The sequence below is a fragment of the Molothrus aeneus genome, chromosome 7, assembly GCF_037042795.1.
Source record: "Molothrus aeneus isolate 106 chromosome 7, BPBGC_Maene_1.0, whole genome shotgun sequence".
NCBI classification, from domain to species: Eukaryota; Metazoa; Chordata; class Aves; order Passeriformes; family Icteridae; genus Molothrus; species Molothrus aeneus.
The window spans coordinates 12,823,123-12,966,108 of record NC_089652.1 but is presented as its reverse complement, the minus strand read 5'-3'; the positions used below and the strand labels follow the sequence as shown (position 1 = coordinate 12,966,108).

Below are 142,986 nucleotides of genomic sequence, written 5' to 3'. Positions count from 1 at the left end.
TTGCTCTTGCACCAGTCCACAAAGACAGCGCAGGCATGAGGAGCGTGGCGGCGCGGACAGCATCCCTCACACCATTACTGGGAAAACAGAGCTTGTGCCCAAAACAACGGGAGGAAAACACCCTCTGGAATGGCACCTCCTGCACAACTCACACCACCCTGGGTTGCTATAATTTGTCAGAGGTCAGGAGGACCTGGAGTAGCCCAGGCTGTCCCTCTGCACGGGGACTTGCAGCTCATGTCCCTGCTGCCTGCCCAGAGCATGGCATGGAGGCTTCCAGGGCATAAATAATTCAAGAGCAGTGAAGAGGATTTCTTCCCCCCTTCCTCCCTTCTCTGGCTTATAACAAATGTTAATTTAATCAATTGGCAGTAAATCTGGCTGGTTGCTGACTCACGACAGATGGTGCCCCTGCGGGCTGTAGCAGCAGCTTCCCTCCCTCCTTTGGAGATGAACAATGCGGGAGCCGTTTCCTTGCTTTTCACCTTTTCCCTCTTTGCCTTCAGTCGGTAATGAACGGACACGACTGCAGAATGTGTCAGAGGCTGCAGGCAGAGGTGCTGAGATGGCAACAGGAAGCCCTGGCTGCTGGAGATTGGCTTGTTCACGTCCCTGGCTGGACATAATTTGGGGCTGATGAGGCCACAAGGTGCACAGGGCTCAAAGGTGCAGCACTGGCACCGCTGCTGGCATTTGCCAGCACCAAGGGGCTGCTGCAATATTCAGAAGCCCAGCAGAAGATGTTATCCAGGTTCACCATGCTCATGACCTCGTGCTTCTGAGACAGTGGGGGCAGGACCCTGACAGGGATCTACCCCGAAGCCCCCCACCCCACCCTTCATCCCCCACAACCCCAGATGGGAAGTGCGAGCAGGGCAAGGCTTCCAAGGGCACCAAGGCTTTGGGGAGTGTGGGACAGGCAGTGTTTCAGCAAGGGCATTGATTTTAACAGAGAAATTAATAACATTCTGGCCATCACATTTGCTGGTGTGCTGGTGTCTGCTCACCTGAATACAGGTCATACTCCATTGTCTGGTTGAGGAGGTTGTTTAGAAATGGGAGAGAAACAAATCTCCCCACCATGGGCCTGGCATCAACACACAGCTACCTGAGGGTGTTATTCTCTTGGGCTGACAGAAAAAGAGGAAAGCAGCTAGACAAAACTGTCTGGAAACAAGTATAAAAGTACCAATTACTGCTAAAACAAGCTCACATTTTTGCACTTTTATCAATCTCTGGTAATGTTTTGACCTGTGTAACAGCAGGACAAGGAGGATGTGATGAGACCAAAGTGGAAATTGTATGTTGAAATGTTCCTCTAAATGAAAATTGGCTTACAATGGAATGGATTTTTTTTCTGCTTCAACATGTCCATTTTTGCTTACAAAAAATCAATGACAGCTTAAAAAAAATAAAACATTTCTTCGAAAGTTTAATGGGGAAGAAAAAAAAGCAAAGCCTTTCCATGATGAATGTACCGTTTTCATCAGATAAAACCTATTAAGATGAGCTAGAAAGCTTTTACTTAGTGGGTTAAAGAAAAAATTACTCCAGTGGCCTTTTTTTGCTGAGATCAAGAGCAGTATGTTTAATATCTGTTACAGCCTCTGTCAGGAGACTACCTGCTGCCTTGGCAGGGGATGCAGTCAATTATCTAATAGGTCCTTCCCGCAGCGGAGCGTCAGGTTGCCTCCGTGCTGCCAGGGCCGGGGGGGATGAAAACAGGGTTCTGCTGTAGCCTCCCCAGGTGTGATGAAAAGGGGGGCTGTGTCAGGGGTCCTGCAGGGTGCTGCTCCCCCCAGCACAGTTGTTTCCCTCAGGGAGGACCGAGATCAAGTTTTGAAGCGAGCACTGGGAACCAGCTGCAGGCAGGAGCACCTGACACTGGGGTTTCCTGAAAAACAAGCGGCGAATGCCCAGCTCCCAGCAAGGAGTTTGGCTTTGACTGGTTTTAGAGTCCTCGTACAGCTTTTGGTTAGAGAAAAGACCTTTATTCTTCATCTGTTGTTCTGTGTTTCCTCTCCTCATTGTGCCAGACACCTGCTCACCACTTTTTGCAGACTTGTTCCTAACACACATTTGCTGCTTCAGCCTAGGTCGGGTGTCTCAGACAGATGCGCAGCAGAAACCTCCACTCCTGGCCTCAATTTTCCCTCTGCATTGGTTCTCATCTCCCTGGGAAAGGGATGGTGTCTTTCACGTCTCAACAGATCAGGACCAGCATATAATTAATAATGGAAAACAACACCATGACCATTCCTTGGATGTCACCTACCCTGACATGGGAAGCACACGAGGGCCGTGAATCAGCAGCACTTGCTGTGGAGAGTGCTCCTTCAATACATTGATTTTGTGTTGCACAGCTCCCTAAAGAGTGTGTGGGGTTTGCTCACAAAGCTTTGATTTGGCTAATCAGCAGGATTATCTGCTGTGGCATGTCTCGGGGCTCTTGGAAATGAAAGGAATTATAAAAGTATATTAATATATATTACAACCTCTACTTGCCAGCGGCTCCTGCCCAGCACGGGCCCTGGCACCCGCCACAGGGGAAGCTGGCAGAGCTCCCAGCACTTCCAGCATCTCCCTCCTTCCCTGAAGAGTCCCTGTCCACACTCTGCCCTGGGGTGAGACTGCTGCTGCAATCCCATTTATTATCATTCTAAGTGCTACCTGGAGTGTTTCTCTTCCCAGCTATAGGAGGAATGAATGTCCCTTCCTTGAAGGGCCTGGTGCCAATGCCAGCAAACAATAGGATAATCCAGGTAATGAGAAGGAATATCCAGAATTCTGGTTCTCTTGTTTTGGTTTTGGTTTTTTTTATGTGACTTGAACTTCTGCAGCACCCCCATAGGGCACATCAGAATACCACCATCCCAGTTTGCATGACACTGACACCAATGAGTTTTCCCTGTCCAGCTGATAATCACTATCAGCCAGTGTTCTTTTTAAAGGAAGCTCCAGTCTGGGCTCCAGCGCATGGTTTAATGCATTTTAAATTGTCTAGTACTTGCAGCTGGTGTCTGTGTCCTCCAGCAAGAAGGTTTCCAGAGCACATGTCACCCACTGAAGCAACGTGTCTTTTCTACCCCAATGTGTGGTGTTGTGGAGTAACTAATCCCTTCCTCAAGGAGTCAAATGGCTCTTGAGGCAAAGCACACATGACATGGTTTCCATATGATTTTTAAAACCTGCTTTTAAACCTGCTTGTGGAAACCTTGAATTTCTACTAGACCAAGATGCTCTGGAGGGGAGCTGCATGGCAATTAAAATGCTACCGTTGTTCTGTTTCAATTAGAGGTCCTATTAATTGCCAAGTCTTCAAGGTTTTTAAAGTAGCCTCTGGTGAAAGGCTGCAGCAGCGTGTGGAGATAGATTGTGTTCACATGTCATCTCACGCCAGCAGCCATCGCAACAGCTACTCCACTGCAACCACACTGGGCTATCACGGCTTGCTTCTTTATTTCTTTTGTCACTGCTGTTCATTACCAAAGAGCTCGGCTGCTGTTCAACAAAGCACTTAAGGCCTTGCTTCATTTGCAGTGAAGTCAATTCCCTTTTGCGGTGCTGCAGCATGTCCACATTAAGGGTTAGTGTGGAAAGAACACCGGATTGCTGCTCTGTCACTGCTCCCAGTCTGGGAGTGATGCCTCACCTCACAGAGAGTGGGACTGCCTGAGAAAAAGCGTGCATATTCCACACATATTCTCCAAAATACACCTGTTTATTTGAATTTGTTCCTATTCAGAATTAAGATGAAGGTTTCCATACAGATTCTCCTGTTAAATTGACTGGGTAAGGAACAGTATTGTAGTCTCTTCCCAAAACTGTCGTCCTTCCCTTTTGGGCCATTCCCACTGCCCTCAGCACACCATTTCTAAAGGAACATGCATCTTCAAGGGATGCACTGTGGGATGAAAAGGAGCTGGACTGCCATGTCTGATTAGAGGAAAATTATTTCCATGTGCACAGAGGTTACTGCTTGCCTGGGAAGGGGATATGGAAAGGAATCAGAGATCCTTAAAGCTTACAGCACACAGAGAGAAACAGCGTGGGAGGAAGAGGAAGGAAGTTTGCAGAGATGAATTTGGGGAGGCTGATTTAAATAAATCCCACAGAAGGGTTTTCTCACAGGAAATATATTTATTGGATCAAGAAGGCAATAAACCAAGCAGATGATCCTTATTGAGGCTTCTGTGCTGGTGGGGAGCGGGGCCAAAGGCAGCCATGATGATAACAGGGATGACCTCAGTGACGATTTGCTGTGAGTGACATGCTGAAGTTTTACACGCTTCTCAGAAGCCCTGTCATTCAGCCACTCTCCTTACTATAAAAAAGGTTAATTGATGCAAACCACATTTTTTCCACCAGCATGTGCCAAAGCAGCCAGTGTATTGTACACACACAAAACAACAACCAGGCTTTCACATGGCTTGAATTAGATGGATGACAAGAGCTACCAGGGGGAGTCAATTAAGCTGCAACCTTGGAGTCAAACTTGCAGATTTTATAACAGTGCCTAGTAAATAATGGGTACTTGCACATCTCCTTTCACTAAGAGGCACTAGCATATGTCTTTGAATATGTTCTCCTGGTAATTGCACAGGGAGCATACACATTTGGTCCTGTTGTCTACCATGAATAATGCATAGCAAAGAGGGGGGAGCTGAAAGTGCCGAGCTGCTCGGTTTTAGATGGACTTTTTTATCATTGTTATTTATATGTCACAGCCGTTCTCCTAAAAAATTGCTTGCCTCCTTTGTCACTGCAAAAGTGGGCTTATTTAGGGGAGAAACAAAAAAATGAACCATGGACTAAAGCTAATCTGAGATTATCCATGCAAATTGGCAGCTGAGATTCAGATGTGAAAATCTACCCCTGATAAAAATGACTAAGAGGATTTCTGCTGAATTTCGTTTTTCTCCTGACTCACTAATCCATGCTGGGGGAAAATCCTCCTGTCCAGTCTTGTTTAGGTTAAATCACATTAATAATGTTGAGCTGAGGACAGCAGGTATCAGGATCCATTTTAAGTGTGTGCTGCACTGCTGTTGTGCTGCTCACAAAGCACAGGCTTTGCTTCTCCCCTCAGTTTTCCCCTTATTTGCCTTAAATCAAAAAGGTTAGTCAGCACAGCCAGCTCCTTTGCTTTCAACCTGCTGTTTGTTTTTTTTCTTAAAACTCCCACTCCCACACTCAAAAGGCAGAGTCAATTCAAAACCCAGGAAGCCTAAGGGCTAAGCAAGCTGCCCGGGGAAAATAGAAAGACTATGTGTTTGCAGGCTGAGGTTTGAATATCTTGTAGGAGCCAGAGCTCCAGCTGTGTCTGGATTGTACCTTCGCAGTGTTAGCACGCAACGGGAGCATCTTTTGGAGACGTCGCCATGCTGGCTCTGCCTGGCGCCAGCAGCCACGGCAGCGAGGAAGCAGCAATGCTCCCAGCCATGCAGGCAGTTCAGGATGCCATTTCCGAGGAAAATTTGTTTAAAATCCAGCTTGCCAGTGAGGTATTTACTGTACAGCAGTTTTCATCGTTCACAAGGCAGTACAAGAGCTGCCTCCTGCAGCGGTGGCCAAACCTGTGCGAACGCATTTCCAGCAGCCGGGGTGGAGGCTGCACGTGCTGACACTGCTGCCTGCAGCCTGGGATTGCTCGTCCCTTGTAACCACCTTTAACTGCTTTGTTACAGCACATGCCATACAAATTGCTTGCTCCACTTCAGTTAAGCTAGACTGTTACTTATTAATATCAAGAGCTGTGTTTTTTTCCTGTGACAAACATGCTTGAAGCTCTCTGGGGATCCAGAGCAGCGTGCGCTGAGGTGCAGCTCCCGGTGGGGTTTCACTCAGGGCTTAGGATAAGTACACACCAGCAGCTGTAACTCCTGAAACATTGCTTAAGCCAGCTCAGCACACAGGGGTGCTGGACCTTCCCTTGGAACACGATTGAGGATGTTGTGCAGTTCTTGATGTGGGCAGGACTGTCACATAAAGATAGTACAGTCCTTAACACAGGACCTGGTGGCAGAGCATGGAGGGAGGGGAAGATGCTCTCACCAAAGACCACAAGATCACCCAAGTAGGGTGGCCATGCAGTGCCATGGCTCCAGGACAGCTTGGAGCTGGGAGCAAGGGCCAGGGCAGCCTCCCTAGATCACCACCAAACCTCCCTGGATATCCATCCCAGCCTTATGGTATGGGGGCTGGAGAGGAAGGAAACAGAAATTTGTGTACGGTTTGTTGCATTTTTCAAGGGATTTTGGGTCCACTTGCTTTTAATTTCATTAAAATCCCAGATATTTGGACGCGTTCCATGGCTGACTGAAAAATGAGGGGGCTGGAAAGGATTATGTGAAAAAGTTGTCAACATATTCCTCTTCCCACACTCTACGCTTCCCCAAAGTGCCCCAAAAACTCCAGAAATGTCAATCAATAATAATTAGCCCATCAGACACAAGTGAGAAATGCAGGCCCGTGAGCCGGCACGTCCCCTCCCCGTGAGCGAGCGAGCGCGCCGGGTACCGTGCCAGCCTCGCAGCCTCGCCGGGGGCGTGGGAGGATTTGGACGCGGCAGCAGCCTCCGTGCCAGCTCTGGGCACCAGCAGCTCTGGCAGTCACAGCCATTTCTTCAGATTCCCGTGGCCCCAGGGATGCGGAGCCTGCAGGGCACGCAGACCCGGCCTCAGGGACCCTCTCCGGGGGACCCGCAGGAGTGGCCTTGGGGCTGGAGGGGGGCGACAAGTCCCCAGCCCGCAGCTCCTTCCCCTGCGTGCCTGCGGGAGCCAGGGATGCAGCCGGGCAGGCAGCGTTAGCATCCCGGCAAAGCTCCGGTCAGGAACTGTCCTGCCTGGATAACCTCGAAATGCCAGTGCTGTGTCTCACCTGCTCCCGTGAGCAGAGCTAGTCATGCAGCAGCATTTTTTAATCCCACAAGTGGGCTACATTTCAGGAAAAGCTTAGAAAGAGCTGCTGAGGCTTGTGCCAAAGACATTTGGGAAGAGATTTCTATCCCCCCATGCTCGCCTGCTCGGCTGACGAGCACAGACCCCACCACTTGCTATTAATCACACGTTGGTAGCACCTGGCTCCAGTACAGGGTTTTTTAGTCTAAAGAAATTCCTCTGAACTAATGAATGCCATTTAGCAGAGTGTGTCAGAGGCCTGAATTCGCCCAGGAAAGCTCCCTGGGCAGAGGGGCTTTCTTTCAGGGTTCAAAGTGTGCTTGATGTGTTTTAACCCTTAGATGCCTGGAAAAGGTCTGTGTCTTCTGTAGGAAAACTACCATCACTAGCTTTATGAACACATAAAAAAAAAGACCCATGTTACAAGTTCAGCTCTTCGACTGGTCACCTTTTAACCTGGCAGTAAAATGCCTTTAGTCTTCCTCTGTCCTGGGGGGATTTCACTTTGTGCTCCCACAGTGACTCTGTTCAGGTCTGGTGGGGGCTTTACTTGGCTGCAAGGGGACCCAGAGCTTGCGGTTTCTGGTAGATGTTAGCAGCTAAAACCGCCCTGTTTGCCATACAAAAGCTGGCATGCCACACACATGAGCACATCCCCACACTGCACGCTGCAAATGATGCAACCACTGCTGGAAATGCATCAGGGCCCAGGAGGGAGCCACTGGTGCTCCTGGAGGCTGTCAGCTCCTGCTCTCCACAGCAGCGAGAAACTCTGGTCAGATCACCATGTGTGGGGGATGTCACAAAATCAGGACAAGCAGCGTAGCTAGTGGAAAACCGATATATTTCACTTTGAAGACTCAGAGAAGGTTTTTATGAGATTTTAATTACCCCGTGTTTTAATTATTGATTGATTGGTCCCCCAGTGAAGTGAGATTGCCAAAAAGGAGGCTTCAGGACAGAGCAAAGCCCATCTGTGTCTCTCTGGGTGTTAGTTGCTCGAGGCACATTTAGTAGGGCTGTTCTCTGTGCACTAAAATACAGGCAGTATGGAAGGAGCCTGGTTCTTTACTGAATACACTGCAGGCATCAGTCCCTCAGGAGTGGTGCCTTTAGCCTTCAGCTGGTTTTCCATCACGACAGAGGCTGCTGCCACTGACCCACGGCTGGCAGTGCCCTCCCCTTGGAGAGCTCACACTGAGCCCCAGCGCACATGGACGCACAGGAACAGCATCCCAAAATCTGTGTCCTGCAGCGGGAGGGCTTGTGCTCTGGCAAGGGAAAGAGTGTCCTATAACAGCCCTTTTTGGCCATCTTGTGGAAAGGTGGGAGGTGCTGGTTAATTTATTCCCAATGCCCTCCCACAGCCCCAGCCTTCCCTGCCCTGGGGGCAGCAGTGCCCAGCAGAGTCTGCACGGCCAGGCTGTGCCCGTGCCCTGAGGGTGCTGGGCCACCCCCTGCCCTGCAGCTCTCCCCTGCAAACAGGGAGGCATGTGCTTCATTTTAGTGGCATGAGGAGTCCCACAGGGGCTAATTATAACTCCTAGGATTTTATCAACAATTAGCTCAGCACGGATGGTCACATATCTGCACAGTGCCAGCTGTTATTATCGGCTGGGCTGGTAGTAATGCTGGCTCCTCATTTTCCCAAGTATTCCCCATCTTGAAGCCTTGCTTTTGGTTACTCACAAGGCTGCTGAACTTTTAACCATTTAGACAGACATTCTCCATCCCAAGAATCTGCCTCCAAGGAGGTTTTATTTATGTCTAAAAAGATTCAGTCTAAGACAAAGAAATGGTTTTGCTCATGGAAAGCACTCTCTCATTTTAGGTAGCTCTGGGCTTCCCCTACTTTGCCAACTGGATACTTTGCAAATGTGATTTTTGGAGCCCATGTAACTCACTGCTGAGCAATCTCAGGAGTCAGAGGAACTTTGTGACAGGGCAGGAGGTAGTCACAGCATCGTGGCTTGCTGCTTCTCTGTGAAGCCACCAGCACTGGAGGTTTGCTGCTATTAATCTCTGATGTCTGGCTGCTTTTTTACCCAGCCCAGTCTATACTGAGAGAAACCCAGCCTGGCAGTCAGAGCTCATCTCTGGGGGGTCTAATGCAGGAGGAAATGCTGGCAAGGAAGCAGTGGCATGGACACCACAGGAGATATGCTGCAAAGCCCAGCGCTGCTGGGTCAGAGTGGCTCCAACTGAGGGGTCTGCAGTGATCCCTGGGTGATGGGACTGGACAGACTGTGATGATGAGGGGAGCTTGAGCAGGGATGGCAGATTGAGTATCCCTAGGGAAACTGCCTCCCCTGAAAGGTGTCAGGAATATTTGGACTGAGCAGAGACGAAGGGCAGCACATTTCTTGGCACTACATCACTGCAAGCACCTCCAGGGAGCAAAGGGGTGAAGATGCAGAGAAAATTGGGAAAGAAAGGGGAAGAACTGGTGGGGAGGGCTAGCAAGGAATGAAAGGACAGGGTGGAGACATAGGGCTGGCACGATGATTAGCTCCAGATGGCAGGTATCAATTATTTACCATTTATGTACAATAAAAAAAAATACAATTTGACGATGGGAAGAGCATGAAACAAGCTCAATAGCAATTCAAAAGCATATGGAAATAAAATGCAGCAAATTAAGGGGTTGTAATAAATGTGCATCGCTGTTTGTAATGCCCCTGAAAGAATTATAAATGTGAAGCCTTTGTGAATAACACTTAAAAATAAATGTAACATAAAAAAGAAATTAGGTACACAAATAACTTTACATTCAGGCATTTATAAAATAAAATCTGTTTGCAGCAGCTAATTAAGAAAAGGGCTCTAATGAGCCTCACTCTTCTTTACCTTAGAGACAAGGCTGAAATGTTAAAAGTGGATATAGGTATGGTGGGTGCCATTAAAAACTCAACTTCCCTAACTTTCCAGCCATTTCAGAGATGAGATATCTCTTTTCCAAAGATGGGAGCTGGAATTGCAGTGCCGTTAAGGCTTCACCGTGCCGGGAGATGCCATCTGCACCTCCCTGCGGATGCCCTGATGCTGGCACCGCCTCCTTCCCTATTGCCACTAGTACTCAATTGCTGGATCAATAAATTAACATTGACTAGTGGGAAAAGACATGGCTACACTGAGCTTGAAATGTGCAACTCCCAGAGAAGATCCTGTGTTGCTGTCATTGGTATTTTTTGGTTCAGCACAGGATGGTGCTGCTGGAGCTGGCAGAATAATCTCAGCACAGTGAGCAGGGCCAGTGCCACCTGAGCCAAGCACTTTGTGGAAAACAAAAAAAACAAGGTCAAAGCAGATTACTTCTTTCTAGTAGATTAGAAATCTTCCATCAAAATATCATTAAGCTGATCACTTCCCACAGAGCATTTGCTTTTTACCAGCAAGTGCTTTCCAACAGCTGTACAATGAAGGCAAATCAGCAGTGTTCTTTGCTTCTCTCCCCTCCCACCCCAAATTATTGGCAACCACTTTGAAGTTCTCCACAAATAATGTTTCACTGGGCAGAAGCTTGGGGAAGGTCTGTTCAGCACTTAAATTGCATTTTTCATCTTTCTTTTCTAAAGAGCTCTGGTAGCAAAGGAAGCGGCTGCCAAAAGGGGCCGGCTTCGTGTCCTGAAGTTTTTGGTGTGGAAAATAATTTGGAGAGAGGGGTTGTCCCACAGAGGCTGTGGGCAGCGATGCTGATGGGCAGGATGATGGGCAGAGTGGCTGCTCCCAGCCTGGAGAAGCCTTGCCAGGTGAGATGGCAGCAGCTGGGCTGCAGGACAATGGCGTGGGCCACAACCCATCCACGTGGATGGAACAGAGAGATACCACTTGCCCTGAAGTTCTTGCATTCGCCTCACACACTTCCATATTTTTAAATATTTAATCTATGCAGCCTGGTTGCTATGGGAACCCTCATGTAGAAATCTGGACTTTGGGTTAATCAGAAGGATCCTTCCCATGGCTGGGCAGGAGCTGGGCTTCCCCGCCATGCAGAGCCAACACCGTTCCCTTCAAAGGGGTTTGCTCTGCCCTGCCAGAGGGTATTTTAGTATCTGCCTCTAATACACTGCCACCTAAGCTTTGAGAAATCCTCTCCCTAGCACTCAGGTAATTCCTACTGGAAGTTCTGGACTGCCCCAGAGTACTCATTGTGGAGAAAGCTCTTTTCCACAAGCAGTCTAGGAAATGTCTGTGCCACCTGGTCAGACACCACAGGACGCCTCTGGTTCCCACTGCACACGGTGCCAAGCAAGAGAACAGAGACCATGAGCAGCCTGCTGGGAGAAAAGGGCTCTGAATTCTCATGATGGACTGAAGACAATCATTCCCTTGCTCATTTCATCACCTCTCTAAGAAGCAGGGGCTTGGTCTGAGGACACAGGTTATCAGCAGAGCTCAGCCTCTCCAATTTGGCCAATATGCACCAGTGTGTGAAAGGACAAGCCCACTTAGGAATTTAATAATCCTTTCACAGATCACCTTTTTGTCTTTATGTTCTGGTTTGTGGTGTGAGGTGCTCAGCGTGCTGCACAGCACAAGCAGCACAATGGCAATGAGATGCTTCCCTCAGCTTCGGCCCCTTCGAGCAGACTCCTGCTCCCACATGACTCCCACAATTCATCCTCCAGCCGAGCTCCTGGGAACCACAGTCTGACCAAAGTACAGGCTTCTCATCCCATACAGTTGTCCCAGTTACCCCCTGAAAGGTCCATCAGCCACAGGAGGTGTCCAAGAGTGGGAGATGCTGGTGGAAGCCCAGAACTGACCATGGCCACAGTGCCTGGGCACAGGGTTTCACAGAACAGAAACCAGTGGTACACAGTGCTTTACTGCTCGTACTGCTCGTCAGGTCATCCTTATGGCCTCATCCAAAGCTTTTCATCTGCCATGGAGGACTTTACATTACTAACCTCTACGTGGGAGCAAACTGGTGGCTCTTGGTCTGCTTTCCTGGCCACTTTTCCCTTGTGTCACCAAGGGAAGACCAGGTGTGACTGGTCATCCCTATGCCCAACCCCTGACAGTGGTGAGGAGGAGAGGGGCGCCTCTGCACAACTAGCACTTCTTTTTCTTCCTTTTCATTTTTAGATGTCTCCTCCCACTCTTGTTTAAATATATCACCTAGATCCCAAATATTTGCCAGCTGGGGGTAGTAACACTGGCTCCCAAGGTGCCTGCGGCATTTACATGAAATTAGGCAATGGAAGAAAACCATCTCAGCAATTACATGAGAGATGATGGTGAGCCAAAAAGAAAAATGTATGCAAAAGGTGTGTTCTCCTGCCAACAAATTAGGGTTAAATTACAGAGCTCAAGAGCCTTCAAATAACTTAAACATTGTATTACAAATTTAGTTTCAATTAACGAATTAAATAGGAAAACGAGATTATTGCCTAGCAGCTACCATAGGAGGTAAACAGCAATGACCTTCTCTGCTGTCACCAAATGACTCAGTTAATAAAAAACCCAAATTAGACAATTTCCTTAGTGCTTGCCCTCTGCAGCCCTCCTCTGCTCCGAATCCGCCCAGGTGCTGGGGCCGGCCCGGTGGGTGGGTGCCCACAAGCCTCTCCCAGCTCCTCTGCAGCCCTGCCTGAGCTTGGCACAAGCTGTGGTTATTCTGTAACCTCAGTGCCTCCTGAGCAGGGCCCAGACCCGGGTGCTCAGCTCTGCTATGGCCTCTTTCCAGCCCCATGGGTGCAGGGACCGGGGCCAGGGCCCCGAGCATCCCCCAGCATGGGTGCTGTGAGCAGTGGGAGCAGGTCTGCCCTGCCACATCCCCTACGACAGTGTCTCAGCAAACAACTCGCTGCTGACTGCCCTTTTTTATTACTTTACAGCACAGTTTTTCCTCAAATTTTATGGCATTTCATTAGAGCCGCCAGAAGGTGATACTGCCCCCTTTCCAGAAGTGAAATAAATTCAAGTTTTATCGCTTCTGGAAATGCTGGAACAGCTGTCAGGACATTTGATGGATTTTCTCAATTACAGGACTTGTGGAGCATTTTATACTTACATCCGCACCCAAGTCTAATATACTGTACTAGATGTTTGTTCCCCCCATTATCTCTTTTGCATCTCCCTCCCTAATAATGGTCAACTTGTTACTTTTCCCTTAATTCCTTTTTTACTGTAACCTTTTTTTCTCCACAGTAATAACTGAGGTTTTCCTTCTTTACTTCCCATAACATGTAACTGCTCCATGCAAGCAGGCAGTGACCCCGCAGCTGGCGAGAGCCCCTGTGGCAGCTGAATCCAAGAGCACTTCCCCCCAGTCCCGGCAGCTTTCGGGCTGGATGTCATGGGGACAGACTGAGCAAGGAGGACTGACTCCTCTGTGCTGCCCTGTGCCTTCTGGGCACAATTCCCTTGGTAATAAAGCCCCTCTGTCTCCTCACTGATTTTGGAGCTTCCCAGTGCAGGCAACACTCCACACGCAGGGACCCATCACCATTCCCATGTCTGGGCCAGGGAGCACAGGAGGAGGCCCAGAGCCATCTCCACCTCCTAAAGACATCCCTGACAGATGAATACTCATTTCCCAGCGCTCCCAAGGGAGTCCTTCTCATCTGGGCTGCTCCAGGGACTGTTTTCCAAGTGATCTATAAGAAATAATTTCTCAGGCTCTTCTCCACCCTGTCATGTACCTGACAGGCTGTATCAGCTCACATGCCACCGTGATCAGATCCCATACTGATGGAGACATTATCTCCTTGTTGCATCTTTCAGTGAGGATACCTCACCTAGGTCTAGGGATTGATGGAGATATGTTTTTTTGTCAGGGTAAAATTATCTCAGCTCACCAATGAAATGCACAAGGATGCCAGGTTACACCTTTCCCTTCTTTCTGTCTGCGATCCAAAGTGGAGCAACAGCTCAAGGTCTGCAGGTTCCTGAGGCAGTGAGCAGCACAGGAAAGTCCCCTAGGAGCATCCTCACTCCAAAATGAGGAGAGTGTTGGAGGCAACAGAGCTAAACACTGTTGAAAAAGGCCGCTACTGCTTTGTGTCACTTAAAATAAGCACTTTAAATCCATGCCTTCCTCCAAGGCACAGGGAGAGGAAATCTTGCAGAAACGAGGGCCCCAGCACTGCGTATACTCTGGAAGAAGTTGCAACAGTAAAAAAGCCCATGTGTTTTGGGGTTTGCTTAATTTAACCCAAAACTTCATCTCTTTGAGAAGATGGGGGCAGACAGGGAGCAGGATGAGGTCTCCACTCGCTGTAGGAGCAGGAGTGAAACAGGGTTGAGATGAAGATGTAGCCCAGCCCAGAGGAGCACTTGTACCCTGTCATTGCCAAGATCAGGCATCACCTGAGTTCTCTACCTCCCCCCATCCCCTGCCATCCCACCCAAGAGAACTGACAGAGAAATATGAAAGAGTGGCTTCATGCAGAACACTGTAGATCTGCAGGAAATTTCCATAAGCCGAGGTGTGATCCCAGATTTATTCAAATTAGAACAATTAAGGCAATTAAAGGCAAAGAAGTGCTTGGGGAAGGGGGGAATCTACTACCAAACAGACTTGCTATTACAGTCTATCAAATTGACACAAAAAGATTAAAAAGCTGATTTACATTTAAAAAAAAAAAGGAATAACAAAAAGACTAACATTCCCTAAAATGGATAATGCATCCTGCTGAGAAAATCACTCCACACATAAAAGAGAAGCAAAGGTGATTACATATAACAAAACTAATCTTCTCTATTGCTTTAATCACCTCAGACCATTTCACCTGCTTATTTGGAAACTGTTAACCCAAGGAAAAAATTATTGTGAGGACGTCCTCATTTCCAGAGCTATGCTCGAATGGGCTTGTTTTCCTAGACATCCATCCCCAGTGTCTTTAACAACAGCCATTGCTCCGCAAGATAAATGTTTGCCTAAGACTATTCTGTAGTTAATACATATATTCATGACTCAAGCATAATGCAGCAAGGAGAGAGGGTACCAGGAAGCCGTGAATGACCCACCAGGGTCATGGCAGGAGTCTGTCTGTCCTACTACTGCACAGCCAGCAGTAAATTTTGCCCAGATTTTACAGGTGTGTAGTGTGGGGGCCTGGAGGATGGCCTGGGCACAGGGTGCACAACAGCAGCTTTGCGTGTTTTCTTCCTAAAATCCTAACTGGCAAGGTCAGGACGGAGCTTACCTGGGGCTGTTCACAGAGCTAGTGACATGAGTGTCTGTGGGATGAGCAAGGTGAGGCATAATCACCTCTCCTTTCATGGGGTGCCTTCCACCCCAGCAGCTCCAGGACCTCCTTGCGTGCCAAAATCATCATTGCTGGGACCTGCAGCTGTCAGCAGCTCATCCTCACACCTGTCACAGCACAAGAGAGGGAGAGCCCTGCATGCATGAGCAGGAAGAGAGGTTTTATATTGGCAGTGTGGATTTACCGTGCCAGTGCTGTCAGCTGGGGTCAGTTTGGAGCAGCAGTGCTTGTGTGCCCCCGTGGGCACACGTGTAGGGGTGTGGGGCACACAGCAGTGCCCAGGTGAGTGCAGAGCCCATGGTTGGCCCCTGCCCTGCACACCACACCGACACACAGCCTGCAAGCAGCTGTGGCACAGCTGGTGCTGACCTGGTAGCTGGGAGCCAGGGGCTCACTGCTGCTCTCCAGAGGGCAGGAAATTGCAGTGGCCAGCAGGGGCACAGGGGAAGAGGTGATGTTAAAGCAAATGGATTTCATACATTGGTGCTTTAGCCTCCAGTCGGGGTGAGCTGCAAAGAGCCCCAGCTTTCAGATGCATGTGGTGTATCAAAGGTGTTGCCTCTGCACTGGCAGCAAGAACAGGAGTGCCTCAGCTGGCTGCAGGGACCTTAACACACTGTGTCTGTCCACAAAGGTGAATGTGTTGGCCCTCTGCTATATGTGCATGATTATCTTGAATTTAATTGTGTTTGATACTGGGATGCAACACCTCTTGCTAAATCAGCGATGGTTCTTTCTTTGACCAAGCAGCATCTTGTGAGATTTTACAGAGGGTTTATTGTTATATGTCACAGCTTTGATCCCACTGAAGCCCATGGAAACTCCCCAACGTGGCAGGTTTTGTGTCAGAGCTCAGTGAGTAAATAAATACACAGAGGAGGCTCCCAGCAGCAGTGGCCTGGTGTGGCTCCGGGTGCCACTGCTGTCACTGGCAGCTCCATGCTGTGGCAGTAAATTCTTGCAGGTCTCCATAACTCACCCCAAACGCCTCATTCATTTTTCTTACAAATGCAGTTTCGCCATAATCTCCAAATTCAGGGCTGGCATGAGTGATACGTGTTATCCTGGGATGTCAGCGAGGACAGGTAAAAAAATTCTCTCTCCCAGTTTCTGCTTTAAAAATCAGTTCAGTCCAGACACACATGCACTGCCCTTTCAGGCACTCATTACCTCCAAAAGCCAGGATATTCAGAAGAGGAGAAGGCATCAAGCCTGGGTGCATGGAGGGAATGGGGGAACAGCAAACATCCTCCTCCCAGCCATAAATCACAGAAATTGAATTAAATCATGTCAAATTGAGGGACAAAAAGCCAGTTATAGATCCATTTTGCTATGCCAGCCGACATGGCTTCCATTTGTGACTCGTTGAGTGACATTACTTATCCTGAGTGCTCCTCTGACAATATAAGCTCTTAATGTGAAGACATCTGTAAAATTACAGTAAAATGAATGAAACCCAGAAAATTATGTAAAGTTTACAGGGTTGCTATTTTTTTTTCTTTTTTTCTTTTCTTTTTTTCCCCTTCCTTTTTTGAGGCCTCCTCTCAATTTCTGCCTTCTAAATGAGGATTTGGGCAATGCATCAGCTGACAGTGCCTGCCTGGAGCAATGGGCTCTTCTGCTTTTGATGCATCTGAGCAACTTGAAACTAATACCAGCATGCACTGTACAGTGAATAGACCTTCATGTTGATGAGGCAAATCCTGCAGCACTTAAAAGCAATCTGTGCTGAAGTGTCCCATGTATCTTCATCTTCAAAGTGCAACACACTTATGAAAATTGCAGATGCTGCGGTGCTATTTGTCTGGAAGGAGACATTACAGGTGACATATGAACCTGATTTCTCAAACAGATGAGGTCTGTGAGAGGATTAAGGAAACATCAATAAATTAAGATGTAGAATAAAGTTCCTGCTGTTTTCCTTGGCCTCTCTCTTGTTGGCTTGACAGTCAAGTGCTCGCGACTGCAAACTTGGCAGAGCACCAGGCATCCCTCCTTTGCCTAGTGCTAGAATATAAGCAGATCTTACACTGTGATTGCCCCTTGGCAGAGAAGGCAAAGCCCCAATCCCCAGGACCCTTGGCAGTGCCCCCTCCCCAGCCACCTGCCCCCAGCCCCTCGGCCAGCAGCCCTGTGGGTATGCAAGGCATCCAGCACGCACATGCAGATTTGTCTTGAATTTTTTTTCTTCTTTTTCTAGCTGTGCACTGCAAACCCACGTGCTGCTCTGCAGTGACCCCAGGAACAATGTCATTAAACCCATATCACAGCCCCATTTGCAGCAGCTCTGCGCCGTGCTTCCCAAGGAGACAAAATACAGGAAGAGAAACCAAATTCCTGCTGCCATCTTCAGCTCTGCCCTGATAATGCATTGCAGCAGGGCTGTGCAGGGGCAGCACACTGGGTAACCCCACAGCCCCCCAGACTCCCACAGGCAGACAGACCCCTGTCCTGGCTGCTCATGGGAAGAGCACTTGGTGCTGTCAGGAGTGGGTGCTGGCTGCACTGGATGGACACCACCCCAAAATCAACACTCCATAGGTAAATCACCTGAAATCCCCAGAAGTGTGTCTTTCATAAAGCATTCACAGTGACAGAGCAAGGCATCAAAATATTTTGCTTTTTCTTCAAAACAGAATTTTTTGCTGTTGCATTGGATAGAAATGGAATTTTTTAGAAAGGGTGAAATAACTCCATGAGAGTCTGTACCAGCTAAACAATCTAGAGTGATCTGAACTACATCTTTCTCCTGACTTGGTTAGAAATTGTGTGACTCCCCAGACTGCATGGAAAAAAAACACCCAGTGAGAAATTACTGTTTTCTTTATGAGCACAAATCCAGGTGGAGAAGGTCAAAGATAGGAAGGCAGATAAAGGGAACAGATATGACCTGGTCTGACCAAGGTTACAGCAGATGCCTTCACCAGCACCCATGTTCAGTTGAAGCAGCTGGCCAGTGTTATCCCCTTGGACAGGACTGTCCACACAAGGAATTAGGAAGGACCAAGGGGTGAAGGAGCTTGGCTCTGTCTTTCCCAACTGCAATGGGAGCAGGGCAGCAGAATGCAGGCCCCGGAGAGCAGTCTGGGAACATGCAGGCTGCACTAGCAGCATGACTCCCACACTGAAGACGGCTGCCAGCCATTCTCCTTTTTGTCAGCACAGTCTGCTTCATGGGAATAAGGGAAATCTCCAAACCTGGGACATAAAAAAGGCATCAAGCAAAGACACAGAAGTCTTTCCATTTGTTTCATTGCAGATAAGGGGTGGCAGCTACCACTCTGAGATCAAGTCTTCCACTGCTGAAGACCTCCAGCTGAAACATCACCAGTCATTTACAACCTGCCATTAAACATATATGGTCATTATAGCTCCTTTCTCTGCTATTTGCAGCCTCAGGACTTTTTGCTCAGGCTGCACATAAGTTCTTGCTCAGAAAGATTTAAAAGGAGAAAAAAAAATAACAATCTTGATCTCCCAGAAGCTGTCTCAGGCTGGGTAGAGAAATCATGCTGTTGTCCCAGCAGGGTGGCACACTCAAAGAGAATTATCAGAGTAACTCAAGATACACATATAGCTTCTCATGGTGGTGTTCCAAACCCCAGATACTTATGTCATCCTACATACTTCTGGGCATGGCACTCCAATATTTCTTGCATTAAGGCCATCTTAAACAGGACTCCAAGAGTTTGATTTTACTTGCAGGTAGTCACAGGAAAATCTAATGATTAACCAAATCTTTTTCCACAGCAGTTTTTCTTCCCTGTAGCAGTAACACCTGTGTCTCTGTAGCTATTAAATGTGTAATCCCAGAGGCACTACCAGACTTTGCTGATGGGCTCAGCTTTGGCCAGAGACACGTCCATCATGGAACCAACTGGTATTGTCTCCATCAGACACAAGGGAACCTTCTGGCAGCTTCTCAGAGAAGCCACCCTTATAGCTCCCCACTACCAAGACTTTGCCACACAAACCCAGTCAGGGAAAGGTGATATCCTCTGTTAGACCCTCTGCTGTGGCAAAAGCTGATGGAGGAGTTTTGGAACCACTGGAATCCCACAGACCACTCAGCAGCCACCCCTGCACAGCAGCTTCACCAAAGCCTTCACAGGAGGAAGATTTCACCAAAATATGCCCAGATATTCAGATCAGAAAAACCACCTCTTCCTACAAACCTTCCATCACCTGAGATACCTCCCCACAGGGATGACATGAGAGAAATGATGGGAAAAGGAATGATCAAAGAATGGTGTTATCAGGATTTTTGGCAGCTTGCTATCATTCCAAATGTAGGCATGGCAGGTACTGCTCTGGAGCACTGATGGGCCCATGGCTGCACAGCAGTCCATGCTAAGGGAGATGTCCTTAACAAGCAGGAGTCCTGCACAAAGAAATCAGTGCTGGGGAAAACCAGACTTCCTCCCCAGAGGTGTCTGACCTGGGGTAGTTCATGTGAGCATGCCTAACAGAGCAGATACCATCACCCAAATTTTAACTTGTTTAAGTAACTGGCACCCAGCCCACTGCTCTCTGCAATAAAGCCAGCCCCAGGTTATCTGGCCTGTGCAGCTGTTCAACCTGAGGGTATTCCTCATGGACTGTGGTTGGCACTCTCTGATGGAGCTTTGGCATTGTGCTTACAGAAACAGCTTGTTTCTGTTCACTAGGAGTCAGTGCTCTAGTTTGATGCTTTCTCTTGCATTTTCAGGTTCCCATGGCTCCCACATTCTGCCTTGCTGAGATGTTTGTGTCAGCCAACTCATGGAAATTTGGCACTGAAATGGTGCAGAGTTGCACTGTTTTCTCACTCTACAGTTCATGATCCCTCCCGTTCCTCTCAAATTAGTTACAATGAGGGTGGCCAAGCCTCAAAGACAAAAGCATCTCTGGGATGTTTATCCCATCTTCTTCTTGGACATGTAGTTGATGTAGCCATGACCAAAGTGACAGTGACAGCAAGCCCAGAGAATGAGAGGAGGGTGAAATTCAGAGCTTAGAAAGAGAAAAACTGCTGTAACTCAGGGCAGGCCTCATGTCCACCATGGGAATCAGTGGTGGGAGACATCAGGAGTAATATCAGACCTGACTACAGCTTTGCAAACTACAAAGCTCTTACTGCATTTCCCTTTTGCAGAAATCAAGACTCATCCAGATGAGGTCCAGCAGAAACTCCAAATTGAGGCAAGAAACCTGGATAGGTAGTGTCCAATTTGTTCCTCCTCTGCTAAAAGCATCCATGAATTAAAACAAACTAGATCTTTAAATTGGTTTTACTTGTGTACTTATGTTCCCAAAAGAGCTAAATGTATTTGGCAGATTTGGACAGGTATGATGGGCACAGGGCTAGAGATCACCCATGCCCCAGAGCTAAATAAAAGTGAGGAAATATTCTCTGCTAAGGAACATCAGCTCTCCTTGTGCTGCATCCAGATACAGCAGCATCCTTCCCACTGTTCTTCTTACTCTCTTCTTACTGATAGAAATGGGCAGGAAAGTTCCTCTCCCAGAATGACTTACTCTCCATTCAGAGCAGAATCTTTCCAAGGTGAAGCTATTCAAATTAAACCACAAATCTTCTCATCTAGAGATAACACTGCTGCCTTCCCAAACCCGTTCTCATTTTCTTTTGCCATTTTGACACCATTAGCCTTCCACAAGCACTAGCACACACAGAGATAATTCTGTTAATTTTATCGTGCTTGGAAAGGCACAGAACAGCCTAAACTCAGCCAAATGCTTGGCTCTGCCTTTTCCCCACCGTATAATATCCTTTTGTATATAGCTCTGCATGGCAACTCATTTATATCAAACCTTACCAGTTAAGGGAGGAGGAAAGGGGGGCAATCAATAGTTATCTTGCCAAGGGGATCTGCAGTCAGTAGCCTCCACTTTTCCTGCAGGCAGAGCCAGCTCCCACTCGCTGCTCCCCAGCCAGGCTGGTGCTGTGAATCCCATGGCTCCACACCCACAGCTGGGCAGCAGCTACAGCCCATGGCTGGACACCCATGGAGCACCTCACAGCCAACCATTGGTTGTGGCTGAGGGCTTGGAAACACAAAACCTTTGTACCCTTGGGGTTTGGGGGAACTGCAGAATGGGAAGGAAACAAGCATTTCTACAGCTGTATGATATGAGCAGGGCTGTCAAAAAAAAAAAAAAAAAAAGGATGCTTTGCATATAAATTGAGGCAAGGAGCTGCTTTTCAGGTGCTGGTTTCTGGTGCAGATTTTCACAAAGACATCCCAGGGCTGTTTCCCCAGCTCTCTCTGGGGCTGCTGGGGGCAGCAGACAAGGCAGGTGCAGCACCAGGAGCCCCGGGCAGAGCTGGAAATGCTGCTGAGTGTGCTCCCAGCGGTGGCATGTGAGGGTCACACAGTGGGACTGAGGGTCATCATCTCAAAGAGGGGACACCAGGGCAGACAGGGTCCTTGGGGGGGGCTAGAGGCCACTTCCCAGCACAGCCCTCACCTATGGCCCAGGGAGATCACCCCCAGAGGGACAGGCAGAGGGAGAAAGCAAACATTTGTACCCCAATTAACTGACTTAGATTTTCTAAATTAGTATATTCCTCTCTACACAGTTTTTGCTTCAAGCACAGAGTAGAAAAAAATCGATTTGCTTCTCTCAGCCCAATTCCCTTTTGTCTAATAGGGCTGTTGTAAATGCCAATTTTACTGTCATTTACACTGTGCCCATCTGAGCTATTTTATCAATAGTTAAATAAGAATACTTTAAAGTAATGTGATTTTTTATTTGAATTCCAATTTATGTTCAGATGCTTTGACACAAATCTAGTAAGAAAGGCTCACTATTTTCATAGAACAAATTAAATTGTATGTTATATAGCCACACAAGTAAATATGTTATATCATTGGATAAATAAATACTTGTGATTAGATACAGTATCTCATTCTTACCTACACATAATAGCGAGGCTAATGGAAGTATTGTACAAATCACTGTGCTTTAATACTTAGCAGTCCATAAAAATCAACTTGAAAGACAATAGGCTAGAATAAGCACACACACACAAAAAGGCTAAACCCAGTTATCTGGACCAAGACTTCCTGCTTGCCTGTTTCTGATTCAAAGCAGCTTAGACTCATTTTCACTTAAGCCAGTGCCTCTGGGCAGAGAGGTCGAAGGGAAGCGTAATTAGTTCTGCAGAAGATGTGGGAGGTGGATGAAAGGTGATGATGGACCCTGCTGGTGGGATGGATGATGGGGATGGACAATGGTGATGGGCTGCCAGAAATAGGGCAGAGTTAAAGCTGCAGAGCCAGAATCAGTATCTGGACAATCCAATAGCCCAAACTGCCCATTTGCAGGGAGTTTGGGGAGAGCATTGATCTTGGTCCATGTTGTCAGACAATGCTTTCCTTCTGACTGTGGAAGAGAAAATCAGTTCTTTTTAAGCTGATAAACACACCCCAGCTGGGACCCAATTTGTTGTTTGGATATTACAGGCTGAGAGACAGACTGGAGTCCTGGCATGTTTTAAAGAAATTGTGGCTCTCTCGTCAGCTAAATTAGTAATAGATAGCACACGCCTGTTATGGAAACCAAAGAGGGCTAATGGTAATCATTTTCTTCCATCACCCTCTTTTTTGCCTGCATTTTGTTTCAGATCAACCTGCACTATTTTTAAATGTTTCCACTATATTTTTCCTTTTTAAACAACCTCTCCCTCCTTTCCCTAAATCCTGCAACCTGAGTTTATACTAATTGGCCATGCTAAGAAATGGAAGTGCTGAATGTACATGGAATTTTGTTTAACAAAGACTGTGAGATAGTGATACTGAAACCAAACACTACACACCAGCTCTTTTCTTTCTTCCAGAACCACAATTATTCACCAAATTAGTGTTTGCTAGCTTCTTGAGGGGTAAGAATTAGTTTTTTCAAATTGTGCAGTCTAAGTAATATTTTCTATATGGTAGGAACAGGCTCAAAACCAGCAGGCTGTGCAGATAGAAATGGGGTATTTAACATCAGAATGATATAGAATATACCAGTCTCAACATCCATCTCTGATTTAAAATGTAGGCACTTAGGGCCAAAGCTGAGGGCATTTCCAGGAATTATTCCCTAATTTCCCCTTCTCTTCCCTTTTCACCCTGACAGAATTTACTGTGTTTGGTTTGGTTTCTCATTTTGGCTTTCATTTCCACTGTGTCTCATCCAGCAGCTTTTTCCTCTATGTGCAGCAGATGAAATCTCATTCTTCTTTGAAAGAAAAAGCTCCCCATCTCCAACTGGTGTGTTACTGAGAAGTCTCAACTCCTTCTCCCTCGTGTGTAGGGCCAATGTGGCCTCATGACAGCAATTGCTTCATGGCATGCAGGGTCCCAGGTACACTGCAGTGCCAAGTCAGTAACCCATTCATATTATATTTGCCATGCCTGGTACTTTATTGAATGCTAATTATACCAACCATAGCTTTTTCTAGCTCTTGAAGCATCAGAAAGTTTTTGAGCATACCCAAGCCCACAAGCCATGAAGTATATGATAAAAGGGCTAAATAGACAAGAAAACAGTCACTATTGTTTGGAGAGGTACCAGGTATTTACAGCATGTCTAAGCCCCTCTCTGGTCACCAATTCATTGCAGTTCTCCCTTCTGTGTGACAATCTGTCACAGGAAAACACAAGATGCTCTTTAAAGCTTATGTGACCTTTAGAGGTTCAGCCCAAAGCAGTTTTGCTGACATCTGGCGCACGAGGGACTTGCCATAAGATGGGATAACAACAACAACAACAACAACCGTGGTTCTGCAGGGCCAGCATCTGTCGATCCTAAGGCAGGGAAAGCAGCACAGAAGAGGGAGGCCAACAGGCTGTATCTGAGCTGGCCCTGCAGTGCTGAGCCTAAGTCACACCTTTGCTAAGTCAGAGGGGCCAGAGATACAGGCAAAGGAGGCAGCCTGGTGACAAGGGGGTTTAATAAGAACACACATCATCATTTATCTTTGGATAAGGAGAGGGGGTCCTCAGAAGCCTGGGTTACGTAAGCTAGCATGTCTCTGCAATGAGAAGACATTGTGTGAAGAATCTGGTCTAAATTCTCAGAACAAAGTAACCAAAATGAGAAATCGTTAAACAGGCCTCAAGCAAAGTGAGAGGAAATTCAGCTTAATGAGGAAGACAGAGAAAAGTAAGCTTAATGGGAAGAAAATATTCAGGTGGCATTTTTCATGGACTGAAGGGAGAGCCTAGACTTTTTCCTAGTCTGCATGGAGTTCAGACAGTGGGTTGGGCTGGGCTTTCTGCAGTGGGCTCAAAAAGCCAGATTTATTTTTCTGGCTACCCTTACAAAACACAGCACACTGTCAAAGTGTCAAAAAGCTGCTTGTGCTTATCTGTTCCCACACTCCTGCCCTTGAAACATCGCCTCTGCTTCTGGGAGGGGTGATATTTGATAATTCAGAAATGGGCTGTTATTTAGCACAGAATGTAACCAAAGCACTCAGAGCTCCCTAAGTAATGGCTGTGCTGGCCAGAGCAGGCAAACCCTGCTGCAGCAGCCTGAGAGCTGGGCAGGTCCTCTGCTCCACACAAGGAGACGTGGTGGGGAACAGCTGAATCCCCCACTCAGGGCAGAGGATTTCCCCTCCCCGGCTGCTCCATCAGTGGAAGAGACGTGATGCTGCTCCAGCAGGATGGTGAAGCAGTGGGACTCCATATTTCAAACAGCAGAGGTTAAGCAAAGTGACCAATTTCCTTTGGCTAATTGAGCATGCAATCTGCCTGCTTGTAAAGCCTGTATTTGGCTAGGAAGATTTATTACTATTAGTAATGATGAATGTCCGAGAGCAGTAAGGGCAGGCCTGAGCTGCAGATCGTTAACTTTAAGTGGTATGATGTTGAAAAACCATTTCTATTATCAGTTACTTTGTTCTGAGTTAACTGTGAATTTAGACCTAGTTCTGTAATAAAGTGCTCAGGGAGTCCAGTGAATCTTGTTCTCTGTGGCAGATACTAAACCTGTAGGGTTTTGTCCATATCCTGATGAGTAAGCAGTTCTAGCTCATCCTGAGAGGCTGTGAAATGATAGAAGACTGCTCTGTATGAGAGTTTGGAGTTAAGCCTCCATCTATCTCAGAAGCAGAGGCCAAAATGGAGGACTGGCATGCCTTTGTCATTGGATTTCAGAATAACACCTCTTTATTATCTTCATCGTCCTCAAAAAGTCAGCACCAGTTCAGAGCTTTGTCTGTGCTTCTGAATGGCCATGTCCATCACAGGGGTGTCTTACATCTGCTTTAAAATTAGTTGGTCAGTTTGTATAGGCTGGAAATTGCAATGCAATACTCTGTACAGTGAAACGTGCTGGATGCTTTACTGTCTAATGTAATATCTGTCACCCTCCATATTTCATTTTTTGCAAATACTGTCCATTTCCTTGGGTGAATATCCATTAGTGTATGCAGCTGCAAAGCCCCAGAGCACACTTTGCCTTCTCTGCCTTCTTTCCTCCCCAGCACTACTTGTGCTTAATGTCATATTTGTACAAAACACTCTCTGTTTCTGCACTGGCAGAGCACAGTGGTCCTCTAGAAATTGTCAGTGAGTGCTTGATACCAAAAGATTATTTTGTTATAAATCACTCTCAAAGATCCCTGTGGCCTGCAAAAAATACTTTTGTGTTGCTGTCTTTACAGCTGTATGTAGACTAAAACCAGATGTGCTTCTGTGTTTCCACAGTAATTATTGTCTTTCATGCTGCCAGTGCAGCAGCACTGACTGCTCCAGACGACATCATGTGCATTGTGACTCTGGCACACCAGAGAGCCAAGCACAAGCCTTTCTTGAGCTCCGTGTCATTCCTTAGCCTCTGTGGACCCTGGGCCATGGGCCATCAATTGTAATGCTGCGTGCAAGGAGTCTGCTGCCCAGGGTAACCAACCTGGAAGCTGAAAACTAATGAATTTGCCTCTGAGGCTTAATTGTAAGAAAAGTAATTAATCTTGCTGGGTTTCACTCATCGTCGAGCAAACTTTTGCTGATGAAGAAGAAAACTGCTGAGCATTCCAATTCACTCTCCAAGTCAGCCTCTCCCTGCTGGACTCCGTAGGTAATTGGCACATCGTTCCTATCCTATTTTCTACACATTCCCCAAGAGGCGTCCGTGAAAGGAAGGTGTCAATGTCAGTGAGAGAGGGGGTTTTGCAACTCAGACTTTTGTTCCCTCTCCCAAAGAAGTTCCAAGTTTGCTTAGTGCCCCGATTTTGCTCAGAAGAGAATGAGGAATGTGCAAAACAGCTGTGAGAAGGTTCCACAGCAGCTGTGTGTGAGATCACATAGCCCTGCCACTGAGCCAGTATGAAGTAAGCATGAATCCAGCTCACATCCATCCATGGTTTAAGCCTCTGTGACGGTGCAAGAGATGGAGATACACAACACTGGGTGTAATCTTAACACCCTTCAGGCATCTGGCCTATCGGAGGCATTTGTTTTAGTTTGACATCAATTGCTCTCTCGAGCTGTTATATGGGGAGCCTACACTGTCTGGCAGAGACGTAGCCACTGCTCAAGATGCCCTGTGCAAACTCATCAGTGGGCTGGCAGACTCTCAGAAAAGTGCTGAGGAGCTGCCAGGGGGGCTGTGAGAGCAGGACTGGCAGAGTCAGCAGGGTGCCATCGGCCCCGAAGGGGCAGCAGGATCAGGGGCACGCATGGAGCTGTGCAGCTGCATAAAGGCAGCCCTGCCTGGTCTGGAGAAACACCAGTGGCACTCCCATCACTCAGGCTGGGAGTGTTGCCCAGGTTTCTGATGGGAGCCTTATGCTGAGATCTGGTTATTACACTTTATTTGCCTTCCAAGGACCAGAATTTATTCACTTAAATTCTGATTGCTGTGATTCTTTGGGCTTGCTGCACAGGGGCAAGAAATTCAGTTTCTGGGAAACATGTATGGGTGGTAAATGCGTGATTTTTGTCACTCGTGTGAGCAAAGAAAGCTGATAAAATACAAACATTAACATAAAGGGCAAAGAGAAGGATGAGAAAAAAGCTAAAGAAATCCATGAGTCAAACAAGAGACACTCAGATGGCTATATTTGTTCTGCTCATAATAAATATTTTCTCACACAAAGTACTTTATTAATAAAAGGAGCACAAAGGCTGAATCCTTTACTTTGATCTTGGAATCAATTCTGGAAATGCAGAAGTTCTAGCAAAATGTAAAAATGTTCATGTTTGAGACTAATTAAAACATATTTTTAATTATCTAGTTTAATTTACATCTGGATATGATAACAAAATGCAGAGAGGATACTTTATTAAAAACACACATTAAAATATTAAACTGAGCAATGGGGCTAGAGTTCAAATGTCAAAACATTCAAAAAGAGCCCTCTACCTCAGTATCCTGTGAAATGAGAAGGATGTGATGGTAAGACAAGCCTTTTTCACCTCTAATGGTGATTCGGAGGGAGAAGCATTTCCATTCACCACCAATGAATGGACCAAATCAAGAACATTGAGTTTAGATTTCTTGCTTGTCTCAAAAGCTTTAAGTGGAAGAAACATTCTGCTCCCAAAAGGAGTTGTAAAAGACCTATTTAGTGCATGGAGATTTTCACATCCTAGCAGACTCTAAAAAGGAAAAATAATTTCCAAAAGTTATGTCAGCCATACACTGCAGACAGGAATGGTTATGAGCCAAAGGCACAGCAGAGGTCTACAACAGCTGGAGCAAAAACTGATGGCAGCCAGGGCAACACTGTCTGAAACCTTGGAGCTCCTGTCTGCAGGCAGGGCAGAGGGAAAAAGTGCAGCAGAAACAGAAAATGACCTGTGGCCCAAGCCATAGCACGCGTTGGCAATGAAACAATGTTTTAGCTGTTTAACCTGAGATGCCATTTTTGTTTTTAAATATCAATGGTTTGTTTTAGAATAACTGTAATCAACAAAATCTAAGGCAAAGTACAGCTGTTATTGCTCCTTGCACCATCTCTTGTAATTTTGGGGGGAATTAGACAAAACTCAGCAAAGTAAAATCAGTTCAACCTTTTAGAGAAAATGAGACTGGAGATGAGCTGAACTACATGGCACAGCAATGCCATGTCATACAGTGCACCTGGCAGCAGTGTCGTGCTGGGCCAGCTGCAAAAATGAACCGGCTTTGGAGCTTCAAATCTTGTTATGTAGTGCCATCTTGAGGCCTTGGGAAATGAAAAGCAGCTTTTCTGAGTACAGACAGTTTTTTTCGTTGGTTGTAGTTGGAGCAGTCCATTCTTCAGGGTGTATGATTGAGTGCATTCAGCTGGATTTGTGAACAGAAGAGGGGAACTCACCTGGCTGGAGCACCACTGGGTCTTTCCCTGCTCCCTGGTGGCAGCAGCTCTTTGAAACCTTTCCCAGAAACATTTCACCTATCCAGCATTTAAAACCCCCAGTGACAGACATCACACTGGGGCTGAAGATGAGATTGAGGACCACAGCACATGGCTGCTCCTCTTTGGCAAGGCACAAACACATATCTGGTGCTCTGCCCTGTGCTGCCAACTTCTGTCCCTCCTGAGGGAGAGCTGGCAATGCAGGGAGCTGGTGCCATGTGTGCAAACCCCACCTTGCCCCCAGTTACTCTGAACTGGGTAGTGGTTTGATAGCTTAGATGCCTGGTGGCCACACCTCTGCCACCTCCAGCACTGGTGGGGGCAGTGGATCAGGGCTGGGGTTTTCCATGGGGATATTGTGTCATGGTGGAGCAGCAGTCACCCTGTGCCTGGTTTTGGGCTACAAGGACTGGCCACAGGGCCAGAGAGGGCAGGCAGCAGGATGGGAGTCATAGGCTGGAGTAAAAACAAGGCAGCAGAGGAAAGTTTAGGGAGGGCACAGTAGGGACACCAGGAAGCCGAGGTGCATTGAGGGGCACCATGGCTTGGCTATGGCACCTCACCTGCCATATGGTGCCTGCACAGGGAGGGGGTAGTTGGGTCTTGGGGTGGCACTGGGGGCTGAGGAAGGGGGTCTGGGCAGCGGCCCCAGCAGTGGGGCGCACAGGGAGGGGATGCCCATGGAGGGATACAGCCCTGCGGAGCTGGGGGTAGCAGGTCCCCCATAGCATCAGCCTGGTCCTTTGATACCATCTCCCATGGCATACTCCTGGAAGAGCTGGCAGCCCATGATGGGGACAGGTGCACTCCTCACTGGGCTAACAGCTGGCTGGATGGGTGGGCCCAGAGAGTGGTGGTGAACAGTGCTGCATCCCGCTGGGATCCAGTCACCAGTGGTGTCCCCAAGGATAGCATAGGGCCAGTTCAATTCAATATCCCTACTGATGATCTGGGTGAGGGCTTGAGTCTACCATTAGCAAATTAGCAGACAACACCAGCTGGGTGAGAGTGCTGATCTGCTGAAGTGCTGGAAGGCTTTGCAGAGTAATCTGGGCAGGGTGGAACAGTGGTGACAAGTGGCATGAGGTTCAACAAGACTAAGTGCCAGGTCCTGCACTTGGGTCACAACAAACCCGTGCAGCTCTATGTGCTGGGGCAGAGTGGCTGGGAAGCAGCTCAGCAGAAAAGTTGGTTGACAGCTGCTGAGTATGAGCCAGAGTGTCCCCAGGTGGCCATGGAGGCCAGTGGCATCCTGACCTGTACCTGGAATTGTGTGGCCAGCAGGACCAGGACAGTGATTGTCCCCCTGTACTTGGCACGGATAAGGCCACTCCTTGAAAGCTGTGTCCAGTTCTGGGCCCTTCTGTTTGGGAAAGGCTTTGATGTGCTGGAGCGTGTCCAGAGAAGGGCAATGGAGCTGGTGAAGAGGCTGGAGCACAATTCCTGTGAGGAGGGGCCGAGGGAGGGGGGTCTAGCCTGGAGAAAAGGCAGCTCGGGGGGACCTTCTCGCTCTCAGCACAGCCTGAACAGAGGGTGTAGCCACATGAGGGTCGGTTCCTTTCTCAGGAAAACAACCCACAACAGGACAAGGGGACACATTCTTAAGCTGAGCCTGGGGAGGTTTGGGCTGGACATCAGGGAGTAGTTTTCACACAGAGTGATTAGATATTGGAATGGGCTGCCCAGGGAGGTGGTGGAGCCACCGTTCCGGGAGGTGTTTAAGAACTTAAACATTCAGTGCCATGATCTAGTTGGCATGATGGTGTTCAGTCACAGGCGAGACTCGACGATCTCACAGGTCTGTTCCAACCTGATGGATTCGGTGACTCCGCTCTGAGGCTGAGGCCTTCGCCGCCCCTCGGCCGCTTCCGTGAGCGCTCGCGAGTTTCCGGCCGCCTCGGCCGCGCGCACGGCGGGGCGGGGGGAGCGGGGGGGTGAGCGCGCGCTCCCCCTCCCCCCCCGCAGCCCCGCTCGGTGCTTCCCGCGCGGGCCGCCCCGGGGCGGAAGCGCCGCTCGCGCCTTCCCGCCGCCCGCTCGGCTCTTTCCGCCTCCCCCTCCGGGGCGCTTCGTTCGTTTCCGCGGCCGCTCGGCTCTTTCCGCGGGGGCCGGCGGCGCGCTCGGCCGTTCCCGCCGCCTGGCGGGCGCTCGGCGCTTTCCGTGAGCGCTCGGCGGTTTCCGTGCGGGGCCGGGCGCGCTCGGCGCTTGCTCCCTGGCTGGCGCTCCTCAGTCGGCCGCTGCCTGCCTGTCGCCGGGCTGGGAGCGCCTGTGTGTGTGAGTGACGCGGCGGAGGTGTAGTTTGACGCGGTGTGTTACGTGGGGGAGAGAATAAAACTGCGGCGAGATCCCAGGCGCGAACGAAAGCAGTGACGGAGCAGCCTGGTAACCGGTAAGAGGAGGACGGCGCCCAGCAAACAGGGGCGGGGGGGAGGGAAGGAAATGGAGCTCGGCGGGGACCAGGGGAGCCGCCGGGCGGCAGGACGCGGGGGCCCGGCCGCGCACCGCCCGCGGGAGGGGCGCCCGCCTTAAAGATGGAGCCGAGCCCTGCAACATCCCCGCCGCCGCCGCGCCGCGAACAAAGGATAATGGCGGATGGGAGCCGGCCCGGCGGCGGCCGCCACGGCCGGGCGGCGGCGGCTCTGTCGGCAGCCAGCGGCGGCGCTCAGCGCGGCGGGGAAGGGGCGCCGCGCCCCCCGGCCCCCGGAGGAGGCGGCGGAGGACGACGACGAGGGGGAGCGGCGGCGGCGGCGGGGGGCGGCCGCGGTCCCGCCCGCGCCCCCTCCCCGCCGTGTGCGCTCCGGCTCTCGCTCCCCCGCTGCCGCCCCCGGCCCCGCCGGGCTCCGGGGTCCCTCCCGCGGGGCCGCCGCGGCCCCCGCGCCCGCCGGAGTTCCGCTTCCCCGGCGCCCCGAGCGCGCCGCACGGATAAACAAACAGACTCCCGCCGTGATGGACACGAGTGCGTGGGGCGCTCCCCGGCTCTGTAACGAGAAGCTTTTAATAAAATCTGTGCTCGGAAGCCGGGGCAGCGCTCGGTCCGGTGGCTCGCTGTTACTCCGTCTCCGGGAGGCCGCGCCGGGCAGAGGTGCCGGTCACCCAACACCGCGCTCCGGGCGGCACCGCGGGCGCAGCCCGAGCCGGCGCGCAGGTCACGTAACAGGGATACGGTTCCCTCCTGCCGCGCTGCTGCTCCCCGGTAGTATTTTTAACCCAAAGTGAACTTGAGTCGGGCTGCGGCTGGTAAATCTCGGTTTGGGATTTGCTTTTGCCAGTTTTCCACAGACTTGGGTGCTGCACAGCGAACAGGATTTGATCTCTATCCCAGCTTTAGTAGCAAATGTCAGTTCAAATGCCTTTTTCCACCTTACACCAGCCTGGCCTCGCTGCAGCTGGGGGGCTTTTTCTCTCTTTTTTTGCCTAGAATGGAAGACTGTGTTTTGACTTTGTTCTACTTTCAAATTCTGGATATCTGCAGTTTTTTGTGTTACAGTATTAAGCAAAAACAACCTTGCAGACTTTTTAAGCAAAGGTTGTTACACCTCTTAAATGTATACAGGGATAAAAAGTTTTACATGGTCATATGATTTTTTTTTTCATGAAACATTTTTAAAATTTTTGTTTCTTTCTCTTAAATATTGGAATGCCAGCTCACAATCTGCTTCTGGAATAACACCTGTCTTTTTTTTTTTCCCTCCCTGGGGTTAGAAACATGTTTCCTATTTCTTAAATAAAAGACCAGAGACTTCTTAGAAATATCATGTATCCCTGTTTAGTCCCATGCTGACCACCACTAAACACGATTTTAGAATACAGGAATTTTGAGACTCTGCTTGCCTCCTTTCTTCCTTGTATCAACAAATGTGGATTTATACAGTAAAATATGAAGTCACTGAAATAGGTTTTGTTCGAAATGGATATTTGTACTTCACATGTATACTTCCTTGTATGTGAATTTCTGTTTTCTCTCACTTCCACCACTTCTTTTGAAATGAAGGCCAAAGATGCTCTACATCACTTCACTGTGTAATACCAACATGAGAAGAGGGTTTCTAAACTTTAAAGTGATTAATAGACATCTGAGGACTTCAGTAAGCAATGTAGCTGTTGATAGTGATTAAAGAGAGTGTAATTGTTGGTGTATTTCATTCATTCTTGGTTTGATGGAATACGCACTACATTGTAAATACAGAAATGGGACAGAAAATCCTTGCTTGTTGTTTTTTGTAGTTTTAGAAAAAAATCTCATTCCGTTTCGTAATAGAGTGGAAGACTCTCAGATCCATGTTTTGAAACACAGATCTCTGCATTTCCTCATCAGCTTTGTCCCCTCACAGGTCAGGAAGAAAAGGGAACGGAGAAGTGGTTGTGCGTTTGCTAAGCATCACTTACATGTAACCCAAAATGAAATTGTTGCATGTAGCAAAGAAGAGTGTAATCATTTTTAATGCTTTAATTGAGAGAACAACAGTATTCAGATTGGTGCTCTCAATATGGTGTTTGGATCTGCACTGAACAGTCTGCATCTATTTTGTTTTCTCATAGGTTTGGTGATATGTGTGTCTACTACTCTGGGTAAAAAAGGTAAAGAACCAGTCAAACAAACAAAAAATCCAACACGAAAAACTCCCCAAAGGCCTAAAAAGGGTAGAGGGGTTTGCTGATACAGAGCATTTAGAAACATCTCATTTAGACTGTCAAATCATTTATCTGGCTGTTTCTTGGAAACCTGCACCAGCACAGCTCTTGCTATACAAAATCTCCTGTAGATGTTACTCTGCAGAGTAGCTGTTCTGCTGCAGTGAGAAGCAGCCTCTTCTTGCCTAAGTGCAGCTACAGCTCTGTAGGTGCATAGTTTGATAGGAGACAAGGCCCCAACTGGGAATTTCTCTTGGCACCGTTTTGAAACAAATGGGATATTCACACTTCACCTCTATTTTTGGATCTCTGGAAGCAAGTGGAGATCAGTTACTCATGCCACACCTCTCAAGGCTTTTGTGCAGTGAGAAGGCCGTGTTAGCTTTCTGCCATTAATCTGACGAAAGTTAGTTTTATGGGATGTGGCAGCAATCCTCATCTACAGAAACAGCCCTACCCAATTTCCTTTGAGCTCTCTCTGCTACCTACCTGCATACAGCTGAAGTTCATGATAAGGCAGTGATTTATTTTTTTTTACTGAACCAAAAATTGTGTTGCCTCATCTGCAGTCTGAGGTCATATTTCATAGTGATTGTGAAAACCTGAGCAGCCTGCCATTAATCATCTATGTACATCTCCCAGAATGGAGGCATTAATACCTATTTTGTTCTTCAAAGCTTTTAGATCACTGCAATTAAAAAAGGTGAGTGAGAACAAATACAACACCTTCCAGCTTTCCATATTTTTGAAACAGCCTTGTCAGCTGCACAGGAGGTGAAAATGTGCCAGGCTCAAGTTGGCCTTTCAGGTAAAAACAGCACTCAAAAACAGCCAAGAATTCTCTGCTGCTGTTTTTGTCTGGCAGTGCTGGATTTATAGTATTATGTGTCAAGTGGAAAGAATAGAAAACACAGTTTTGAAAAAGCCACTTTAGGGTGAGAGGATAAAGAATTTAGAGGATGCATCCAAACATTCTCTTCCTGTTTGGATGCATGTATATGTTTACCTAACATGTACATACACACAAGTTTAAAGCAGCACTGATACTTGTTAGTTACTTGCAGTGATTGTTCAGTAGAGTGCTGAGAGGTACAGGATATTATCCTAAGATAATAAGCATTCCTGGTTTTGTCCTAAGAATATTATGAGAGTTGATATTTTGTTAAAAAAAAGACTATTAGGTGAAAGATGGAAAAATAGTTCTGAAGATAGGAGTGTCCTGCCAATTGCTTTTCTGGATTTTGTTACATTTCAGTTGTTCTCTGACAGACTACACTAGCTACTTGAGACACAGTTGCAGGAAGCCTTACAGTGAACTATTTTGAACCTACGTTGGTTCAGGAAACTGAAGTAAAAATCTCTGTTCTTGATGCTTTCACACTTTTTGGAGGGGAGAGTTAAAGTGATTTGTAAAACTCTCTAATCTTCTAAGTGTTCAGTGATAGCCTGTTTAGTCAGTGAGGTTATCATGAAAACTCCTTTTCCCTGCACATGGCAGAACTAAAGCTGGGTTGTATTTTCCTCTTTAGGCAGAAACTTTTTCAGATAGATTTCTAAACTTACAAAAGAACAGATAGCCTAAGAAATGTGGGAATTCTTGAAGCTTATCTCCTGGCTGATGAACTGAAAGCATAGTTCCTCACAGCATTTTTTGGTAATAATACTAGCCAAAGCATCTTCCATGTCTTTTCCATTGCACTCTCACAAATCCTTGGGCTACTGCCTGGGGAAATGGTTCAGCTGTTTGAGAGGTGTGGAGCCTGCTTCATTTTCACCTGGATCATCCCCCCTCCTGATTGCTGCATGGCTGCACAGGAGCTGTACCAGCATAATCAGGGGAAGGGATGGGGCTGGAATGAGCAGGGAGATAAGGGCAGCTCAATCAGCTCTGCTGCTAAATGAGAAAATGCAGCCTTTGTAACAATTTTTAAATTATCGCTGTGTTTATAACTAAGCTGGATGACACAGATCCTGCTGGGGTTCTTCTTGCCACAGAGCTGGATCATTCAGCTAAGATACTACATGTGCTAACCATGAGCAAATGAACATGAGCAACAGCTGTTCCCAAACTTCAATGTCATGTACTAAGCTGATTTGTTCTGCTGCTTATTTACTTGTCTGAAACACCTTTTGTGTGTGCGTGTGTTTAGCAAGTTCTCTGTGCACTTCCTCTACTTCCTTTTTTTTTATTCTTCACATTTTAAGTTCACCTGTTGCTGTTCACTGCAGCTTTTTGCTGCAATATTTTAATCATTTCTGCAGAAACTCCACCATCTCCTGTGACATTTTGGGCCCAGTATTACATGCACTTTTCTTATAGGTGCTACCCTAAATCTTTCATTCTCTATGCTGTTCCAGTATCAATTGGATTTTACTTCCCCTTGCACCTTTCCTTGGGCTTGAATGTTAAAATCTCTTCTCATCTGTAAAATCTCTCTCATCATCTTTTACACCCCATTAAATAATGGATGGGAAGCATTATTTTCTTGCCTTTTTTTTCCTGATGACACAGCATCTGGCTGTGTGTAGCTGGCCTGGTCTCAAAATCCACTGGTGCCTATCCATTTCTCCAAGCAGCATACAGTATGAGCAGGCTTTGTAAATTTACACCTTTCTGGACTGTAGAAAGCTTTCCTTTTCTTAAAGAAAAAGCCCAGGGCATTACTGTAGGTGTAGGACCCCTGCCCTCTTTGTGAAACTCATCCCATTTTTCCCTTTGTACTGATAGGAAAATTCTGGGAGATAAAAGACAGGGAAGGTGTGAGAAAGGGTACTGTGTACTAATGCCACAGTATAACCAACAAAAGTAATCTGTTGCTGTGGTTTTGTCTGAGCTGATACAACTTTATGTGGCTCTCAGGAGACAGAGTCTTGCTCTCTCCCTCCTGCTTCTGGCTGTGTGGTGTTGGACCATCCCTTTACATTGTCTGTAGTGTTAATTGTATACAAAACCTAATAACCCGGTTCAAATCACTAACCCAGGAGAGAACTGTGCTTTTTTAGTAGATAATTTTCTCCTGCATGAGTGAACCGAATTGTTTGGTGATTGAGATTTGGTTGTGCTGGTAGCACAAACGCCAGTGCTTTGCAGTGACGGTAGGGGAAGAAAGGAAGGGTACACAGTTTCTCCCTTCAGCAGCAGAGAGCTGTGCCAGCAGACCCATCTTGGGGAATGGCAGCATATCCATGACTTGGAGAAAAGAAGGAAGAGTTGGACTCTGTCCATAGTGATCAGAGCCACATGAGTTTGTCTTTGCAGCTAGGAAAGCTAAGAACACAGTAAGCCGAAAAATAAACAGCAACAACAAAAAGAACCAAAGGAGGAAAGTTTCCTTGTTTTAAAAGCTTGGTGATACCTGTGTGATTGAATTAACTGCTCCTTATCAGAGGCAGATTTCAGTCTTCTCAAGAGGTTAGATCAGTGTACCTCTTAGGTACTTTTCATTATGAGAAGCCCATTCAGCAGGGGAGAATTATGTATAACATCTCTTTCATGAAGCCTGAGTTGAGACGCAAAGCTCCAGAAGGGTCCAGGTCCAGCCCTTGGGTGCACATCCTGTCAGTGGGCCCAAGGCACTTGGCAGAGAGCTCACTGTAGTGCCACTGCTGCTACAAACTGATAACTGCCTTGGCCTGTTTTCCAGATTGTAAAACAATTCATGGTGGCTGAAACTACTGGCCTGGAAGTTGTAGTGTAAAGTTAATGTGGATGTGTAACCAGTGCACATTACCCTGGACTGGGGAGAGGAAGAAGTATGTTACCTGCTGCAAATACCTGCTTTGTCAGCAGCATGGCTGTTTGAAAAATGCATCTCTGCCCAATCCTCAGAAGCTAATGTTGATTATATAAAAAATACTCATCCTGTTTCCAGCCTCCCACTCCTAACAAGAGTCATCACAACAATAATCAAGTTACAGAATCAAGGTGGTTTTTTCAGCATCTTTGTTGGCTTCCCACAATCTTGTGACACTTATACCCATGACTTAATTTACTTTGCTTTCACTGACAGGCCTTGCTGCAGCAGGGTAGAGTTGGCTCCACCTTCCCTGTTCCTGCTTCTGTTCACAGTATGACTGCCTGTGAACTGGATCAGAGAACTGGTCCAGGCTAGGAATTAGTTGTGTTTCCTTGTCTGTAGTGCACATTGGTTGCCTGGTCCCATTTACTAGACAGCTTCACAGACAAGTGTAAAGGTGTAAATAAGAAAGAATTTAGAGGAAACCAGAGCCTGAGCTGGCAGTGCTGCCAGCAGAAGTGCTTGCAAAACTGTAGTTGCAGAAAGCAAAATGGAGATTTTCTTTTGTGTGCAGCACATTGGTGTGAAACATGTCCTTTCTCTTGTCCTTTCTGGTTCATCAGTGGCTCCCATTGCTTACTCTGGATCATTGCAAACCTTCAGCATTACCAGCAAAATCACACCCCTGTTCTATGGGGACAGTCATGTTGCTCACAGGTAATAGAAGTCTTTAACTCCAGTAAAGTATTTGAAAAACATTATGCTTTCTTTGGAGAGGATGCTTTTGCAGAGTAGATCTGCTTGGGAGACATGTGAGTGATCTTTCTCCTTTAAAAGGCTCTTCTGCACTGCCCAAGCAAATTTTAAAGATACATGAAAAATAAACTAGAATCCACTTGCTTGATAACGTTAGGCAGAATTATTTTACTACAGAGTTTGATCACTGTTGCATTTCAGTTGGTTTTTAGGGAGAGGCTGGGTCATAGATTTAATTTTGGTGCATTAAGCAACATAGTCTGATGATCCTTCAAGCAACAATGTTTTCAATAAAACTAGTAAAGCCAGAGCAATTTTAGGATTTAAAAGTATTTCCAAGTCTAAGCTGTTGTTTAAGACGTAAATCTTTTGGGTTTAATGTTGCAGTTAATTTTGTGAATAGGATGCATTCAGAAATTTGACAAGGGCAAGGTTTGTAAGGAAGTGCTGTTTTTCTTGTGCATACTTGGGCATACTCTACTCTAGCACTCCAACCTCAGAAAGAATGCAAAGGTTTTCACTTCCTAGAGGGCATTAAAGCAAAAAACATTCTATAGTGCCTGTTAAAAATTAAACAAAGGTTAATAATAATAATAATAATAATAATAATAATAATAATAATAATAATAATAATAATAATAATAAACAACAAATTATATTGCTTTGCAGGGTTTTTTGGGTTTTTTTCAGAGACTTGACTTGATATTTGGTAATTATCAGCATTGTGTGAATAACTCAGTCTTACTTTCAGATGACCAATTCTAAAGATACTTATTAATAAAACAGTTAAAGATTGGTCTGAAGCATCCATTTTGTTGTGTTTTCTTTCTGAACTCATTAGAAGTGTTCTGTTTTTTTTTAAACAAGACTTTCCAATATTTACCAAGTTATAAAATTTCATGGTTTTATACTATGGGTTGAACTCTAGAAATACCCCATACGTTCCAAGCATCAATCAGAATGAGTACTGTTTGTTTATATAGTTCATGTCTGTCAAGCTTGCAGCGGAAATATCTCAAGTGATATTTTTTATGAATTGATGCTTTAGCCACTGACATTCAGAAGTGGGTTAGAAACATTAACCATGGAGCTGTCCCTTCTCACCAGCAGACAAAATCTCAATGGACACAAATTCTACCTAAAATCCTCATTTTGTCAAGTTTATGTGTGCAGCTTATAAATACCTGAAACTCCATGCTTGCCCTAAGTTCCCCAACTGATTTGATAGTTCTCTGCAACAGAAGAATGATGTGAAAGGGAGTGTGATATGTGTCACTTTGGGATTCCAGTATGTGACCCTTTTCAGTGTACAGTATTTTGCTGAAGTGACCTATGCTATTTAAACCTCAGGCTTATTGTTATTATCATTATTATATTATTGCAAATGGATGATAAAATTCAGGTCACTAATTTAACATTTAAGACCATAAAAAAATCTTTAAATATTGACAGTTCCTCTCCTTCATTATAGTGTGGAAAAGGAAACATTTACTTTATTCATGGGAAAGTCCCCTGAATATTTGGGACTTCCCAGAAGATTCAGTTTCAGAATATAAATTTACATTCATATTGCTTTAGAGTGTCATATTTAATCAGTGTAATCTCTTAAGAGATTTTTAATCAGTGTAATCTCTTAAGAACCTTTGGTCCAGTCTTACAGTACTCTATTCTGATAAATTACATGTGTCTATTAATATTTTCACACTGTAAAATTAACAGATTCTGAAAACATTTCTTTGGAATAGAAAGATTTCGGGTAATAATAAACGTGTTTATGTGGTTCTCTGGCTCTATCACATTATTTCATTAAATCATACCTGGTATGTAATTTAAATTAATAGAATTAAGGAAACACCTATATGGATGTTATTCCTTTTTCTCTTACAGGTCTGAGATTACTACATGTTGTATTTTTGTCCCTTGGGCTTGGAGCACTCAGGTTAACCACGGGTGTAGGCCTATGGAATGCTCTGGTTTTTATTTGTATCTTTCTGTAAGTTGTTCCTGATCTGCTCTGAGCACCAAAAGAGAGCTGGGTCATCTGTATAGATTCAAAGTAGCTTTAGCTTTGCTCACATAAGCATTTGTCACAGACCTAGTGACTGAACTGAGCCTGTGGATTTCCCTAGCACATCTACGGAGTGCAGCCTGTGCAGGAGTCAGTCATATATTAAATATCCTTGTCCTAACAACATCTTAGTTCTTCACTTTAGGAGAGTGACTCTGCTGAGCAGTCAGTCATCGCTTCTGTAGTTGTTGGCTGAGAACAAGTTCCAGTAGCTCCCTCACCTCAGAGATAACCCTTTATTAGATAAAAATGTTTAGAGACTCTCCCTATGGAGTTTCAGGCTGCCCCAGGCTTGGAATTGCAACAGTTCTTCCAGCTGGTGCCTCAGACCTGGAATGTTTAAAGGTTGCTTGGCAAGTGGACAGAGATCCTTACAACATATCAAAAGGTTGTCAAAATATGTCATGCAGCATTTAGGTGGTTCTTATTCTGCCAGAATGAATGGTGAGGCAGTAAAAGACCATAAAACATAGAAGTGCATATGGAGGAGAACAAATGTAATATTCATCTGAATGACTCTGGCAGGTCAGGTGGAAATCTCAAGTTCTGACAGCTCTAGCCAGTGGAAGAAAGGAACACATACACCTTCTTTTACATGGATCTTAGCCTTGCTAACTTGGCATCATTTTCTGCTCTGAATATTCCTTTAATTATTGTAGTGACAGTCCTCTTTTCTCCCTGTCAGTGGGAAAGGAGATGGTCTCTGACCCTTGCAGAATTGTCTCTCCTTTCTGTCACTGGGCTGCCTTGGCTCTTCTGCTGGAACACCTCCAAGTGTCAGTGTTTGAGGGGAAAGGAAGTGGCTCAGAATGTTCTGCTGGTTAACCAGTACAGCAGGGTAAATTATTTATTTGGCATATCTAGATATCTGGGTGGTAGGAGAGAACTGTTTCTGAACTCTCACTCCAGGAACAGCCTGCCTCTTCACGAGGGCTCGTGGAGCTGCTCCGGTGGGCGCTGAGCCCAGGCCAGCAGCCCGTGCTGAGGGCAGGGTGTTCCAGCCTGGGCACAGGGCCTCCTTAGAGAAAGGTGTTACTTTATTGTACCCATCTCTGCACTCCCCTTGCCTGGGGTCAGGCTGCATTAACAGGCTCTTAGATGGGTGCTGTTTCCATCCAGCAAGCTTTCCCCCTGGGCTGAGCAGAGCTCCCTCACTTGTCATGGTACAGATGTAATCATGGCATCCTTTTAACATTGCCTGATGTGCTGTCACAGTTCAACTCTGCAGTGAGAAGAGCAAATATGAGAAGTGGCTGTCTTCAGGTAGCTGCCCCCATCTGGGCTGAGGTCAGCTTCAAATCCCATGGAATCATGGATCCCTCACTTCCCTACCCACAGCTGTTTCAGTCAAAGGTAAAATGAGAATTTGATTAGAGCCAGAAATTAAAGCTCATCACAAGTGGCCGTGCTGATTATTGATTTGCTGGGCCTGTACCAATTGCAGAGCCTGTTCCTGGAGTTGTGGTGTATTCAGTAGGAACATTAGCTCCCTAACAGCATGATAAAAAACCATTTGATGCCTATATTTTATATTGCACTAAAGATGCCTGCCTACAAATGATACTGTTCAGATACAATGTTGTGATGGATTTTATTAAGTAACCAGCAGCTGCATGTGATGAGGTGAGCCACAGTACTTTCAGCAGTCCCAGGGAGAAAAGAGGCATGTATTTTGGCAATTTCATATGGTTTCATTTTTTGAGAAAAGAAGGCTTCTACAGTTGGTAAGGATTGCAAGAAATCTGCCTAAATTGAAAATTAGGTGAGTTTTATGCCCTAAAAATATGTCAGAGAACAGATGATAAACTGTAGTAAAGTGCAGTCAGTTAGTAACTGAAATGCATAGATATGATATTGGCAATGAATGTGTTAAGAATGACAAAATGGGCAGAGTTCTCAGAAGTCTCTGTGAATAGATTGGATATGTTGGCCAGAACATTCTTGAAAATGTCTTGCTTCTCTAAAGTTAAGTTTGCAGATCTCTTCTGGTGGGTTTTGGTTATTTTTACTGTGCTAATAAAGGTGTTTAGAAATAGTTACCACAGTTCTGTTCTGCATGTTGAGGACCACAGACTTAAAGCATATGAGTTAGTCTTTTAATACCCTAAGTGCCTTCAATAGGAGCACAGAGCATTTATAAATAGAACATATTTATGGATTATGTTTTCAATAATAATGTTACCTAATGACTTTGTAACCTTCCTGGGATTTGTTTTGACATTTTGTTTTGTCTAAGTGAAGTCTGGCAGTATTTTGGGGGTGTTTTGGAAAGGGGAGGGAATAAGACAGTGGAGTCATTTGTTTGCTTTTCACTGTTAATGCTTTAGGAAATGCTTGCTCTGGTGTCTCCCCTTGGCTGCTTTACTGGGTGGGCTCTGCTTATGAATTCACATAAGGCTATCCCAGCTATTAGATAAGGTTAGTAAAAAGGGATGGCTGGTTTATTTATTTATTTATAATTTACCTTGAACAAAAAAAGGCAGGATAGGTTAAACTTGAATTAAATTGTGTGTACCAAGTACTTGCTGGGATGCTTTTGTATTTATTAGTGTAATTTGTGGTACAAGGAACTAATTGCAGTTAATAGCTGTCAGAGCCTTTTTTTCCTTTTAAAAAGCTTGAAGGCAGAAATACTAAATACTAGAACAATGCCAGGAGTATGGAGTCAAATCAGGGGGATACAGTAGTGGAGAGGGTTCAAGCAACTTTCACTCATACACCTTACCTGTGCCTACTGATTCACCATCTGCCTGGGAAATGTCATCTTGCTTGAGTTATGCCAACAGAGAACAAAATCTAGAGGAGATTGCTGGTGTAGGGGCTCACCACTGTAGCTGTGAGATTACATTTTTGGTCTTCTGCCCTTGTTTTAAAATCTGCCATGGCATTTTCTTTAGTAAAACAGAAGTTGAGTGTGCAACACAAATAATTTCCAATACTTTCATCACTAATATATTTAAATCTGGTGTGAGAAATTTTCACTGACTGTAGAAGTGTAACTAAAGTTTTGTTGAGAAAGTCATGATCCAGAAAAGTTGGTTAATTTTAATTAAGGGTCCTGGTTGCATTTCTTCTGTGTCCTGTATGAAAATACTACCTTGTTCCCATCTCTTGCAGTGGCTGTTACAGGCTGTATTCAGTCAGCAGAGAGTTTTTAGACACTGCTCTCAGTGTCACATTGATGGAGACAGAGGGTGGAAGAACAGATATCACATTCTGATGATGAAATGATTCTGCTTTGTGTGAGATATTTTTACAGTGAGATTAAATTTTTCTTGTATGTTCAAGATGAAATACCTTAACTTCAGTGACAAGAAGAATTTTTCCAGCTTTTTATTCTTCAGTTTGCCTGGCAGATTGCTTTATTGCAGATTATTTGCGGAACACAATCTGAAGACTGTTCTTCATTTTTGGCATTTTTAGTGGCATTGGTTGTTGCTGCCATTCTTTTATTTGCACTTCCACTTGGTTTTCCCATCCCCTGGGCTTCCCTGACCCAGAAGCTGGTGTGATCATTGAATGGCTTAGTGGAGAACCCATTCTGTGGAGTTGCTAAAAGGTGGATTTCAGACAAAGCAGCAAACATAGGTTGTGTTCACAGTGTGACACACAGACTGCTCACCCAAGGCAGAGGACACAGGGAGCAAATACCCAGGAGCAGTGGCAGTGCCAGCTTGGGATGACAAAGAAGCTGTGGTATAAATTGCAATTCTTGTGCCAACCCACTTTGTCATTAGTGACAAAGAGAGATAATTATGGGCCCATCTTGTCCTGTTAAGCATTTATTACTGGTTATTTGAAGTCTCATGTGTTAGCTGTAAATAAAATTATTTTTCTCTGAACATTTTCAGTCTGGCAGCTGCTGAATGGAGTTCATAAAGTGGCTGTTGAGCTGTGGCTAAAAGGGCTGCTGCTCTGCAAGGTGACAGTGGAAATGTTTGCAGATTGCAGGTCAGTGTTCTCAGTGCTTATGCTGGAACCATGAAAACAGTTGTGTACCAGAGTGGTGTTTGATGATCTTCTCAGTGCTTTCGTGGTGGATCTGTGGCTTTATAAAGCCACATGCATTAAATACAGAACGAGTCAAATTCCTGAACTTTGGGTACCAGAGCTGTGCTTGCTTCCTGAACAATTGTGCTGGCACACCTGCTGTGAATACAGGGCTTGAGAAACAGGCATTGCCTCAATTTCCCTTCCCTCAGCTGCTCTGGTCCTTCCCTGCCAGGAGCAGCTGGGTGAGTGGATATTGCCCTGGATCAGGAGCCTCATGTGGCAGTAGAGTGACCCTGAGGGTGTTGGGTGAGCAGATGAGAGGGTGTGGTACAAGTCAGGCTCAGAATGGGCATGAGTCTGTTGGGTCTCTGTTCTGCACTGTTTCTGGAGACTTGTTTTTCTTCAAAATCTGTGTGTATGCTTGAATAAAATAAATGTAGAAGTCAGAGGAGGACTCTTGCCAGCGTGTCCCTTGGTGAAGCTGTGCTTGCTGGGCAGCAGGTGTGACAGTGCCTCCCAGTGTTTCCTGGAGGTTCAGTAATGTCAGCTGGGCAGTAGCTTCAGTGTAAGCTTGAGCTTCTGACAGTGAATTGCCACCACAGTGCTAATGAAGAGAGAAAAGAAAGGCTTGCAGGGAAAAGTGCTGTGTTTTACTGTGCCAGCTGTCCACTGAAAAACATAGAAAGCTTTGGAGTATTAAGGACTTTTGCTTATGAAGTGGATGGGAAGTTTTATCTGCTCTAACAGCCACAGTGTGGTTTGATTCTTGGATTTGATGGTGTTTGGGAAAGGATCTCCACCTTTCTTTTCTCCAGTCTGCCTTGGGAGATGAAAAGCAGCCTGTCTGCAGAGCATGAAAGCTCCATGGCTTGTGTGAGCAAGGGGAATCCAAGGAGCAGAGCCTGATCTTTAGGAGACATGCTAAAATTCATGAGGGTAAATTAGACAGGAGATAGAAAAAGATGTAGGGAAGCAAAATAGAGCAGATAGACCAGACATCCCAAGGGAAGGCTACTAAAGAGTGAAGAAGATGAGATGACAGCTGTTGGAAGACAATTATATTTTCTCCTGACTCTGGGCAGGTGAGAGGGGAGGTAACTAACAGCTCATGCTCTGAATGCACAGCATTGATGGTCACTTTAATTAACTGGGATTACAGGATTAGCATTGCCTGTACCGCCTTGTTCAGCATCGTGTCTTCAAGATAGTGAAGATCAGTAGGTACCTCAAAAGACTACTGGAACCTGCAAAAATTACATGAGATATAATCTTCCCCACTCGTAAAAGCGTTTATTTGAATTTTTAAAGATTAGAAATCAATTTAAATCCTGACTCATTAGGGTTTTATCTTCCTTTTGGTTCAGCATTTTTTTGGCATGAAAAAAAAGAACTAATTCAACATATTCTTGAATATTCTTTTTACCCAAGTGCCTAACTCATGTTTAAGCCTTAATAAATTTCTTATCAGTAGCATCATTGCTCCATTTTTGCAGTACATGAAGTATCAATTTTCATAATTTTAATGGATTTTTTTTTAGTTTTCATTTTTATACTTTAAAATTTGGCATCTTAAAGCTTTGCTGGTTTTATAATCGGACAGTGCATGTTTCTAATTTACTTGCTCTGTTAATAGTTTAAATATATTTTCTAGATGATTCTGAAGCATTTTTCACCTTTCTGGGATAAATAATAAAAATCCATCTAGTCTCTTCATAAAACAGGTTTTCATTACCCTAAATACTTGCTTTCTCTGAATACCCAAATTCCACAGAACCCATTTGTAATACAGGCTTCCAGTCTCTGCACTGTAATCCAGGTGATGTGTAGGGTCCAGCTACACAAATATAGTAGATCAAGATTACCCTGTTTCTTATTATTGTTGTTTCTTATTATTAAGCTAACTCTCTAGCTTTTCTTGTTGTAAATGCTTATCAAGGAGAAATCTGAAGTGGATCTCTCTGCAGCAGTCCTTAGCTAAATGTCCCTTCCAGCCTTATGCAACTAAGGAGACAGGTTTATTTGGATTTTTCTGCAACTGTGTAGTTCAGTTGCATTCTGCAACTGTTTGTTTTAGTAGAATCTGTCTTCTTTGGTCATGGTGTAAATTCACCTGGGACAGTTAGTTCTCGTCTGCTGAATTCCTTTCTCCCAGTCTTGATTTAGCTAAAATAAAGATTAAAATAAAAAAAAATAAATATTTTATTTTAGCTAAAATAAAATTTAGCTAAAATAAACCCCATCTTCAGCTGAATTTTTCACTGTTTGGCTCTTTGCTTCCAGAGTTTGAAATCATTAGTAAGTAAGTTATTAGGAAAAAGCATTAGTAAATATAATACTGCTGCCACTTTTGAACTAATGAAGAAAGCTGTGCACTACAAAAGTCATGAGTTAAACCATCTCTAACCAGGTAGTCTCCTCAGCTTTCTGGTGTTCAGAGTGGTGTTCATACCCAGGATGTTTTAGGCAAGCAGTCTCTGTTTTTTCCAACTCTGGTTGTTAATAGCTATTATTTTCAGTTAGTTTCATTTAGAATACTTGGTTCAATACTGCAGTTACTAATCTTTTCTCAAAGTATGTGCATGTGGGTGTCCTCTCCTGACAAGTTGGAAAGTAGCCTGGAAGCAAGGAAAAATGAGATGTGTGCTCCCTTGGCTCCTGTATGCTGTCCATGCCCTGGAAACTTGTCCCCACTAGAACACTTTTCAGATCCCTTTCTTCATTTGAGAAGTCCTGGTGTGGTGCCTGCCAGGAAAATCAGTGCCACAGAGCAGGGTGGGCCACTGTGAACAGGGCAGGAGAATGAAAGGAGGAGGTGGCACCCACAAGAACAGAAAGATGTTGGGATATGCATCAGCAAAGCTTGTCTGGACTAGGGGTTTGAAAGCTTAGAAAGGAGATGTACAGATTGGCATTCATTTATATGTGTTGGGAGGTTAAGGTTTCAAACCAAGCATATTTTCACTGTAAATTGCAAGAATAGGAATTGACAACCTTAATTTCAGCTGTCATGGCCTTGCCCAGACACACAACTTAGTAAGTGTTTGTGTTCCGTGTGCATGCTCCTGTACATCTTGGCAATCTGGATCATACCCAAACATGAAACAATGCAGTGGCCAGTGTCTCTGGAATATGGTGCCTTGCTGCTCAAAAATCTGATTCCTCTTTTTTCCCCAAATTACAGTAAAAGGTAGTTGAGAAACTGTTAGAATTCAAATACTGTGATGTATAAGTACAAGCCAAATTGAACCCGAGTTCTTAGAACCTGTAAATAACATGAGACTGAGAGCTTGTCAGAAAACTGCAGCTTGTTGGAAGCTCACTTCAACGCATGTGTCAATATGTAAATCTTGCAGCCAGCTTCCTGCACTGCTTGGTTCTTATATTACAAAATGAGGAAGTTCCTTTTAGGTGTTTGCAATTCATGTTAAGAATTTGATTTCTGAAATGTTGGTTTTGCAGAAGAGGGAGTATCTCAAACAATCCTTTTGCTGATTACATATGCAAAAGATGATGCAAGTGTGGAAGCCAAGCTTGTAAAGACAGAGGACCTTTGCTGAATGGTGTATGAGAGGATTGGAAATTCTTCCTAGGAAAACATTGCATTTGTCAGCAGGAATTTGGCAACACATTTACCTCTGTGATCATTGCTAAGTACCTGATACTTGCACATTTCATCCATTTCTAATCCCACTTCACTCCATGTTGGAGTCACAATTTTTATCAGCAAACAAAAACATTATTAGTTTTGCAGTATACTTGGATTTGTAGCTGGAAAGTTGTGTTCAAAAGTTCTTTGGAGAGACTTGGCTGGGAGACGTTGCTGATGTGAAAGATCTGCTTCTGAAATGGTTCCAATGAGGTAGTCTTTTGGCTGGAGTCACCATGATACATGCATGGAATTGGGAAAAAGTTGTTGATTTGCTTACCTTGGAGGAATATTAAAATGGTGAAAATCAAAGAGAGACCTATATTTTCAAAATACAGAATACTCAAAAGAAAAATGGGCATATATCATGGAGAACTTAGTGTTAAAATGTGACTTGTGTGTTAAAGTTGGGATAGAAAACCATGTAAACCGCTGTAATTAAGTCTTTAAAAGCTATTTGGATAAATGTGTTGCAGATACTAATAGAGCATGGGTTTTCTTGTGTGCTTTTTGAAATATGAAATGCAACATGGGAAAGACTTGGTTTGTAGTACAGAAATCTTGGCTAGAGAGAGGCATAACAAAATTCCACTGCTTAGAATAGTTTAATTTGCTTTTTAAAAAAATTCTATGTTTTCTTTTATTGTTAATTTTCAAGGAAAATCTGGTTTAATTCTTTTCCTTCTTTACTGATGTTAGAACTAAATATTTGATATTTTACATTTCAGTGTTGACACACACAGAAGCTCATTTGAATGGTCACTTTCAATAGTAAATATACAGATTTTGATTTATATACACTAACTTGCTTTCTTTCAATGTAGGTTGCAGTTACTACTGTGAAAAGCTGTTTTATCTTTCTTGATGATCAATTGCTTACTGAAAGACATTTCATATTCAGGGTTGAAGTGTGACTCTGCTATTTTAGGCAGCATAAAGGGTATTCTCTTTCCTGTAACACTGAGGTATAGTTTGCATTGAAATGGAAGCTTCCCTGGCTTTGTGTTTAAAATGAAATGTCTGGAGTGTGGACGTGGTACCACCACCTGTCTTGATGCTTCTAAATCTTTTCCTCAGGGGGCCAGGGAAGGAGAGGGACTGTTTTGCTTCTTTCCACCTTTCTTCTGCTCTGAGCATCCTCTGCCTCCTGGCCCCTTCCCAAAGCAGAAATGCTCAAATGGTTGTTTTGGACCAGCTCTGAAGAGATGTGTGCTGCCCTGGGGTAGCCAGAGGCCAGAATAGATTGGGCAGCCCAGGGTGGTGCACAGAATAAGTGTTGTGGCTATGGAGGTAATACCCATTCTTAATATTAATTCTTAATATTTGGTATTTGGAGTTCTGTATAATACAGTAGCATTGCTATATAATTTCCTTGTATTTTGAAGCTCTTTTTAATATCAAGTATTTTCATATCAGTACTTAAAGAAGAACTGAAAAGTGATTTTCTCAGATCGGTGCAGAATTTAACAGGCATTGCACTCTGCCTACGTGCATGGGTTTGGAAGTTATGCAACCTCTTTTTATAGAGTTGTATGTTCTGGTGATCTAGGTTTGCTCAGTTAGTGTTTAGAAATATCAGTGTATTAGGAGCTGTATATGGTAAAAAACTTAGGTCATGGCAAACTAATGTGTACCTCTAAATATAAAAACATTTGTGGTAAGGTTCAAGTAGAAATGGCTTCCATCATTTTCTATACTGGCTTTAAACTCACTGGGTGGAAGAGGCCAAGTTGCTGTGATGTAGAGCCATAGCCAGTGTGGGGATGGAAAAAACTTGCATGGAGATGTTGCTTATTTAGTTGAGGCAAAGACAACTGAGAACTGAGCACCCAGCACAGGAACAATTGCTGTTGGATATCTGCAGCTGGGGGGAGAGGGAGGGCTGTAACAGGGCATGTTGTCACCTTGGCACTGAGGGAGTGTCCTTCCTGACATACTGACAGGTCTTTATTCCAAATTGCAGAGGTACTAGGTCATCAGAGTGCAATTGCTCAGGTTTTTTAGAATGAGCAAAATGCATTTTTTCCTGTTCTCATTGTTGGAGGAGACTGGGCTTGTTTTTCAGAAACATTACACGCAGAAAAATCAACCTGAGGCAAACACCTGGCATGAAAAGAATTCGCCTGAATACTAATAATTTGGCAACATTTAATAAGCCAATTAAAACAGTATGTAGTAATGGGAATGCAGCTGCAGTGATTACTGCCAGATTCACCAAGAGTAATGGACTTGCATACCAACCCAGACTTACAACAAATATTGTGATTGTAGGTAACTAAATGACCATGGAATCTGGAGCAGAGAACCAGCAGAGTGGAGATGCAGCCGGTACAGAGGCAGAAACCCAACAGATGACAGTACAGGCACAACCACAGATTGCAACGTTAGCCCAGGTATAAAAATCATATGGTGTAATAGTTTTACTTATGGTTAATATTTTTAAGAGGGATAATGTCTGCTCACGGGGCTGAGAGAAGATTCTGTTGATAACATTCTGAAACACACATTATGTATAGTTCTTATCATATTTGTCTTCGCATTTTTAAAGCAGTACAGTAGAGTAGTAGGCTGTGTTAGTTCTGGAGAACTGTATGTGTGTAAATTGTGTAATGTTAACACAGTAATGAATAAAAATATTTCTAGCATTCTTTACCACAACCATACCACTGAAAGGTATTCATTTCAATACATGTAACCTACTGTCTTGCTGTTGTGTTTTCTGTTAAAAACTTGTCTGTAGTAGTCAGTTTAATTCTGAAGAAAGCAAACCTAATATGTAGATAAATAATGCAGCAAATAAAATATTTTATCAGATGGGATTAATATTACGAGCATTACAATCAAGTGGAACAATCTGGCACTTGACAGCTCGTGTTACCCTGTTGTCTCCAGAGTTTGACAGAATTGTTGGAGAGTTAAGAGACAGAAGTAGATAATTTGTTGTCTCCAAATTATTTTGGAGCGACAAGAAACACAATCCCAGCTCTATCTCTGATTTTGGCATTGGATTTCATTTTTGAATACACTGATGGTTGGCAGAAGCAACTCCATTGTATGAATGGCTACAGAATATGTTTGGCTCTCTTCTGTAACCATTTAATTTGAAAACTAATTGTAGTCTGCAAAGACCAAAGAGGTGATTTTGATCTCATAGTTTATGGAATTGAGTGTCTTTTAAGTGGCACAGTTAAATTGCTTAGTTTCTATAAATGATTAGTGTCTTTTTAAAGTCATTGCACCTTTTGGTAGTCCAGAGACTTCCAAACAAGTCCTGCCCTCTGTAGTTGGTACATTTCTATTCAAGTGATAGTGTAGGGATTGGAGCTGTTTAAATGCACAGGATGATTTTGTTGGGTGAAGCTCTAGTGTGAATTTACAAGCCACCAGCTGCCCTGCACCAGCTTGCCTCTTTGGGCAGTTTTCTCACTGTCTAACTTAGGCACAGGATGTAGGTGGTGTGAATAACACTTCAATGTGAACTGAGTGGAAGTAGTTTATTTCTCCTGCAAAACCAGTTAACTGCTGCTCACTTGATGTGCTTTAAGGTTGAGTCCAGAGAATCAAGAGTGTTTTACATTTATGTGTTAACATTCTAACCTCCAGGGAGCTGAACTTAAAAGTATGTAGTGGGTAGCATGCACTTTACTTGGACATAATTACCCCAGTGCTTGAATGAGGCTTTTTTTTCCAAGTAAGAAAACACTATACAAGTATGGTTAAAATCCACATGAACCACCATGTTGTCATTCACTATATTATCTGCACTTTGGCTTTTCCCCAGCCTGTGCAGAGTTTGTGGAGGTGATAAAACAGTCTAAACATAATCCTTGTGTTGTTCACATCAGTGTTATGTTACTATGATATTTTTAATAAGTGAAGTGGCAGTGTTTGGCATAAGGGAGTACACTCAGAGGCCTAGCCAAATCTAAATAACTAATTGTATCAATTTAATTCTTCCATTATCTGTTGTAAGGTCACCCCTCTTGCATACTTAGCCGAATTGCTGATTTTTAGTGAGTTCAGGGTAGTTTTCAGAGGCAAAAGGAAACTCGTCCCAGTTCCACAAGGTATGAGTCAGAGACATGTGCGGAAGTTACACTCTGCTGTGGGCTTAATCCAACCACAGTGGCCTCCAGTTGATCAGCTTTGCTGTCATTGCCAAGGACTGTTTAGTCAGACGTGCATTATTAAGAGAGGTCACTTGGCAAAGGAATATAATTTGTCAAAGGAAAGGGTTCTCATGTTAATCTCAGCCCAGTTTCTCTCAGATGCAAGTTAAGTAGCACCATGTAATGCTGCATCTGCTTTCCTGAAAAAGGAAGGTAAAAGCAAATGCAAATTGGTGGATTAGGGAGAGACAGCTGTGAGGAGAGAGGTCTGCATGTAATTCCCTTTAATTTTGTTGTTAAACAAGATTTCATTTTAAGTGATGGATGTTTATGAAAATTCAGAGATGAGCTATTGCAGCTTTTTGAGAATCACGTGTTCACAGGGACAGCAAAGGATTTCCTTCTGCATCCTGTGCATAGCAGCCCTTTGAGATGAGGTAGGACAGCAGTGCAGCCCTTTCTTGCACTGCAGCTATGTGGATCGAATTTTTGTAAATGCTCTTGAACCCTGGAGCATTGTTAGGTTTTCCAGACTTGGGTGACCAGAAGAGAGCTGGCGAGTCAGCAAGCCATGGCCTGGCTGACGTCTGCCAGAGCAGCTCAGGCTTGCCTGCAGTCCTTCCCTGAGGCCAGGGGGTGTGGGAGGGATGCTCACTGGGGCAGGGTGTGCTGCACCCTGCAGCCTTTCAGGAGCCCCCAGCCCCTAAGCCAGGCATCCTGGCAGCAGACAGCTGGAAGTTCTGGATGTGCTGGGCGTGTGCCCAGCCATGGAGCAGCCTTGGTGCATATGGCACTCAGCTACCCAGAGTAGTTCCTGTGGCCAGCCAGGGTGAGACTGCCCTGTGGTATGAGCAGTGTGTGGCTCCTGCTGTCCCCAAAGCCCAAGCCATAATGTGCCATGCTGAGCCCATCAGTGTATCCCTGTTGGCACGGCTGCCCTGCCTGCAGGTCTGCTTGGAGAAGCAGTTGTGTTTAAAACATGGGCAATTGTTCCTCATAGAAATAACTCTTGAAAGTCGAGTTTGTGTTGACCTGTTACACAATAATCACAGTGACTGCCTGCAAAATACTTATTTCCACTGCAAACATATGGGTTTTTTCTGTCGGAGCACATGGTCAGTTTTCTTCATTTACATGCACTTTGCCAGCTACTCATATGGCTTAATCTGTAGAAAGTGAAAGGTATGATTCCCTAAAAATGTTAAGTTCTTACATCTGGCAAATTCTTTGCATTTTCCTGAGTGAGAAAAAATATAGCTCCACTCCCATATGTTTCTGCCTCTGACTCAGCAGTGTCTGTAGGAGTACACCCGAGTCTGAGCAGTATCCAAGTGAAGTAAGTGAAAGGTAATGATGTATTTGTATCAGGTTACCTCAAAATAGAGGCAGTTGTGTTTTTCTTCTTGTCAGTGATTTTACAAATTATGTTTGAGCCTGCAGAAATTCTGCATTAGATTATTTTGTGAAGTAGGTCAGGTGTTGGGCTCAGGCAGTTCAGGGGGTTTTATATTACACTGAAACATTTGGGTCATCTGACTGGGGTCTAGAAAAGACATAGTTCTTTCACCAATACAAGTACTGAACTAAGGAGATTTTGCAATAACCTAATTTATGCTCACTGTCTCTTCTTTGCAGGTATCTATGCCAGCAGCTCATGCAACATCTTCTGCCCCCACGGTGACCTTAGTTCAGCTGCCCAACGGGCAGACGGTTCAAGTGCATGGAGTGATTCAGGCTGCCCAGCCATCAGTTATTCAGTCTCCACAGGTCCAGACAGTTCAGGTACTGACTGAAGAAATTCCTAAAATGTAAATTGGGCCTTTGAAATAGGCCTGTCGTTGCACTGTATTTGTGTCCTGGGTTGTGTTTTTGCAAATTTGTACAGTATTTGCTACTCTGACTTTTTTTCTCTTCTGGCTTAACCACTTTTCATTTTCAAACATTGCCGAGTTTCATTTCCCTCTAGAATTTGTTTGGTGAGTTTAGCAGCTTTATGGTTTTTCCTACAGTATTACTCTGTTTTTTCTCTATACAGTATTTCCATATATTTTTATTGAGTAAGAGTTCATACTATTCTCAAGTGAACAAAAGGATGATATTTATTTTTTAATATTGTATTTTCATAATTAATGAGACCAGTATCCTAGAATGAGATTCTTTACTCAGTAAGAAATATTTGCATTGGTTTACAAAAAAGGTCTCTGTATGTTATGGTTTTTAAAATAAACCTATCAGTCCTTACTTAGAAATGGTTTTAAAATGTGCAGGTTGAGTGTTGTGTGCTTTGTGAAGCCTTAGCATTTTCTCTTCTCTGAAGCAAGACAGGGAATGCAATATGGTGAGGTAGCCTGAAGATAGGAGACAAGTAGTCTGAAATCTGTACAACTTCTAACTTGCTTTTTATCCACTTGAAGTTCAGTGTTACTGAATGCAGAAATTCTTTGGTGTACAGCAGCTACACCACAGGACAAGGACTGTACATTATTCATTTGCTGTTAAAACAATTAGCTCAAAAAATTTTTCATTTCAAAAAGTAGGTATTGTGACTTTTTGATGGAGATATTCAACTGGGTATTATTTTTAAAAATAAGGTATGTGTAATTTAAAACTAGACCATTCTGATAATAATCTTTATTTTTTCCTTCTCAGCTTCAGTGCTGAGTTTGTAGCAGGCTCTACCATCCTCAGCCATTGCAGTCAAAAGTTTAGAGTTTTAATCTATCAGAGGTGAGCAGTTTTGAGATAAGTGCACAAGTTGCTACCCTGGAGGTAGAAGATAAGAGACTGACAATGAAGCCATTCTTGGAATTCACCTGGTTCAATGCAGATCCATCATGTTTTGATATTCAGAGCCCAGTAGTTCACAGTCAGCCTTGGACTTACTCAGGCCCTCTATCTGACAATTGTGAGATGTGGGTGCCAGAAAGATTTTTGAGCCTTTAAGAATCTTCTCTAGAGTGCATAAATTGTCAGGATGTGAGCTCTTTTTCTCACATAAGCATCATTAGCTTTTACATATTTTGTCATGCACATTTCGAATTTAAATTATCCAAATTATTTTAATATTATTTTATTTTAGCTTTCCTGCATAAACATTCTGCTTTTTTAGCACAGATACTCAGAATTGCAGCACTACATTATTTTTTAATATCTTCATGTATGACATTTTCCTGGCAATTTCCCCCATAAAAGGCAGTTTCTCTTTAACATATCTACCTCATTATTTATAAATTGATGTTTTTTCACTATTATATTCTTTGTTTCCAAACGTTTCTGCTACCTTAATTTCGTTTACTTATTCTCTCCCTAAATTTTACTAAAAAAAAAAAATCTTTGTTTCCTTGCAATGGATGAGAACAAAACATCACGGAAGGCAAAAAACTGTATGGTATTAATGTTTAGGTTTTCTTATTGGAGTATTGAAATTGTAAAGACCATTCTGATGGGTAGATCACTGACTGTGGTCCTTCTTTGTGGATCTGTTACTAAGCAGTAACTTTCTGTTTGTTGTCTAGATAGAGCACTTGCATTGTAGTGTTTTTCACAGGATATCAACATTTCCTTAAAATGAAGGCATTGGAAGTGTCTTGTTATATTTAATTGCTGTTCTTATTTACAGATCTCCACTATAGCAGAAAGTGAAGATTCACAGGAATCAGTAGACAGTGTCACAGACTCACAGAAACGAAGAGAAATCCTGTCCAGACGACCCTCCTACAGGTATGGAGCTTAAAGCAGAATCATTTCTTGATGGATAGGTGTGTTGACATGGAGATACAAACAGTGGGATTATATTTTTATTATTTTTAGATTTACCATTTAACTGAAATCTCTCTTCTATCATGTCTTGCAATTGGAATATGGAATGTATCTGTGGAATAGGATGCAAAGAGATAAGCAGGAGAAGGAAGAAACCTCAACAGTTACACTCAATTAAGACAGAAGTGAGCTGAGAATATGCTAATTTCCACATTTCAGAAAATTGAGGTATCATTGTGATAGATGCCTTAGAAATAGCTTTAATGAATACTTAATATACAAAATACACTGAAGCTTTGCAAAAAGGGACTTCTGTGTAATCTGTAGTCTGCAAAAAATCAGCTCTGCTGGTTTTCATTATTTCTGAAATGCTAGCAGCAATCAAACTTAATTCCTTTCTCCCATGAGACTTAAGGAAGCTGTGATGTTCCATAGCTCAGAGAGAATTTCTGCTTGAGCAAAATAGTTTGTGTTTAAAGTTAAGTCAGTATATGAGTTGAATATAGTGAAAGGTATCTAGTGTCTCTTTTTCATGGCAAATACCTCTGGCAAAACCAGCTGAGGTTCTCCTTCACGTGGTGTGTCATGTTACTTTATTCATTAAGCCTTTGTACAGCTTTTTGTGTTTGTACTAAATCCCACTTTTATTTTTAAAATACGCTAAATAGCATTAAGGAACAGCTCTGGGGTTCAGTAGGCTTTAAATGACCCGTGAGTTCCTGCTGCTTTAGAAAATTCAGATGCTCCTTTTTCCTTTATGAGCATAGTCTTGGAAATAGAAGCTGGGCTGTGGGCCTGAGCATATCTCTACCATGGTACTTTTTTAGCACTTGGGAGATTGTCTGCCTTGTCCAGCAGCCTTCAAGGCTGTTCTGCCAAAGATAGTGAAAATCATTGCTGAAGATCCCTAGCCATAATAGATCTGGAAGAATATTTTTATTTGTGAGGAGCAGTGTTAACTCCAAGGCTGCCACAGATTCCCTTCAGTCTGCTTCTGCAGCAAGACACTTGATTTTACTATATATGGCAGAGTGGCTGTATATGGTCAGAAAACAGAGCTAAGTAAACAAGCAGCAAAACTGAGAAGAGGGTGCTTGTGCATGCTGACTTCTCATTGAGATGGACTCTCTTGCATGCACTGGTGCCACAACACAGCCTCTGTCTTCAAACCAGATCATGGTGACACAGCAACTTTTGTTAGCTGTAAAACTTGTATATGCAGCTCAGACTCCAGGCTGGTGGTGGTTGGGTCAGAAAGGCTGAGCCAGACCACTGCTGTCTTTAGAGACTTCCCAGCTGGCATTACTCAACCTGCTGTAAATGGCCCAAAACAAGATAGGGGCAGATATGTCCACAGAATTGAAAGCTGTACCTCTTCCACAAAAACTCCTCTGTGATTCTGCCACTCAAGTACATCATGTATTCAGTTCATAGCTCCTGTATTTGTAAAGCTGCCACCTTATCCTTTACTTAAATCCATTTTTATGATGGCAAAGGTAGGTTTTAACCACGATGTAATAATGACATGAGGTTGAAAGTGATTTTTTTTTTATCTCCTTGGATTTTGTTCATCATCCCAGCTTTCTCCATATTTTTTTCATCTGTTTCATTCACTAGTTTCTGATCTAACACCTAGACTGCAAACTCTTTGGATGGGAATTTTTTATTTGTCCAAGTGGTTCTTCATACAGTGTTGCCCAGTGCTGGGGTTTCTTGCATGCACACAAAGTCAAAACAGCAACAGCAAAGCTCTGTTTGTCAGGCTGCTGAGCAGAATGACTGCTCTCCCCCCCAGATAGCTTCATGCAGGTGTTCTGGCCCACACAGCCTTAGGAGGCTCGTCTAAGAGAGTAGTGTTGTCTTGGAACTTGGGGTCTACAGCTGTGTTTGCTTTGCCACTGAGTTCCTTTGCCAGTCCACCGGAAAACATAGGAGGAGAATTACAAAAAATATTGCCCTTTACCTAAGGGCATTTACTGCATTTTGCTGTGACATAATAGAATATGCCAGCAGTGAAAGGAGCCTAACAGTCCTCTGAGGAAGGACAGTGTTTGATCTCAGTGATGCAAATTGCAGTGACTGCTGTAGTCAGTCTACAGTCATGTTCAGTGGGACCTGTAGCAGTGATGTTTTAAAAGTTTTGACTTTGGATAATTAGCTCATGGAAATAATGAAACAATCTGTTCTTTCCTTTACCCATGAACTTCCTCAGGCAGGGCACCTGTGAACATAACTGTGAGACTGTTCTCAAACACTGGGTATTGTCTCCCAGGCAGGTGTTAAATTATGAACTGCTGGCTCTCTGCAAGTATTCTGCTAACTCCCTTGATTCTCAGCTCTCTGGCTGAGGTGTTTATAGTCTTTGAAATGGAGCAGTTCCTCCAGTGTAAGTGAGGAGACAGGTTCTGACTTTTTTTTTCCAAATATTTATATGGCTAAAAGCAAGAGACAAATAAAAATGGGTGAGAGAAACATGGTCTGAAGAAGAAGGAAAGGTTGTAATAGCTGTATCATAGGTTTTGACAAACACAGCTGTTCTGTGCTCGCTCCCCTGCCCATCAGTGCTTGGCATTTTGAACAATCCTCTCCAATAAGAGTTTGAAGATAGTGTGTGGTTTTCATTTTCCACTCATATTTTCCTTGCTGGCTTGCTGCACTTCACAGTTTTCCCCAGCATTGTGTATCAGATAGACTATTTTTCTCCCCCAATTTTTATTAAAATCTCTACAACACACTGTCTTTGCCAGAAAAATTTTGAATGACTTGTCCTCAGACGCCCCAGGAGTGCCAAGGATCGAAGAAGAAAAGTCTGAAGAGGAAACAGCAGCACCTGCCATCGCCACTGTTACGGTGCCAACTCCCATTTACCAAACCAGCAGTGGGCAGTACAGTATGTAGTCTGAATTTCTCAGTGGTGCTAGTAAGTGGGGATGAGAAGATGAAGAACTATTATTTCTGTAACTGTTGTTTGGACTAGGGCAAGGCAGGAGGTGAAAAAAAGAATTTTATTTTGACTGTTAACCAGGCCTTTTGTACACATTTCTATTGTAAGTATTTGAAAGTCTCAATTAACATTCTGGGACTGGTTGCCACTTGGTGCAGCTCATGCATCCTGAGGCAAAACAGGAACTAACCCTAATGCTATTATAAACTTCTTCACTTCAGGAACTAGATGGAGGAATTCAGAAGTTTATTTTTTTTCTTGGCAGATCATTAACATTTGTTCACAAAGCTGTAACCTCATCATTAGAAAAAAAGCATTATGGTCTGCAATTACATTTTTAGAAAAAAACGGTTGTTGACAAGCTTAATATATGTCATAAGTATATATTTCAGTGTTAGATTTTATAGATACAGTGTTTTGACTTGAAGAATGATTGAGGATATGGCCTTAAAGATAAGACACATGCTGGCTCACACTAACCATACAGTAGGAGACATACAACACATAAAAAAGGGAGAAAGAGCTACTTGTTTATATCTGTCTGTTAAAATCTCTTTAAAATTTTGTATCTCTGTTTACTCCTTAACCCCTTTGCTTTGTACCCTGCTTAATTTTATTGAAATGGATGTGGTTAATTCTGATTCCTGTTATAACTGTACAATAAGTGCATGTGCAGACACTTGAGGTTTTGGTGTGTCTGTATATAGGAACACAGTGGACTTCTGTGACTCAAAAGGGCTGATGGCCCAGTTTACCTGCATGACAGGATTGAGGGAAAGAAAGGAAAAAAAACCAGCAAAGTTAAGACTGCCTGCACCAAACTGTACCTTTATGAATGATAAAACAGCTAGTAAGGGTCTGAGGAAGTTGTAGAGAAGGGGAGACACAATCAGAAGGAAAAAAAAGCCAAATCAAAAAGAAAGTGAAACACAGGATGGATAGCACTAGCAGCAGAGGAGACTGAAGGGCATAAAGCACAGAAGATGAGAGTAATTTCAGATTAGAAGAAAAACTAAAGACTGAGAAAAATACCTAAACCAACCAAGAAGAAAATCTTAACAAATTAAAAAGTATTCCCTGGGAGTGGATTGTAGCTCTTCCATGTAATTATGTTTTATTAGAGAAACTAGTCTGTATTTTAGCTGTGGGTTTTGGCCCTCACAAACATTTGAAAACTTACCTTTCAAAGGATGATTTCTTTCATGTACATTGAAGCCATGTGTCAGATTTGGGGGTGTGTAAGGGTTCAAAGGATTTAGCTTAGATCAGTATTCTTCCATACCTAGGTTTAATAATGTAAGTTAATGAGTGAATAGTGTCTTAAATGCTGGGTTGATTTTTTTGGTCTGCAGTTGCCATCACCCAAGGAGGAGCAATCCAGTTGTCTAACAATGGCACAGATGGAGTACAGGGTCTCCAGACGTTGACAATGACCAATGCAGCTGCAACCCAACCTGGCACCACCATTTTACAATATGCACAGACCACAGATGGACAGCAGATACTTGTACCCAGCAACCAGGTTGTTGTACAAGGTGAGAAACCTCACAGCCACTCACTTTGTGTAACATTTTCTCTGTGCAGATATAAGTTGCCAGCTTGACTCCTTCAAATGTGTCAGGAAACAGAATTAACAGCTTTGGCACAGATAAGTCCATAAAATTACTGAAATTCTGGACAAAGCTGTTTGTCATATTTTTGGAGCCTTTCCCTTTAGATTGGTAAACTGTGGATATTTGAGGTTTAATATATTTATTTTTGCTTTTCCATGCTGTATTTCCTGAATTTTGTCCACACAATTTTTTTAATATGTTCTGCAAAAACTAATATCACTTTAGAGTTCTGAGTTCTTCCATATATGCAACAATAGGAAGTTTAAAGCAAGCATTAAAGACAGGAGAGAAGGATGTTTCATTCTTTCTAAAGGGACACTTTAATTTATTAGTAAATTTTCCCTTTTTTCAATTGTAAATCATAATTTCTTCCTACTGTGACTTTTGTAAGTAGTCACTGAGTGAGTGACTCAATCAGTGAGTCTTGGACTCATAGAACAATTTAGGAGAGTGTCTTAAGTGATCATTTGGTCTAGCCCTCAACTTGGCAGAGCTACTTTTGCTTAGAGTAAGTTGTGGGGACCTATTTTATCAAAATACACACTTTGGTTTATTACAAAATTTTTATTGAAAATAGCAGAAGTGTACCCCTGCTTCTATTACTGTTAAGTAGTTGATTTGAAAGTTATCCAGTGAAGAGTTTACCAGGCATCAGTAAAAATGCATAGCAGAGAGGAGTACTGTTGTTGCACTGATCTTTGGGTTTTTGTGTTCTTAAGGTCATATGATTTCTTTAGGTGGTATTGTGGTTTTTTATGAGCTCAGGCAAAATTAACACACTCCTAAGATTAAAATTAATAAAGTAAAAGAAAGCCAGGACCTTGCTCATTCTAGAGAAGCAATAGAGTGCACTGTCCATCTCTTGTGGGAGTAAATGCTACATTTTTACACCTTTTTTTCTATGTTAGATACTTACACATGCAGTTCCTCCTTTTCCAGGCAGATGTTTGGCGCATAGCTAGAAATAGTGACCCTGTCCTTCTCTAGAAATGCTAGAATTGCCCAAAAACCAGAGCAGTACAAAAAAATATAATAAGGGAGAAAGAAGCACAGCTAAACTGCAAGACAAATCAAGTTACCAAGCACAAGTGAAGACTTCTCCAGCAGGAATGGCCAAAACCTTGCATATATGAATAAAGGGAGCCTGAGGTGGCAGTGGTGACCCAGATGATGGCTGTCCCTGCTGAGCTGTGGCCCGGGCTGCACGCTTAGAGAGATGGCTGGGTCACAGAGAGATGGCTGGGTCACTGTGTCAGGGAGAGGACAGGTAGGAGAGATGAGCAGGTGCTCCCCACAGCACGTGTCACTAGACTGATGTCCCGTTGCCTGTGTCCCTGCAGCTGCCTCAGGAGACGTGCAGACCTACCAGATCCGCACGGCCCCGACCAGCACCATTGCTCCAGGAGTGGTCATGGCGTCCTCGCCAGCGCTGCCCACCCAGCCGGCAGAGGAGGCTGCGCGCAAGAGGGAAGTGCGTCTGATGAAGAACAGGCACGTACCTTCACATCTCTGCCGCTGCCCAGGCAGCTCTGCACTGGCCCAGAGTGTCGAGTGCTGAGGGTGCTCATCTTTCTTAGCCATACTATGAAATGCTTTATGAAGAATTTGCCTTTATTTAAAAATGCAAAGCAGAAATGCACATCTACTAATGCTGTGTGTTGCGACCGTGAACCTTAAGTGAAGCGTCAGACTTGTTCTGTGAGGTGTGTGAATTTGGTTGTTGCCGTAAGGAGAAAAGCACTTGGTGAGATACTGCATGTATGACTGCAGATATATTCTTGCAAACACCAAGATATTCTTACAAACACCAAGATGCTTTTTTTGAGTTACTACATTCATGTGGTTACTTTGCTGGATTCTCTCCCTTGGCCTTGCTGCTGGCCCACGTGTGCTCCTCGTGAGTACTCTCTTGATTGTCTCACTTGTTCTTTTAGCCGCTTTGGGTTTTCTCCTCCAGGGGCTGAAAGGCTCAAGCAAAGGCTAAATGAGCAGCTATTCCCTTTGATTGAAGTCCTGTGGAGCCAGTAGTGGCAGCAGAGGGGCTAAAGAAAGGTAAAGACTTGATCCTGTAGGATCCAGTGTAAGCTTAGAGATGGGAGTGGGTGAAAGCAGCAAAGGAAGGGAGCTGTAGGGAGAAGTTGAGCTCCTGAAGTCTGTTGCTGTGGGAATGGGAAGGGGTGGGCCTGAACTTGGCCTATCACACCAAGCTTGAACTCTTACCCATGGGCCACAGATTGAAACCTGTGTGTTCTACTGTGACACTGAGAACCCAGTGCTTCCCACCCTTCTGAGCAGGGGAAGCCCCCTGAAAACTTTGTTAACTTCATCTGTCAGTCTGAAAAAACTGATGTTGTGCAGGTTCATTTCTCTTCTGTAGGTTGCTGTGCTGTGAACATAATGGAAACTTACTTGAGCAGACCCAGTGCTTATACAAGGGGCTTTAATGAAATAAATAATGCTGAACAGCAGAGGTCACTTTTTTAAAAGGTTTTTGTACAGAATGTCACCCATCTCCCTTTTTATATAGTTTTCTCGTACCAGTGAATAGTGGATATCACTCTTTCAGGCTCTGCATTTGAAAAAAAAATTAATTAGAATCACAGAATACCCTCATTTAGTTATCAGTCTTATTCCAGTAAAAGAAAGCTTTTGTGTTTGTGAAAGCCAAGAAAAACAATGGGGAATTACCCCACTTGAGTTAAATTGACAGCTTTTGCAACAGTATCATGATGCATGTGGTGCTTTTAGCCCGTCTGCTTAATAGATATTTGCAAATCTAAGCTCCATAGCAAAGTAGGGAAAAAGGATAGCGAGGCAGATGGTAAGGTGGTACTTACTGGAGGATTATAGTGTAAATATTCATAGATATTATTGTGCAAATTTTCTGTATAAATTTTACATCTTTAAAGCTGTGTTGTAATTCAGTAAAATTCTGGCTGTTCGTAATAAACAACTAGCACACACAGACTTGAGGTGGCTTAATATACATGGCCTAAAGGGGAAAAAAATCACAGAAAGAAAATGTTGTGATTCAAGGAGACTTGTTAGTAGTTTGCACTGGGAGGCATTTCCTGATCCCTTAGTACTTAATCTTTTGCTAACGGCCCAAAATTACTTAAATTCTAAATGTTACACATGGTTTACTGAAGCACTGCAGGCATGTGAAATTGTATTTGTGGGAGTGACAAATGGATTCCTGAGTCCTTTCAGGGCTTACAGGCTATGTTTTCTTCATCCTGTCTCATTTGTGGAGCTGAATTTCAGAAATTACTTTTAGAGGCTTCTTATCAGTTAGGTCCTGGAATGCATTCTGTTTTTACAGCTCCTAATTATCTAATAAGAGGAGGAACTGGGTTCTGATTTGTCTTCTCATTTCCCAGAACACTGACTGTCTCACCAGTCTGTGCAGTGTTTGCAATGAAGGGGCACACAGACTCTTCTTTTTGGAGCTGTTCTGCTTTGCACCTAAAGGTTCAGGGCAAATAAGTGTTTATTTCCCTGTGTCTGCAGAGTGCTGCTTGGACAAGGGGCACTGCAGGAGCAGAGCCCTCTGCCTGGGCTCCCATCTGCCCATGGCATTTAGCCTTGTGCTTGCTTTGCATGTTGGTGCCATTATATTGCTGTGCAGGGTAGTTCCTGCCTTGCTGTTCCTGCTTCAGGATGCTCAGCAGCACATTAATACCTTCTGGTATTTTTCACTGGTGGTCTTGGTATGTTACCAAGTTACCTACAGGCAGCTCACTCTTTACAAGCAAGACTTAGAAGTTTGATTGTCTTGAGATCTGTTTTTGGCATAGCTGACAGGGACTAAAGAATGACATGGTTTTTTGTTTTTTATTTTTATTTGAGTCATTAATAGTATCATTGCAGTGATGCAGACATCATTATTAAAATGAAAGCATTGCTCAAGAGCAAATACGTGATTGCTCTAAATACAGCACATTTTAACACTAGTTGATCCATCTTGTTGGACTGCTCAAAGGGAAAGGTTAAAGACTGTAAAAAGAATAAAAGATTATAATACAGTCAAATTATTGCAGCAGCATTTTACTCAGCCTAAAGGCTCCAATATGAATCCTGCAAGCAAAATTTTATCCCTGATTACGAGCCTATGCTCACAATAATAATAATAATAATTTTACTGGTTCTTACTGGGATCTGTATGTTGAAATGATGCGTGGATCTTGAGTGTGTGTGATTTGTGAGGAGCAGTTGCTATGAACTCAGTGTTTTTTCCTCACTTGCATTTCTTAGCAATACCTCCATGTTCTGAAAATGGCAGTACTAGTAAAGGTTTGCCTGAAAGCAGTTAGGTAGCCCGTGTCTGCAAATGATTGTTCTGGATTTGAATGGCCTTTTTTGCTTTGCAGAGAGGCAGCACGTGAATGTCGCAGGAAGAAAAAGGAGTATGTGAAATGTCTAGAAAATCGAGTGGCTGTGCTTGAAAACCAAAACAAGACACTGATTGAGGAGTTGAAAGCACTTAAGGACCTTTACTGCCACAAATCAGATTAATTCTGGATTCTCATTTTCACTTGTCCAGGTGGGATAGAGACTGGTTCTGGTTATACCCAGAAAGACAAAGTAAACTTTTTATTTTCTAAACATTTCTTTTTTTCTATGCGCAAAACTGCCTGAAGCAACTACAGAATATACTTCATCTGTGCTTTGCATCAAACTGTGAATGTTCAAGTACTTGCCTCCACTTCTCCCCTTACAAGATGAATTTCATCATCAGTCTCAGCGTGAAGAAGAAGAACAGGCTTCTCTCGTCTCCCGATCCTCTTCAAGGAGTAGCAGTGGTCACTTGGGAAGTTACTGTGGGGAGGGTCCTTTTGTAAAGATGTTGAGAATTTGTGCTGAGCTCTTTCCATTGCCTTAGAGACAGAGCCACTCCAGCCTCTTGGTCCAGAGAGCAGTGGGCCACATAGGTGGAGCATGCATGGTGCAATGAAGAAGCGGTGGTTGCCACACTGGTTTGACACGTTCCTGCTGAGCTGTACCAATACATGGCTGAGCAGCACGCCAGACCAAGGGCACCTCACTGCCACGTTCTTGGTGTGGAGAGAACAGACCTTCTTCAGACTAGCCCAGGAGGGCCTTTGATCTGCAATCTGTATTAAGCCCTCCTGGACTAGTAAAACCTTCTCCATACTTGAGAAACAAATGCATTGAAATGAGCTTCACTGGTCAGTTGTTGATTCTCATAGCTTATGTGTGCAAGTGCGTTCAGCGTTCTGAATGCACAGAAAACAGCCACCAACTTCACAGGATATAGGTTGGGAAATTATATTTGGATGGGAAAGAAAATTTTTTAGAAAGATGCAATTGTGATGTTCTGTAAACAGTCACATAGTAAACAAGGGTAACACATTAAATCACTACCTATTTGTATGCAGAACAACTAAGCAGTTGAAGCATAGCCAACTCCACTTAAGTTACTCCCTGAAGACAGTATGGTCTGTGTCCCAAGTCCTCTCAAGCAATGAGGTTGTTTTTATTTCCCTACCACTGTCTTATGCAATGGAAATTATTGTGCTCAGTAGGAATATCAGCCTGGTTTGCTAAATTCTTTTTTGAACTTTGAGGCTGCCTTCTATACATAAATTAAATTTCAGTACAACTACTAGGACAACCTCAAATATTCAAGAGGACTTCAAACACGAATATTCCAACTCTTGCTTTGAAAGGGAAAATACTGATTATTTGAACCTGGCCAGATTAGCTAAACTCTTAATTTATTTGGGATATTTTTTCATGGAAAGGGTCAGATTTACTGAGTAATCTATTCCTGCAACTAAAATTACTTGCGTGCCTCAGATGTTTGCAAGATCAGGTTTTTTCCTGTGCACTGAGGAACTGTGGTCTTTCCCAGATTTATGGTGTTAAAAAAGGTAGTTCATATTTAAGAAAAACTCTGTACTAAGCATTAGGACTTTAAAAGAATCATGCTCAAAAAGAACCAAAAAAGATCATCAAGAAGTTGTCAAAATGAATTTGTCCAAAAGAATCATGTGTGGTTTGTGTACTGGCCCTCTGAAGCCAGTCTCTCACTGCATTAACTCGGGTCATTTGATGGAGTAAGTTTACTTTGTGCTTCTGGTCAAACTTTTATGTATAGAAATGTATGGATGAGGCTCTGGTCTATACCAATGCCTTGCCTAGCAGAGTATTAGCTAATATTTTTTCCCATTCACTCTATATCTTTTTAAGATAAATTTCACACACAGGCTTCTAAAAGGTTGCACAGTCAGTGTGATGTTATAAGGAAAATACTTGGAAGACTCTGGGCAGTTGAGTCTCAAACACCTAAGCAGTATTAAAAGTTCTAGATTTCTCATTTGAGGGGCATTCAGTTTCCAAGAGACATAATTTAAAAGGAGCAGGGTTAAACTTACAGCATTATTATTATATCTAGAGTTATCAGGAATTTCAAATTACACTTGTATTTCAAGAAAAAAACGTAAGCATCAGAAATAATGAAATAATTCACTTTCACAAGTTTTGTGGGTGTTTATAAATGGTCTATTTTTATCTGCCATAGAGGGTTGATTTTTTTGTTTTTATTTAATGGGAGATGAATCTATTAGTTTAGCAGTGCAAATTTAAAGAAGACCCTAAGTTCTCAGCAGTGCTTTTATAAAAACTGATTCTTAAAATCAGCGAATACAAATACATAAAACGGTTACATTTTCCACAACGAGTTCAGAAGTAGAAATGTTGTAATACAGGAGTCATTCTTGTAAAGTATGAAGCTCATGGTGGCCTCATTTGCAGTTACATGGAATGGTTCCTGCAGCTTTGAGGAACACAGAAAAAGCTGTATATGCCCACATAAAGGCTGTTCTGTTTGCAAAAACTGTGAGATTTTGCTCTGAGAGCTGTGTCTAGTGGGTAATGAACACTGTTCAGAGCTTGCTGGTAATCACTGGGCACAAATTCTGGGGGCTGAATGGGCATGGGAGCCTAAAACAGTGCCCAGGTGGGCTTCTCCTAACACACAGTTTGTGCAAACTTGTGTGGCAGTGAGAGGAGAACTGTGTTACCCGTTTGTCTGTGTGTGGTCTGCAAGTGGCCTGTCGTGGTTTTAGCCTAGGCTTCATTAGCAAATAAAGTTCCACTGAGAAAAGGAATGTTATTCAAAGTACATAGGGGTCTGCAAGAATCTTTATTTTTATTTATGCTGCACTGAGGATTATGGGACACAAATTTATTTAATGAAAATTATAGATTACAATAATAAAAAATGTATTAGACCAAGTACAGGGCTGGCTAGGCTACCCATACATGCTTTACTATTCATATTGACCCAAAAAGGGAAAGAATATGACACAGGAATCCATTCCTATGTTATTTACCAAGTAGTGAGGTTGGGGTGATAAGCTTCTATAAACTAAGGCCATTTGGAAGTAGGATGGAAATGATGCTGACAAGGGGGAGGTAGGATTAGTTTTATATCTCACGGTTGTGAGTTTTCAAGAACTGATAGACTCTTTTACCTGAAGAGGGGGTTAGAAAGGGCTAGATCCGTTACGTTCATAATAAACAAGAATTGGTTTGAAATATAATTTTTGTAATGTCATTATTTTGCAAAACAACAGCACCAATCAGGCAGTTAAGATATTGTCAAAGGTGCTCTTTTAATTTAGATATTCTTGGAAAATACATATGTATAATATATGTACATATATATATATACACACAGTATATAATCTACAGCTCTGAGAGCTTTTAAGTCAGGAATGCTGAGTATTATAGTATATGGAGGTCAGAAAAAGAATTTTTACTTTTCTGTGTGTCTGGGTGTGTGTGGATGTGCGTGTGTGTGTGTGAAAGCTTCCCCTCACCCCAGTAGCTCTGGGCTGCGTTATTCTAGCTCTTAATTACTGATTTGTTTTGTGCTGTCTCTCAGTTACCCATTTTCAAGAATTTTATTTCATCTTTCGTGGCTTTTGTGAAGTTTGTTTTTTATTGATGAAGATTTTTGAAATTACGTAAACAGTTTGTTTTACAACCACCACCACCCAGAGTAATTCACTTCTGTGCTTTTTTTCTCTTTGGCAGCTATATATCAAAGGCAAAACATTTGGAAAGGTTGTTAAGGTGTTATTTTCTAAAGGAACCACTGGTAAGACTTCTGTTTTCCTCCTGGGGTAGTGGTGATGCATTCTTCCTTAGGCAGCAATTTCACCAGCACTGGGTAGTTGCCGGCACCGTTGCTTGTATTTGAAAGCACAATTTTAGGCTGTTGTGCTCATCAGGACTGCTCAGACACTGTAGTTCTGGCTAGCCTGGAGCTGGCATTTGCATTGGAGATCACTGTCTTCTCTGGTACTTGTACATTGGTCAGAAAATTGGTGGGGTGTTTGGAATCATTAAGAGGCTCAGGAAAAAAAAAAAAAAGATTTAATAAGGAAAAACAGCCCTGATAGTTTCTGACCTAAATTTGTACCACAGGTTGCTTTATTTAAATCTGGGCTTCCAGTAAACTGCAGCAGCAACTAGTCATCTGTTAGTGGAAACTGGCACCTGCTTTTTTATTTTGTTTTTTTTCATTTATGGCAGACAGTGCTTTTTGTGGTTTAAAGACAAATCCACCTATCAAAGCAAGTTCGATATCAGTGGTTGCAAATCTATGATAGTTCATAGAGGATTTAATTGATTTTCTAAGACCTTGTTTTTATTGTAATTTTTTTACCCTGAAGCCTAGTTAGTGATGTAACATTTGCCAATGATCCAACCAAAAGGTCACGTATTTATTTTTGTTACATTATGTTCTTTGTAAATGTTTAATTAAAATGTGCACTTTTAAAGAAAAAAACAACAAACAAAACACAGAGAAAGAAAAATTAGGGTAAATTTGGTTTGCCTGAGAAGATTACTGGCATAATTGTTGTGATCCTGCTGCCTGCACACAATTCACTCCTCCACAGCAGTTGGCTCCTTGGCTAATTGAAGTTGCAGATCAGCACCTGGTGCCCAGCAGGCATTGCTGCTGAAGGGCAGGAGAGCTGAGGGGCAGGAATCAAACGTGTGGTGTCTGGAGCAGTATGTAGAGGATGGATGTGAAATTATTTTTAGAGTAGAACTAGTTCAGTGATCCCATGTGGGAAAGGGATGTTAATTTGGAAGGAAAGCTGAACTATTTTTCAGCCACTTTATTCCCCTTTTCTTAATTTGAGATTTGTCTGCGGATTTTACAAGCTGCATTCCAAGAAAATTAATCAAAAGGCTTTCCAGTAATTTGACACCAGGAAGTAAAGGTACATTGACAATGTGTCACCTTGCTTGAAAAGAAAAGCACAGCACAACCACCTTTCTTTAGCAGGAATGATCATAATTTAACCCTGAAGTCTGTCATTATGAGCAGGTTTTAAAAAGCATACAGTACATCGATGGTTCTCTGTTGTCTGCCTGGGAACTCATTTTTCTGAGCTGTGCAATTTGCTAGCTGATTTTACAAAAGCCTGAATGTATCCTGAAGCTCAGTTGGTCTGGAAGGAGCCAGACTGGTGAAGAGAGGGTGCTGAAATCCACCTTCTGTGTGCTTGTGGCAGGTTCAGGTCTGTGGATAGATAGAATTAAGTGTGTGAATCTTTGGGGAAAAGGGACCAGATCCAGGTGGTGTAAAGAGGGTTTGCATTTCAAGTGTTTTGCCTTGGAATGTGTTTTTAAAATGTATTTAAGCTGTGGTCTGCAGAGAGATGTGCTCGGGCTAGTTGGGATAGCACAAATTGAAGGGAGTGACTTCTTTGCTTTCTGGCCCTGCAGTGCAGGTTTGTGACTTGCTCTGTGCTGAGTTCGGGGCTGCTTTCAGCAGGAGGGGCAGGAGCAGGCAGCTGTCCTGGGGAGCTGTGTGCTGGCAGGGAAAGGGCCAGGGGCAGGCTGGAATGACCCATGGCTGGCACACTCCATAAGCTGAGCATTCACTGCACTCAGGACTCTAGCAGTTCACTCGGCCTCAGCTGCATATTCCTCTAAATTAGGGGATAGCTGAGTGAGAGCATGGGGATGGCAGGCCTTGAGCCAGTTGCTTATCTGGAAATGGCCACTCTTAACAACTGAGGATGTTTGGGTGCTCTCCACAAGTTGTGTTTTTATCCAGGTGCCACTCCATTTTTTGTGTGTTGAATTACATTTATTTATATTAAAAGCTTAATTTTAAAACGTTCTACAACTTCAAGTTTAAATGAGATTTATAACTGTGCTGCTTATAATGGACTTGTTGGGATGGGAACAGGACAAGAAGAGGTGCTAGTTGGCAGCCAGCCCCTCCACAGACTTTTTCCACAGATTGGTTGTTCACTTCAGAAATTAGCTGTTTCTACTCTGGATTTATAATTTGAAATTGTTTTGAGACAATGTTTTTCAGGGAAGCTTCCAGAGCGAGGGTATTATTCTCCCTTTGTAGTGTAAGCTGGAAAGAGAAAGTTCACCTCATCTGCATTTCTGATTCTTCACCCAAACCATGTCAGCACAGAACAGGGTATTTGAGCTTGACTCCCACATACTTGTGGAAGTTAAAAAGACTAAATGAAAATCCATCATCGGGGGAAAATAAAGGCTTTTTTACATCTCCCCAAAAATCTAGAAACATCCCTGTTGTGTTTTTTTTTTTTTTTTTTTCTTTTTTTTTGTGCTTTATCTGTGTTTAAAAGGAATTGTACTGGGTTATAATGCATTTTATTAACACTATGTACATATTAGCTGCTTTGTGTTTCAGAATGGTAGTAATTGCTTTGTATATTAAAGTGATTCTTGTGAATTTGTGAATTATTGTCATAAAGAAGTGCTTTTTCTTACTGTAACCTTTGTGGTATAAACTGTCATAACTCCCTTTTTACACAAACATTTATGTGCAGTCACATAAACATGCTTTAAAAAACTCTACAAAGTCTCTTTTTTGAGCAGGGTGTTCCATTTACTCTAATTTAATTTAGTGGCAAATGGCAGCTAGAAGAATATGGGAAAAGGTGTATTTTGAGCAGTCTATGGTATCATCTCAATCTGTTCCCTGCCCTAAGTATTCATAAAGTATTCTCCCCAAAGAGAAGGCTGTTTTTAATCTTAATTGGATTAGACTAGTTAGAGGTTAAGTCCTGAAAAGCAAAGTTTCTCTTCCTCCTGATATTTTTAAACCGGTTTTCCAGTACTCATTCTGGTGGCAGTTCTGTTGTTTAACAATGTTTGAAAAGCTTATGCCTTTCACAGTTTAAATATGCTGCATGTCTCACTTTTAGGCATTCCTGTAAACCATGTACTACTGGTCTTGAGAACAGAACAGAAACAGAAGGCAGCAAACACTGCAAGGATCACAGCCCTATTATGTAATCTGCTAGGCTGGATCCAAACACTGGGATGGAAGCCAGGAGAACAAATTCAGCACTGAGGTAAACACACCTCCAATGAAATCAAGGGGAAGCAGTAAGGTCAGCTCATTACAGCTGGGATTTTCTAGTTTTTATAATGCCATTCACGTTCTTGCTCAGAAAAATCTACAGTAATGTGAGAGAATCCCAAACAGGGTTAGTCCCTGAGATAAAAATGCACTTTGGCTTGAATTTTGCACTGAAAAGAACTGGGTAACACAGATCCCTGTGTAGTCAGCTATGTATCTTAATATCAGTCAAACATTACCTTGGCTGCAATGACATTTCAGAAAAGCTTGTTCTCTTGCACATGTTTCAGGGATGGTTTCTCAGTGTCACAGCATGGTTGTGTCTTACTTGGTTGCTCCCCTGTGGCTTGGACCCACTCCCTAGAGCGAGTGAATTTCTCAGGAGACTCTTTGTGCATTGCCCCACTACTCAGGGATGCATGCCAAACACATCCTTCCACAAATGAGCTCAGATCACCTGTTACAAAACAGGATCAGTGCAATGGAACCACCCAAAGGAGTGGGATTCTCTAGTGCTGGGATGAACAGGGTGACCGAAAGTGCTTGGGCAGGGTGTTGGTATAATTGCCAAACAGCTGCTGGCAACAGCTGTTGTCATGCATCATCTCATAGTAGAGCAGGAGCTCCGGTGGGACCCGTGGGCTGGGAGTTTGCAGGTGTCCCTGCCGAGGGCTGCTCCCTATGCTCCTCACCAGCCCTTACACTCTGCTGCTTGTCCTGCACGCCTGGCCTGATTCACTTGCAGCCTGACTCACTGCTGACCTCTCCCTGAAGGTAAGTGGGTGGGAACACACAGCACTTGTGAAGCCAGCCTGGGACAACAGAAGGCAGCACTCCCTGCCTGGTGCACGTGGGTGTCAGCACTGCCCGGGAGGATGGACTGGGCTTTCAGCTGAGCTACATTCTCACTGCTGATGCCTGCCCCTAAACACTGTAGCTTTAAATGCAGCCACAGCTGACATGCACATGGCTGTGGCCTAACTGCAGTATTCCTGGCTCTGGTCTCCTAAGTCTAACAGGACATGTGCCCCAGTGGCAGTCAGAGGAGAAGGTATCCCCTTAAGGGATGCCACTTGCTGGGCTGGCGAGGGGCCACCAAGAGCTCTGCAGGTCAGGGGCAAGGCACTCACCTGAGCTGCCAGTGCCATCTCGTGCTTTTCCCCAGTTATTTATGGGCAGTAGCATCACTGCAGCCTTCAAACACACTCCCTTGGGTGTGCATGAAGCTGCTGTGTAACAGCAGCACAGAGAAAGGAGCCAAGCCCAGTCTCCACTGGCACGTCCCTGCTCTGGCAGGATGGCTGTGGGCTGTAACACCAGCAATGGGGTATCTGACACTGAAAACTTAACAATTAGATGGAATTAAACTGCACTGGTTTAAAAGTACAAAACTGTTTCTATCGCCAAAGCAAGGCCTGGGGCAAAACCCCCTTCTTAGAAGTGTGCATGTTGCTGCACCAGCCTTTATTCTGTGCTTTATTCTGTGCTATTTAAGCAGAATTTTTAGCATGTTCCTGCTATGGCAACAGTGCAAGCTGCTATGGCTGTCAGTGCTGCAAGCTCCAGCCTCTTGCAAGGGCCCAGCACTGCCAGGCTTTTCCCACAGGAAAGTTCCCCTGGGCACTCATGAGCCCAGGCACCAGCACACTGCTTTCTGCCAGCTCCGGCCCAAGGGGAGCCTGAGCCACACATGAGCCTAATGGCTACTCCCAGGTGAGTCTGGAGACAAGGATAGACCAGTGGGAAAGGAAAAGGAAGAGGAGAGGTGAGAACTTACAGCCACACTTCCAAAACTAGAGCCAGAGAGAGGGGGGAGAGCTCATAATTCTTTTCAACCACTGCTCACCCCGCTGAGAGGACAGAAGGAGCTACACCTGACACATGAGAGCTCATCTCATGATCTGTTTTCAATTAAAGGTGCTGTCTTCCTTCCCCCAAAGTGACTCCAACTCCAGTTTCAGGCTGCGAATTCCCAGCCAGCTGCCTAAGCACTGTTTTAGTGACACCATGTGGCTTCTGAGGATACTGTTACAGCAAGTGTTCCAGAGCAGCAACTCCCAGACGGGTCCCAAGGCAAGCAAGGAACTTCGCTGAAAACATGCAAGAGATGTGCCAGGGATGAAACACAAACCTTAATGACAAATGTGTCATTTCTACATTACAGTCAGCACAGCACTTCTGGACCACCGACCAGGAAGTATGATGGAAGCTAAAGTGACAAAAACTTCCAAAATGCCCATGGCCCAAAGCTGCTTTGTTCTGCTAAGCCGTTTGCTGTTGCCAGTGCCAAATACCTACATATGCTCAAAGTCTGAGCCTGACCTGAGGCTTTTTGAGTTTAAGTTTAAAGCAAAAAAAGTTCCACATCCACACACAAAAAAAGGGTCCTAAAGCAATTCCTGCGTTTAGAGGTGTAGCTGTCTTCTGTTAGCCATTGTTTTCATCAATTTCATTCTTCCACCACTAGAAAGAGAAGGAAGTCTGCTGCTGGTGTGAGATGGATTCCCAGATCTTGTGGGATAAACACACAGATGTGTTTTACAAGCTCAAGGCATGAAATCTGTTACTTGGAGCAGCGTCTTAACTACCACTGTGCACTGAAAGCACTCTGAAACCTAGACACTGCCCCAAGGTCCCAAGTAATTCAAGAGTAAGTACTTCCCCTGCTGCAAAGACTTTACAGAGCACCCTCCTGCCCTAAGTAACAGCCCTCAGAGACAGAGAGAGCACAAACAAAGGCACAAAGTAGAACATTACCTAGTGGTACTTTGAGAGTCAAAGGCTGATTTGATATTTTAAGAACAGCTTGAGTTTCCTTGTTGCACTTTCCCAGCAGCACATGTGCACATGTATCTCCTCCAAGGAGCCTTGATCTGTATGAAGCAGACTTGTTAGGGACAACTCAGAAACCACAACTGCTTCAGTACTGCAGGTGTAGCCCACTCATTTGCACATCAGGTTAAAATAACACTGATTTTTAAGCTGGCTTACTTGGCAACCCCTGTTCCCAAGGCCCCTCCAGATTTTGTTCTTTGTTTCACTGTGCCTCCTCAACGCAGCAGTGACAGCAAAAGAACAACTTTATAGCATCTGCCTTTGGTTCTTTTTGCCTTTTAAGTGGTTTCTTTTACCACAACTTCTAAGATGCAGAAGTCCTGAAGAGTTAAAGCATTTAGAGCTGGAGCATTAGCTTTTATTTCATCCTACTTTTATTTCATCCTACTCTCCTACTTTTCTAGAGTTAAGGAAGCGATAAAGGGAAAAAAACCAATTGTAATCTCTTTAAGTTTCCCCCAGAAGTTAAATGTCGTTTGATTTCAGACAAAAGACCTTTTGATATAACAATTTTGATGTTGGATATGACTCTATTCAGATATGAAGCAGAGATTCAATATGCAGAACAGAAGTACAATCCTTGCTGTATCAGACCCAGTGATCAGACAAGACCATCAGAACAAGAAGCCAGTGAAATAACACAACTGCAACTTCATGCTTAGGAACAAGTGTATTGAGTAGAAACAAAGGGGAGAATTGAACAGCATCAGTGGCTTATTAACAAAGCAGAGAGTCACAAGTCATCCTTGCGACTACCCCTCTGTGCTTTGTAGATATGAACATCCTTGCTGGAATCATAGTGGACCTCAGACACAGAGAAACGCTCTCTCAGCATCCTCAAGAACTTGAGGTCGCGCTCATAGCGGATGCGGCAGGAGAGGAGAATCACTGTCTGCTCCGAGCACAGGTGCTCCAGCGTCTGCAGCAGTTCTGCAAATGTTTCTTCCAGATAAACGATGTCTGCACCCAGGATTAAGTCAAATGCTCCTGGAGAGAAGTTATCCAGGTCTTTTCCCCACGTCAGCTCCTTCACCACTGCTCTGGGACGGAGTTCAGGGGGTAAGTTCGCCTGCACGTTTGACTCCAGGAGCTCCAGTGCAGCTGCTCTGTCTGTGATGGTAACTCGGGCACCTAAGGGGACAGGAGGGCATGGCTCACACTCACAATCCACATCCCTCAATGCAGCATGTGGAATACAATGCTTAACTCCAGCAGGCTCCTTAGGTCCTGTTAAACATTAACAGCTCCCCTGAGCTGCCTGATTAAAAACAAACAAATAAAAGAACAAAATAAGCTAAACCCCCCTGTCTAGAGACATCCTACCCTTCATCAGTCACTTAAGAATATAAAGTGTATTCTATGTGAAGATTAAGTTGGGTAGGGAAAAAAACATATTTTCTGGTGCTTTTTCTTAATGCATGAAAGTCAAGGAGTTACTTTTGGCCTTTCTATATGCGACAAAAGAATAAATTACAGGGGGTGTTACAATTAACCTGCTCCAATTCCATATTTTTCTGCAGGAGAGAGGCAGCTAGAGAGCGTCTTTCATAGGTCAGACAAAAGTTATGCCTGTATGATTTTTCATGGCATGACTGTTTTGTCAAACTGTTTTCTTTCTATGATTTCAATAGGCACCTTTCACAGCCACTAGAGCTTTGAATTACAAAGATAACCTGGGAAAGATTGCACAAATTTAACATAGTACCCAGTTCCTGCTTCATCCACAGACAGATCAGCAGCAAATCACTTCATTTCTCCATGCCCTGTGTGCAAGACAGGCTAATGAAAGGCTTATGCAAGCTCGGAGAGTGGTTTCTGCCTGTAGCTTTATCTGCATGGGAGGAAGGGGGAAGAGGGGAAGCACAGCTCTTGTCCCTGGGGAGAATAGCTGCAGAGCTGAATGCTGCTGAGCTGCCTGCCATGGCAACAGGCGGCAGCCTCAACAGGCTCCCGCCACAAAGTAAACTGCAGGGGCACCATCGCTACAACAAATACCCAGCAGGCTCTGAATCTAACAAGGAAGGAAGATGACTCAGTGAACCATCGCAGCTCACACGTGCAGCTTTGGTGCTCACTTCTACACCAGGCATGTACATGTAAAAGAGCTAGTTTTACTACAGTTGGGATTCGCTTCAAAAGAGACAACAAAAAAGCCCTTACCTAGTAACGTGACCACTATTCCCAGCAATCCAGTTCCAGCTCCCAGCTCAATCACAGACCGATCCCTGAGATCAATGCCTTCCATCTCCAGATAAGCACACAGAATAACAGCCTAAGCCAAGAGAGAAGGGGGATTAGGCACAGGGTTTCTGGTTTAACCTGAGAGAGAAGGTTATGTGAAGGGTCAGGTGCTTCAGGTCTGCAGCAAACTTTGTTCAGCACTTCTCCACCTCCTGGGTGCACCCGTAGTCTTTTCATGCTTTATGGAAGTTTTTTAATAGAGTTTTATGGAAGACTCCTACTGGCAAAAGGAAAAAAGAGCCACAGAGGTTACAGCTTGGATGTGGTAACTGCTCCATGAATCCCCAAACATAACAGGAGGTAGAAAGAGTTGTATTTGGAAAGGAAAAGTTGTATTGGAAAGGATACAATTATTGTATCTGGAAAAAATTTCCTCAAAGGAAGTTTGAGGGGTTGTCAAATACTAGCAAATGAACCCAGTAATGCAAAAGTCCAGAATAAGGTTTCATAGTAGCTTGTATGATATTTCAAAAGGTTTCTGCACAACACTGGTATGCCATCAGAAAGGACACAGGGAAAGTAAACTAATGACACTTCTAGCTGGTTGTATACAGCATGTTATATGTTATATAGATCTTGAGAAGGACCTCCCCCACAGCAAGTTCTGTCAAAGCTGGTGTCCAGAAAGATCAGCAACCCTGTACACCAATTCATTTGGGAAGTGTGCTAAAAATGCTACACTTCTGCTTTTAAACTAGAGGTAAAAGTGCAATCTGTGTGTCGACTGAAATCCACCCCGATGGGAAGCCCTTGGATTCCTGCAGTGATGCTGTGAGTGACTGTGCTGTGGCCTTGGATCCACCACAAACCCCTCTGTTTTGGACGGTTCTTATCCCCAAGATAAAGTCTATCGGCAGCCCTGCTTGAGGCTACAAGCAGTGGGATCTATACTGTGCTCTGAAAGGTGCCAAGCTAACATCACCAGCCACTGTAAAGAAAGAGGTGAGAGTTATCCGGGATATTTCCTGTATTGGGCACTGGCTATGCAGGGTTTGGGTGGTGCATCTCTCTTGCATTCCTGCAGGATCTCTTATGGGGGAAGAGGGAAAAGTAAAGCACAGTTTAACATGTTCTATCCTAACATTAAAAAAATAAATAAATAAAAGAGCCTTCCCTTTATAATTCTACGGTAAATAATTTTCTACGGTGAATCTGAAAGCTCGGCAAGAGCCACGGGAAGCCACCGAGTGCGGAAAGGCTGCGCTTGCCATGAACACCTACCGCGTCCCAGACCACGGCCGCCACCCCCAGGCGCCGCCAGTCCTGCTGGAGGCGGATGGTGCGGCTGGCGAAGTGGAAGGTGGCCCAAGGGCTGTGCAGCTGCCGCGCTGTCCAGCCGCCTCCCTCCTCGTAGGGCACCAAGGCCATCCCGCCGCCGGCTCAGCGCGGCCCCAAGCCCGGGCTCTGCGCGGCCCCGGCCGCCGGGCAGGCCCTGCCCGAGCTCCGCGCCGCGGGCAGGAGAGCCCCGGGGCCGCCGCGGGGACAGGCCCGGCCCCCCGGCCCGGCCCGCCTGCTCCGCCCGCGCCGCGGCCCCGCGGCTGCCTCTGCGCAGCGCCCGAGTGGGAGCGGCTGCGCTCAGCCGCCGAGGCAGGGCGGTCACTGCTCGGGTACGCGGGGCTGGGCTGGGCTGGAAGGGCCCCGGAGCGGTGCTGCCCCCCGGCCGCGGCGGGAGCGGGGGGCCAAGGCGGCGGGGAGGCTGTGCCGCGGCCGGCGGCGCGGGGAGGGCCCCGGGGCGGCCCGAGGGGAGCAGCGCCGCGCTGCCTGCTGCAGGAGGCCGGGCCCGCAGGGGCTCTTCGCCTGCTCACGGCCGCTGCCACGCGGAAAGGTCCGGGGAGAAAGGCCCCACGGCCGCGGGACATTGTCAGCTGTCCCTGCAGCCTCCCTGCGGTTCCAGCCTTGGGCTTTTGCTTCGGGGGGTTGTAAGGCAGTGCCCGGGAAAGGCATTTGTGCAGCGCAGCGAGCCCCGTCCTCCATTGCCGGCACGGTATCTCCGCAAGGGCTCATCCCAGCCTGGAAGCGCCCCCTCAGTCGCTGGGTACCCAGCGCAGGCACAGCAGTTCTGATCTCAGTCGAGCTCCGACCAAGGCAGCAGAGCCAGGGCTGCTCTCGGCTGGCCGTGTGGCAGAAACGCTCCCCGGCGCTGTTTGTGCAGCAGTGTTTCTTCACCTTTGGCTCCATTTAATCTCTTGTTTGGCAAAACAACACAGTGCTCCTCTCCTGTGCTACTTGAACTAGCTCCAAAGACTGCTAAAGGCCATGGGAGGGCCGGGGAAGTGTCCTGGCAGCTCTCATGCTCTGGCTGCCTGGAGGCACTGCTGCAGGAGCCCCACAGAAAGGCACAGTGCCTGCAGCCACCTCCTGAGCCCCGAGAGGAGCACGGGGCAGCACAGGCAGGGGACACATCTCCTCTCCCCCATCTCCAGTGGCTCCTGAACCCCGAGAGGAGCAGGGGACACATCTTCCCTGCCCCATCTCCAGTGGCTCCTGAACCCCGAGAGGAGCAGGGGACACATCTTCCCTGCCCCATCTCCAGTGGCTCCTGAACCCCGAGAGGAGCAGGGGACACATCTCCTCTCCCCCATCTCCAGTGGCTCCTGAACCCCGAGAGGAGCAGGGGACACATCTTCCCTGCCCCATCTCCAGTGGCTCCTGAACCCCGAGAGGAGCAGGGGACACATCTTCCCTGCCCCATCTCCAGTGGCTCTGTGCCCTGACAGCTCCCGGTGACACCACTGATAAGGCAAGGCCGGCCCCTCGAAGGTCGGGACCATAACCAGCTCCAGGAAACATCCTCTCTCTTTCCCGCAGGGACCAGCAATCTGTCTGGCAGTCAAAGGCAAATGTGATTACATCTAAAAGTGTCAATTTCAACAGAGTGGCTCAAGATTCGTGAAAACCTCTATGGAGGATCATTACAGGTTGCACAGGGGTAACAGTGAGTAAAGCTTGTTTTTAGGGTTCTGCTCCTGTAGGAGAATGGAACCCAAAATTTCACTTGCCCCAAACCAGTCCATACTTGTCTTATGGCAACTCAGACTTCTTCCTATAAACATGCCAGAACAGGTGTGATGATTCAGTTTTCTGTCGTTTTATGTCCTAAAGTGCTGGTCCCTTGCCACTATTCCTGCTTTTGAGAGTTTGAAATTGCTTGTGCTATTATCTCGATTATTTTTTTAATTTTTTATATAGGCAGTGTGGGAAAAAAAGCAATGAGAGTCATTACATTTGAAACAAGAACTCTGAATGACTTTTTGTGTCACCTACATTCTGCCTAAACTACATCAGCAGGCAAATAGAGGGAAACTCCCAAATGGCAGAAAGCTTCAACCTCCACCTCCTGCACCATATGCCAGCCCTGGGATCTCCAACCAGAATATGGAGGAGTGTGGCAGGGCTCCAGTGCTCCCAGCTGCCTCCTTTCTGTCCCCATATGAGTTTTCTTCACCTGCAGTATTTCATAAGAGCAAGTGTCTAGCTGAATAGCAACTAGAGTAAAAAAAGGCTGCCTGTGAAAATGTATTGTTCCCAAAGATGACAATGCAGTGAGTGCTTTTATCCCAATAATGTGATTTTATTAGTCAGATATCCCTGAATATCTCAGGATTGCAGCAGTTCTCTACCAATCCTGCCCTGCTTCCCAGAAATATTTCCCCTTCTTCCCTGACAAAGTTGCTCTGGCACTGACTTCCATGAGCCTTAGACAGAAGATGAGAAATTACTTTCCAGATCATAACTGGGTAGTGAAGCTGTTAAGAAAGAAGCAAGTCCACTAGAAGTTCAGTAAGGGCCCTGATTCCCCATATTCATTCTGAGCCTATGTTTACCTTCTCTTCATTTTTCCACATCCATTTTCTAAGAAATTAGAGTACCTGGGTTTTACAGTGGCAGAGGGACACACTTGGTTTCTTCTACCTTTCCTGGCAGTAGAAGGATAAGAAGAACACAACAACGCAGAATTGTGCCTAAAACAGATATCCAGAGCTGGAATGCCTTTCTCCCAGCAGGGCTAAAGCTCAGCACAGCAGTGCAGTGGTGAGAACATAGCCTGGTTTGGCTTTTGAGCACAGCAGAGGGCTGTAAGGACACCTAAGCTGCAGGTAATCTTGTGAAGTAGGAAACAGCTGATTTTAAGGTAAGCAAGAATGATTTAAAGTATGAAGAAACACCGATTCAAGTCCATTCTTACCTCATTCAACCACTTGATAAAGCAGGCATAATGTAGCCAATTATGAGTAAATCCCACCACCTCGGATTTGGGTAAGCTGCTCGGGGTGATTAAGAAAATGTGTTTAAGCACAGTGGTCCTTGAAATACTTAAAAGATCAAAGAACAAAGTAGGTAAGGTAGAAATGAGTACAAATTATTTTGAATCTATACTAATATAACTCTCTTACTGCAATCTTCTCTTTGCTGCTTAATATGTAAAATCCACTCTTAGAAATGAATGTGCCAGTTCTTGTGGTAGCTCTGCAGACACTGGGTGCACTGCATGTCTGCGCATGGATTTTGGAGACATCCATGATGGGAAAATACTGCATCCCTCACACAGTCTCTGGTTACCAAGGCAAAGGCAGATATAAATAGAAACAATCTGATTTTTTTTAAACTCTATCTAGAAACCTGTGTTGTTGATAACCCTGTGACAGCAACGCCTTATTCCAAATGGTTCTGTTCTGCATTTGTGTGGAAACTTCTGGTTTAATCCTTTCCTCCCGAAATAAACAGCAGCTACTTCTGGTTGTCATTCCACTGAAATATGAAAATGGTCTTGGAAGTAAAGTTTGGGCAAATATCTGTTTTGCTAAGAGCTTTCATCAACCAAGTGAACAAGAGCTAGCACAAAGCATGGAGGAAAACCCAGAAAAGAAAGCAGTCTTTCTCCCTATGTATCACTGTAAGGAGCCATTCAAATCACTAGCACTGAAATGATTTAACAAGTTTTACATTTTCATCTTCACCAGTAGAAGAATCTTCCAGATTCTCCACACCAGTAAAATAGATGGGGTGGTGAATCACTTGCTGTTAAATACAAAGGGAATAAAGCAGAGATTAATTTGGTTGATGACAGCTTGCAGTTGCAGAATCAAGACAGCCTCAGCTTGAAGTGATTTGGACCATCTTTGAAACTGATGGGGTGAATTAAAAATGAAAACTTTTGTTTCTGCAGAAACTGGTGGGTTATCAGTAGACCTTAGAACTTGCTACTTCTGCAAGATCCTTGCACAAAAAGTGAAATCTTGAAATAAATGTATAATCCGATCTAGCATTTCATTTCCTTTACACACAGAATTACATTAAACAGTGGAAGTAATGATCAAAAATATGAAGATGTATCATTTCATAAGTGCTTGAGCTGAAACACAGGAAGTTTCTGGAACCTCTGAAGAGGGAGTTGTTCCTATCAGTAATACTACATTTATGCCTTCAACCTTGCCTCTTGATAAACTACCATATATAATTACCACCTTTATTTAAATGCCTTGTTGCAGAAGGATCACTTAGCTTTTAGTAGAATTATGTGAGTGAGCTCTCAAAGGCCTTGCAGGTCTGAAAGCTGATATTGTTCTGAAGTTTTAGTTAAGGAACAAAAAACAAACTGAGTAAGCTCTTCTTCACAACTAACCACTGGATTTCCAGCTGCACTTCATTTGCTAGAAACCTCCCCCCACGTTCAGATGTTCACAGACCTACAGCCTTACCCACATCTCCAGCTGCTGAACTTCCAAGCCACGAGATGCCAGTGCTGGGTCTTGGGAGGGGAGAGTCCATAACCATGGAGCAAGACTGACACGTGAGCAGACGTGGGAAAGGCTGCTCCAGCAGCACTCCAGGGGTACAGGGCTGTGGTGGGGAAGTGGAACAGACATGGGGCAGGGAAAATGCTACAAAAACCTTCCTTTTGTGGAGTCTGAGTATGGATCTAGAGGCTTAACATTAGATGTAGAAATTTATGATCTGCTTTATAGGTGCAGTGTTTTGCAATTTGAGATGACATTATAGTGCAAGCAATGCACTGTATTAATTTAAAACTAGTTAACAACTAATTTTAAACAATTTAGAACAATTATATGGACAGGCAGACAACAGCTATAACATTCATATAGATGCAAAGGCATTCACTGCAGCTGTTACCCTTTAAAAAGAAGGAAGAATCCAAGCATATGAAAGATGTGGGGGATTTAGTGTTATTTCTAATGGTATTGTCAGTCTTTCTCTTCTTGAGTCCTTATAAAGAAAATCCATCAGATGATAGAGAAGATGGAAGAGTTGAGTCTAAGCAATTTCAGGTACCTTAAAACTAACAGGGAGGGCCCTTAGCACCACTGTCAAAGTTGGAATTAGAACTAAGGTTACCCTAAATAAGCTTGCTGCAGGACTTACACAAGCACAGTTAGACTTTTCTGAGAAAAGCTATTCATGTTAAAGTTTGTGTTAAAATACTGAAAAGCATTTTCCTTTTCCACAGAAGAAATCTGTCTCCCTGACCTGCAGCAACAGCTATTTCTAATACTTGCTAAATCAAAGTAGTGGTTCTGCCAGCCCAAAGTACAGCTTTGCAGGCCTCCATCTTGGCTCCAGCACATCTCAAACTTTCTTCTCAGGTACTAAGCCTCCATTAACATGAACTTAGTCTTTGGTAACTGTCAAGCTGGTTTTATTTTACCTGAAGACAAAACAAAGGTAGGAGCAGAAGAGAGAAGCTAAGATAAAGAAAGGTTTACTCCCACATGCCTGTGCTGTTGGTATCCCTGCAGCGATCCAGATGCTCGCATGCCAGCCAAGCAGCTTCTGCATTGCCTGTAATGACATCTTAGATTGCAGCAAGGGCAAAAGGAGGGATTTAATCAATGACAGCAGCACTGCAGTCTGTCCTTATGCTATCAAACACAGCTCCCCAGCCCTGGTTTGCTTGTATTCACCAAGGTAGTACAGGAGATTTAATAGTGTGCAAAACATTAGGTCTACTAAAATTCCACCTTGGGTGTTCTGAATAACCTCCCTGGTTACTTTTCTCCCCCAAACATTGGAATATTCTATTTCCCTAACAACTGTTTAGCTCAGGGATTTTTCCCTTAAATGGCTGTAGTCTTAGGTTACTTGTCAGCTTCAAAAGACATCACACGTGCAACATTTTTGTCCTGTCAGCTGGTAGTGGTTTTCAAAACAGGATGCCTATTTTTCCCCCGATTATTTCCAAGTGAGACACAGAAGTCTGAGCTTTTGTTTTCAGTTGGTTATACAGGTTCAACCTGGTGATTCATTCTTCCTGCAGCTACATTTCCAGGAAAAGACAAAGCCCTGGCTCTTCTCCAAGTTATCCAAGTAAGATCAGAAAGCTCTCCTCCCCCGGCTGTGACACTTTCTAAGAAGGGAGAAATTGAACAAAACACATCCCAGAGTTGGTGTAATCACCCTGTAGACAGGCAAGGAGGTGCATGATCTTGGAAAGGCATGTGCAGTACCAAGTCAGGGTGAAGATAACAGCAGAGTTTACTGGATTTAAGATTCTTGGCCCTGTGAAGCACAACCAAGTTTGTGCAATGAGCCATTCTCCATTTCTGGGACTGATGGTGACTGTGAAGCTGAATCGTTTACAGGAAATTCTGCAATTTCATTTCAAGCCTTTTAGAAGACTTTCATCTTCTTGTTGCAGTTGGTGTGGACAAGAACATATGCTTGGAGTTGGGAATTTTTCAAGAGTTATTACTCATAAAGAAGCTGGTAACTTTGGCTTCAGACATCTCCTCTTAGGATACTGCTGCTTGCAGATGAAGGGAAGCATGGTTTTGCATAATGAGGCAAAGGAGGACAGGGTTCTGTGGTTGTGAATGCAAGTGCTGAGATTTCAGAGAGGGACTTAAATAAAAACCTGCACCACTCTGCCTACGAGGAACCATCACAGGAAATGTAAAGACTTGTCTGAGAAGTGCAAGCAGAGAGCAGCTTCCATGTACTCAGCAAATGGGCCAAGTAAAGAGACAGAATTACCTCCCCCTCCAAGCCCACAAGCCAAAACACAGCTGGTAGCACTAATATTAATCGTGTCAAGCCTGGTAGTTTTCATTTATTATGCATCCTGCAAATAATTATACATATAGTTAAGTTTATAGCTCAGAAGCTGTATTTAGTGGTTGGCAGGGTGTGCTCCTCACTTGGAGTAGTTGGCAGGGTATTGCTCCTCTGACCTCATTAGACTAACATGAGGAGCAAGTCTGGTCCTTTGTATATTCAGAATAAACCACAGGTCTTTCTGATCTCTGCATATTAGTAGCAGAGGTCACTACTCCTTTGGCTGTCATCACAATCTGATTTAGGGTTTGTTTCAAGGTGCTGTCTGGCCTTCCTTAAAGGCTGTGTGGAGCTCTCCTGAAGTTTGCAGCAACTTCCTGAGAGGGCTTAAATTAGGATTCGTTTCCCACATTTTTGAAAGTTTTGAAAGTTACTTTCCCTTTTGTGAAAATTGAAGCACAGGAGTGTTGCTGCCTAGTGGGTGCCCTGCTCAGAGACAAGGGGTGGTAATTGAGAGTCCCATGGCACACACATCTCTTTCTGGAGCAGGAGGAAAAGAGGTTGAATCCCAACAGTCCATAGTAAGCTATTTTCAGCTCAGGCATTCATTATTGTCACAATCTGCCATCCAAAATGCCTGCTTATGCAAAATGTGGATCTAAGTATGTGCTGCCCATTGTACATCAAAGTAACTGATTTTTTTTAATAATGGAAACTGTCTGATGATTCACTGGGGTAAATCAAGCAGAACAGTAGAAAGATGAGACAGAAAATAGGAAGAGAACCAGGACCAGTAATAAGTCGTGATAGAAGGTATTCAGTGTATTGCTATAGCAGTAAGTCAATAGAGTGTTAAGTAAAAGATAATGTGTTTCATTTCTGCAGGGTGTTGCTCAGACTACACCTATTAGCAGGATCGCCTGGTTCTGCAGAAAATACACACAGCAACCGGTTTTGTCATATTATCCTGGTAAGTTGGATCTGAATTAAGACTTTAAGAGTTACTTTGCCAAAATGGAGCAGGAAATTAATATTCCTCATCACTGCAGCTAAATGAAAACATGCACAGATATGGAAAATTACTCTTTACTGGTGTACTGAGGTATGTGGAAGCGGAAGCTTAACTTCTGGAATGACAAGGAGGTGGAACAGTTTGCTGTTTCTGTGACTTCCAGGGATTAAATTCAGCTTCCTCTTGCTTAAGACCTACATGAATAAGTCCTCACAGGGAAACAGACTACTGACTTCTTTCCTCCATCTGCTTGTTTGTATAAGTCCTGATACTCTACAACAGCAGTAGCACAGGGGAAGAGCAGCCTTCATCTCTCCCCCTTTGCAGAATTACACACTGAGAACAAGTATGAAACCCACAGGAAACTTCAGCCTCTGTGAGGCAGAGGAACCAAAACCTTCACACCCAAATAGCAGTGAGGCACATCACACACTCCAGCCACTCTGAGTTCCCAGCATTTTTCACCTATCGGCACAAGTACGTGGGGTTTTGGCTTCTGGCCCCAAAGGCTGGGTCCTGGTGCTCAGCTGCCCAGTGAGCCACTCCTGCTCACTTCCTCACCCTTGAACAAGGATTTTCCACTGCCCAAAACCGCAGCTTTGGCAAAGGATTTCCTTGAGGCTGCTCCCAAGCTGAGAGTTAGTAGAGGTCCCAGGTTGCTGCTGGGATGCCCCGAGGCACTTGCTGCAGCTCCCTTTGCTGAAGCCAGGCAGCCCCACAGCCCCACGGCTGCAGGAGCAGACAGACTGGCTTTAGGCACGGACCCTGGGCATGTCTGCTGTCCTGCTGAGGTGTGCAGGCTTGCCTGTGCCTCCTTGCACTGCTCTGGATGGAGCAGCTCACCTTCATCGGCGTGGAGCCCCTGGAAGGGGCCCAGCAGTGCAGCAGGAGTGCAGCTTGCTCAGCCTCTCCAGCTTCTGAAAATAGTCAGCCAGGTGCAAAGAGTGAGGGAAGGTATTGCTCTTCTCGTGCAAGAGGAAATTATGCCAGTTTTCATATTTAAATAGTGCAGATGTAAGCCAACTCTTATTCTTGCTTGAGAATCAATTACTTCAATAACTCATGGCAACCCTCCAGCTTCTTCTTTTTCCCCACCATGCCCACAAAAAATCAGTGGGTGCAATGCCAGAGGGAAGAAAACACCAATCTCTCAATGGCTATTTTGCGTGAAGCCCCTTTTTCTCTCCCGGACCCAGGTCAGTCTCCTGTTCCACCCTGTGGTTAACCCCTGGCCCTTCCTAGAACTGGGAGCAGGACTGGCTGGCCTACACCTTTCCAAGCAGAGTGCAGAGGCTGCAGAGGGACTTCAGTTGGCCTGAAGTGGTTCAAGAAGAGCTGAAAGCAAATCTTCCCCAAGGCCCTGGTGTAATCCACAGCAAGGTCAGATTCCTCTGCAGTAACAAGGCTTTGCAAACTGTCAGTAGCATGCAGACAGGCTTAGCTAACACAGTTTAGAGAAATTGCTGGTAAGTGAAAAGGTATCATTCATCAGTCTCAGGGAATAATCCTCATATAAGACTATAAATCATTTGGTTTGTCATTTTATTGTGCCTGGGATTAAGTTGTACAAATTCTGGAAACACAGCATCTCTGACTTCCTCTCTTCAAAGAAACTACACATGGTTCGCCCAAAAACTCCCGTGTTTGTCATCACACGGGAGAGCCAACATGGGGATTTTTCCTACAGAATGGAGTAAAACCCTGAGCCTGCTTATCTTTGGAATAACTGCCAGCATGATAGCAGAGTTTTGTAATACTTTTGTGTGTTCCTAAGTCTTCAGCAGAGCCATTCTTCTTATCGGGGCCAGAGTTAAATTTTTGTAGCGATAGTGGGTTGCTTCAGTGCAGAACAACACATGTTTGCCTTTATCAGGGCCTCTGACTGCTGTGGGTATCTCGCCCTCTAATCCGTCTTCCCTGGAGTGTATTTGAACATTCCAGTCCCCTGAGGAGCTCTCAGGTAGCTGAAACTCAGTAAGTGAATCCGCAGCTGCTGGGTACTTTCAGTGCTCCCTGGGGATGCCGGCGGCCCCGTGCAGTGTGGCATTCCCGGACTGCCGGCAGGTACCGCGCACGGCAGCGAGCCGAGCGCCCGGCGAGCGGCTACCCCGGTCCGGGAGCCCTTCAGCCCCTTAAAGGGAGGAGAGAGGCCGGCCACGGGCTGCTGCAGCTCACAGGGCTGCGGCGGGGCTGCCGGCGGGGCAGCGCTGGCGTTGTGGCTCGTGTTCCTGCGGGTGGCTGTCCCCCGCCTGTCCCCCCGCTGTCCCCCGCCTGTCCCCCCGCTGTCCCCCGCCTGTCCCCCCGCTGTCCCGCATTCCCGCACGGCCGCTCCCGCCGTGCCCGCGGCACGTGCACGCCGGGCCAGCGCGAGCCCCCCGGGGCCGGGGCCGGGGCCGGGGCCGGGGCCGGGGCCGGGGCCGGGGCCGGGGCCGGGGCCGGGGCCGGGGCCGGGGCCGGGGCCGGGGCCGGGGCCGAGCGCGCGGCGCCGAGCGGGCGGGGCCAAGGGGGCGCGTTTGAGACCTCGCGGCCGGCGGTGCGTGCACGCGTGCGCGTGGGGAAGGCGCGGGGAGGAGAGGGCGGAGACGCGGACCGGGGGAGGGCGCGGCGGCGGCCGCGTGACGAGCCCCGCGCCCATTGGCGGAGCGGCCGTCACGCGGCGCCGCGGCGGGAGGCGATTGGGCGGTGGCGGGGCGGGGCCCGGGCTCCCCCCGGCGGGCGCTCGCGCGAGACCTGTGCTCGCCGCGTGTAGGAGGCGGCGGGGCGGTCGCGCGGCCGTGGGGGCGGGCGGGGCCGCGCGCGGCCGGGGCGGGGGCGGAGGCCTTGAGCCCGCCCCGCGCTCCGACCCGCCCTGCGCCCGCCTCCCCTCCCCCGGCCCAGCCCGGAGCCGCGCAGCCGGGGCCCGGCGGGGGAGCTCCGAGCTCCATGGGCAACACCGTCACCTGCTGCGTATCCCCGGACGCCAGCCCCAAGCTCAGCCGGGCTCGCGGCGGCGGCGGCGGGGCAGCGCCGGGGCCCGATCGCTGGGCGGACGCGTACCAGGCGGCGGCAGCGGGCGGCGGCGGCGGCGGCGGCTCGGGGTCGGCGGAGGCCGAGTCGGGGGACTCGGATCCCGGCGGCGGTGGCGGCCCCCACCTCCAGCACATCAGCGACCGGGAGTTCCCGGATGGTGAGCGGCGGGCGGGCGGGCGGGCAGGGAGTGGCGGGCACCGCATCCCTGTGCCCTCGGTGCCCCTGCTCCGCCCGGGCGGGCACCCGGGGGGCACCGGCGGCCCGAGGCGCGGCCCCTTTGTCCGGCGGCGGGGGCAGCGCGGTCCCGCCGGCCCCGCGGGGCTCGGCCCGCGCCGCGCCCCAGCCAAAGTTCCCCGCGGCTGTCACGGCGCCGGCACAGCCCCGGCGGGTCCGGCTGCGGGCCGGGACCTCCGCCCGCGGGACAAGCCTGGGGCCGCTCGGCGAGTCCCCGCCCGGGCCGGGAGCGCCTCCCCTGCCGGGCAGCGCCCGGCCCTGCCCGGATCCCGCAGAGGGGGTCGGGGAACAAGAGGAGAACGTGGCAGAGCCCCCGGGTTCTCCTGGCTGAGGCGGAGAAGTCTGGCTGCTCCTTTCTCCCTAACTATGGAGTCGTGACTCGGCTGTAGTGTTCGGGCAGATCTCAAAAGCTGCTGCATTTCCAGTCTCTGTTAAACAGGAGGAAGGAAGAGGGTGTGTGGGGAGTAAGGGAATTAAGAATTACAAAGATTGTGTGCATATGACATCACCGTGGCTGGACGTGAGTAATTTATACTCTGGCTGTGCAGGGTTGTAACTGTGGACTCATGACACCGGCGCTCCTTGTCGCGTAGCTCTCGGTGTTCCCAATTTGCTTTCCTTGGACTCATGGGAAGGTACGTGTGTGCTGCTCAGATGGCTTGCAGTGGCACCCGGAGCGCTGGTACCTCACAGAGCCGCTCTGTAGGCATCTCCTGCCTGCCCGGGAGAGCCGCAGGGCTCTGCTGCCCGGAGGGGGCTCCCCAGACCTGTAACAGGTTCGGGGTGTTCTCTCTGCCCGGGAGAGCCGCAGGGCTCTGCTGCCCGGAGGGGGCTCCCCAGACCTGGAACAGGTTCGGGGTGTTCTCTCTGCCCGGGAGAGCCGCAGGGCTCTGCTGCCCGGAGGGGGCTCCCCAGACCTGGAACAGGTTCGGGGTGCTGCTGCTGCTGCTGCAGCCGCACGGTGCAGTCTAACACCTCATGATATTCAAAACTTAGTTTAATTAACAAACATCTTGCTGTTCCTCTTCGCAATTGTAACCACGCCTATGCGAAATAGATTCGCTTGGAAAAAGATAGTCTGCCCGACATCTTTAATGTACGGTGCATACAATAACAATAATCACTGTAATCCATGCTCTTCTTGAACTTAAGAAAATATATTTGCTCTCAGACTCGTTGCAGAAGAGTGTGAGGAGACCTTCAAAAATGGAATTATTCAACTTGCAGGGTTCTGCACAGCACCATATGGTGCAGCTGTTCCAGAAATGAGATGGAACAGTCAGCCCCTTGGAGCTCCTCTGAGACAGCTGTGCAGTAGTAGAAATTATGTTTGCTGCCTAGGAGAAATAAACCTTTATTTTTGCAGCAAGATTATTACAGAACTCTCTCAACTCATTAGGGGAGGAGGAGCTAAACTCTCTAAAGATTTAATAAGCCAAGGAAAAATGCCTAAGCTGAACAAATCTCCTCAGGAATAAGGGTTGTATTTGTTTGAATCTTTAGTATGTGATCATGTCAGCTGTGCTAAGTAACAGATTTAATTGTGAATTCATCCATGTTTCAGGACTGGCCTTGAAGTAGAGACGTATTATTTTTTTTTAATTTGCAGGCCTGAATAAGAGTGTATTGTCCAAGAATAAGATACCAGCTGTCCATCACAAATTTTACTTTTGTGGCTATAGAAACTTGAGTCTTCAGGCAGGAGATAATCCTAGAATTAAAACTGCATAAGTGGTATATGTTTAAGATGATTTTAAAGACCACTTTTACAGTGGTATGTGGTTCACTATTGCCCTCCGAAGTTGATCTGCTGCAAGTGATAGATGATATTTTAAGTTTTCTGATTGATCCAACTCTTTAGGGGTGCAGAAAGTATCAAAGTTTGATACCTTTATTAAAATAAAATTCAGGATTGTCAATTTTAAAAGTAAAACTTCTTGTGTTGATTTTTGAATGTTGCAAAGCACTCCCTGGATAGAATCGAAGAAGTTAAGTTCAAAATGTAAAGCACTACTTATGAAGTCTGAAATCAAGTGTTATGATCCAGACTTTATGAAGAAGTTAGAAGTGAGACAGCTATGTGTTTAATTTACTACCTCCTATGAAAGAATAAATCTGTAATAGACCAGATAGCTATGCCTATTCGTCTTAAATTCTAGGATGTACAAGCTGTTGGCATACCCAAACCATGCAGACAGCCTGCATGTTTCTGTGCTCTTGACTGCTAGAAAGTATTGTTTTCATTTGGGGGATAAAATGTATTTCTGTAATTGATTATTGTATAATATCATAGGCTAGCTAAGATGCAAACCTAGTCTATAATGGGAGGCTGAGAACCTACTGACTGCCCTTTTCTTAAATCCTTTGGCAGGGAGAAAGGAGAAAGCTGCAAGGAAAAAAGTCAAGATCATTTTGGCTATTTTTGTTCCATGCTGCTCAGTTCTAGGAGTTTCTAAGAAAACAGCTAAATATATCAGAAAGCTAGCATCCGAATGGGATGGAGATGCTTAATTCCTCACATTTCTACCTCTATGCTCTTTGTTGTTCTAAAGTCTGTCTTAAGTACTTCTGCACTTGTTTTGCTAAAATTGAATGTTTTGGTTGTATCAAGAATGCAGAAGTTACCAATTGAGATTTATTTGGCCTTTTTGTTTTTGTGTTGTTTCATAGCTTTGTGTTGCTCTTCCATAGCAAGTGGAATGTGTTCCTCACAGGTCTGCGCTCTTAAGTGAGGATTATTCTGTAGCTTCTCCAGCACTCTCCTTAACAGGCACTACTTTCCAGTCAGCACTGCTTGGATTGTCTGTATCAGATCAGAAGGAAACAAGAAAATTCTCTCTTTCTTAAAATGGGCAAATTACAATGTGGTATACATGTATGACAAAAAATCAGTGTTAGGTGGAATGGAGGTAAAACACACTGTAAAACTGAAAGACTCGTGTTTCAACAAAGGTTAATTCAAACAGGAAAGGTTTGTCAGATCCTCTGCTAAGAGAATTTAAAGCATGACCTTGTATTTTATGGCTCTCAAGATCCTGAGCCGTAACCTGTTTGGTGCCCACTTTCTCCAAACGAGAAATAAGCCTGTATTTGTGGTTTGATATGCTAAGGCAAGTTGGATTAAGTAAACAGGGAATAAACATAACTTTGAAAACAGAAGTTTTTTCCAAATAGGTTCATGCCTACTTTGATACTTAAATATCAAAGTCTGCCATGAATGTAAAGCAGCTAGTTGACTTTTCAGCTGAGCATTAAGTGTTCCTTAAATCAACAGTTCAACACAGTTTGCATTGACCAAAAAGGCTTTCCTATCTAGTTTTAGTAATGGTAGCTCTTTGATCTTAATGTGCCATTTAGTGGGCTGTGGTGATTGGTTTGGTGTTTGGTTGTTTGGGTTTGTTTGGTTGTTTGGGTTTTCCCCCCCAAATGAGTGTCTGCTAATCTTTATTTTGGGCTTCCTTTTTTTGTTTTCCTTGAGATTTTTTTTCTTGTTATTTAGGGGAAGAAGTTCTTACAGCTGACACTTTCTTGCTAGATCCCTATGTTTAAACATAGATCTAATTCTTCAAAAATTCTTTGATCCTTGGATAAAAGAAGAACGAGACCTTGCTTAGCAGATGTTGCTCACTTGTATTTGAAGTCATCTCCCTGCAGTGCTGCTGTTCACTGAGTTTGAGCAGAGGTTTGCTTGACTGCCTTGAACCAAGGGGAAGAGTGCTGCCCTGCTGAAGTGGTGGGACAAAGTGACCTGGTACCCTCACCTGAATAACTGGGGATGGAGAATGACAAGGGAAAAGACAGTCAGGGATGAGAGGGAACAGCAAATGGGACCAGGAGAGGAGCTGAGTGGGATGTGATCATCACACAGAGGTTAGATGGGAAAGCAAATGGAAGAGGACTTTGAAGAGGGATGTAGTAAGTGAGGTTTACCTGGCTAGTGCTAGAGTTACTCTTGAAAGCTTCAGGTTGTCTGCATGCTGAAGTTATTAAACCGTGTTGAAGGTGAACAGATATTTGGATATATTGATTGTCTGTGATCTGGTTGTCTACACCAGGTTGTCTGTAAATCTCCTTGCAGAAGGTCTAAATACTGTTCATTTGTTTCTCTTATATAATTTCATCTTATTTCAGGCATGTGGGTGGAGGTTTTTTCCTGATTTTTTTTTTTTTTTTTTTTTGTTTGGGGTTGGTTTGTTGTTGGGTTTTTTTTAAATCCTAGTTAAAGTGTTAGTTAAGTTAAAACATTTTGGTGCGAAGAATCAGCTTTTTGATGCCAGCAGTTTCATCACAGGGAAGGCTTAACCATCTTGTGTTGGGTTTTGTACCTCTCTATTTGAAGATCTGTAGCTGCATAGGTTGACAAATACTGTTGTGTATTTGGACAAACATGAAGCCAGGGCTAAAAACCAAATGATGCTCTGGTGCCTATTCTTAGTATTCCCTCTCCTTTTTTCCTTGTAGTCACCGAGTTTTTCACCCAACTTAGACTCACTCTTGGTCCCCATAACTGTCAGTATCCCTTTCCAAAAACTGACTAGACATTAATTACAGAGGTATTTGTACCAGTTGCAGATAGACAAATACTTCATATTTGTCAAGATCACAGACTTTCTGTAAGCCTGAAACACCTTCCATGTTTTACCTTAAGAAGCTTGATGCCATGGCCTCTAGAAACAATCTGTGAAGTACCTGTAGTGGAAATCATCCAGGAGCAGCAATGAAATTTACCTATAGAATTGGGAATTTGAAATAAAATAATTTGTTGCTGCAGCATAATATTTGTATTTCTGTTTTTATGCTTGGATGCTGCTGGTAACTAAAGAATCCTCTATCCTTTTTTTCCCTTCAGTAAGTCTCAGAGACTTTTGCAGCAGGCAAGTAAACCTTAGGTTTTTAAGAATAGTTGGTATAGAACACATGTAATGAAGCTCATGTGGAGGAAGACTGATTTGTGTTTCTGGTGTGTTTCTTCAGGCTTTCAGCATAACAGGTATTGAAATATATAATCAGAGGGGTTTGATGAGACTTGTAGAACTAAGGAAACTGAATTCATTTTAATCTGAGCTTTTTTTTTTTTTAACTGATTCTGTGTGACTTACCTCTAGCATCCTTATACTCTGCTGGCTTTCTTTAGGAGATTTGCTGTTTTCCCTCCTACCTGCAGGGTAGATGTTGTAGAACAACAGAAGTTCAGTGGCTAGAAGTACGTGTTCTCTCAAGTGTGATCATTGTGGTGAGGTCGTACCAAAAAGCTGACTAACAGGGGAATGAACTCTTGCACAGCCAACAAAACACAAAACTCTACTCCTCCCAGATTCATATTGCACATTAAATTAACGTTTCTAGCCGTGTTTCTTCCACATACAGGGAGAAGGAAGAAGTTACTGTGGGAGGCAGGAGGGAAATTCTACCAAACATTAAGAACACAGACCTTGCATCTGTAGATCTTCCCAGCAAGTTTATGTTGAGATTTTTAAACCTGTTTTTTTCTTCATTGCATCTAGAGTTTGAATGTGGACTTTTATTTCTCTCACTAGAAAAATAATGTTTTCAGAAGAAACCTCTGAATGTTTTGATTTCAAGAGGTGAGTGAGGATGGTACTGACTTAAAAAAAACTTGGTGCTATTTATTTATATCTGTAGTAAAGCCAGATGAATGAAATTGAAGATCTTCCTTGCAGGTGATGTGAATATCAGGATTACCTTGACAGCTTACACAAAAATCCCCCTGTCAGCCAGGTAGCATTCTACAAGGTTTGATGAGCTGTGTCTGCATAGCACAGCTATGCTTCTGTTTGGAGTTCTTGAAAGGGTCTCGGATCATTGCAGAAATCAGACATTGTTGGTTTTTTCCCAGTTTAGTGAAAACTAACACTGGCTTGTTATGAAATGTGTCAGTCAGGCTCAGATAATAAACTGCTGAATGCCAGTATATTTCAAAGACTAAAACAAGTTTTTCTGTAAAGCTCTTGGACATGTTTTGTTATGTGGGTAGTTATTTACAGAACACACTGCAGGTAAGGTCCAGGCTTCATTTGAAGTTTGCAAATGTGAGCAATTGGAAGAGGTGAAAAATGTACCACATGCCAGTCCTGCAGGTGGCATGTGACACCAGCAAACACTGCAGTGTGCCTTGCTTTGGTCACCTGCAGACACAACCTGAGACTGGAATTTCTGGTACTCACCTGTTCTGCTTTCTGAACCAGGGCAGAGAACATGTGAGGAGTGTTATGGGAAGGCTTTCCTTATGCCTGCTGTTTTCAGCATGGATCTAAGAGTCTAAAATTTGGTTGCTCTTTAATGTATACCAAAATTTGGTTTGTTATGGTATGGTTTGGTGGTTTTGGGTTGTTTTGGTTTTTTTGTTTGGTTTGGTTTTTTTTGGGAGGGTTGGTTTTTTGGTTTGGTTTTGGGTTTTTTTGTTTTGGCTTATCAGTTAGAAAATTAGAGCTGTGGACTTTGACTTTAACCTCTGGTGATAGTGAGTTGTGTTATGTGTGAAGGTCGGTGTGGGGAATAAAAAGTGACAGCATAGAACTAATTCTTTCTCGTTGTCCTTTAAATGGTCCTAAATTAAATGCAGTACAGGAACACATCCCTAAAAAAACATGAGTTACTTCTGCAATCTAGCTTGTGAGCTACTGTTTTCCTGCTAGTTCAAAGATAAAATCTTAGGGGCATCTTGTTTACCACTGTTTTAACTTGTCCTGCTTTTGCTGTGGACTTTGGGGCACTCCTGATATCCTGCCTTGGCTAAAATCTGTAGAAGTGCTTTATAACCCTGGCAGGTACATCAGGAAACGTGGGGAAGCCTCCTGGTTCTGTTTGGTCCCAGAAAGGGAGGGTGGGTGTTGTGTTGTGTGGAACAGATCTCAGCCGTGTTTCTCCAGCAGGGACTGTGAACAGGATACAATAGGATCATGTTGGGATGCCCTGGGGAGGCTGTACAGAGTGGTGTGCATACTCCTGCCCTTTGAGAAATGGAAGAACACATATTAATATGGTATTGATTTCTTTTTTAGCTCACAGAAATTAACAGATTACTTAAACCCTAGGTAGTCTCCATCCAGTGTTTAATATTTATCTGCACTTTTGCTTTCTAAAGTCTTCTGGTTTTAACAGCAAATTTGAAATGTTTACTCTGTCAGTTTCTCCATCCCAGCTCTGGAGTGTGGTGTAAAAGAGCAAATAATTCCTTCTGAATTAAGAGTTTGTTGTATATTGAAGTGATTTCTGCATCCTTCCGAAACATCAGTGTGTTCTTAGATATGTGCTGGGTATTGGTAATGATATTACTGCTTCTGTAGTAGTGCCATAAAAATTAACTGACAGCTATTAAATAGCTATAAAATGTCCTTCTGTGTCTATTGCGTAAATTCACAATATTTAGAAATAATCTTTTAACAATCTTTCAGCAGGGAGAGTTACAAATAGAAAGCAGACTATGCATGCTGGCCTCTCTGGTGCATTTGGAGTAGCTGGGACAAATAAACAAAGCTGGTTAAATGTAGAAACCAGAGTTGTAACTTTTTCCTAAAAGGTTCTGGGAAAAAAATTAGAGTAACATAATTTGAAGGGGAAATAATTTTATATAAAATTATTGTTAGGAATAACAGACTTTCTGAAATGGATTGGCAGTTTTGCTCATCTAATTTGTTATAATTTTTACATCTTTATTGGCAGTGTTAAGTGGCTTGCATCTTTACAGTATAAGGTAATGAAATATAGGGGGAACTCAAGCATTAGTCACAGCTAGTAAGTCATTGAGCAAGTGACTAAACACAATTTACAGCAAAGAATTTATTGTCTTATTTAATGCTTTAAAGTTGTGCTGTATCAAAATGTTACTGCTATCTAGCGAAGCAAAGGACGGGGCTAAAAGAAATGCAATAGTTTATTGTTCTGGAGTAGTGAAATTGTCAAAGGGCTGCTACTTAGTGTCGTCTTTGACTGTCAGCTTTATTCACAGGATAATACATGTAGCAGGATGCAATGTGTAAAATGTGTTTGTAATAATTAGAAGACACCCGTGGAGGTATGTAAACCATAGATAAGTAGCTAGCATAATAAATTCCTAAAACCTACACACATTCTTACATGGCACGGATAAAGTCTTCATGTGGATTTTGTGTTATGGAAAGGATGCAAGATCCTGAGCTAGGGCAGAGGATTGCCTTTAAAGTTGCAGTGATGTGCCCTGTGGGGACTGTGTGTGCACAGCAGCAGCAGAGGTGGCTGGGATTGTCTGGAGTGCAAGCCAGCTGCAAAGGATTCCTCAAAGGGGGAATGGTGGCACAGGGAAGCACCTTCAGGCTTCTCTCTGCTCCACCTGGAGGCAGGGTTGATCTGACCAGCTTGGTAGTACACATGAGTAAATGGCTCTGAGAGATGCAGGGAAATAAGGGGAAAGGTTGTTTTTAACACACAGTTCTCAGACAGGTGAAGGGCCCTTGTGTAGCAGCATTATTGTTCTGCTCTCATAGACCTAATTTCTGGTGGGAATCTTCCCATCTCACCTCTTTATCACTAAGTGTGAGCGTCTGATAGAAAGTGGTTTGATTTCTGTTGAGTTAATAGCCTCTAGAGCAAAAATGTTCTGGAGCTGTTTTCTTGCTTTTTTATATCATCCTGTTGTTCCTCTCCTTTCTCTCATTCTTGTTTCTGCATGTTTTAATTCCTATTATTCCTGTTTATCCTGTGCTATACACGCTTTCTTTTTCTGTTAGCTTACTGTGAAGCTTGAGTTTTCTGTCATACAACTTCTGATGCAGCTCCTACTCAAGACTTACCTTCAGGGCTGGTATCTTGGCTTTGGACTCATAAGTGCTGCCAGGATGAATGTTAGGAGTTGTGCTTGGTTGTGAGTCAAATTGTTTGCAGACAGATTTATCTCTTCCTCTGCCTTTTCTTTTGCTGTTTCCCATTAAATTTTACCTCTGCTCATGCCCTTATCTGCCTCTTGCCTTATGTTTCCTTCAGCTGTATTGCTGTTGCTTTTTGGTATTTCATGAGCAACATTGGCAGTTTTCAGGACGAGCAAATCACATGACTGCTTTTTCCATTGCTTAGAAAAAAAGCATTGTCCAGGGAAAATGGCACAGGCAGGATGGTTAAAGTTCTCTGGCAGCTTCTAAGGGGAAAGCTGCAGGCAAGTGGTCTGTTAAATGCATCTTTCTTTGCAGGCTCTTGCCAGACCAAAGCAGGTACACTGTGTCTGCTGGGGCCATGTTATCCTGGAATAACAAACCCAGCTACAGTTGGTCTTGATCATTTCTGGTGGGATTTCATACTGGGAGCTGTGTGATGTGTCTTGGACTATTAGTACCTTAACTCTGGTTGTATAATCTGTGTTGTGGGTTCAATGTGCTGTGGCTGCTGATACACCTGGCTTCATCCAGCAGAAAGTGTCTGGCAGAGCCAGCATGGAGGTCTATGATCCTTTCAGTTCTGTTCCTCACCTTAAATGTGTGGGTCTGCTTGGCTCAGGGGGTTGACTCATGTGGCCGTGTCAATTTTGTGTCACTCAGTGCATGCTGCAGTGCTGTGGATCTTCTCGCCTGGAATGACAAGAGGACATTGCAGAGACGTCTTGTCTGGGATGAAAGTTGGTTATGTTCATTCTTGTGCTTTTAGTCCTAGACCTGATTTTTAGCATGTGAGGGACATGGATATAGAGACTGGCAGAGCATGAGGAGAGGCAGAAGCAATGTAAGAAGTGAGCATTAACAAGTCAGATGGTTTCAAAGTAAATCAAAACCATAGGGAAGTCAAGATAGTAGTGTATTTTTTTAATGAGGTGAGGGAGGATGGGTGTTATCCTGTATTGTCTCTTCCCTGGGAAAAAAAGCATCTGTCCTGCTTAATGTTTATCAGTGACATGGAGGAGGTGCTGGAGGATGCCCAAACTGGAGATGACAGCCAACAGTCAGTGTGCTGGAGGCTGCTTATTCAGAGGGACCTGGACACTGGGCCAACACCAACCCTATGAAATTCACCAAGGAGAAACATGGAGTCAGTCCTGTGTTAGGAGTTACTGACTTCAATGCCCTTTTCCTTCAGTTTTCCTGTGCTTTTTTCTCCCCAGTTTTCCTTGCTGCCTTTCCCTAAATATGGCCCAAGACTTGTACAGTCCTACAAGCTCTTCCCTCCCATTCCATAGTGATTCTCATAGCCCTGTAGGCACTAGTCCCCAAATGGGAAAGGTGATCTAGGCTCTGTGGACCCTCATTGGAAGTTTTCAAGGCTCAGCACAGTAAAACCTTGAGCAGCCTCATGTTCTACCAAAAGCTGATTCTGTTTTCAGGAAGAGGTTGAACTGGAGACCTCTGAGAACCTCCTAACCTGACTTACCCAGTTATTCTAAAAGTTGCTGCTGAACTGTAAATAAGTAAGTTCTCAGTCATTTGCTCTGTTTGCATCATAACTTGCTGATAATAATCTGTATTTTAAGTCTGCATATTGCAGTCTTGATTGGCCTGTTGATGATACTTCAGTTACTGGTAGGCTGGCAAAATACTTCCACTTCTGAATCACTGTTTGTGTTGAGTTTGTTAATGCAGTGCTAGCATTAGAAGCTGTATACTGTCTTTTAAATGTGATTTTGTTAAATCAATGTTAGAAACTTGTCAGACTTGTGGACAAGTTTTAAACAAGTTACACTATTTTGTTAAGATGCTACAAGTGGTACTTAAAATGTGGCAATATGGCATGCTATTGCATGCTGGGTTTTTTATTTTTTCAGAGAATCAACTGTGTATCAGAAGTACTCGAGGTATGAGCTGTGAGGCAAATTCCACTCTAGGGCTCCTAAGCCAGGACTTTTTCCATTTTACTGCATGAATAAATTCAGGTATCTGTTCACTGTGCTGTGAATGAGCACAGTACGGTGACGATGGAAATACTAGTTTTGTAAATTAACTTGTTTTAAAACTTCACAAGATGATCTGCTTTAATGGCTGACTCTGGTCTTTTTGAGAGGAGGGGGGATTCCCTTTTGAACAGTCTTGGTGTTCCTAAACAGATGTTGGCTACTTAAACAGTAGAGATCCAAAATTATAGTGGTCCACGTCCTGGAGCAGTTCCAGAGCAGCAGGGCTGGACTAAGATCAGCAGTGTGGTAAAGCCCAGTACCTGGAAAACATGAGTGTCTGGACAGCAGTGGTGTGCATTGCCAGTGGGAATCTGGAATGAGGAGTTTGGGGAGCCGTGCACCTCTGCAGTTACATTCCCTTGCTGGTGCAAGGGGGCTGTGGCACAGACATTCACACAGTTAAAACCAGCACCCAGGCACTTGGTGGTTTGGCAGAGTAATGTTGGTTGGGTGCAGGAAAGATTATGGGGTTTTTTAATTAAAAGTTGATGGTGATTCTTAGCTGGCTTTTCTTTTTAGGGGTGTGGCAGCTGTGTTGGTGTCCCAGCTTGAACACTTCAGAGTGCAGTGCTCATGCAGGAGTGTGTGTGCTTGTGTGGCTGGCATGGCATAAGAGTGACAACTGTAAATGGATGCAAAATTGCTCTTCCCAGGACTTAGAGGATCACAGTCCTAGATTATTCTGTTCATGTGTTCACATAAGTCACTGTGTCTGTAGCATGACTTCCTCAGAGCAGCTGTTTTCTACTGTCAAAGCTAAGGCAGCTCAGAATTTCATCATGATGGTCACAATTTCATCAACAAACTTTAGTGATCACTTCCATCTTAATCTAAGGGAGTATATATCCTCTTCTAAAGCCATCACTGCTCTGTTGTGGCAAAGGATTAAAGCAGTCATTTGGTTCTTCAGTAACTCCCTTTTAGCTTTACATGGTTTTATTTGAAGTTCCAAAAGAACTGAATAGTGTAAGCTCCATGTTTTGATATTTATCAGCACTGTAAATATTACTTATTAGGTTCTTTTGTAAGACCACAGAGATTATTTCCTGCTGTATTTGGTACATAAAGCATAGAGGGAAAGACCACAGAGGGAAAGATCAGCAGTGATAATTTTTTGTTGCTTTGGTATGATTTTTTTAAATTATTCTCGTGATAAAGTTCTAGCTTTCTGCTCACTACTGAGCACTTGTCCCACAGCCAGCTACCCTAACATGCAGGGGCACAGATTTTTTGAAGATAAATGGATTTTTGAGATCTCCCTCCAGTTTTTGGGTTTTTTTTCTCGGAGGGAAAAATGTAAAATTTTTATTCATCTTGGCAAAAGTACAGTTCTGTTTCAGGGAGGCAGCCCAGTCTACATGGGTTTGATCATGTTTCCATCACTGTGCTTGAGAACTTTGAGGATGGGTGGGAATTGTTGCAGTTATCTTTCATTAAAAGTATCTCCTTTTTTTTTTTGTCCTTCCTATTTCAGATTTAGCCTTGGAATCTAATCCATCTGATCATCCCAGAGCCAGCACAATTTTCCTGAGCAAGTCACAAACAGATGGTAAGCTAAGGGTTTTTTTCCAATTTAACGAAAAACAGGAAAAAATTGGAAAAGTAACAGCTCAAGAACAGTGCTTCAATTCTTTCAAAGCATAGGGATTAGTAATTTATGTATTTACACAGAAACTTGCTTGTAGACCATTTTACCTAACACTTAAAATCAATTGATCTTTAAAAGCTTAAGTATCAGATTTCAGAGTGCAGTACTTAGTAGTCTGAAGGAGCAAGGCTGTCTTCATTAGTATAATTCAAGTTTCAAGCAATGGTGGGTTTTTTAATGACCAAGGACTGTTTCAAAAATTGTTTTAAAGTAAAAAAAATTGTAATTGAAAAAAATTTTTTTCAATTTGTAATTGAAAAAAATTAATTTTTCTGTAATAAATAATAAGCCTAAGCCATTAGTCTATACCAATTGTTTTTGAATATGTTGTTTTAAACTGTTTTAATAGTTTCAGAGGATAAATATTCTCCAATCCCAGTTTTAATTATATAGATGTATTGGGATTCTCAATTTCTTTGCAGATCATGTATTTAAATAATAACTCAATTTTCAGTTTCTTTGCAGATCCTGTGTTTACCTCATAACTCAGTTTTGAAACAATTGCTATAGCTTGTGCATTCCAAAAGGCTGTTAAAAAACAGAGGCATTTCTATATTGCACATATAAAAATTCTTTTGTCAAATTCTGACAATAGGACATTTTGAAGCTGCAACTAAAACAGAGTTTAAGATAATCTTTTTTAAATGCTTCTGTTTCTTTTATGGTTGGTTCTTTGTTTGAAGCACTGTTTTGCTAAGAAAGTGATGCACTTGGGGTTGGATGTGTTGATGGAAAGCTGCAATGTGTCTTTTAACTTGGCACAGCTTTGCCACAGAAAAGAATTATTTTGACAGGTCTGTCAGTTGCTGTCCTGCTTCAGTCTTGTGGCAAGTGGTAGAGTTGTCAGTTGTATCAACTTTGCAGTGCTCAGATAATCTGTGAGCAGTGGGAACAAGCACTAGCCCGCTCCTCCAGAAGAGATGATACCAAAGAGATGTAAAGACCTCTTTTTTTGGGGCCTCTGAGGTCAGTCTTCAGGCAGCCAGAGGGCCTGACCTGCTCGTTTCAGACACCTCTGAGATGAGCAGTGCTGGAGGTGCAGCTCACACTGATAGAGTTCATGAACAGTCACTGTGCAGCCTTCCAGCCCTGCTCTGAAATGCTCCAGCTACGTGCACAGCCTTCTTGGGGGTAGTATTGCTTCTAAATGTCATCTGCATTTCTTCCAATGAAACGTATTGAATTGTGGAGATTTGTGTTCATGCAGAAAAAGGGTCCTCTAGGTGAGGTAGTAACTATTAAACTATTCTCTAGAGTTTGTATTGCATTAATTAATTCTTATGGAGAAGTCAGGCAGAATAATTTTCTAATGTCCCTTGTTCTACTTTAGTTGACCTTCCATAGAATAAGCAGAATTAATATCTAGAAATTCTCTCTCAGTGAGATGTTATCAGGATTATGAATTTTGATTTATGAAAAAAGACTAAAAAAATGTGGCTACTTTTTTCCAATTGTCAGTTTTTCTGAAAGTGTAAGGGAATGTGTCCTGCTAAAAAGTGGTGAAGATCTGAGGTTAGAACTGTGGAGAGGTGCCTGTCCCTGCAGGTCACATTTGTATACTTTGTGCATGTGTGCAGCTCTCCCTAACACTCTGTTGTATTGCTGCTGTCATAGCTGGAAGTTTAACCTTGCAGTTTCTTTTGAAAGACTAACCCAGTTTAAAATGATCAAATGACATGGTTGCAGTTATATGATAAATACACGCACAGCTTGTGCCAGCATCTTCTGTACAGTGAAATACCTTTTTACCTTCTGCTCATGGGAGGAGAGAGAACACCTAAATCATGCTGGGCACCTCACTTCCTCCTTGTGTGCCTTTGGCAGGCTCAGGGTGTGCTGGTTTTGCTTCTGTTTGCTGTTGGACATTGGCTGTTTGAACTATCTGAAATCATCCTGGTTTTCATGATACACAGCATCTGTTCAAAGCACAGACGTGTTTCCCCTTAGTATGATGGGAAGTAGTTGTTCCTAAATGTACACGTGGGTAGACAGAAGGAGCATGTAGCTCACTAGCTTGATAAAACATGGTATTTTTTCCTCAAACTACTTTTCAAGACACCTAAAATAAAATTTGAAACTCTTAATATTCACATACTTTAGAAAACTAGGTTAATAGAATTGCTTTATTGAATGTAAATTGAGAAACCTTTCAGTTCACATTATTTTTCCTTCTTTCTAGTGCGAGAGAAAAGGAAGAGTAACCATATAAATCATGTAAGTAAACTGGATTCTGTGTAAATATTAGGATTTTGGGCCAAAGACAAATTCAAGGAAACAACTGTAGTAGTTCTAGGTATATAATCTTACACATGTTCCAGATCTTCCTTAGAAGGGTAAAACTGAATTATCTTTGCTTGTCTCTAAGTAATAAGCAGGCCCAATATCACAAAGCATAGAATGGCTGATTTCAAAAGAATAAAAATGAATTTTTTTTGGTCAGTTTTAAGTATTTCAGAACAGTAAGAAAGAAAATATAAGCCAACCTGTCTGTATTTTTTTAAACAAAAAATAAAACTGCATTAATTTCTCAGCCAAGATGGCAAGTCTTGAATGACTTGCTGATTGAGTATTGCTACAGGACTTATTTTAAAAAGTGTATCCAGTGTGAAAAGAGAATAATGAGCAAATATCATCAGTATGATAAACAAGTGATTTTCCATTAGTTTAAAATCTGAAATTATGCTCTGAGCTTCTTCCACAAATATTAGTTGGTTTGGAACTTCACTTACCAAAAAAACAGCCAAAACAAAAAAGATGCAATGTCGTTAATAGATGGATAAAAAAATAATTGACTAGTAAAGGTAAGAATGGAAGTTAGTAACAAAGCTTAAAAATATCAAAAGTGTCTACTGATAAAGTAAGATATTGGTATTTCAAGTCTCTTATTTTGCATGATAATGCAAGGAGTGGGGGTGATTCTTCTCCCTTTTCTTTCTCTCTCTCTCTCTTTATAATTCCAGCTTTGGTCTGCCAGTACCAAGGTGAAGTGTGATTGTAGTGTTTGCTGGCAAACTTCAGCTGGAATGGGAGATATTCCCAGGCAGCTGTTGAGTTTTGAAGGGTGTCAGCATTTTCATATTGAAGACCTTCAAGTTTTAGACAAGGCATTTAAAAAAACTGTAGTGAAAACAAATGAATCTTGAATTGTTTGATTGAAATTCCTCCCTCAATTACGATGCCCTACCTCTAGCGCAAGGCATTCTCTGAAAATGCTCAGGGAAGCCTGGGTAGGGTTATACTGGAAAATTTCTTACAGTACAGAATGGTCAGGATTAGGATGGATGATGGAGCATATTACTAGCTCTAAATAAGAACAGTAAAAGTAAGGGTAATAGCAGTACTCTGCTTCCAGATTCCAGATGCTAAACAAGACACGTGTGAAGGGAGCCATGTCAGGAAAAGGTTTCTTTTCTTTGAAACTGTAACATGACAAACCCTCAAATGTTAAACTGGATTGCCAGAAACTGGAAAGGTATAGGGTGTAAAAGAAGGGAGAAGGTGATTATGGAGTCACAGGGAAATCTAATAGAGTACATCACAGAGAGAAGACTGGGACACAAACTGAGAAGAATGGAATGGGAGAGAACTGGAAATCAGGACTTGCTGCTTTAGCTCAGTGTTTCTGCTGTAAATTATCTAAAATAATATTGTGTATTACAAGGGATGGTTTATAAATTTATCTTACACATGATGGCTGGAACTAGATGGCTGCAGGGTAGCTTACATTGCAGTAGCAACCACTTGAGGTGTAAAGCCAGAATTCAGTGTGCTAAACAAAAGCTTACAGAATCCCTCTTCTTGAATGTATTTCAGTTCTTTTTTTCTTTTTTCCCCCAAGGTTTCTCCTGGGCAGCTTACGAAAAAATACAGCTCATGCTCAACAATATTTATAGATGACAGCACTGTCAGCCAGCCTAACCTTAGAAGCACAATAAAGTGGTAAGGACCCTTCTCATCACCAAGGGCTTGTAAGAGTGGCATTGTAAGGGTTATTTGGGATTTTCTGGGGGTCCTGTCTGTTCCAAAGCCAACTGCACCCTTGAAATGAGAGAAGCACAGCACTGCTGCTGCAGGTTGGTCATGGAAGGGGGGGTGTAGAGCTCTGGGTAATTGACTGCTGGAGGGAGCTCTTGTTTCAGTCACAGAGCTCATGGGCTGTCCTGTTTCAAAGCTGTTCTCATTGGGCACTGGAGGCAGTGCAGAAGTGTGTCAGCACTGTGGCTGTGGGGGTCCCAGCTGTGGGTTTCTCTGGGTCTGCATTGAAGGCACCTGAGACAGTAGTTCATGTTGGGACTCAGGTGTTTATTATTTCTTATCAGTAAAACAGTCTCACTACTGTGAATCGGCAGCTTTTCATTAGAAGGCACAAAAAGGGCAAACAATCTCTTGTGACAAGGTCTCTTAAGGCTAAACTATCCAATTAAGAACTGACACCTAGATTATTTTCCCTTTTAACGCAATAACTGATCCCAGAGAGCCCCCAGTGCAGACTTTTCTGCCCAATTACAAAATGCCACTCATGAAGAAGGAAGAAGAAGCATGAAGGAGAAACCCAGGACAACACCCTGTGCTCTTGCTTCCATCCACAACATACTAAAAATCCCAAAACGTAAATTTCTCACCAAGTGATACACCTACACTACTTTCTGTAATCTATTTCACACTTTGGTGGATTCTAGTCTATCTTGAAGTCTAGGAAATTTTCTCCACGGATGAGGGTCAAAGTCAGTGCTCCCCTGGGGGTCAGGGCACCCCAGAGCAGACAGAGAAATATTCCCAGTGCCCTGGGTTTCCACATCTCCCCCTTCTCTTTGAACCAAAACCTCTCCTTTGACAGCCTCATCCATCATCCATCAGACACACTAGAGCAGACATGGCACAAATGTTAAAAGGACTGTGACACCAATCAGTACGTACACACCTTTCTTCAAAAATTGTCTCCATGCTGGTGCAAGATTAAATCAACTGAACACACCATCCAGCCATGACCCATTCTCTTCCCTGAGTTTGGCCACTCCATCTTCTAACTGTTGTATGCTTTCATGAATAGATTTTGAATGATCAGACTAATTCATGCAACACATTCTTTCAAATTCCTCACATCCATGTCCATGCACTAATAAAAGATAATCAATTGCTGCTCTGTTTGGCAGAGTCACCTGTCTCACACCTTGAACATCAGCTAATAAATTGCTCAGTGGGAGACAGGTAGCAGAGAGTGCTTACTCAGTTAACACCCTGTTTGTTCTAATTGCTTCAAGGCTGCTCCTGCAGCTGCCTGTGGCAGAAGCTGTTATAAATCTCTGGTTTTTTTTCCATGTATTAACATTGTCATCACAACTGGGGTCGTATCAACTGACAGATCTTTTCCCTCTACATCTTTGTTCCCTTATCATTGTCATGTTGGGTGTCAGTAAAGAAAGTCTCCCAATGCTGTATGGACCACCTTTGACATTGGGTGGGCTGGCGGGCCAAATTTTGTCCCACAAATGAAAAAGACTCCTTGTGGTAACTGCAATGGAACCCCGTTGGATGGTGTGATCATCTTTGCTGTGAAATTGCACCAAGATGTCACATTTCTATATATAATGTGATTTGGGGTCACATCTGCTATTTTGTCCTTATTTTGTTTTGACCCAGGAAGACTAAATACTATACAGAAATCCATCTTCACTGAGCCAAGAATTTCCAATTCTTGAGGTTCATAAAGAGCCTCAGGGAGAAATTTGGTCCAAACTCCCCTTCTTGTTTGAGCCATAAACACTGCATTGACAACCTTGTCAACCATCTGTCAGACACACATTTGACCACACCCCATATTTTGCTTAAGCTATCATCTAGCAAAAATTCTACCACATCACCAATTCCCACACCCATGAAGAAACCCAAAGTCCACAATCTTCTGTGGGCAAAGCACAAGGGTTGGAATGTCTGTGCAGTCCACATCTGTGTGTCTTCTTCCCTGCTTGTGGAGTCGTCAGCGTTTTCTTGCACTTGATAAGTTTCACATTCTTCACTGAAATCCACCTGGACTTTGTACCTGTTAAAACAAAAACAAATCCACGTCCCTGCAGGGACTGGAGGATTTTCTCAAAATCCCGGAGGTGAAGAATGAGTCCTGATGTGAAAATAAAACATTGAGCAGTTCTGTTTTGCAAAATTGCAGAGAAATATAAGATACCAAAATAAGTTGCTATTACTAACATTCTTTGGTTATGAACAGGAGACTACACCAAGAGCAAAACAATGCATGTAGTAAAGAAGAAACTCACAGCAATTAGGAATCAATTAGATAATACACATAATCAATAACACAGGTGAAATCATAGAGTTACCAAGCACTACAACACTGAACTGTCATCTCAGAGTCTGTGACAGCTGATAAACCTTAAAACAACAGAAAATTGGAGAAATCATGTCCAGATTCATGTTTCTCCAAACTCCCTCTGAAAATAGGCTCAGCTGTCATATATGGTCAAATTGCCAATTGTTTTGATGCAGAAAACATCTGGGTTGATTGTCAATCACTCCATCCAAGTAGAGCTAGAGCTTGGCCAGAGCCCAAACTCTAATTGGTGGGTATCACTTAACACATTTTAAAACAAGACTCTTAAAAATAACATTTATGAATAAGAACCCTTAGGGTTAAAAACCAATCACACCATCCAGTAATTGAATCCCTCCAAAGTTTCTGTCAGGATAGAGATTCTTCAAACACAGTAAATCTCTTCTTCAGAGATCTGAATTTGGTCACATTCGGGATTGTGAGCCTGGATCTGGACACTGAGAGTGGAGGAAGTGCAGCTGAATGAAATTACCTAGTACAAAAGTGAAACTCAAAAAAAAGAAGTTAATGTTACAACTGAACTCTCTGCTGGAGTACCTCTGTAATAGTAACTGAAGAAAACCATGAAACTGGCAATCTGGATAAAAAAAACCAAACCAAACATATGAGTAGTTAAAACCAAACCAAACACATGAGTGGTTAAGAAACAAAAAGGCAGGATCCTGAAGAGACATGTGTCTTGTAGGTGATCACACAAAGACATAGTAAAACACATAAAAGCTGCCTGCAAATATTACAATACCTTAATAATAATTCTTAACACAAAAGCCTGAGTATAATTAACTTATCAACAGGAAGTGTTTGAAGGGGTTAAGACAACTTTTTTAAAGCATTCATATGTCACCCTGAGTTTTTAAGATTCTCTAAGCCTTCTGATGTTGACATTCTTGTAGTGAATTTTTTCACACACTTTCTGTAAATAACTTATTGTTTTGCATTCTTCTATGGAGGAGGAGAGAGTTAATGGACTGTTGGTTTAACCAGTGGCATTGGAGAGGTGCCACTGTCACCCTCCAATCCACTGTCACTTTTAGAAAACTATAAATGTTGGAGTCAGAAGATAAACGGCCCTTTTCTCTCGTTCACCTTGAGAACGGTGTGAGCGTGTGTTCCTTTGTGTCCTATAGCGACATTCATATAATATTAACAACAATCACTATTTATCAGTATTACTTATAAAAACCAAAAATAACAAAGGTTACAAACTCAGTACCAACAATCCCTAGAACTCTGAACCATTGGGGAATCAGCTGATGACCCCATAGATAGGATCTGATTGACATTTCCCAAATGCTCTGTCTTCTGGAATTTTTTTGGGTAATTGAATCATTACTAATACTTTTATCTTTACATGGTGGGGAGCATTTTTCACAATAGAAGATTTCCATCTATATCATATTTGGAATAACATTGATCTGCATAGTGTTCCCTTTTTTCTGCATCTTGGGCAAAGGCCTGGCGCTTTGGCACTTTTCACTGGATCTGGACACTTGTTTTTCATGTATCCATATCTTCTGCATCTGAAGCATAGTCCTCAGGCTAATGGATCACTTCTGTGGAGCCAGCCTGTTGAAGAGCTGGGCCCAGCGCCTCGGGCGTTTCCGAGGCGTTTCGAGCGTTTTCTTTGCGCTGCTCTCGAAGAATTTTTGTGACCGGTTCCATCCAAGTGCCATGGGTTTCCATATGTGGGTTTGAAAGTGTTTTGAGATGGGGAGTTTAGGTCACACTGAAAGCCAAATCAGGAAATTCTTGACATGGGTTTTGTGTGGAGTTGCAGGAAAAGTTGTAGGGCTGTGTTTGGAACTCTCCAGTGATATTAGTCTGCCCTCTAGTTGTGGAAAACCAGCATGTTGCTGACTTAGGGTTTAGTTCTGGCCTTTCTGCCTTTTCTTCACGTACTTGTTATTTTAGGTAGGTGATAATTATGTTCTGCAGTGTAAATGGCTGCTGGAGCTATTTTTCTGGGTGCCAGAAAGTCAATTATTTGCACTTAGATGATACCAGCTGAGAATTGAGAAGAGAGTTTTATCAAGGAGATTGAGGCCCAGAAGGCTTTACAGATTTAATAGTGTAGTAGAGTTTGGAAATGTCTAAGTTGATTTGTTACTTTAAAATTTGGTTTCAGACAAAGGTATGCAACATGTCACTTCTCCTTTTCTAGAGAAAAACAAAACAAAAGCCTAAAAATTTATGCTTGTACCATTTTGAAGTGACAATGTACATTTTGTACAGCTGACAGCAGATCAGAACTGTTCATGATAGGTTCCTGTGATGACAATGTTCCTGTTACCACCACGAGTAAAAAATCTGAAATTTTCCACAGTAGATGAGTGTTAATATATGAAACCTATTCCCTCACATAGCAGAGACTGAAATCTGTTCTTAGCCACTTCTTGGATTCTGCTGGTATAATACCATCTTTATTATTCCCTTATTTTTAGACAGTTTCTAAGTTAGAAAACTAGACAGGATTAAAACATCTGCAGAATCTCTGCAATGGTATATGTAACTCCAAGGAGAACTTACTTATATTTTAGTTGGGAATAATCTACATTTGCACTAAATATCACCTAATCAGGAAATAAAGGTACATGTTGAAAATGTCACTTAACACTTACTTTGTTGCCCAAATACCTATACAATGACTGTAAAAGTAGCTTGGCAGGCAGATTTGATTTGGCCAATTTCTGTCCAAACAGTTAAACATCAGAAATGAGATGTATAGTGCATGGGGATGGGAGAGGAGGTCACTGCAAAATGGATTTGTAACATTCCACTGAATGACAGCTTTTGCAGTGGAATAGTGTGCATGGAAAATGCTTTGTTAAGTCTTTTTTTCTTTTCTTTTTTTCAGTGTAACATTAGCAATATTCTACCATATAAAGAACAGGTGAGTGAACTCTTCCTTTGCTGAGATAGAATGACTTTCCTTTGGAATCAGGGATAAAATCATAGAATCACTAAGACTAGGAAAAAACTCTCAAGATCAGAGAGTCAAATATGGTCTTGGTCACTTCAGTGACAGCTGGTGAAACTTAAAGGAGGTGAAAACTCTGGCAGTGTATGCTGAACGTGTTTTCTCTTTGTACCCCCTCTTGAGCAGCTGTGGAAGGGTCAGTAATGCACATAAAACTCCAAAACAGGGAGGGAGGAAAACACATTTAACTCATCACAAATCAGCCTTTGGACTTTGTTCAGCTTTTCCTGAGTACAGAGGTATGGATTAGTTTTGATGGGTGAAGGAACACTCTGTCCATGTGCAAATCACTCTTGCCATTACAGCTAGTTCCAGCATAGGCTTCTGAATTAGAGCTGACTTTTTGAATTAATTCTATTAATGAGTTTCACCCAGTTTCACATTTTGAGGAGAACTTTAGTAAGCATAATACAAGAGCATGGAAAGCTATTCACTGTTTAGCATCTTAAATATTTAATTGTAAGGACTCATCATTAAATGCTTTGCAAAAATACAAGGTAGCTCCATTCCATATTCTAGGAAAAGCTGAACTATAAAATATGTCCCTTGATCCTTTTTATATAGTATTCCCAATTAAGTCTTATTGCTAAACCAGAGACTTTTATTTTGTAGAGATTCTGACAGATCATTGGATATTTTTGATGAAAAATCTCACCCTCTCACAGTAAGTAATTTTTTGTCCTCTGAGTGTATATCAGTAACATCTTGATTTACATGATGTAAGTAATAAAAATGTATTAGCACCAGGCCACAATCAAATTGATCTAAAATTGTGTCTTATATATAAACACAAAGTGCAAACGGTGACTTTTGAGATCAGCTAGATCATGAATAGAGCCCAGTCTAAATGTTACAGACTATGTTTGATCTTTATGCTTTGACTATAAACAGAACAATCACGTGCCCAAATCTTTTTTATTCTATGTCTGAAGTTTCTTGTCTGTCTCTTTTCTCTCCCTCTTTAATAACTGCTTTATTAGAAGTGTTTTCTATTTCTTTAGGAAGACATGGTTAGTAGGTATGTGCCTAACCTTTTAAATGACTGCAGACAGGAGAATATAATACATGAAGCATCACACAAAGTAGGCAACAGTGAGCATGGCCCTTAAAAAACTGGAAAGGCAACATTTAAAGGCAAATGTGCTTGCAGTAACAGCAAGGAGCATTCAGGATGTGATTTTAATGTGACTGGTCCTGGTACACCTTTTTAGATACTCTTAAAGATGCAAAACCTCATAGTACAAGGAAGCTCGAGAGTGGAGTATGTGCTTTTAATATCCAGTTTGAGCACCCCTAGCTTAACGCCTGTCCTACAGAACCACTTACTTTGTTTTTCATGTCAAATTAATTTAGCAAAGATCCAGCAGCTTTAAAAATTGAATTTGCTCTGGGACTTACTTAAGTGAATGCAGTATAACCTACTTCCTCTATCTCAATTTCTAATAAACAGATTTTAATAAACAAGTTAATATTTTAAGTTTGTACAAGTTTCATCCCTAAATATGACCAACTGTACTAGGAATTGTACAGTGCAATATAAATAAATACAACTCTTTATTCAAATTTAAAAAAAAAAAGAACTTCGGGACAAGAGCTATATTCAAGATTTCTTGTATGGATTGTAGCACTTCAGAACAAAAAGTGTGGACCAAAACTATTTTATGTCATGGTTGAGACAGTCGCAATACAAAGCAACACTCCATTTTCAGAAGGCTTCAAATCCTTTTTTATTCTAGCATGCATGCTTTCTATACATTCTTTAAAAACTCCTAAGTTTACACTTTACTCATTGGTCAGAAGAGACAAAGTGCTTATTGGAATAGAGAGTTGCAGGTTTCTCTTACTTACCCTTCTCTCTTTCTTGGTTTCTGTGTCAACGACCTTGGTAGGAAATTCCTTCAGGGGTAAACATGGATCCTCTTATCAAACTTCTCTCTGGCTCAGAGAAGTCTTTGTAAAACATCTTCCACAATTTTAAATGCCTGAATCTGTTGTTTCACATTCAAAATTATTTATGTAAGAGGAACTCCATCAGACAATTTCTTTATTTAGCAACCTGACATCCTTTGATCCTTTCCTATAGCCTCCCTCCTATTAAATGAGAAGAAAATCATTGTGTCCTCTGGGGAGCACTTAAAGGTCCCTCCTATCTTCCTGCAGCACACAGACAGAAATAGAGTTAGGGCTGACTGTCACACTTCTGAGGGAAAGACACACATGGCTTGTTAGTTTCTATAGCAATGGTGTTTTGCCTGGGTACCTGCTGTTCCTTCAGGAAGGTTAATTAGCAGGAAGCAATCTCTGAACACCTTGTCTTCTAAAGATGCAGTCACAAGGAGTCCAAACCCGGCTCTGCTGACCCTTACGGGACCCAGGTACCATTATCATGGATTTAGTCACAAATACTGGTCTTGGTGCTTCCTTTCTCACTCCCAGTGTCTTGGTTTGAGACAATTTAAAAAGAAAACTGGAATAAGTTGCCCCCATGTATAGGTTCCATCAATTCCTTTCCACCAATAAGGAATGAACACAAGTAGATAGATGTAAGTGAAAAAATAACAGTTTACTAATAAACAAAACAGCAACAGGCAAAAACTAACAGTAAATAACTGCTAAATACCAAACTGCTGAATCTCACACCCTGTGGGAACAAGGAGAGACCCAAAATGCCAGAAATACCCTTCCCAAGATGAGAAAGCCACTAACAGCAGTCTTTCTGAGACCAGGGAAAAAAACACCAAAAAGAGAACCCAAAATGGGCAAATCCTGTGTTCAAGGCAAGACCAAGCAGCTGGCAAAGCCAAGACCACACAGCAGCAGGGCCCAGCTGCCTTCCAGAGCCAAGTCTAAAAGCACCTGGGATAGCACCCACCCATCCTCAGCTTCCCACAGCAGGGTCCTAAGACACAGTGACTGTTTTTGGGCACAGATGGATGAGGAATACAATACCATTTTGGGTTACCTCAGGACATCCAGTCTGCAAAAATGTACTTCAGATGTGCTTTTGTACCACGAGTAGCACAGGAATGAGCAGTGTTCCTGCTCATGCTGTTCCTCATGTTGCATGGCCCCCCTGCAGAGGTAACCTCTGTTGCCCAGTGGTGCATTAGAAGGCTGTGTGGGCAGCACTAAGTTAACTTACCTCACTGCACTTTACTTGACAATGCTCCCCAGCTATTTCAAACTACAAAACCACAAGAAAACGCTGTTTTGCTTACCTTACAACTGCTAGCTTGGTGTCAAGCAGCTATGCTGTTCTCAGCTGCTGTCCTGACCATACTGTAGGTCTGACTTGGACTGTAGACAGAAATCTATTCAGTATCAGTCTTGCAGAACCAGTGTGCAGAGTTGGAGCTCTAGTAGTTTCATCCCTCCGGAAAAAGTGCTAAATATCAGAACATATCTCAAACACTTACTTTAGGATTGCTTTTATATAGACTGTTTATTTCTGAGCTTTTCTTCTCCCCTGTGTTTAGAAACAGTTTAGCACCGTGTCAGAGTTAAATCTAGTCTTTCATTAGCTTTGTTGTCTTTCTGGAGTCTCTCAAGAATGAGTCCTATGAAGGCAGTGTAAATTACCTTCTAGTTCTCCCTGTGGCTGAATTGTTGCCATGTGTTCTTCAGTGCTTCCTCAGCTGGAAGAGGAATCTCATGAAGTGTGTTAATTTTGCCTTTTGAAGAGCCATTGTTTCCCTGGTGTGTATATACTTGTGATTTTCTTGCAGGGAGAAGCATTTTTTTTTTTACATCTATTTCAGTCTTGAAGAATGTTCCAGGGACAATAGTTAGCACCTAGCAGTGATGATGGTAGTTCATGCTCTTTCCTGTTGGCCCTACAGATGAAACAAGTGTTGAGAAGAGAGAGACCAGCTAAAGCTCCCGTGTTTTGTTTGGAATGTTTGCAATATTGCAAGGCTGCTTCTTTCAGGGTATAAATCTGTGACAGGAAATGGGTGTATACACCTCAGTGAGGAGAAACAAGCTGTTCTTTGGAGTCAGTGTTAAGTAGAAAGCTTTTCAGTAACTCCAAGAACTTTCTTTCAGCGGGAGGAGGTCCCAGATGACTACTACAAGCACGACCCTGACCACAAGCACATCTACCGCTTTGTTCGGACGCTCTTCAGCGCGGCGCAGCTGACAGCAGAATGTGCAATAGTCACACTGGTAAGGGCACTGCTGCAGCTCCTGCCTCTGCAGGGCTTTCCCTCTCCCCCTGCAGAGATCTGGGCTGAACTGGCAGTGAAATAGTTCAGAGTATCTCATGAAACCCTGCTAAAGACAGCACAGTACAAGTGAGTTCATTATAGATTTCTAAGTAGTCACAGAAGTGATTAAATAAAAGGGCAATTCTCTTTCCTGTATATAAATATGTAATGTTTAATTACTTGCCCAATAAAACCCTGTTTTATTTCATAATACATAACTCACTGAAGAAGCTTGAGAAGAGCAGAACAGTGGGATGCTGTAAACTGGGGTGTGATTAGATCATACACAAAGACATTTTTTATTTCAGCTGTGTGCAGGGGAAGGTGTTAGTTTTGAGTTCATATTAACCACAACAGTCTAAAGGGACCAAGAGTCAATCCTATAGGAACTCTAGGAGAGGATCTTTCTCATTATTATGTCCTTCAATCAGTGCCATCTTTCTACCAAACTTTTTTTTCAATTAAGCCAAAGAGGCAATAACTTTTTTCCCCAGGTGAGATGGAGGTGCTTAGAATTTAAGAACAATATTACATTACAGTTTGTTGTTTGATTTCAGAAAGCATGATGGATTAAAAAATTTATCAATTGCAATTATTTTTTAAATTTATATATATAAATATATTTGTGTGTGTGTGCATATATGTATATGAAAGGAAATTTAAATACCACAACATGTATAATTGCTACTTTAGACTGTCTCTCAAACTGCACTTTGTTGCACACTAAACTTCAGTCTTCATTGTGGATTCTTTCTGAAAAACAGTGTGAAAGAACAGAATTGTCACCAAAAGACAGTATAGCAATTAAGCAAACTCAGCTTGAAGGACTCTCTTTAATAAGGAAATAAGTAATTAAAAAAGGCGAATATTTATGAGCTGTTGAAACTCTGAAAGTAGTTGGAGGTTTTTCCTTTCTCAAAGACAGGCAAGCAATTTTGACAGAACAAGATGACAGCTAACCCTGGGCAAACTATGTGAAGTGTTTACAAAAAATGGAGTTAGCTTCTAAAGTTAATGTTACCACTAGATGGCCCTGTTATTATAGGAACACCTTTAGGCTATTTGAAGGCTACAAGCCAAGGATGGGAAGAAAGCATGGAGAGAACTCAGTGACAAAGATCAATCCTTCCCTTAGACCTTAATAGGTGAAACTTCCCTTACCCACTAATTTATCTGAAGCTACATTAGAAATTTGGATTTAGATGAGGGAATAAAAAATTAAAAACAATTTCTATTCAGATTTGAAAGTGCATATTTCTTAGTACATAGATCAATTTTCAAGGAAGAGAGAGATTCAGCATCCTGGAGTTGGTTTGAGATCTCATGGGAGGAAAAGACCAAGGCACATCTTTGGGCTTGTCTCACTGCCTAAGCTACAAGTGCTGAACCTTAGTGAGGATGAAAGGTTAATGTGGTGTGGAGTGATCTGCTACCTGCCAGTGATGTGTGACAGAGCTGGAGCAGTGTCTCCCAAAGCAGCAGTGCTCATTGCTCAAAACTCTCACCTCACTAGCTATTGTGTGCCCTGGTGGTCCAGCTCTTGGGGGAAACTAAAAAATGGAACCTGTAGCTCCTGAAAATTTGAATTCTTAAGTGTAAGTAGTAATGACTGATACTTTTGTTGACACACTTAACAGTAATAAATAGTCCTATTGGACAGGCATGTCTGCTGCTCAGCTCTGCTCCAGAGTTAATTACACACATATAATTGTGGGGTTTTGTTGTTTGGTTATTTTCCCTTCTTCTTTGTATAGGTTTATTTGGAAAGGCTTTTAACCTATGCAGAGATTGACATATGCCCTAGTAACTGGAAGAGGATAGTCCTAGGAGCTATTCTGCTGGCTTCTAAAGTCTGGGATGATCAAGCTGTGTGGAATGTGGATTATTGCCAAATACTGAAGGACATTACTGTTGAGGACATGTAAGTTGCAAGGTTTGGGTAGTCTACAGTGGTGGGGTTTTGGGGTTTTTTTTGTATGTGATTTTTTTTATTTATGTTTTTTTAAATAGCACATGATCATGCTGAAGAAATCTCTCTCTGTTGCTATGATTGATATATATATATAAAGTGTATATTTAGTGTCTGGCCTCATTCTCTTTTTTACCTCAAGAAACTTTGGATAATTACCCTACTTTGAGACAAATCTCTATTAATAATTTTAATGACCTGTGTGAGTGACTTCGAAGTTAGTTTTCTTTGCCTTCTTAATCTCAGTGATGAGCCATGGAACTAAACTGCCCAATTTATAGTCTTATTAAAAGGTTTTTTAGAAGGAAAAAAAAAAAAGTGAACTAAATTTGTCCCCTGCCTTTTCTGTTTTAGAATTTGAAGAATTGCAAGGTAAACCATAACTCAGGACTTTGATGTGTGCTTGTGTGTCCAGTTAAGGCCTAAACATCTCAAGGTCTGAGCTCTAGTGCTGCTGCTGGCCAGCAGGTGTTGTGTGGGTAGCTGTGGTAGCCTGTGTTACACACAGCTACTGCTACAGCTTATCCTCTCTGGCTTGGTTCTTAGATGCCTTTACAGTGCTGAAAATAAAGTCCTCAGTCTTATTACTGCTTGTTTTTGTAAGGCTGTTCCTTCGATGTGTTTTTGTCTTAGACATCCATTTCAGTTTTTCAGAAATTTTGACTCTGCTGTCTTTTCTTGCTGCACTCAGCTTTAAGCTAGATTCTGCAGTATGGGAAGATATTCATCCTCATGGCTCCTGGCTCATACTTTGGGCTGGAGCTGTGTTTATGTGAACTGTAATTAGTCCATTAAGTTTTCTGTTAAATTCCTTCTCACAAAGTGAAGGTCAATATTTTTGTTTTAATTCTGTTTGCTAGCTTGTTCTCCTATTTCTCTTATTATCACAGGTAGAAATTATACAAGTCCAGCTTAAAACACCAGGCTTTCTGGCCTTGCTTTCATGAGATGCTGTGTGTGTTTGAATTTAATCACAGTGCTGTGCCCTGAGCATGTGTGCAGGCCTGTGCAGTGACAGCCAGTTCTAGCACAGGAGCAGACTGAGCTGGCAGAGCTCTGCACACAGCACTGGGAGGCTGCCTCTGTCGTGGGGCAGTGCTCTTGCCCCAAGCTCTCTTCCCTGGATTCAGTCCAAACTAATGTTTCAAATACAGTAATTATTCATTTGGGACTCTTCAGGAGGAGGAATATCTAGTTTTCTCCCTTTTAGGTAGGAGGCTGTATTTCTAAAAATGAAGGAGTTTTCTGCACCAAAACGATTTTTATTATTCAAAGTATTTCACATCTCAACCAGCAACCACTGTTACTTGTTTTATACATACCCCTTGCCTGGGAGTTCTTTGTCTCAAAATGCAGGACACTGCCAGCTCTGCTTTCAGGAAAGCATAATTAGTGATTTTATACAATGTACATCTCCACTTAGCCTGGCCCTGAGTACTCATCTCTCTGAGGAACATACTTTAAGCATTGCTGCAAATAACTCTGAGATGGCTGAAGTGGGGTCAGCAAAGCCAGAAGTGCTGGAGTGTACATCTTGCTCTTTTTGATGTCTCTTCTTTTAGCCCTATTTGGGACAAATCAAATTGATAGAACAGAAAATATCTTTAACAAGCAGGATATTTATCCTCTGTTGCCAATGCTGGGTCTCTTGAAATTGTCAGTACTTGCATTTTCAAAGCAGTGATGGTGGTAAGGAAAACAGATGGAATTTAGGCTTTCTTTCCCCCTCCAATTTGAGGATGGGATTTTTGTAATCCCATCTCATTTGAGATAATTTAGGTATGGGCAGACACTGTACTACCCCCTTCCTGACAGTGGCACAGGGTGTTCATCCCAGACTCTGCAGCTGGGCAGACTTCAGCACTCTTTGGCTAGATAACATCACCATCATAGGGACCTTGGAAAACTGCTTCAAATATTTGGCAGTTGTTTTAAGTTTACAAGCCTACCTTCAATTCATGGTTGGTACATAGTTATTGTGAGTTTTAGTAGTTGCAATATTTTAAACCAGTCATTTGATAATGAGTATTCCAAATACAAGTTTTAGTGAGAGAAAATAATTGGCAAAGGATTTCAGTCACAGCTTCATTCTAATGTTGGAGATGGCTGGTGATGCTGCCAAAAAATCCCCCCAAAATCCCAGCAGCTCTGCAGCTAAAGACAGCTTGGCAGGACTCTGCCAGGTGTCACTCCCTGGGTGGGCCATCCCTGTGCAGGAACAGCCCATCCACAGGAGCTGGTGGCAGGTTCTGTTTGTGAGCTCCTCTGAACTCTCCTCTTGGCTCTCTCTGTCTAGACGGATCTCACTAACCTGACAGATGCTCTTGTTGAATCACTGCAAGCCAAGCACAGGGGCTGCACCACTCTGGAACTGGCAGAAGGTTTTACATCTGATTTAGTTCACCCAGTTTGCAAATCTGTGTGTGTGTGTGCTTACAAGCCAGGCAGCCCTTGTGAAGGCAGCACGGCTGCACCTCCTCCCCACCAAACTCTGCCTCCACGGCTCAGAGTTGTGCTGGCAGTGCCCCCAACAGCTTTGGAGTTTTTTAGGAGCTGGGGGCTCCCAGGTTCTGAAGGGATACAAGATCCAGGCCTAACAACTGCCACACGTGGTCATTTGCCTTTGCCTCATCCTACTCAACATAGCTGAAGTGTTTATCTTAATTTTCCTAACAAGCCCTTTTCTATTTGCCCAAGGCAAAGGTGGGTTTTTTTAATAAAAGGCATTTTTCTTTTGGGTTTTGGGAGATAGTTTTTTTGTTTGTTTTACTTATTTCTAATGGGAAAAAAATCAAAGGAAATTCAGTTGACATTTGGAAGCCATCCTTTGTCAGAACTTGCTAGCTTTGATGAGACCGAATCCATAATTGCTGAAAAATTAACAGTACAGCTGCTAATCTTGCCATGATTGTTTGTAAGGGGACACATGCTGTTCATTCTTTAGGCTACATATATTTGTAAATAAGGCACAGAAAAAACATGGGCATTATCCTTTCCCGGGTTTTAAAACACTGTTAATAGACTTGTTAATCCAATGAAGAATTGTATTTTTACAGAATTAAAATGTATTAGCCTAGTGAGTACAAAAGGGGCAGTGAAGAGCATTTACTCACAGGGTAAATCAAGCTCTGATCAGCTGATCATCAAAACATTATCTGATTTACATTTCTATAGGCTTATGACCATATGAACAGGAAATTAATTTTGGCACCAGGTTCAATGATCCTTGAGTCTGCTATGCTAGAAAGAAACACAAAGCTGCTATTTATACTGAGACCCACCACCCAATGCAGGACAACACAGATGATTCCTTGATTTATTTGCCCCCGCACTGATAGGTAAAGCATCCATTTTAAAAGCTCCCAAAAAAGGCAGTAACAGCCTTGGCACTGACTTGGTGCAGCTCATCCTCTGGTGTATTCACAGTTGGCTGCTAAATTCTGTTGGAACAGATTTGCTACCTGTAGGGGCTGTTGTTGAGTTGTTGTTGAACTGAATTGCTGGGTTTGAGTACTACCAGTTTCTTTTTAGGTTAATTTGTAAAACATTGTTTCTCCTCTGTAGAACATCTCTGCTTTAGCTGACCACATTACAGTAGCTGAAGCAGGTTTTTTCATGTCATGGCACTCTCCACGCTTTCCTCCAAGTATTTTGCCCAGGGAAAACAGACAAGAGTAAAAACTGGACAGTGCCCTTTGACATAGTACTTTGTTATCCTGCCTAATGCTATTGAGGAGAAAATTCCTTCTCCCACCTAATGCTGCTTATTTATTTATTTATTGGAGATGAATCCATGTTGCTTCAAGAGGCTTTTTTCTGTGAGATAATAGCAGCAGCTCTTCATAGATCCATTTGTTGCCGTGGTGATCTGCCTACTCCTTTTGTTAGTCCGCCTCTGCTTCAATAAACCCCCTTCCTGTTATCAGCCTGGTGAAAATGTCTGCAAGTTCTTCAGAGCTAATAAACAGCATACATCATTCCTTTCATCTGATCACTATAGCGTGGGGCCGTATGAGAGTGAGAATGGCGCATGAATTGTACAGCTGCACTAATGGAACTCGGCAGGATGAAGCTCCCCGCTCCGCCGGGCGGGTGCACACAGGGCACTGCCTTCCGAGCCCAGCCTGGGGTGCCAGCACTCAAAAGCTGCACCTTGTTTGGAGCACCAGGGAATGACCTGTCTCTCGAAACTAATAATGCAGAGCTCTCCATGACCTGTTTCAAAGTTGCTGGGTTTAAAACAAGCTTGAGGTCTCTTCAGTGTTTTCAGCCAGCTAAAACAATCTTTTTTTTCTTTGTCTCCTGTCCCTTATTCCTCCTAGGAACGAGATGGAAAGACACTTCTTGGAGCTACTGCAGTTTAATATCAATGTTCCTGCCAGTGTTTACGCCAAATACTACTTTGATCTTCGCTCCCTAGCAGATGACAATAACCTGAGCTTTCTGCTGGAGCCTCTCAGTAAAGAGAGAGCACAGAAGCTGGAGGTAAATGGTCTGAGAGTGGCTGAGCTGGGGACTCCTCTGTCTTGTATGAGTAGTAAGAGCATCTGTTGCTAATCATGTTAAGTGGCAGTTAGAAAAACTAAAAAGCTTTTAGATTAGTGTATTACAGGGTAATTTAACCCTTTTATAAATACAGTTAGCACTTCTAAAACCATACATAGGCTAAGCTAGAATTCTGAGGAAAGGAAGGGTTTTGGAAGAGATTACAAAAGTCTAGCAGATAGCAGAATAAAATGGATGTTATTTTGGGAACCCTAGTTCAGCTAGGCTACTTAAGATTGAAAGGATTAGTGTCATATGTAATGGATTGTCTGTCCTTCCCTGGTCACAGTCTGTATTCCAAGCACCTAGAGACAGTCACACTCAGACCCTTCTAAATACTACCAGCTGAAGGCTTCCCACTGCATCCCACTGCACAGCTGCTTTTAGATTTAGAGGGCGCACACTTACTGCTCTCATGCTTTAATAAACAATTTATCTGGGGGCAGCTGCAGAAATAAGTTGTGGCTTCCCACCTTTACAAAGAAACGTTGCTTTAAGATAAACTTTTGGAATAGCCCCTGGTTGGGAACCCTTCAGAATGCCCAGAGGAGTGTAAATGCAGATTACTGTCCCTTTCTGCTGCATGGAAAGGCTGCCCTTGTGGGGAGGCCCAGCAGCCTTCCTGGCATGAAGGCTCATTTTAAAAAGCTTTAACTTCTGCAGAGTCAGTCTTCCTAGTTGCTGGAGATATGTAAGACTTTTTGAAAATATACAAATTACCTGGGTTCCCAGGGAAATTTCTTGTTGGATCAATGCAACCTTTCATCTGTCCAGGTTTAATTGATGACTCTGCATGTTGTTTTGTTGACCTTTCAACAAAAGCATTACCATAGGCCCTGTACACACTGATACCACAGTCCCTTTCAGAGAGGGGTGTGCTGCAGATTCTTGGCTTATATTGTTCCATTGTCCACCCCCAATAATTCTGCCAAGGGCTAGGGATTTTATTTTGTCCCATAAGTGCCTGAACTTCAGGAGTAAGTGGGATCCCTCCTGGTCCTTTGGAATGAGAAGTATGATATGCCTATGAATTCCTCTATTGAAAGTTAAGCAATGCAGCTCTTCTGCTTTGTCTCACCCTTGTTACTTGCACTTTAAGCTAACACTGTCACTAATTGTAAATGTGGTTGTAGGGCAGTTCATAGTCCACAGGAAATTGTTTACTGAACTGCTCAGTGCCAGGGCATAAGTGGATGATTTACAGATTGTGAGCCTGTTTTGTTTCTTCTTTCTTAGTATTTGGGGGCTTGGTATTTAAAACCAGAGTAATTTCCAGACCACTTTGTGATTTGCTATCCTGCACTTACTAATGCATGTATATTGGACATTTTGGGGTTTAATTCTAAAATATGATAAATATTTAGACTATTTGCTAAAATTTTTTATTCTACTTTTCATTTAGAAGCATATAAGCAGCTGATAGGAGCCTGTATAAAGGAGTGAATTAGTGAATTCCAGAAACTGAAAACTGATTTACACCATATGGGCAACTGGGGCTAAATATGTCAACACAGGTTGCTGTGTGATTGATGTGCTAGCATTAGAGCAGGATGGAGAGTCTGTCTGGTCTTGCACCAGGAGCTCATGCCGCCAGTGTCTCAAAGAATGCCACTCTTGAGCCAAATGCATGCCTCCAGAAGGTCGGCAGAAATAAATGTAAATAATTATTTTAAAATACACTTAGAACTTTATTCATGCTCAGAGTGCTTTTCACCTTTTGAACTTGCAGAACACTGGGCTGTGCTGAATGGGTGCTGCCTTAAAGGGAAGGTGCAGGCTTGTAGCTGATCACAGAACTCTGAAAGTTCATCTGGTGATAGGTGGTAAATTATTAATGGAAGTAAATGTTCAGGGCTGAAATTCAGTTTGTTTTTTTTTATTACAGGTATCCTTATTAATTTGCATTGATAATGCCTGAAGGCTCCAATCAGAAACAGATCTTGCAGGGGAGGAGACACAGTATTTTTTTGACAATTGTCTTATTAGGATTTAAATAATTAGGCTTGTTACTAGAACAGCTAGATAAGCAGGGCAAAGGCAAGCCAATAAATTAATGAAAAAGCAATTCAACACTGGATTGTCTACATGTGCTAATATTTAATTGCTATAGTAAAGTACCATGGCTGCCCTCCCATCTCAGATCATGGGGGTGATCCTGGTAAGAGAGAAAATGTTGGGAGTGAGGGAGTAGAAAAGGTAAAGGCAAAACAGACACCCCAGTAGAAATACATTTCCTTGGCTTGCTTGTCCTGAGTGGCCAAGTGTAAGATGCCCAAGGGAGCACAGAAAGCTGTTCAGTTTGAACCTTTTCTCTCAGAGAAATGCCTGTGTGCGTTTCTGCACTGTTGAAATAAATTTTTTGTGCTGCTGCGTGCACCAGACCCAGCTACTGGGGTAATTTTCAACATAACTTCCACAAGCTTAAGTCTGAACTGGATCCAAGTTTGTCATTAGATAGTGAGACTAGTAAAATAAAGAAGATACTTGCACATGGAAACCACTCACCTTCTTTAGGTCTACATTCCTGATGGTTTGTGTTTACCTGGGGACAGATCCCATTACTGTTCTCCCTCCAGAGTAGTCCTTATCTGTTGTCATTCTGGAGAAAAGCCAGAAGTGTCACGGCTGCAGAGCACCTGTGCTGTTGGAACTGCACATGTAAAACCTCCCTTGGAACGTTCAGACCTTCCTAATGCGGGTTTTGCATTTTGTGTGTGTGTGCTGTGCAGGCAATCTCCCGGCTGTGTGAAGACAAATACAAAGACTTGTCCAAAGCTGCTATGAGACGATCTTTCAGTGCTGATAACTTGGTTGGTATCCGCCGTTCTAATGCCATCCTCTCGTGAGGAGAGAGCGAGGAGCAGCACCAGGAGCAGCGTCCCAGGAGCCGCAGGAATCACCACTCCACGCACGCCAGCCAGCCCGGATGGTGGCTTCAGCAAGGGGAGGCGAGAGTGAGCCAGCCAAGGGGGCCCAGCGCTTGAGGAACACACTTGGTGCAAAAGACAAGACCTTTATCAAATCAACTCTCTCCTCCTTCTGATGTATCCAGAGGTGCAAAAACAAACTTTTCTCCTTCTCTCCCCCACAGATGTTTGCTTACTATGTAGGCCTATAGCTGTGAACTCTTGAGGTTTTTAATAATAAGTAGTTTTAAATTTTAGAATTTAAACACTAACCACATGACTATAGTTACAATGTTCTTCCCTCCTTTCCCCTGTCATCTAGAGTCTTCACTGCATTTGTATTTCAGGTCAATGCAGTGTTAACAAAAACAACACATGGGACTCTTAAAGTATAAAGCCGCTCTGGAGCTGAAAACAGTAGCATAGACACGTGTTGATGGCTTTTCCCTGGTTTGGCTACTAAAAGCTGCTATTATTGGTGATGTGTTCATACCAAGAAGCTGCCCAGCAGGAAGGAATTCCACCTCTGCACCCGCAACTTCACTCCAGTAAAGATTGTCAAAAGACTTTGAATGTTTTGACTGGGGGCAGAGATACGGTTTTATGTATTGTTAAAATGTATAGGGTCCATGCTGCATTTCTTGTGAATTATGGTGCTTCTCTCATTTTCTAATACTTATATTGCTCTGGAAGAGATGTAATCTGTGTATTTTTCTGAGGCATTGAATGAAAAAGTTGGTCTGGAAACATCATCACCATCCCAAACAGTGTAGCAATCCAGTGGTGAATGGCGTGTGTGCAGCACTGCTTCTCTGAGTTCTACTGCAGATCTCTTGTGCTATATACAGTGAGTTCCTAAAGCTGATATTGTGCATCCATCTGGCTCTCCTCGGGTTTCAGTTTCCTGGGAGGAAGTTACATTCATAATGAGACAATAATGAGTTTGAGAATCCTGGACTACCTATCAAGGTAGATGGAAAGATATTGTGTTCAACTGAGAATTATCAAAAAGCTTTCTATAAACCTTTTTTTTTTCCCAAAGTGAATTTTATCTTGTGCAACTGCTCTAGAGGCTTGGGGTTTGCTCTTTCTGAGACTTTAGAACAGAGCTTACTTTCAAGCTCTGAAACTGAACTCTAAACAGGATAAGTATTATTATAGACTCTTCCTGTTACAAGTCTTTGTAGTATCTTCCCTTCTTGGATCCAAATAGGTTCTAGGCAGTGTCCTAGGAGCAGATTTCCCTCCGAATGACACGGGTTTTGTGCACTTCCTCTTATGGCCAAGGCCCAGAAACTTACACTGAGTGTAACAACAAGTCCATCTGCCTTTGGGAGTGGGGCTGTGTGAGTGCCATCATCAGTGTGGCTGCACTCCGCTGTTCAAGTGATGCATACAGCCTTTTGCAGTATGCAAATATGCCGGCCCCTGGCTCCCAAACCCACGGGACTTGGCACTTCAGGTATTGATCACAATTCAATACTGAAAATAACACTACATCTTCAGGTGGTTTTTCTTTCTCATGTTTGTATTAAAAGAAAAGCTAATAAACTCTATTTTAATTAAAGTTAAAGGTGAAGGGTGTGTTCTTTACAGCTGTTGCATTCCACTGCCCCTCAAAAAAGGAGGGGAAAAAAAAAAGAGAAACCCCAGTGGTGTCTGTGAAAGCCTCTCCATTGCCCCATCAGCCTATCACCTTCATTTGGTCCCCATGGGCTGGCAATGTCTGGCAGCAGGCAGGAGACTCCTGGGAAGGGTGCAGCCCGGCATGGCTGCCCAGATCTTCCCACGTGCTCTTTGGATTTAGAACTTGACTGGGCTGCTCAAATAAAGCCACTCCCTGACAGTTTCTTTGCACTTCAATGGGCTTTAAGTAGGGCCAGTCTCTCTGGAGGCGATTGATGGTGTTAAAGTCCTCCCTTGAGGAGCACTAAATTGGAAGCTACAAGTGACCAGCTCCTGGATTGACTTGTGACCTAATTGCTAACGAGCTTTTCTTCCCTCAGCACGGCCAGGTGCCTTCAGCTGTGTGGGATCAGCCTGGTGCACTCTGCTGTGGGGCTGCTCCAAAAGCAGCCACTCACTGGGAGCTGCCCAGCAGAGACTGGGGCCACTCATTTCCCTTTTTTCCCTTTCTCCCTCCAAGAGATGGAGACTCTTCCTGCTGATCTGGGCGGCAGGTGAATGACATCTCAAGCTGATGGCTGCTTCTGCAATATATCCTGCAGGAGGAGACAGCTGCTATGAACCTAATTTTGCTTTGAATATTATGTGGCTTTAGTTTTACTGTAGCCCAAAGCACATTATCAATGGGATTTTGATTTGTTCAGCATATACTAAGCAGGCCTAACTCCAGCTCAGTTTAAGAGGAAAAAAGTAGCAATTCTGTTTCCCATTCTGGTACCCCTAAAAGAGTTAGATTCTGGAAAACAAAACTAGTGTATTTCTTAGCTAAACAATACAAAGTAAACCATACAGTTCCCTTTTGAAGTGCTGGGCAGTAATAATGTTTCAGAGGGAATTGCATAGAGGTCATTCTGCTGGACAACGAACTGTGAAAGGGAAATACCCTCCCATTTGCACTACTCTGTATGCTGGCAACACTTTTCTCAAAGAGGCAAAAGAAAAATTACAGTCATGGTCAGAATACTGAAATTACAGAGACTGTTACCAGTCTCTGTTCCCAGGGAAGAGAAACTGGCTATGGGATCAATATACCTTGTTTTTCTTAATCCAATAGTTGAATAATATTTAATCTATGTTGAGGTGACCTCTGCCTGCTTTCAGTTCCAGGGCAGCACTCCCCATCTGGCAGTAAATGCTGTTTGCAGAGACAATAGCTATGTTATGGCCCAGCCAGACTAGCAGGGGCAGGAGGCCATGGAGGTGTTAGTGGGCTACAACCCTAACCCTTCCCTTTGTGTACAGGGTCTGTGTATTTTGTTTCCAAGGGAATTTTATGAGAACTACTTCAGTTTGGGTTTGGCAGTTAAGAGGACAGGCACTTGAGGATGGAATAAATGTCAAGACCACTGCTCCTGGATAAGAGTAGATGTGTCAAGCATACCCTGAGCAAGCAGAATTGGACAGAAGAGCCATTGAGGCAAGAGCTTGCACAGGAGGTTGGCAGGAGTGCTCAGGGCAGGGTGAGCTGCTCTGTTCACAGCTCAGCACTGGGCAGGCTGCAGCCCCCAGCCTGTCCTGGGATTTCCCACAGCACTGTAGGACTATGACCCAGAACTGGTATTCCACATCATTACCTGGGAAAATATCCTTGTACCAAATAAGCTGTTTGCCAGCACAGAGTGAGTTACAGGGTGCTACCAAAGTGACTGTAGTGCCCTTACTAACACCCACCCCCCAGTGGACTGGCAAAAGAGCACTTAAATGGCAGAGCATGGGCCTGTTTGTCTTAGCATGAGGAAAGTCTCAGGCTGCCTTCACAGACAAGGCATTTTCTAGGTGAAATAACCACTTTGGCTTCTGTTCAATATTAAAACCTATTTGAAGAGCCACATGGTCCCCATGCCATCACACCCTGTCACTCCCCATGCCACCCAGCCTGAACTTGTGCTGCATCTCCACCCTTCAGCCCCAGGGAAGCCGGTGACTTAAGTGACTTAAGGGTGGCTTAAGTTGACCAAGTGGAACCTGGAGAGCCCAGGAGCACAAGCATTAGGCCAGCTGTGAGAGATCACGTGTGTGCTCACGGGGACACAGTCCTGCAGGTGATTCACACACTGCCTGCAGGAGAGGCCCTTCCCTTGCTCAGAAACAGTGGCTGGAGGTAGGCGGTGGATGGCAGTGCTGCCAAACTCCTGTTTACCGAGGAGCTGAGGACACAGCAGCTTCCTGCAGGCAAGAATGACAACAAGGCTGCCAGCAAGGTGCTGGAGTTATGTCTGGGAGCAGGCAGTGAGCGTCCACAGCTCCTTGAGAAGAACCTGATGCTGAAACGGTTCATGTCCCCTCCACACCCCAAAACTGCTGCCCGTCAAACGATAGGATCAGTCCCAATAGTGTGTTTTGCCTGTACTTGAGCATGGGGGGCAGATCCCTGCAGAATCAGGTGAGTCAGGCTGTGGGACTGTCAGGTTTATCACTGGGTGCTGGAATGCTGCTTCCAGCTAAGAGATCCTATCTGGTGGGACCTGGTGTCTGCCTACACACCTAACTAGATAGTAGAGTCCTGCACCATTAGTCACCACGGAGCCAGCCTTAACCCCTTGCTGTCGCTCCCCAAGTGCTCCTCGCAGATGGAAGCACAGCCACCCAAAGGGGCCGGCGTGCAGCATCCTGCTTGGCTAGGAGCTGTCATCTGCTTGGCCTTAGGAGTACCAAAGAGCACCTCTTCAGGGCCTGATCTCAGCACAGGGCAAGGGACAGTACTGTGCAAACTGCAGAACGCCAATAAAAGTTGATCGTTAACCCTCTTTTAGCAGCGAGGCGTGACCTTGGCCCGTCAGGGAAGGCGCTGTCAGCGCGGTCACGGGCACAGCCCCGAGCACAGAACCCGGCTCAGGGCAGAGCCTGGCACTGAGGGCATGGATGTGTGCCATCCTCCGTGCCAGGGGCAGCGCTGCGTGGGGTTCCTGCACATGGAACGTGCTATTCCTGTGCCACGCAGTGCAGCTGCCTCACCAGTTCCCCACGATCCCCAGCGATAAGAGCCCGGCTCGGCACTCCAGCACACGCCTCCCCCTCCCCCAACAGGTAAGCTTTTAAGGTAATAAACACTCTAACAGAAGCAGAAGTAAAGAAAACAACACACAGTATTTTTTTCTCCTCATAAATAACTAATCTTGATACTTCTCTTTGAATAAAATTTCTTCAGCTTTTCACATAATATAGTACAGTTATTTAAGCAACATTGAACAGCATGGGTAATGGAAGAGGCAAAACCCAACATGTAAATTGGCTACAGCAGACAGGGCACACGGAAATGGCTCCTTCCCCCCTCCTGCCACTTGTTGCTGAGAAGCCAGGCTCAAACACGAGTTGATTGTATTACCCTACCATTACATCAAAGCTGAAAATGCTCTCGCATTTTTCAATAGGCAACGGTTTGTAGCTAATCTTGGATTTCTTTACACAGTCAGTTGCACTTTGGAAAAAAACAAAAACAGCAAAATACCACCTTTGACATGGTTTTGTTCATGGTTTTGTTCATTGTATTGCATGATGTGTGTTTAGCTGTATCTACAAAAGGCACTATAGAGAGAGAGTCCAGCAAGGTGTGGACTGGAGGAGGTTGAAATCATTTAATGCCCTGGATTACAGCACGAGACTACCCACAGTGTCTCTGTGCCTGACCTGCCCCACTGCTGAGAACACACCTGTCCCTAACCTGTATCAAAGGTCACTACATAAGGCTTCTTTATGTACAAATTAGGCTATAATTCAACTATTTACAGTGTGTAACACAACATTGGTGCAATTCTGTCCACAATAAAGCACTCCAACATGCTGGAGGGGGTGAGCCCTATTGCAAGAGTGCAGATGGGTGCATCTGAACAGTCCCTGGTGAGCCCTCCATCCTTGCACCTCTGTCTCCTCTAACCAGGAGTCCCCAGGGACACTCATGCAGTACCTTTATCCGGTGATGGGTCACTTGAGAATTCCCTCACTTCCCAGGTTTTGGTTTTAAAATGAGGTGGAAACCTTTTTGACTGAAGTGGTCCAAAGGTGTTAAGAACAACCTCAGATCCTTGCAGTCCTGCAGGAGCAAAGCCAGCGGTTGTTCTCTGGTGCTTCAACAGCTGGGTCACAGTGCCACGCTTGAAGGAGGGCAAAAAGGACTCCTGTAATGGCTGGGTAGTTTCATACATCATCACTGCTTAGGGCAGGCAGAAAAAACAATTAAAACCCAGGTGCTTTCACAAGTGGCCAGAGGCAGCCAGCCTCATCCTGCGCCACACCTGGAGCCCCTTGCCCTGGCTGCATTTAGGGACTTTGACAACAGGGCCCCCCCACCATTATTCTAACAACTAAAACCCAGCTGTCACCACTGCTTAACACCAGGCAGTGCTGCTCTGTCAGTGCTCAGCTGCTGTCTGATCCAGGGAAGTGAAAAAGGCTTGGGAAGTTGGAGGAAAAGAGGTATGAGTGCTTAGCTAAGTTTTCCTAAATTAACTGCTCCTTCTCAAACCTGGTACTCTAGCAGAGACAGAGCTTTGAGAAAAGCAGCAACAAGTATTGAAGCTGACTGACTGGAAAACCCAGCTGCTGCTCTAGAGAGACAGCCTGCCACCTGGCTGGGACATCCCCGTGCAGTCACTGCTCACTGCACGGGTACAACCACCCTTTTCGGGTTGGTTGTGCCATGCTCAGCTGTGGTGCCACAGCTGGCAGGCAGGACACAGGGCCTGCCTCCCTCACCCCAAGTAACCCACACAGGACAAGGAGGACCGGGGAACTCACCCCCCTGCAGAGGCGAGGGGGCGAGCGGCACCGACCCTTCCAGGGCACAGGGCCCTCGGGAGAGCCCCGCTGTCGGGGCCAGAGCTCCTTGCAAACCCCGTGCTGGGCCGGCAGCCTCACACCCCCAGGGTGCAGCCCCCGGCTGAGCGGCTCGGTGGGCAGTGCAGCTGGCTGCCCATCGCAGAGCAGGGAGTCAGTGCCACCCAGCTGAGCCCAGCTCCTGCCCGGTCTGAGCCCTGACTGAAGGGAGCTGGCTGTGCTTGCCCAGGGCAGAAGGGACCGCAGGGGATCACCTGGTCCCTGCCTGCCCTGCAGACAGCAGGGACCCTGTCCCTGTGGCAGATCCTCTCCACGGCCCCTTCCTCCTGCACTGCCACCACCCATGAAGCCCCCGGCCCACACAGCTCCTCCCCTCCTGCTCAGGCTGCCTCACACCAGGGCCCCCAGGCGTCCCCTCCTCAATATGTGGTGTGCCTGGGGGCTCTGGGGGCACTGAGGGCAGTCTCCTGCTCTGCCCAGGGCACCCAGGGAAGCAGCACCCCCTGCCAGCTCTCCCTGACCCACTCTCTAGGCTTTAGTGAGGAGCCCAGTGGCAGTGCCACCTGGGGCTGGGGGCCACCATCTGCCCTGCATGCTACAGCTCTGCCTTTCACCCTGGCACCAGCAAGACCTGCCCAGAGGCTCGTTGTGGGACACAAATCAGTGCTTGAGGGCCTACTGCCACCTGATTGGCCCACAGGCAGCAGCATCCCGGGACCCCAGCCAGGATGTGGGACCCCAAATGGGGCATACATGGCAGTGCCAGGCTCCAGACCACCCCGTCCTTCTGCCCCCACATAACTGGCAGCACCTCCTCCTGCCCTGCCTGGGGCTGCAGCTGCTCTGTGCCCATGGTCCCAGGCAGCACCACCATGGTGGGGCTGAAGATGCCAGGGGTGGCCCAGCTGTCACCCCCTCTTCTGTGGCCCAGGGTCTTCGCAACCCTCTCCTCCCTGTGGCTGGGGTCACCGAGGCTCCCTCTGGTCACACATGGGACAGCGGGACCTGCTTGTGGTAGGAGGCCATGCTGGGCAGCACCGTCCTGCCCACCAGCGCCGGGCTGGCCTCACCATACCCCGAGGTGCCCGCAGGCTTCCTGGCCCGGCAGCAGCGCGTGCTGAAGCGCCTCCAGGACTCCAGCGTCTTGCCAGACCAGATCCAAACGCCGGAGGTGATCCCCACCACAAGGCACATGAAGTACTTGAGCATGAAGACAGCATAGTCAGGCTTGGGGCGGTGAGGGTCCCCCGGGCAGGAGCAGTTCTGTGCCTGCTCCCAGGCCTCCCGGTTGTGCTGCTCGTAGATGTAGCAGGCGATGACGATGGTGGCAGGCACGGTGTAGAGCACGGTGAAGATGCCGATGCGGATCATCAGCTTCTCCAGCTTGTCGGTTTTGGTGCCGCCCTGCTTGATCACGCTGCGGATGCGAAAGAGCGAGATGAAGCCAGCCAGCAGGAAGAGGCTGCCGGTGAAGAGATAAACCACTAGTGGTGCCAGCACAAAGCCCCGCAGATTCTCCAGGCTCTGGTTGCCCACATAGCAAACCCCAGCCACCGGGTCACCGTCAACGGAGCTCAGTGCCAGTACAGCAATGGATTTGGCACTGGGGATGAGCCAGGCAGCCAGGTGGAAGTACTGCGAGTAGCTGGCAATGGCCTCGTTGCCCCACTTCATGCCAGCAGCCAGGAACCAGGTGAGGGACAGGATGACCCACCAGATGGAGCTGGCCATGCCAAAGAAGTAGAGGAGAAGGAAAACCACAGTGCAGAGAGCAGGGCCTGTGGTCTCGTAATGGATGTGGTGGTGCTCCGGGTTGCAAGCCACATTGGCATGTCCTGCCACCAGCCGCACAATGTATCCCAGGGAGACGAAGAGGTAGCAGGCAGAGAGGAAGATGATGGGGCGCTCAGGGTACTTGAAGCGCTCCATGTCAATGAGGAAGGTGGCCACGGTGGTCGAGGTGGAGAGGAAGCAGAGGATGGACCAGAGGCCAATCCAGAAGGTAGCGAAGGTCTTCTCATCCTGGGTAAAATAGGGCTGGTAGCAGGGGATGGCACAGTTGAGTACCTTCCCGGTCCTGATGCGGTTGTACAGCGGATGGGACTCCTTGGAGATGGGGATCAGGGGCGCTTTGCACTTGCAAGTCTGACCACAGTCCAGCCCTGAGAGGCGCTGCCCATCGAGCGGCGTCAGGTTTTTGGCCATGTCCTTGGCAGGGCGCGTGGGCTTCCCGAAGAAGGGCGGCAGGGTGGTGGCTTCCGTGTGGTTGTATCCCATGCAAAGCACCTCGGAGTCTCCCAGCACCGGCAGGCTGTCACAGCTCATCCTCTCGGGCCAGGCAAAGCCGTACTGCTGCATGATGGGCGAGCAGCCGGCCTTGGCCCGCTCGCAGACGGAGCGACAGGGGGGCAGCGGCTTCGTGTAGTCGGACAGGCAGATGGGGGTGTACATGCTGCAGAGGAAGAAGCGCAGGTCCGGGGAGCACTGGATCTCCACCAGCGGCCAAAACTGGTGCACCTCCAGCCCAGCCTCGTCCTGCGTGTCGTGGTTGAACTGGTTGGGCATGTAGGTGAGGTTGTAGCCGATGCCCTTGCACATCGGCACCGTGATCTCCTGGCACACCAGCGCCTTGGAGGCGGCGCGCCCCGCCGCCGGCAGCCCCAGCAGCAGCGGCAGCCCCAGCAGCAGCAGCGGCACCGGCAGCCCCCGGCCGCCCATCGCCGCCGCGCGTCCTACCGCCGCCGCATGTCCTGGGCACCTGCCGCCTCCGCGCCGGGAGCGGGGCCCCGCCGGGAGCGAGAGCGGGATCCCGACCGCCGCCGCCGCCGCCGCCACCTGCGCTCTGGGGCGGGCGGGCGCCTCCGCTCCGCGCCGCGCCCGCGCCCCGCCCCGAGACCGCCCCGAGACCGCCCCCGCCGCTGGCTCCGCCCCGCCGGGGCTCCCCGCGGCCGCCCCCGCGCCGGGCACCGAGTCCCGCTGGGCGGAACGCCGCGCTGCCCCGGCCCCGCTGCTGGACGCGTCCCACCGGGTCCCCGTGCGCCGGCACTCGGAGTCCCGCGGCGGCCCGGGGGCAGGAGGCCAAGTGAGAAGATGACGGTGCTGCCAAACCACGACTGCTCCGCATCCGTGCATCGCCTTCCCCTCTTGCCTGCCGGGCTCCTCCGAGGACCCGGGACCCCCCGCCCCCCCAGCGCCGCGACGGCCCGGCCCGGCTTCCCCGGCTCGGCGCGAAGAGCCAAGCGGCCGGAGGCAAAGGGCAGACGGTGCCTGCGGCGCTGCTGCCGCTTTTCCCCTTCCTCCTCGGGCCCTTCAGCGCCTCTTCGCGGGAAGGGGCCGGGGCCTCGCCCGCCGTAACGGGACTGGGACGAACGGGGGAAACCCTGGGTAGGGTAAAGGAAGACGTGAAGGGGTCCTGACCGGCTTTGCCTTGCTCCGGCCATGGCACATCAGCCGGGTACAAGGGGCGCTGCAGCATCTACCGGCGCTGCCCGTGCCCAGGCTGCCCGGCGGGCAGCGCTCCTGACTCCCGGAACGCTGAGCCTCGGCGGGAAGGAAAGCCGCCCCTGCCCGAGTGCAGGCAGCTGCGCTACCACATTCCTGCCCCGGATTCCGGTCGCCAGCCGCTCCGCCAGCCCTTTTCTTCCCGCCCAGGCGGGTGGCAGGCGCTGCAGCGCAGCGCGAACCGACGACGAGACCGCGCCGGGGCAGAGGGCTCTGCCCAGCGCCCTGGGACCGCGGGCTCCTGCCAGAGCCACCGAGGTGGTCACGCTCAGTTGCCAGGAATTCCAATCCTCCAGTCCATGCATTCGTAAACACCGAAATTGCCAGCCCGATTTTCAAGCGCTTCCCTGAAAGCCCTGAAGCCCACGGCATGTTCAGGGCACACAGGGGAACAGACCTGCTTCAGAAGCCAGATTCGGGGATCCAGACTGCAGCTGCTGTGGCAGAGCCTTATTCTGCCCAAGGCAGAAGGCCTTGCACAGGAGCTACTCACTCCACCTCAGTGGATGTGGATGGAAGGGCATTTTAGACCAGAGCACTTTCATCCAGCCCTGGATCTACTAGTCAAGACATACCCACAGCACATCACAGATACAGACACCTTGCATTCAAGGCCTGGTGCTGGGGAACACCAGCACCCAAAATACCCCCAACTGCACCCAGAGCCACAAAGCAAATACTCAAATCACGACTTAGCTTCTGCCTTCCTCCCAGAAGTAAAACCTGGCTTGCTTATTGCTCTGAGGCCAGTGGCTGATGTACTCACAGGCAGAGCACTGACTGCTGATGACCAAAGCCATCAGTCATTTAAAGGCGAGAGACCTCACGACCACCTCTGAAATCCACATCTACCCAGACTAGGCATGCATATTACTTGGCAATGTCAGCTTTCACTGTTAACATTTTTTTAAAAAAGGAAAAAATAAATCTCACATCCCTATACCTCTTTACACTGTAAGTTTTCCCTGTAATAGAGCTATACAGAAGAAAATTATAAGTCACATGTTCCTTTGGAAGACAGTGGCATATCATTGTAGCAGGAGTCATAACTTTTAATTCTCCTCAACAATGAGTTTCTGTGAACTAGCAGCCCAGCAGAAAGCAATCACAGACAGTTTCATTATGGCTGTCAGTTGATTATCCAAATTATAGCTGAGAGAAGAGGGCAGCCTTTTTATTATCATCATTGCTATACAATTAGAAAATGCTGATGAAGCTCCATAAGAGCAGGAATTGTCTTTTTTTGTTGGCATTTTTCATTTTTATAAGCATTCTCTTGGGCAACATCTTAGTTTGATTTGACACACAATGGGGAATGGGTACATAAGTGGAAAGGGAGAAGATAAGAAGGGGAAAATGGGGCAGCTCTTCATTTCAGTTAATCTATCAACTCTTGTAGCCTGGTTCAGGTTTTGCCACTCCTCCAGATGTATCTAATTCTTAGAGCCTGGCTGTAAATAATGCTGTATTTGCTACACTGGGGACACATAAAATCCAATTAAGAGCCAGGTAGACATCTGTTGGCTTGCTCTGTGCTTCTGTTTCCTTTTTTGTTTTTTATGAATATGTAGCAGAACAACCAGAGCAGGATTAAAGGGGTAAGTGCAAGTGCAGTTGATAGGTTTGTTACTCATCTCTTCAGTAAAGGATGAGAGTGCACTGCATCCAGCACATAAACAGAAGGTGTGTCTGCACAAAATTTACTGTGTTAAACCCTGCAGACAAAAAAGGAAGTGTTTCCTGGCCCTATGAAAATGCTCTTGCAGTTAAAAAACTCTTAAATTATTAAAAATCACTTTACCTTTTATCCACGTGCAGAAGTGTCCATGAAGCTCCACCATGCTAGACAGGTCTGTCTGGGAGTACATCTAACCCTTGCTCCTGGCTCCAGCCCAGAGGATTCAGGCATGGACTGGCAATACATGTCCTCACAGACATACCTTCCACTCACTGACGAATTTTCAGCTGGGATGCAGTGGTTCCTGGTAGAAGCAGAAAGTAAAAAGGTGATAAATATTTCTGTATTTGGTTCTTTCACTGCTGACTGTCAGCGTACACTGTTTACCTGGACAAATTGTTTTTGTGCAGGATACCATGACTTTTAAAAGACTTTAGAAAAGGACTAAGTGAGTTTCCTTTGTAAAGACTGGCTATTGCCCTTGCCCTTGTTAGAGGACTCAGCAGACTTTTGCAAAGAGCTTTTCAGTCCAGGCTTTGGGCAGGGACAAAGCCGGAGAGCACTGATCTCGCTCTTGGCTTTGCCGGCACCAAAGCAGGGCAGGAACCTCCTGCCCCTCTTGTCACAGGATCAGCACACCACCCCTTGGCCCTCGACCCTTCTTGCTTGAAGCAGCAAATGCTGGTTTTGTCTGCACTGCTGACAAGTCTCCAGCTCCCAGGAAGGGAGCAGTGGGGGCCCAGTGCAGGTGATCCCGGTGCTGGTGGGCAGCCTGCCAGTCACCCCAGCTGGAGGCTGTGCTGGCTCAGGCCCTGCTCAAATTAGCAGTGACCCCTGATAACAAACTGCTTGAGTGAGGAGGTGCTGGGGACCATAAGGTGGCTTGCAGCAGCACAAGACTGTGCCTTACTGCCTGTCAGGAGTGCAGGAACAGACATCACTTCTGGCATCAGGGTGCAGCCCCCAGGCAGCACCAGCACAGCAGACCACTGTGTACTGGTACAAAAGGATATCAGTGTTTGCCCCACACTGAGGACATGGCTGCATGCTGCACCAGGGCAGGTGTGCTTCTGCTTCCACCCCTGGCAAGTGTTTGCCTTCCCTCCTAAGAGCTGCAGCTCCAGGCTGCCTGTGCTGCAAAATCCTGGCACCAAGATTGACCTCGTACAACAGCACCTGGAGCAGGGGGCTCCTAAATTAGACCAAGGTTCTTGCTGCACTGCAGGCAGGAGGGACCTGACAGGCAGGGAGACAGAGAGACTCTTGGCCCTTTGCAAGCAGGCAGAGCAGAGTGAGAATCACTGCCAGCATTTGCAGAGGGACCCTGGCACCCAAATCCTACTGAAGTGCAACAGCAGCGGGGGTGAACATTTCTCATGTGCCCAGATGAATTAGAGGCTGTGGCTTGGGGACAGGAATTCAGATTTAAATCATTTGAATGCTTTTCACCATTCCCTTAAAAATCCTAGCTTACATCAATACAATTTGGTTTTATATACACCTGTGCAATTACACACCTGTGCAATTACACACCTTAGCATATTTCAGGAAAACAAAACCATGCCAAACTGTAGCCATATCCAAAAAGTTACATAGAACTTGAAAACTTCTGAGTGAATTAATCCAAAACTTAATTTCTAACAGTGACACAAACTTCAGCAACACCTAACTAACACAAGTGCTGCAGTTTGAAAAATGCCACCAGAAGTTCAGGTGAGACCAAAGTAAAATCAGGAAGATGGCTGCACATAAAACTAATCTTGCCAAACTCATCACTTATTAATTAACTATACTCGTATGTATAAGTCCATATAAAATGTATGCAATAAGCTTTCTTTGGTCTCCCCAGGCACTGGGAACCTTCCCATAAGCCACAGCTGGAATACTGAAGTTCCTGTCTTGAGGTACCACTACCACAGCATGCAGAGGCAGGATCAGGGCCCTGGCCCAGAGGTGCAGGAGGGTTGGTGGTGATGAGGATGGGCCTCTGCCATGCCACAGCCATGGCTGGCTTCAAATCCCCTTGCTGTGACTCACAAAACTGAGATAAAGAGGAAGCAGTGAAGTTCCTTACTTCTAATTTTCTTGGGGGGTATAGTGCAGCCTGAAACATCTGAAACTTTTCAGATATGTAGTTTTTGAAACACTGCACATAATGCTTTTTTTTTTTCTTTTCTTTTTCTCTCAAAAGAAAACAGTCCCCATAGTGAAGTTGACATGATAAATTAGTATAGCCCTGGCAAAGCCCTCACTCTTCATTTGGCAAATACTTATTTATGGACTTTCAATTTGTAGCTTATGTAACAACAGGGTGAGTGACTTTCAAAAAAAGCTCTGCCATGTATTGACCTGATACAGCCTAATGGGTCCTTCAGAGCAATTAGGATTTATTGTGTTAGCGTCTATTGTGTATAGAGACCATTTTAAAAACATGTGTTATTTACCCAGAAAGCAGTAATGACTGTTTAAATACAGTGAGATTGTTTCTTAAACTCTTGCTGCTCTATACATTGCAAAAAAGTTACTCCAAATATTTTTCAGTTGAATACTTTGCTCCAGTGGGATTTCCAAGCTGGATTATTGCATGGCACATATATCTGTATGCCTATAGCTGTAAGTGAAACGAGCTCCCAGCAAAGCTGCAAAATGAGCAGCCTTGACGCCTGGAATCTGAGATTTTTATCTCAACCAAGGGGCCAGAGCTTGCCACTCTAGTGGTCTGAGCAGCTCAGGCCTTTTCCTAACTTAGAGAGCAGAGCATTTCCCATGAACCAAACAAGTTTTGCCCTGTCTGATCTGAAAGTGACCATATGAGCCATGAAGCTGTGGTTTGCAACTTAGCACATCTAACCCTCTGCATGCACATGAGGTAGGGGCCATCACCACTTCCATGCAACCTCCTGGGGGCCAGCATGCAAGAACACAAGTCTTGGTTTCTGAAGACCAATGCAGCTGTGAGAAGCCAAACCCCTGGCTAGGTCCCAGCAGGCCTGAAGGAGCCCAGCTTTGCAGCCCAGCAAAGATCAGCTCTGGCTTAACCAGCTCTGACTGACCACAGGGTAAAACAAACCCCCAGCTCATCCATGGGAGCCATCAAGTGCCTCTATGAAACAAAAAAATATAGGCTAATTACTGCTTGACTCTTCTTCAGACCAATGGTGTTTTAATCAGCACTATCTCAAAAATAGTTCTTTCCTTTTCTGCCTTTTTCCTGTCCCCTCTTTTGCTGTGTGAAGCCTTCAGGGTGAAACTGCTCAAAGCAGTTCTTTGGCAAAATGCTTTGCCTGCCCTGCTTCAGATCACAGCCTTTGGAACTTGTTTCTATCTGCTTGCTTTACACCAAAATTGACACATTATCTGTTACAGCTGCAGAGACAGAAGTGCTAAGTAGTTTTTTTCTTCCAGCAAAAAGAGGGACAGGTTTTTGTCTGAAAAATTTGTGGCAAGTATTTCAGAGTTAGGATGCAAGTTTGTAATGGCCAATCCTCTGGAGAACAGTCAGGCAGCACAGACTGAAGTTGGCTATAACTTATGATTTCTGTTTTGTGGAAAATTCCAACATTATAAAACAATGTAAAACACACCAGTTTGTTCCAAACAGGGCAAGCTGCCCATACTTCTGAGCAATCCTGCAGCATCAAGAAAAGCGAGGTTTCCTCTCAAAACATGGAGAATTCCTAGAAGCCCCCTGCCCAGGAAAGCCTTAGGAGCAAAGGATGGGGGAGGACCTGGAGGTGGGGACATGGAAATCCTGGAGAGATGGATCTTGCTGGCAAACTGGGCAGACTTCAGGCAGGAATCTGCCTGATGAGCATTTGTCTCTTAGGTCCTGCCTGATTTTCAGAGAAAGTCGGTCAGTGAAAACAGAAATGTTTCCAAGAAATTTTCTGTCTCTGCCGAACTGACACTTTACAAAGAAACTGCTCTCAGCTCAAGCATCTGCCATCATGGGTAGTCTCTCCTGGCCTTAAAATTCTATGAATTGGTGCAAAACATATGATAACAACTGTTGCTGTTAAAAGCAACTTCAGTCTGTGTTCAGAATAGTTCGAGTTCAGTCTGTCTTTTCCTGAAAATACATAGTTTATTTAAAATAGATTTCAAACATGTAAGCCAGTTTGACTGCATTTCTTCACTAACAACTCAAGATGCTGTGATCAAGACCTTCCAGATGCAGTGATTCTGGACTCTCTTGAGGCAACCTTAAGGGATCATTATTTCCAGAAACTGGACTCCTTTACAACATGCCATATTGCTCACTTAAGATCAGAAACAATCAAAAATTATGCATTTGAAAGCTTTATCCTGTAGATGTACTTATGTACATTACCCTAGAAGGAGTACATTCACATACATTTTGTGTTTCTATGAACCAGAAAGTATCAAAGCCAGAGACCTCGTGAAACAATCTCTTCTATCTGACCTTTTAGGCGTTCTTGCTAAGATCAGGCACTTCAGATTTTCCCTGTCTGCTTTTGACATCCTTGAAGTGCTTGACACAGAGCTAGAGGAATATCAGAACTAAGATTTAGTGAGTCATGTCATTCACATCACGTGAATAAAACTATGTTGAAATACAGATTTAAATCCCTGCATAATCAACATTTATTGGACACAATAAAAAGAGCCAGAAACAGATGAGAAGGCAATTAGCACTATCTAGAACTATAGACATTTTGATTACTTCCTTCTGCAAGTCATTCATGGCATAGTATAATACACAGGTCAAGGTGATTTTGGAAAGGATGTTGCTAGCAACCTTCCATTCAGGTATTAGTCAGATGTGAAGGATTAACACATGCAAGTGACCTTTATGTGCTGTAGTGGAACGGAAACGGAGCAGAATCTGCAGCAGGAGCCAAAATGGTCTTTTCCCAGCTCAAGGCTGAGTGGTTGATTTCCCAGCTCTCTATGGCCATAAGGGCAGGGACTAATGTTAACAGAATTGAAGCAATCCAGGAAATTTGCTGGACAAAAGAAGGAATCCATTCTCTAAATCCTGCACCTCACTGCCATGCACAGCAACACTGAGCACGCAATTATGTTATCTATATCTTGGGATATGACCTGGTGATGCAAGAAAGTGCTCTAAAATATTCCACAAGTGCTAGCATAGTTGCCAAAAATATTGATGACAAGGTTCTGTAGTCCTCTTACAAGGCTTTTTTTTACCAAAGTAATACAATCAAACTGATTTTGTAAAAGCAACAAACTGACACAAAAGGCAGCACAATTGCAAAGATGGGGCTCATGTAGGTCAGCATCTTCCTTATGGCATGAAAACACTGAAGTAGCTTGCTTCAGCTTTAGCTCAGAAAAGTCTGCACAAGAATTCATGTTGGATATGCTGGTGAATTAACTGTCCCACTATTTGTGACAAAGAAGAAGCTGAGCTCTTCTCCATGTCTCCTTCAGTGCCAGACCCCCAACACCATCACAAGGCAGACAGGATTCTACTGGGTGCACTCACAGAAATCCCTGTGCAAGCTTCCACCTATGCCAGGTGCTGACTGTAGCTGCAGTTCAAATTGCTCTTGGCCTGAGCTGACAGGGAACACAAAAAACAGGAGAAAGGAAAGGTAATTCTCCTTGTTTCTGCAGACACAAAAGGTTTATGGTTTGTCTCTATGGCCAGAGAGAGCAGTGAAATCAACCCCAAGGTGCTAAGCTGGAAAAATACCATTGTGGCTCCTGCTGCAGATGCTGTTCCCCTCTCTGTTCCACTAGAGCTCACGAGACTGAGAACCTCTGCTCTCTGCTGCAGGGAGGCAAGGCTGCACCTCTCTCAGTCAGGGCCAGGCTTACACTCCTGAAGACAAAATCCATTTCTGGTAGATGAGCAGTCTGGAGGGAAACAAGGCAGATTCCTTACCTGGGCCAGCCAGCTGCATCCTGACAGGAGCAAACATCCCTCTTTCAGGGAGGAAGGGATAGAGCAAGGTGAGAAGACAGCGTAATCCTTTCAGCTGAGACTTTGCCAAGGATGTTGCTAATTAGCAGAGAGAGGATGTACTGTGGCTGGTGAGAGACAGACACGTTCTGTGTTGTGAGACAGTGCCTGTAACCAGCTCTATCTGTGAGACAGTGAGATCCCGATTGTATTTGTACTGCAGGAGCCATCCCAGCAACACCAGCTGAGCCCTTGATGCCCGCTGTGCTGCCCACAGCCTCATATGAAACCCTTGATGGGATTCCAGACAGACAAAAAGTCTTAGTCATAAATCTTATTTTCACTGTTCTAATACAACCAAACCTATTTTGTATAGACACACAGAGTGGCTGTGGCTTCCAGATCATGGAAAAAGACTGGTACTGGAGCAGCAACTGTATTTCCTAGGCTTTCTTGGCTATCTAGGAGATAGGAGAGTGTTTTAACTACCAGAGGAAACAGGGAGGCATTTTCAATCTCTACCAGCACTGAGATGGTGGTCCAGAACTGTGTGTGTGTATCTCACACACTGCAGTTTGGAAACATTTCCAGCTGAGACTACTAAATTTGGTCAGCTGGTGTCTGGTCTAAGCACACTGAGCTTAATCTGCAAGAGCCCAGTTTAAATTTGTGGGACTGTGTGTGATTGTGCTTGAGATGAGCACCTGTCCCAGCAGCCCTGTATTCAAGGATAGCTGAAATATACATCCTAAGAAGAGCCAACAAACCAACAATCAGACCCCACAGATTTCTTCCATAGATTATATTTAGATTCCGTGACAACATAAAAGGAATGATTCCTTATTTTGTGCCTCTGTGTACTTCCCATAGGGGCTAAGATGCCCTGAATTTCTCCTCAATACTTAACCACATTTATTTATGTAGGGTCAAACTTGCCTTGTGGCTCTTTTAATCTGGCATATTACCAAGACACAGCTAACTGTGTTGGACACAGGCTCCTGACTAAACCTAGTACAAGAAATTCAGGAGATCAGCTGAGACTGATAACAGCAGCAACCCGATCTCTACTGAAGTAGGGATTAAATACATTCACCTGCACCCTAATGCAGCTGCCTAAGACAATCCCAAGGTGTGCTGGGCCAAAATGTTCTTTAGGAACTTCTGTATGTACTGATGAAGGCCTTGGTGTGACTGAGAGCAGGCGTAGATAGGAGAGATCTGAGAGGAGAGAGGTGGAGGTGAGTGCTGTCTGCACTGTGCAGACTTTTGAAAGGATGGGCAAGGTTTGGTCTTCAGCCTGAGCAGATTCCTCACCTTTACTAAGCTGACTGAGGTGTTATCAGGCCTTTCCCTAAACAGATCATAAAAACCCGTGCAGGTGATTATTTTATGAACAAAGGGGAGAAACAACAGAAGTAAAACAACAGCGGTGGCCTGCAAGTCTCTGCTGAGGAAAGAGAGACAGGCCGCAGGCAAAGAGCCGAGCCTCAAGGTGTGTCGGTGTGTCCTGGCAGGCTGCAGGAGGGGATGGGGCTGTTGAAAGTC

General features: G+C 44.6%; 4 protein-coding genes across 4 annotated transcripts; 2 read left to right on the top strand and 2 right to left on the bottom strand.

Moving 5' to 3' along the window:
- The first annotated feature begins 30,652 nt into the window (after positions 1 to 30,652).
- On the top strand, positions 30,653 to 70,602 carry CREB1 (cAMP responsive element binding protein 1). The gene is made up of 8 exons (XM_066553141.1): positions 30,653 to 30,840; positions 49,555 to 49,676; positions 53,028 to 53,174; positions 55,012 to 55,112; positions 57,899 to 58,041; positions 59,448 to 59,630; positions 61,049 to 61,199; positions 64,079 to 70,602. The coding sequence occupies exons 2-8, from the start codon at positions 49,563 to 49,565 to the stop codon at positions 64,221 to 64,223; spliced, it is 984 nt and encodes a 327-aa protein (XP_066409238.1). The 5' UTR covers positions 30,653 to 30,840; positions 49,555 to 49,562; the 3' UTR covers positions 64,224 to 70,602.
- A 3,990-nt stretch (positions 70,603 to 74,592) lies between these two features.
- On the bottom strand, positions 74,593 to 77,655 carry METTL21A (methyltransferase 21A, HSPA lysine). Its single transcript, XM_066553521.1, has 3 exons — positions 77,404 to 77,655; positions 76,102 to 76,213; positions 74,593 to 75,072 (listed from the first exon to the last, which is right to left on the bottom strand). Exons 1-3 carry the CDS (start codon positions 77,548 to 77,550, stop codon positions 74,675 to 74,677), a joined length of 657 nt encoding a protein of 218 aa, XP_066409618.1. The 5' UTR covers positions 77,551 to 77,655; the 3' UTR covers positions 74,593 to 74,674.
- A 10,471-nt stretch (positions 77,656 to 88,126) lies between these two features.
- On the top strand, positions 88,127 to 125,480 carry CCNYL1 (cyclin Y like 1). The gene is made up of 10 exons (XM_066553568.1): positions 88,127 to 88,370; positions 100,792 to 100,866; positions 103,145 to 103,179; positions 104,804 to 104,904; positions 110,166 to 110,201; positions 110,901 to 110,952; positions 114,333 to 114,452; positions 116,248 to 116,414; positions 120,785 to 120,947; positions 123,737 to 125,480. The coding sequence occupies exons 1-10, from the start codon at positions 88,127 to 88,129 to the stop codon at positions 123,851 to 123,853; spliced, it is 1,110 nt and encodes a 369-aa protein (XP_066409665.1). The 3' UTR covers positions 123,854 to 125,480.
- Positions 125,481 to 128,667: 3,187 nt separating this feature from the next.
- FZD5 (frizzled class receptor 5) lies at positions 128,668 to 133,090 on the bottom strand. The gene has a single exon (XM_066553883.1). The coding sequence runs from the start codon at positions 133,088 to 133,090 to the stop codon at positions 131,357 to 131,359; it is 1,734 nt and encodes a 577-aa protein (XP_066409980.1). The 3' UTR covers positions 128,668 to 131,356.
- Positions 133,091 to 142,986: the final 9,896 nt, after the last annotated feature.

Coding starts and splice junctions, on each gene's coding strand:
- CREB1 (XM_066553141.1), top strand. CDS start 49,563: ATGACCATGGAATCTGGAGCAGAGAACCAGCAGAGTGGAGATGCAGCC. Junction 55,113..57,898: donor TCCAGACGACCCTCCTACAG/GTATGGAGCTTA, acceptor TGTCTTTGCCAG/AAAAATTTTGAATGACTTGT. Junction 58,042..59,447: donor AACCAGCAGTGGGCAGTACA/GTATGTAGTCTG, acceptor TTTGGTCTGCAG/TTGCCATCACCCAAGGAGGA.
- METTL21A (XM_066553521.1), bottom strand. CDS start 77,550: ATGGCCTTGGTGCCCTACGAGGAGGGAGGCGGCTGGACAGCGCGGCAG. Junction 76,214..77,403: donor CGGCCGTGGTCTGGGACGCG/GTAGGTGTTCAT, acceptor CTCTTGGCTTAG/GCTGTTATTCTGTGTGCTTA. Junction 75,073..76,101: donor AATAGTGGTCACGTTACTAG/GTAAGGGCTTTT, acceptor CTGTCCCCTTAG/GTGCCCGAGTTACCATCACA.
- CCNYL1 (XM_066553568.1), top strand. CDS start 88,127: ATGGGCAACACCGTCACCTGCTGCGTATCCCCGGACGCCAGCCCCAAG. Junction 114,453..116,247: donor AATGTGCAATAGTCACACTG/GTAAGGGCACTG, acceptor TTCTTTGTATAG/GTTTATTTGGAAAGGCTTTT. Junction 120,948..123,736: donor AGAGAGCACAGAAGCTGGAG/GTAAATGGTCTG, acceptor TGTGCTGTGCAG/GCAATCTCCCGGCTGTGTGA.
- FZD5 (XM_066553883.1), bottom strand. CDS start 133,090: ATGGGCGGCCGGGGGCTGCCGGTGCCGCTGCTGCTGCTGGGGCTGCCG.